Genomic DNA, 144179 nt, shown 5'->3' with positions numbered 1-144179 from the left:
GAACAAAGCACTCAAGTTTCCTAGATGGGCGCAAGTTCATCCAGTCCAGGTTTTTCCTAGTTTTAATTTTTGTTTTTCAGTTTTATATAGCGCGAACTCGACCCGAAGGTATTGGAGCGCCATGCATGAGCACCACTTACGTTACACAAGTATGTTAATGTTAATGTTAACGGATTTTTAGAGCGCATAGCTGCCCGTGAGCGTCCCAGTGCTGATGAAAAGAAAGGGGGAGAAGCTCACGGGAACAGCCATGTCTTTAAGGATTTGCGAAATGCCAGAAGATTGGGTTGGGCACGAAGGTCAGGAGGGAGGGAATTCCACATTTTGGACGCATTGTAAGAAAAGCGCCGGCCTCCTGATCGTGCTCGAGAGATCTTGGGTATTTTAGTAAGGTTGGCATTGGAAGATCGAAGGGGTCTGGAGGTAGTATAGGGAGTAATCAGAACTCTAAGTATGGGGGGGGGCTTTCCCGTTCAGAATTTTGTGTGTGAGGCAGAGTGACTTCAACTGCACTCTTTCCATGATGGGCAGCCAGTGCAGTGCTCGCAGGGCTGGTTTGGCTGAGCAGCGGTTCCTAGTGTTGGTCAGGATCATGGCAGCGGCATTTTGAACCACCTGAAGTTTGGTTGTGACTTTTAAGGGTGCAGCAAGGTAGAGTGCATTGCCGTAATCCAACCTTGACAGGATGAGACCCTGTATCAAAAGTTTCCTTGATTGGAAGGGGAGTAGAGGAAGGATTTTTCGAGCGGATCGCAGGAGACCAAAGCAGACTCAGCAGTTTTTCTTGCTTGGGTTTGCATGGTGAGGTTTTTGTCCAGCCATAGACCGAGGCTTTTAATCTCGGGCTTGGGGGTTGGGGGTTTACCCATGCAAGGGTGCCAAAGGGAGTCTGTGAGGAGGTGGGCTTGATTACCCATCACCATGATCTCCGTCTTGTCGCCGTTGAGCTTTAAGTGAGATCTGTCCATCCAGCTGACAATGTCAGTCAGGCAGGAATAGAGATCTATGTTGGGATTTTTTTGCTGGGTGAGGGAGACCACCAGTTGTGTATCGTCTGCATATGTTAGGATTTTATCCTGTGTGGGGCAACTATCTGTTCCAGGGGGGACATATACACGTTGAAGAGTGTGGGGCTCAAAGAAGAGTCCTGGGGCACTCCACAACGTACAGAGGTCTCCCTGGAAGAATAGCTGCCCTCTATGACCTGGAATGATCGGTCTTGCAGAAATGATTTCAGCCAGGATAAAGCGAGGCCTGAAATCCCAAGATCGCTAAGTCGCTGGGCCAGGATCTGATGGTTGACCGTGTCGAAGGCCGCGCTTAGGTCCAGGAGGATCACTGCCACTGATCCTCCTGTATCCATGTTCTTCCTGGCCTCCTCGACCACTGTTAGCATCGTGGTTTCAGTGCCCTGACCAGGGCGAAATCCTGTCTGAGAGGACTTGAGTAGTTCGTTGGTCTCAAGATAGTTGGATAATTGAGAGTTTATGAATTTTTCTACTATCTTGCTGGTGGATGGGAGAAGGGAAATTGGCCTGAAGTTGGAAAGATTAAGGGGGTCAAGATTCGTTTTTTTAATAAAGCCCTAACCTTCGCCTTCTTCCAGCTGGGGGGAACCGTTCCGTTGGTCAAAGAGGCATTGATTACGTTGACCAGTGGTTCTAGAATAGTTGGTGTTACCAGTTTTAAGATTTTTACTGGGGCTGGGTCTAAAGTATACATTCATTTTTTGGTAGGCACAGGGAGATTAAGGGATTGGCCTAGACTACAGTCACTGAATGTTGAGCAGATGCCGAGACTCAAACCTGGTTCCCCAGTTCCGCAGTCGGCAGCTCTGATCTAGGTCACATCCTGGGACTTGTAGGCTAGGTTGTATAATGCAATTAATAAGACTGTTATAGGGTTAGCAAGACTGCAATCCTGAAAAGCAAATTCATAACTTAACCTGGATCAGCTACTTTATTTTTTTTAAATTAGTTTTCATACCCAGTTCGCAACAATGCACAGAAGATGGTAGACAACATACATGAGTCGGCAATTAATCGACAACAACTGTTGACACATTTCACAGTAGCGATGGGACATTGCAGCTCATGAACATCGGACTGGATATTACAGCAGAGCATATCCTGCTCCCATGCTGTTACAGTTGGTATGGGACCACGCATCCAACGCATCGCAAATCTACTCTTAGCCAATAGTAGACCCATAGAGACTAATTTCCTGATGTTCTTGTTAAGAGGTTTAGTGTATCCCAAAAGCGCTAGTAGGGGGTCAGGGGAGAGGGATTCATCTGCAATGGCATTTAGTGTGTGAAAAGTTTGCTTCCAAAATTCCGCTACTGGTGGGCAAGACCATGCCACTTGCAAAAAACCTGCCCCTGCCCCCGCCTCCCCACAACCTTCACAGCAGTCAGTGTCCCTGAGCCCATATCGAAATAATCTCTTCGGCGTGTAATGTACCCTATTGAGATAGTTGAAATGGACCAGTCTGTGCCTTCCATTGAGTGAGATCTTTTGCGTAGCTTCACAGCAGCAACGCCAGATGTCATCGGTAAGGGCTACCCCAATATCGTTTTGCCACTCCATCTAGCTTTAGTGTATTGTGTATGCTTAAAGGCTTGTGATGTGGCATACACTTTCAAGACTAGCTTAATGGGGGAATCTGAGCACAGCAGTAACGAGAAGGCAGGCAACTCAGAAGGTTTTTGTAGTTCATCTAAAAGCAACGCCCTCAATGCATGACGGATTCTAAAAAAGTGAAATTGTGTTAAAGGGGTAAGGTCGCGTATGCCCTCTGCTGTCTCCTCCCATGTGCCTACACTGCCCCCTTAAAGAAGTCGCTCATCATGTGTATCTGCAGTGCTCTCAGCATGCGAGTGCACCTCTTTCAGAGATGATACTAAGACAGTGGCACCATTCCTTGGACATAAGTAGGGAGTATAATAAAGCACCAGCCTGCTTTTTTAGTAAATGTGCCTGGTGTGTACTGTAGAGTTAACTGAATCCGGCACGCTGCAGTGCCTAATAGGTGCTTGAGATAGACAACGCGGGAGGGGATCAGGACTTGCAGCCACCTTCTCTATTAGGAGGTGGGGTAGATTGTGCGGACCGTAGATCCAACTGTGAGCATGCGAGCTTTGCACCACTCTGTAGTACAGCTCCAGATCCGGTGCCACCAGGCATCCCGCTGAGTAGGGCAGAGTTAGGATATAGAGTTTGACACACAGAGTTTTACCAGCCCATGCCAATTTACCCATCAGGGTCTGTAACTTTTTAAAAATGTGTTGGGGGACAACCACATGGATATTGATGAAGAGAAAAAGGAATCTAGGAAGTACGATCATTTTCATAAGGAACACACAACCCACCAGTGAGAGAGGGAGGCAAATCCACCTTTCTATGTCTTCTTCCAACTTAGTGAAGGCTCTGCCAAAATTTTCCCTAAGTACTTGTTCCGCATCGGTGTGAACCTGTATCCCCAAATATCTAACTGGATCTGAAGTCCATTGAAGGGGATAGTCTAAGGCCGTCTGCATTGTGACCGGGGTTAATGGGAAGATTATAGATTTATCCCAGTTGATTTTAGGACCAGAGATGCCGCCAAATCTCAACACCTCTCGTATTATTGGAGAGAGAGTAGTGTCCGGATCCTATATATACAATAGCATATCATACGCATAAGCAGAGACAATGAGATTGTAGTTGGGGAAACGCATCCCTCTATTGCCATGATACTCAAGAAGTGCGTTCAGCAGGGGCTCTGCAGACCCGGCATACAGTGGAGGCAACAAGGGGGACCCTTGCTTTGTGCCTCCGGATATCTGAATGGGGGAGGAGACAGCATCCCCTAAGCGCACTCGAGCTGTGGGTGAGTTATAGAGAACCAAGATTAATTTAAGAAAGATTTCTCCGACTCCCAAGCGCCTTAGTACCACCAGCATGAATTTCCATTTAACGAATCAAAGGCTTTTTCAGCATCTAAAAACAGTGCTGCCGCCTTAACTTTTGGTTTAATATGTTGTAAGGCCCCAAATACGTTTTGTAGATTATATGATAGCGTGCAGCCTGGCACGAAGCCGGCCTGTCAGGGCTTACCATAATAGGCAGGAGAGGGGTCAGTCTGTTGGCCAATATTTTAGCAAAAATTTTAGGGTCAACATTTATTAACAACAGTTGTCTGTAAGACGAGCACTCTTGTGTAGCCTTGCCAGGTTTCAATACGGTTACAATCAATGCCTCACGCATGGTGGGGGGCATTATGCCAGTCTCTCCCATTTCCTGGAACAGAGTGCTCAAGTGTGGAACCAGCAATTCACTAAAGGCCTTGTAAAAGGATACAGTGAGCCCATCGTGACCTGGGACACTCCCATCCCGCATGGAGTTAAGTGCCATACGGATCTCAACAGCGACAAGGGGCCTCATGAGGTACTCTCTAAGACTATTCGTCAGCCAGGGTAGTTGCATGTATTCCACATAGTTCACTATGTTGACCTCATCTGGGGTAACTTTGGAGCTATACAGGTCCTGGTAGTATATGCCGAATCTATTCACTATGTCCGCCTGCTCTTTTAGTACAGTGCCCTCCTCGTCCATCAACTTGTTAATGAATCCAGACTCACACCGACGGCGAGCAACCGCCGCCAATGCTGAGCCAGGCCTGTCTCCCTCGCCATAGGTTCTGACCAATGCGTATTTCCCCATGTGCTTAATTTCACAATCAGCTTCCTCGTGTTACTCTTCTAGGGTTTTTTTCAGTTGTTCTAAAATCTGGGAGTCATTCCTGCTCAATGTCTCTCCAGTGCGCCCAATCGATCCTCTAATAAAGCAAGTCTACCTCTAATGGAGCGGAGCACCCCAGAATGTTTATTCATGGCAACCCCCCTTATGAACACCTTAAATGTCTCCCATACCGTGGCAAAACAGTTGACTGAACCACAGTTAGTTTAAAAAAAAATCAGGGATGGCCGCAGCTTTAAATACTGTGTCTAGTAGAGAGTATGGTGGGAATCTCCGCAGGAAAGGGAGAGGAACCCGCAGGGGAATTTCAACTGCTAACAATATGGGAGAGTGGTCATAAAAAGAGCGAGCTAATACTGTGCATTCCTGCACCCTAGACACTAGTGCCTTCGATATTAACCAGTAATCTATTCTAGTATGTGTACTGTGGTACGCAGAGTAGTGCATGAACCCGCCTCTCCCAGGGGATCTGGTTCTCCAAACAGCGACCAGATGCAATTGTAGTGCTATGTCAGCAATCGCATTGGCAGCTGCACATGGGCACCTAAGGGGATCCTTCGACCGGTCAAGTGCAGGATCCAATACACAATTAAAATCCTCACCCCAGATCAGTGGTAATGAAGGGCAATCCTTTATAATTGTCAATAATGAATTGTAGAACTAAGGATCATCGTAGTTGGGCCCTTAGGTATTAACAATATGGAAGTCAGCACCTCTTCCTTAACATCTTAAGATGAAATATCTACCAGCAGGATCAGCCCTGCGCTCTTCGAGTTGAAAATCTGATTTAGGATTTACCCAGGTAAGCACACCCCTTGAGTGCGAGGTTAAGCCAGCTGTTTGGAACGGACCTAATAGACTTCGTCTCGTGAGCATAGCGCTATTGGGGGCGAGGTGCATCTCTTGAAGCAGAGCAATGTCTACTTCCTTTCTTTTCAAGTATGCCAGTATTTTACGCAACCTCTATGGTCATTCAGTCCCTTCACATTCCAGGTCAGTAGCCGCAGGCCCCTTCTATGTCCCTGCCCTATTCCACAGTGTGTCATTCACAACTATCACAAGATCTGACCATCCTAGCTGCTGTTTTAAGTATGTTACCGTTATCACTCACGACCCACATGTCTATGTGAACTGTTAAAAAAGAAACAAAACCCCTCCCCCTGCCACGTCATGCCGTCCCCAACTAGGCATAGGTGGCCTGCTTCCCTCCCCTCTAGCAATTACTAGTGCATATAGAAAAAAACAACAGTTGTGCAACAATAAGCACTAATTAAGCGTGATTAAGCGTGGAACGCATTGGGGCGGATGTTGCCGGCTAACACTTCTGTGTGTCTCAGTGCCGCACTACCACTAGCCAAAAGGTAAGAGACTTCCACAGGAGTGAAAAATTCTCATGGGGAGCCTCGCAAAAAGTTCCTGATGCATAGTGTCTCTCGCTTGAGAAGGTGCCAATTGGCCATAACATTGGGTCTGGCTTGTGCAGATGAAAGCCAGCAGTTTTGTTTATCTTCTCACGGATTGGCAGTAGGAACATACATTTATGATCCTTATTAGTGGGGTCACCATTGGAGTTTCAAGTTCCAAAAACCTCAGACCTGTTCAGATGGTCTTCACGTGAGGGTTGATCGTCACTAGGGTCTGGTGTCCTGCTTTCTCATTAGTCGTTTTCATCGAGTCCTCCACCCGCACCATCCGCTCGATCATCCCCTGTCTGGTCCTTCCTGCGCTTGCCGAGCATGTCCCAGTCTTTTTAGGGCTTTTTGGAGGGACTGAGGATCAGAGAAAATCTTTGCCTTCCCATTTAGCATCACCCTCAGCTGCGCCGGGTACAGCATTGCGTATTCCACTCTTTGCTCCCTCAGCTTGCGCTTCAGTGGCGCAAACTGCTTCCTGCCCTCTGAGAGTGAAGTGCGGGAACAAGGAGAGAGAAGAGCCCTCGTACTGTAGGTCACCCAGTTCTCTTGCCTTCCTCAGCACCGCATCCCTGTATAGTTCAGGAGCTTCGCTATGACAGGCCTTGGAGGGGCACCAGGGGGAGGCTTGGGCCCCAGCTTTCGATGTGCATGCTCCACGACAAACATGGGGTAAAAGGTGGCAGCACCAAGCAGAGTAGTGAGCAGTTTTTCTATGAAGACCTCTATGTTACCTGCTGCAGTGGACTCAGGCAGGCCTATAATGTGCAGGTTACTGCGCCTCGATCTGGCCTCCAAATTCTCAGCTCTGCCCTGCAGAGTAACCTGAATCTTCTCCATCTGTTTCTGTGTGCTATTAGAGACAGTTTGAGCCTCCTCAGTTTCGGTGATTCTGCATTCGGCCATAATGAGACGTTCTGCATGTTTGTCAACCTTCTCGGACATGCGGTCCATTCTATAGGACAAAGTGTCTATTTTCGCTTCAATCGCCGACAGACCTTTCTGCATGGATGCAAGGATTGTTTTAATGTCACCAATGGGGTCTTCAGTTAATGTGTCAGATTCCGACGCAGCAGACTCCGCTGCATCCTCCCTTTGCCTGGACTTTCGCTGCTCAAAGCTCAGCTTGGGCTGTGTCTTGTCCGGTTTCCCCATGTTGGCTCTGACCAGTATCGGTACAAATAGCGCAGGGCCTGCATTTTTTTCAACTACAGCTACTTCGCCAGTGAGTGTAGGCGCCTGCTTATGTTGGCCGCATGCCTCACAAAGGAAGTCAGATAGGGCCTCACAGCGTGCAGTGCAGCGACCTACTCAGGAGGCAGGTGCCCAACTCCGCTGTCGCATTTTGTGAGATGGCCCCCACGATTCTCCCATCCAAGGTCCCAGAACAGTCATGTGTGCAGCCCCCAGGTGCCTTGGGCCCAGTGCAGGAGTGGAGCTGTGCCGAGGGAAGGGGCCACACGCACCTGGCAAGTTGTTTAGCTCGCAGAAGATCCAGGTTTTTCCTTCAAGCCCCACGAGGGCTCAGCGCAGGCGGCGACTCACCATCAGGCCTCCACAGCAAGCCACAGCCGATCAGGCCATGTGCCAGGGATCCGCACCGCGCTTCAGCCCAGGCCTCCGCAGCGTCTCACCCGCTACAGATCACAGAGGAGACAACAGTACCTCAGCGCTCACCAAAGGCTCCACACGGCGTCCAGGAGGTACGCTGCCGAGCAGGGGTCCAGCCGCTTCTTCGAGCCAGTGTTCATCAGGGCAGGGTGATCACGCAGTCGCAACCCAGCAGGAGGCACCACCCTCGCAGGCCGCAATGTCGCTCAGCATGGAGGAGTGTAGCATTTGGTCCGATTTCTAAGGATCAGCTGGGTCAATCATCTCCGTTTCACCAGCTTTCAGGGCACCGTCTGCATGGCTCAGTGTGCTCAGTCCCTCGAGTGAGATGCAAGTTTGATATCAGCCAATACGTGCCGGATTGATGTGGCGGCTTGTGAAGCTCACTTAATTAGCGACCATCTTTAGGCCAGGCAAGCTCCGCCCCCCAACCTGGATCAGCTACGTAATCAATAATTTCTAAAGCACTGCTAATCACCCGGAAGAGTGTCTTGGTGCTGAGCGCAAATTAGCTCGGGAGGAATCAGCTGAACAGTGAGGTCTTGTGTCCCTTCCTGAAATCCTGAAGAAAGGGTAAGGTCCCTAGGTTGAGGGGGACTTCACGGTGAGGTAGGAGAAGGAGTATCCTCCTCCTCTGTTGCTTCGGTGTGAATGAGGGAGAGTCAGGCGGAGCATAGGTGTCTGGTGGGTTGATGGAAGCTCAGGTGGAGGTTGATATATGTGCATCTTGATTGTGCAGGACTTTGTAGGTGTGGGTCAGCATCTTGAATTGCCATCTCTTCTGCAAGGGAAGCCAGTGGAGCTTCTTAAGGTGTGGGATGATGTGGGTCTTTTTGCAAAAAAGGGGGTATACAAGTGCACACCTTTGTTCATAATATTTGACTTGTCAAATTTAAACAATGTAATCTTGGTTGCGTGCAGCCTGTAATCATGGTCTGCCCTACAACCACGTCTTGAATGTTCATCAAAAGCCGGAGCGAAATAACACTCCCGTTCCAGACGCTCAGCTAAATCCCTAAATCATAACGATCCCACAACTTTTTCCACGTTCAAATCAGTTTTTTTCCTTATATGATGTGGGTCTGCCTGGGGAGGTCGAGGATGAGTCTGGGCGCTGAGTTCTGTATGGTCTGCCATCTCTTCAGGAGATGAGTGGTGATTCCTAAATAGAGCTTGTTGCCGTAATCCAAGCGGCTAGTGACAAGGGCTTGCGTGATAGAATACCTTTCAGAGCATGCGAAGCGTGAGGAAGCAGGCGAAGGAGACTGCGTTGATCTGGTTTTTCATGGTGAGTTTGCTGTCCTGGATGATGCTGAGGTTCCGGGCGTAGTCCAGGAGTGGATGAGGGTCCTAGTTCAGCGGGCTAACAGAAGTCGCTCCATGGGGAGGTGTTGTTCTCAAAGATTAGTACTTCTGTTTTGTTTGTGTTGAGGTTGAGGTCGTTGTTTTTGCATCCAGACGGCGATGCTGGTCAATCACAGGTGGAAGTTGGCTCTTGTGGTGGATGGGTTTTCTGATAGAGAGAGGATGAGCTGGGTTTTGTCTGCGGAGGATATTATGTTTAGTCTATGGATCCTGAAGATGTTTGCCAGGGGCGTCATGTAGGCGTTGAACAGACATGGGCTGAGGGATGAGCCTTGAGGGAGAGGCAGGTGATGTTCTTGGGTTCCTAAGTGAAAGGTGAAAGGCAGATTCTCTGGGTTCTTACGGTGAGGAAGGAGGCGATCCGTTTGAGGGCTGCTCGACCTTAGACTTTGAAACTCGAGATATTTGAGGACACAAGGACGTAGAATTTGTAGGAGTGAAACTTATTTGCCGATGTGATCACACCACAGACGTGGTCCCACAAGCTTTAACATCTACGTAATTGCCAATTTCCCCAGGTTTTTACATCTTACATTTATTTTTATTTTTCTGATGTCACTTCCTGTGCTTTTATAGATGCAGCGTTGTTAAGTTATCCAGGTTGATGCGTGATGTGCTGCTCCAGTCCAGTTTTTTTTTCTTTGTATTCTGGGACTTGTAGTCCTGTATTACAATGGAATAACACAACTACTAAAAGTTTCAGAATTCAAAGAAAACACCTGGCATGGAGCAGCACATTAGACATCAACTTGGGTTAGTTAATGCTGCATCTATGAAAGCACAGGAAGTGATATCAGCAAAATGGAAAAAAAACAAAAAATAAATGTAAAATGGAAATAACAGCCAAACCTGACTGAAGTAGACAAAATCATGGCAAAAGTTGCAGATCTGTGGGTTCGTTTCCTGTCAAGTTTCCCACATCTAATGCTTAACAGTTCATCCAGTCCAGGTTTTCTCTAGTCCTAATTTTATGATGGGCTATATTTCTAGAAAGCAAAATTATAAACAAGTCTGGAAGTGGGCATTGGAAAAAATGACATCTCTGCTAGCCCTGGTGTGGCTTCCAAAAACTTCTACATCTCCAAGAAGCTGCCCAGCAAACAGCGGACCTCCGATTTACAGTTTTTATACCACCCGCTCCACCAGGTGTGACATTAAGCTTGTGAGTGAGGGCTCAGCCTGACCTCCAGTGTGTCTTACTAGCAACGACTGAGTTTGAGATCTTTAAATGGAGATGAATTGAGTTTTGCATGTATGCCAACACCTGATTTGCTGAGCAAACATCATCTGATTTTACCTCTCTCCCAACTTGTTCCACTCCAATGCAAGTTCATTCCGAAATACAATCCACGGGACAGTGTTTCCTAAATCACCCTCCAATGAGCCCCAATGGTGGAATGTATGTTCTCTATGTACATCTGATAAGATCATTACGCATGCACACACACTCACAAACACACACACACACACACACACAAACACACGCACGTACACACACACACCCTTGCTATGGTGTTGTTGCTCCGGTTCCAGGCTGTTCCCATCAGGTCACCTACATTTTTGCACAGTCACACATTTAGCCTTCTACCTGCACAAACACTGTGCTTCAGGCTGGCAATGTATCGTCTGCCTGTCAGGGTGGAGCAGTGGTTGATGTGCATTAAAAAAGATACTGGAACTGTGATCTTGCAAGCAGTGGGGGTAGGGTGAGTGAGCGTGGGGTAAAAGGCATGGCTAATACCAAAATATTCTGTGACTTATTTTGGTCTTTTACCTTCAGGTAACTACATATAAAACAATGCACAGCTTAAATGAAAAATAACAATAAAGTAAGTTAATCAGTAGGACATGCACTATCATGCATTATGAAAGCTCTATTAGTTACACTGCCAAGATCTTTGTGTGTATCCAGAGAGTCACAGAATTGAATCCTTCTTGGTGCAGTGGAGAATAGAGATTTGTATATATTTAGTGCTACGAGGTCTCAGTCTGTGACTGAAAGCACTGAATATGTAAATCATTATTTTAAACTTGCATTACAGACAGTATAAGATAGGCTGCTACAAAATGAGCTAAAAGTTTTCAGATTGAAAATTGCTTCTAAAATCCTGATTGGAGTAATACCCAAACTGTACGTAGTGCACATGTTTTTATAACTGTCCTTGAAAAGCACACACATCACAGCTCAGCTAGTAACTCACTCGCAATACCAATCAAAAAGAATAAATCTGTGCCACCAGGACGCTTCAAGAGATTCCATCAATTAAAGGCAGTACCAGCTTCCAAGTTGCCTTTACATTGCAGATTAACCATTTGGCACATTTACATTTCTTTCAGGCAAGCAGACATCCTGGCAAGAAGGCTTGTTTTTGATTAGCTGTCTGCTCCTCCTTAGGTTTCACAGCACAGGAGACTTCCTGCCTTACACTTCGGCTGCAGCATTTTAGCTGTCGGAATTAACTGTCCTGTGATGGTTGTCGTTTCATGAAAAGTAGGGGAATTGTTTTCCTTAAATTAAAAAAAGTACAGGCACATCGTGCTCCTCAGATCCCGCCAACTTTGGCCTCTGGTGTGGAGAAGTTCAGTTCTTGTCACAGGCTAAGAGCATGACAATGGCCCCACTGAAACTCATGCCACATTTGTGGTTGATTTATGGCAAAGACAAAACAGAGAGTTGAACGGCTATTGCAGAATGGGCAGAACTCACATCTTAGCATGGTAGTATAGTAAAAGGACACCTGCATAGGTGATGCATGTTCTCTGCTTCCCTGCACTGTGTGTGAGAGGCTGAAGTTGAGGCCACTGCTGTGAAAGCATCTTACGGATGGCTGCAACAAGCCTGAGAAGAGCAGCTAAAGGTTGAGGATTGGCCCTGACATTATGGCAGAAAAATACTATGTTCCACCCAACATGATCCAGGCTCCAGTCGCTACATTTGATCAGGATGGACAAGACCTAAAAGTACTTCTACTAATGTGCGGCGACGAAGAGGATCAAATGGCTGCCCCATGAGGTCAAACAGCTTCAGCTGTACTGGGAGGACATGTCTGGGGCAGTACACGGTGATGCAGAGCTAACTGGGGATGGACTCATAGCATAGTTTGCAAGTTAGCAAGAGAGTGGCAAAGGACTGATGAGTATTTTCTCAACATGGCAGCTGTTCTTAAAATTCCCCTTCCCTCTAATGGCGAAATGTCTAGTCCTTTAACTAGGCTGAAAAATGTGACATTGCATAAAAACATAACTGATAAACTTGCTAAAGTGGAATTACGTCAGTAACCAAATGCATATCTTAATACGTGTGGTCTGGAACCACCTCTGGTCTTGCTAGTCCTTGTGCTTTTAGCCCTCATCCTCTTCTTGATCATGATCTTGAGATGCCTGGTGATCCTTTTTCCCCCTGATAGTCATGGCCATTGTTCCCATGGTGGCCCTCTTTCTCCTCGTCCTAATCCTCTGCCTCCTCCTTCTTTTATTTATGGGTGACCTGGTCTCCAGTCTCCTGTTCATCATGGCCTTCCCTACATGCCATGTTCCTTCTCGTGGTTGTGATAATGATTCTCCAGGTTCTGCTGGTGGCCTTCTCATGATCTTCAGTATCCTCTTCCTTTTTGCTCTCCCCAGTCTTCTTTTGTCCTGGTCCCCTGTCTTTGTTCTTCTGGTTGTATTTGCATTGATGGTGTTCCTGGTCCTCATGGTCATATTTTTGCCCATCCTCTGCACAGCCTACCTTCTCATTGTCTTCTGAGTCATCCTTCTCCTCCTTCAAGACCTTCTCTTCATTATACTGGTCTTGGTTTTCCAGGGTCTGGATCTTCTTGTGAGTTTCCACCTCCTGGTCCATCCATTCTCCTAGTTCTACACTGATGGTCCTCCGGGCGCCCCTTGTTCTGGTTGTCCAGCTGATGATCATTATGATGGTAGTGGGCCTACTGGTGGTCATATCTTCTCTTGGAGGTCCTGGTGCGTCCTGATCCACATAGTGGTGCTTATCCTGGCCCTGATGTTCCTAGCCCTCCTGGTCTTCCTGTTCCTGATCTTCCTTCTCCTCTCCCTCTCTGTCCATCTCTTCATCCTTATGGTTATCCTCATCCACCTCCTCTTGATGCTTGCGAACCTCTTCCTTCTCCCCATGGCAGCTCTCATCCTCAAATGGTCTAGTTCCCTGAGGGGTTCATCCTCTTCCTCTTCTTCTGTCTGTTATCCTCATGGATGAAATGGGGTGGCTGAGTGGGCTAAAGAATGGTGATGGATTAAACCCAGATCAGTTGACTGGGGGTGAGTGTTTGATTTGCTCAAGCGCTCCGTCCATCATCCCCCTTTGTATCGCTTTGTTCGCCCTAAGTGTGGCAGGGTATGCTCAGACGTAAGTCCCTTGCTCACTTGGCCAGTGGATTCAAGATAGCCTTCCTGATGAGGATTATGAATCCGAAACCGGTCCCAAGATGCTTGTTTCCGGTCCATGGAAGACATGGCTTGGCAGTTCGGGCTGGACTGTTCCCATGAGGCACAGGGTCAGACTGATTTGCATATGGCCATGTCTGAAATGGGGTGGCTGAGTGGGCTAAAGAATGGTGATGGATTAAACCCAGATCAGTTGACTGGGGGTGAGTGTTTGATTTGCTCAAACGCTCCGTCCATCATCCCCTTTTGTATCGCTTTGTTCGCCCTAAGTGTGGCAGGGTATGCTCAGACGTGAGTCCCTTGCTCACTTGGCCACTGGATTCAAGATAGCCTGGCTGATGAGGATTATGCATCTGAAACCGGTCCCGGTATGCTTGTTTCCGGTCCATGGAAGACATGGCTTGGCAGTTCGGGATGGACTGTTCCCACGAGGCACAGGGTCAGACTGATTTGCATATGGCCATGTCTGAAATGGGGTGGCTGAGTGGGCTAAAGAATGGTGATGGATTAAACCCAGATCAGTTGACTGGGGGTGAGTGTTTGATTTGCTCAAACGCTCCGTCCATCATCCCCTTTTGTATCGCTTTGTTATCCTCATGGCTCCACTATACCTCCCATGGCCCGCACCGTTGCACTTCTTTGTCCTTGCCACCCACTTCTGACACTTGCACCCTTCTACCTAAAATACATCAGGGCTAGGCTTTTAATTAGGGCTGATGTGCCTGAGAAGCTGGTGCTTATTTACAAGCTGACTGAGAAGCAGAAGCACAAAAGATGTGCTGTGAAACTTAGCTTTGGAAACATTTTTCACTTTTATAGTGCCACTAATAATGCATGTGAATGGGTTTAGTGAAACTACCCAGAACAAGCAGGGCAGAGGCCATAAACTAGCAGTGGAGAAGGAAATTGTTTCTGAAAAAGAAAAACTCGGTGATGCTGAAGCAAAGGTTTTATATCCTTCTGTTTGGGGAACATTGTGTTTTTTCTTGCCTGGGTCCGTCATGCCTCCCATGGCAATTCCCGGATGGGTTGCTGATGCCCTAAATCGAGCTTGGATCTGAAATATTAGGGATCACCATCTACACATAATGTGTATTTCTTATTATACAATATTCAAAAAGAAATGATAACCCAGTCACTAATGTGTCCTGAATGTATTTCTTCATGCATATGAAGTTTTTCTCTTAATGTCTGTTGAGCGGCTAACAGATTATTCATTCCTAAATAATATTCTTGTATAATACACTCAAGAAACACAGCTACTTATATGCGCTCTTAGTAGGATCAGGACCAAACTCTCAGGGATCTCACAATTCAGTCAAACAGGGGAGTCAGAAATAAAATATAATCTTTTTTTCCTGAAGTTTGTAATGCAGCCACTAGACAACATATCTGCTTTTCACTAGCTTTGAATTCCTTTGCCTGAAAAAATATGAAAGGTTGAAGAAATTGTCCAATCCACTGTTGTCACTTACCCACTGATAACATCTCATTGGGACTTCAGGAATGAAGAGGTTGACTCTACAGGGCTCTCCTCAATAGCAGAGTCCACAGAACCTTTAGGAGTTGGCGTCTTTGGGTCTTTTTCCTCCTGTTAGTGGCAAAGGAAGTGAGATGTATTGAAGCCCGCATAAATGCCAACACTGCTGATTAAGGCAAGATATTGTTGAATTTAGGTCATTAAGTCCCAATTTGAGACCTACCGCATAATTATTCATGATAGGTCAAATTATAACTCACTATGATTCAGAAGTTTAAGAAGAGACCTATTAATACCTAGGACAGTTCTTAAAACTCTGTACTGATTGCAAAAACACTGGTCATAATTTACAACCAGTATTTTGCAACCAGTCATTCATACATCTTGTCTGAACCCGCCCCTGCCCCCATCTCATTCACCATATCTCACTTTCAGCTATTTCTAATTATTGGCATGCATGGGACAGTCCTGTGAGCCACCTTTTTACATGCCCCAGATATGAAAAGGCCATAAATGCTGATCCATTTTGAGACCCAGGAGCCATTTGTCAAGGGTGCTGCTGCCATGTCATCTTATCCACCCTGGAATATGGTCAGCTCTTTTCTGAAAGGGAACAACACGAAAAAGGTGATTCAGATTGGTTATCCCAGTCTCCTGGGCCAGATACCCTAAAGAGGAGTTCTTCAATCTGTGGGGTGCCCCCCCAGAGGGGCGCAACACCATCTCAGGGGGGGCGCACACTCCACACCAAGATCTTACCTTTGTTGGTCTTTTACTGTCCCGAGGAGTTGTAAGTCTTCACCCATTTCAAATGGGATTTTTTTATTGGCGAGCTCTGGTAACAGGGGGTTGGAGGGGGGAGGGAGGGGGAAATAGATAAGGCACGGTTTGCGCTTTTGTCAGGTAAAGAGCTAACAGTTAACCTTCCCAGGGGGGGGTTAATTGGTAGAGCTGAAATGCTTTAGCTGCAGTGGGAGGCACTGTCTCCTCTGCTAAAACGGAAAGCAAACAGACAGTCCTGTTCATTCACGTTTGATTTCATAGCAGAGGAGACTCCTTGACTCCCACTGCAGCTGAAATTACTGCCTGTTTCTTTCTTTCAGTTTCAGCAGAGGAGACATCCTGCCTCCCACTGCAGCTGGAGCATTTCAGCTCTACGAGTTTAACCCCTTCCTGGGAGGGTTAGCTCGTAGCAGAAAGGAGACAAAGTTTCTTTTAAATTTACACAGGCAGGCGCCGCAACGCCCACAGGGCTTCAAGTTATCAAAAGAAAAATGCCAGCCAGCCATGTGTTTTTTAAGGTAAACAGACATAATATCGACTACAAAATATCGAATGGACATAATATCGAGTTTTAAATATAGTCTGGACAAAATATTGAATGGACAGAATATAGACATCCAAAATATCGTTTTTAAGGTAAGTAATGTAATATCGAATGTTAAAAATATAGAAAGTTAAAATATCGAAGTATATAATATAGGTTATTAAAAATATCGAATTTTTAATAATATCTAATTTTTTATAGTGTTTTTTATGTTATTATATGTGTGAAAAGTGTGTATTTATGTTATAATTTATTTTAATTAATGAATTTTGTTTTTTTAATTTTTGCGTAATTTAATTTTGTAGCGGGTTGTGGGTTTATAGGGGAATACGGTGGGAAGTAATTTAATTATAATTAATTAAATATGTACATTTATTTATTGGTATTCATTTTTTATTAATTGTTAATTAATTTATATTTGGTAATTAATAAAATTTTAATTGGCAATTACTTTTATTTAATTGATTAATTGCTAATTATGTTAATTTTACTAATTTATTTTCTGTAGCGGGTTGTGGGTGTATAGGGGAATAGGGTGGGAAGTAATTTAATTTTAATTAATTAAATATGTAGATTTATTTATTGGTATTCATTTTTAATTAATTGTTAATTAATTTATATTTGGTCATTAATTAAATTTTAATAGGCAATTGATTAATTGCTAATTATGTTAATTTTACTAATTTATTTTCTGTAGCGGGTTGTGGGTTTATAGGGGAATTGGGTGGGAAGTAATTTATCTATAATTAATTAAATATGTAAAATTATTTATTGGTATTTATTTAGAATTAATTGTTAATTAATTTTTTATGGGTAATTAATTAAATTTGAATTGCAAATTTATTTAATTTAATTGATTAATTGCTAATTATGTTATTTTTAATAATTTATTTTCTGTAGTGGGTTGTGGGTTTATAGGGGAATAGGGTGGGAAGTAATTTATTTATAATTAATTAAATGAATCAATGTATTTAATTGTATTTAATTTGAATTAATTGTTAACTAATTTTTAAATGTTAAATTATTAATTGTTAATTTGTAAATATTTGTATTAATAGGTAATTAATTGTAATCATTAATTTTAATTTGTAGCTTTAATTGATTAATTATTATATTATATTAAATTGGTAATTACTTTTAATTAATTTTTTATAGATATTAATTTATATATTTTTTAATAATATATGAAGTATTTACTTTCCCTACTGTTGCACTCTCTGGAGTGGGAATACTAATTTTTACCTCTACGCTATCCAACGCTTTCCCTACTGTTGCACTCACTGGAGTGGGAATAGTAATTTTTACCTCTACGCTATCCAACGCTTTCCTCACTGTTGCACCCACTGGAGTGGGAATAGTAATTTTTACCTCTACGCTATCCAACGCTTTCCCTACTGTTGCACTCACTGGAGTGGGAATAGTAATTTTTAACCCAACTCTATCCAACGCTTTCCCTACTGTTGCACTCTTTGGAGTGAGAATAGTAATTTTAACCTCTACGCTATCCAACACTTTCCCTCCTGTTGCACTATTTGGAGTGGGAATAGTTATTTTTACCCCTACGCTATCCAACGCTTTCCCTACTGTTGCACTCTTTGGAGTTGGAATAGTAATTTTTACCCCTACGCTATCCAACGCTTTCCCTACTGTTGCACCCACTGGAGTGGGAATAGTAATTTTTACCCCTACGCTATCCAACGCTTTCCCTACTGTTGTACTCACTGGAGTGGGAATAGTAATTTTGATCCCTACGCTATCCAACGCTTTCCCTACTGTTGCACTCTCTGGAGTGGGAATAGTAATTTTGACACTTCCGCTATCGTACGGTAATAATAGTGGATATTATTTAATTATATTATGTTACTATATATATATATATATGTTTTAACAAATATGATTGTAATTTTTTTTATAGAACTTTTATTAATTATTTAATTATTATAAGTTAATTTAAGACTTTTTAAGTATATTTTAGTAATTAATTTTTAATATTAATTTAATTTAACACTGTTTTTAATAAAGTCGATATTTTTATAAACTATATTTTTGTAAACGATATTTTTAACTCGATATTTTTGTACTTACCTGTTTATAGATACAAACTCGATATTCTGTCTGTCGATATTTTGTCAACGATATTTTTGCTAGTCGATATTATGACCCTCGATATTATGTCAATGATCCGTTTTTTAAACTGCCTGCAAATTGCTTGTCTTGACACTAAATTTGCTTATAAATAAATAAGTATGTATACATTTGTAATGTGACTTTTCTGTGTTTGTTCCATTTTAATATCAGTCAAGGACCATTCAGGCAGCCCTAGAACACAATTAAAAGTGCTACTATTTATATTTGCTGTTCAAAGTATGCACAGACAAGTGCTGACAATACAGCTTTAGGTGACTGTTTATTTTTGTAGTGCATGGGACATCAAAATAATGAGCTGGCAACCCTAATCATAAAACTGGAAGTTTGTTGCAAGATCAGCACATTTATTTCCTCCACCCTGATCCCTGGTTAATGCTATAATAGCAATAGCTTAACATATCTGAAACCCTATGCTGCCGTCAATAACCTGCTGAGTTACTTGAAGTGTTTGGGAATGCACCATGCATTCAGACAACTCACTCCTCATTCTCGCCCTTCACTTTCATGCTCACCCGCACTCACAGCGATCACAATGCACTCACACTGATCATCATACACTCACACTGATCACCGCTCACCCTGAACTCACAGTGATCACTCTGCACTCACGATGCACTTGTGCTGTTCACCCTGTAGCTCACCCTGCAGTCACACGAGCACACTACTCACCCTGCACTCATGTGACACTTCACTCACCTGTCCCCCTTACTGCTCAATCTGCAAATTCACTCAAATAAGACCATCACTAACCATACATTAATTTGTCCCACTCTGCACTTACATCCGCACCCAAATTCATATGGTCACCTCACTCACCCTGCAGTCATTCGTCTTACCCTACTCTCACACTGTTGCATGGCTCACCCCGCACTCACATGGGTACTCCTGCACCCACACAGTGCAGAGGTTTAATGTGCCTGCTACAAAGAATGTGTACCATGCAGATCAAAGAACTGAATGTGGGTAAACTATGAGTAGCGCAATAAAAAATGAAATGTTTGCCAGAAAGGTGCTATAGAGAGATGGGTGCATTGTTGGTGAGTGGTAGTAAGGCAATTCATGGAGAAGGAGGAAATGGGGGCGGGGGCGCCAAAACACACCATTGCACTGTGTGCGATCAGTGCTACGGCCAGCCCTCGATGGGAGTGTTAGCCCCCACCCGAAGTTCGGGTCTAATTGCACCCCTGTACACAAGTATGGGCATGTCATGCCCCATCAACGTCTTCGTCCTAAATTACAAAAGAACATATTTACATGCACTGCAATCCAGCCTTTCAGGGGGCTCCTTGATAGAGGCAGCTCTGTTTTTGCCCTGATGGCCTGGAATAATTTTTAAACAGATTCTTGTAAATACTGTTTTGTTTCATTTCTTTTTAATGTGATTGATGTGAGAGAGTCTATTACTATTTGCAGAGAAATGTTTTTGTTTCATGCAACAACCATAAAAAAGTTTATTTTAGATCAAAACGGGTCCTCACATATGAGAAATTGGAGGATATCCCAGATAATCTTCGCTGTAAAATGAGTGGGCTGCTGCTTTGTTACAACAGGGAAAACACACATCACTATCTCTGAATATTAGATGTAAACACTTTTAGAATTTCGATCATAGCGCCTGTGCACCATTAGTAGCCTGGCTAAAAAGGGTATTGCAGAGCTGAAAGTGAATCATTTAATCTTAAAGCTGTTTTGAACAGGGGCCCCTAAAATAGTAATGGGACGCTCTAGGGCAGCCATGCGCTCTATAAATTCATTTTCATTTCATTTCATTTCACTCAAACTCCTTAACATGTCCCTGCCACCACAAAGTCTGTCAAACAACATTACGCTGAAGTGAAATAGGCAACTTCATTAATTTATTATCAGTTCTATTTTTTTAAACATAAGCCTGACCTGTCCTAAACCCCCACTGCTTCAGGCAAGCAACTTATCGTACCACTAAGGAATTCTCAAATAGGTGTTCTTTCAGCGCCCTCTCTGTGGACTTTCACCTTTCTCTTTGGATCCATAACTGGTTGGTGGGCAATTATCCCATTATAATGCTGCCTAAAACATTTGTTAATGGTTTCTAGAGAAGAATTGTTTCTCATGTACCAACTCTGAGCTAGGGAGTGCTCGAAAAATCTGATAACACTGTCTCCCTAACAGTCACTGTTTTGGCTGAAAATGTCTGCAGAATATTCAGCTTTGAGAGAAACTGCTATCAAAACTCTCTTGCCTTTCAGCTCATCCTATTTATGTGAGATTGGGTACTCAGCACTCACGGTATTAAAGACTAAGTACCGTTCAAGACTGGATTTGGAGCACAACCTAAGGATGGCAGTAGCAAAAATCCATCCACAGATTGACAGTTTATGTGGCTAAAAATCGGCACACCCATCACATTTATGTTGGCGGTGTTATTATTAATCTATGTCATGTGTAAAACAAAGCATCCTAGTTAAAAGAATTTGCGCTCATTTTATCTTGGAAAATTGTGTTTTGAGCTGTGTAATAAGCTTCTGTCATTTCACCACACCGACTCACAAGCCTGCAGTGTCCTAAACACTCTTATTGTGTTGAACATTATTTGACGGAGTCGATTATGTAGTGTACCAAATTCTAGAAAGTTCTGTCAGGTGGTGGTGGGCCCAACATCTGAAAAAATTCAGCTGGGAGGGCTCAACCTACAAAAGTTTGAAGACCTCAGCCCTAAAGCAAGACAAGTTGACGTGGCCTTGCTTGTAATATGAGCTATAGTGTACTTTTGAGTCAGGCTTGTTCAGCTTTTGATTTTTTTGAAACCTGACCACCAGTCACTGGCCTGAGGCATTACCTTATATTTGCAGTCACTGTCTTCAATTGCTTTTTTTGGATGTATCCTTCCACATTCCTGGGAATGCTAGCGGGACTATTTTAGACCTGGAAAGTAGACTCAGCAGCACGTTTTTTGACAAATGACATGATGTAATACGCGCATTGCATACAGAAAGTAATATTTTTTAGCTGTATTTATGGCAGTAGCCATTCTTAATCTTTTTGTCAGGTCTCGAGTGTGACCTGAAGGAAACCAAGGAGAGGAGCAAAAAAATAAAATGAATTACAGGCCAGCCTTCACTACCAGTACATGCATCTTCCCTGCATTTAGCAGTGAAACGCGCTTACTTAATATAACCGCTAGAGAGCAGCAGAGGCTCAGTAATAGTTGAGTGAGTTTTGCATTTTGGCAATCCTCTGCTTATGACGCTGTAACAGACTTTTGTGCATAGCTAATGAAAACCTCCTCCTATCTAGGATATCAGATTTTAAGGGAACCTTTGGATGTTATATAAATAGAAGACATTTTGTATTGTGCTGAGCTAGTCATAACTTATTGCGCGGCCAGGAAGTGACACGTCATGAGCAAATGGTGAAACGTGAGGTGGCTGATTGCAAACCTGCATTAGTGAATGTGTTAACGCCTTCAGACACAGGCACATACATTAACGCCAGACCAATCGACTTTGCCAATGCTTATTATAGCGCATAGACATAATTTAATGCCTGTCTTCACAGCACAGGGGTATCCGCTTGACCTATTCTTACCAGTTCTAGGAACCAGTGCTTTAAATGATTAGGTACTGTCCGGTGCTGAGTACCTGTACTTCTTTCATTTAATGGGAGAGTGCCGGCACTTCTCAGCAGTGCTGCACTACATTTAATGGGAGAGTACCGGCACTTCTCAGCACTGATGCACTACATTTAATGGGAGAGTACCGGCACTTCTCAGCACTGATGCACTACATTTAATGGGAGAGTACTGGCACTTCTCAGCACTGATGCACTACATTTAATGGGAGAGTACTGGCAATTCTCAGCACTGATGCACTACATTTAATGGGAGAGTACTGGCACTTCTCAGCACTGCTGCACTACATTTAATGGGAGAGTACTGACAATTCTCAGCACTGATGCACTACATTTAATGGGAGAGTACTGGCAATTCTCAGCACTGATGCACTACATTTAATGGGAGAGTACCGGCACTTCTCAGCACTGATGCACTACATTTAATGGGAGAGTACCGGCACTTCTCAGCACTGATGCACTACATTTAATGGGAGAGTACTGGCAATTCTCAGCACTGCTGCACTACATTTAATGGGAGAGTACTGGCACTTCTCAGCAGTGCTGCAATACATTTAATGGGAGAGTACCCGAACTTCTCAGCAGTGATGGACTACATGTATTGGGAGAGTACTGGAAATTCTCAGCACTGCTGCACTACATTTAATGGGAGAGTACCCGAACTTCTCAGCAGTGATGGACTACATGTAATGGGAGAGTACCGGCACTTAGCAGCCCTGCTGCAATACATTTACTGGGAGAGTACCAGCACTTCTCAGCACTGCCACAATACATTTAAAGGGAAGGTACCCACACTTCTCAACAGTGCTGCACTACATGTAATGGGAGAGTACTGGCACTTCTCAGCACTGCTGCAATACATTTAATGGGAGAGTACCGGTACTTCTCAGCAGTGCCGCAATACATGTAATGGGAGAGTACCGGCAATTCTCAGCAGTGCTGCACCACATGTAATGGGAGAGTACTGGCACTTCTCAGCACTGCCGCAATACATGTAATGGGAGAGTACCGGCACTTCTCAGCACTGCTGCAATACATGTAATGGGAGAGTACCGGCTCTTCTCAGCACTGCTGCAATACATGAAATGGGAGAGTACCAGTACTTCTCAGCACTGCTTCAATACATGTAATGGGAGAGTGCTGGCACTTCTCAGCACTGCTGCAATACGTGTAATGGGAGAGTACCGGTACTTCTCAGCAGTGCTGCAATGCATGTAATGGTAGAGTACCGGCACTTCTCAGCACTGCTGCAATACATGTAATGGGAGAGTACCAACACTTCTCAACAGTGCTGCAATACATTTAATGGAAGAGTACCGGCACTTATCAACACTGCTGCAATACATGTAATGGGAGAGTACTGGCACTTCTCAGCACTGCTGCAATACATGTAATGGGAGAGTGCCGGCACTTCTCAGCACTGCTGCAATACGTGTAATGGGAGAGTACCGGTACTGCTCAGCACTGCTGCAATACATTTAATGGGAGAGTCCTGGCACTTCTTGGCACTGCTGCAGTACGTTTAATGGGAGAGTACCGGCACTTATCTGCAGTGCTGCAATACATGTAATGGGAGAGTACCGGCACTTATCTGCAGTGCTGCAATACGTGTAATGGGAGAGTACCGGTACTGCTCAGCACTGCTGCAATACATTTAATGGGAGAGTGCCAGCACTTCTATCAAATATACATTGAGTGCACTCTGGAGCCCCCCAGAGTAGAACCACGCTTTCCATCACCTTAAGCTATTGGCTGTTAGGTGTAAAATTCCTCCTCCTATTGAAAGCTTGCATTGCAATTCATCAGGGACTATTTTACGTCTGAAAGTAGTCACACATACATTTCTTTTTATCTCATCCATGCAGTATATATGTAAAGCGTTTCTTTTTTTTCACGACAGCAGGATTTTTGATGTTTTAATGAGGAATCATTCATGTGAAGTAAGTCACACCTACTTGTACTCGTATATTATAAAACACACAAAAGCAGAAGGGTGTGGAATACATCAACTTAAAGCAAAATAGCGTAACAAAGTCAATAAGTTGAGTTTTAATGTACTTTAGTGCATGAAGACACAGGAATGCGCACATGACGTTTCAATGTAATGACACTATAAAGCAAGCCGTTCCGAGAAACGCCTGTTTACTGTGTTACTTGTTGTTTCTATAAAAGTACCATTATTTTTCATTATTTAACTTTGGTGTCATCTAGCGGTCTTCAGTGGTATTTCATGTGACCTATAGTTCTCTTTATGTGTAATCAAAAAAGTGGAAGTGACAGTTTTGCGTTTTATTGTGAACGCAAATATGTGTTCGTCACAGGCTTTCTGAAACTATAAAACAGTACTCTCATAAAATACAACTGAAGTAGATAACATTTACAGTTTGTGCCATAAAGAGATGGAATGGGAGTGTTTGAAACCTGGAGCAATGCACATAAACCGAGACCCTTCACAGGCACCATGCAGTACACTTTTTAAGGGGTATAAACGTTTTAGATTTCCACTCTTGCTGTAAAAAAATATCACAGTCGCTTTCTAAAGATGTTTTATGATTGAAAGTGAAGTGTTTAGGCTAAGGATTTTTTTTAACTTGGAAGGCAGGGTTATGTTTGTAATGTCCCTCGGGCAATAAGGACATGGGACACAGGTATTCTATCGGTACTACTTTTATTACTCGACCCTTTCCCTATCCGTCCCTACTCTGACTGACCCTCTTTCTTGTTATCCCCGGCTCCTCCCTCTCCTGTCCCTCCCACGGCTCCACCCTCTAACCGCTAGACTACTGACCACATTACAATGTTAAAGAGAAGAAAATATGTCCACCTGCTTACGAGGTGGCAAAAAACAGTCTCAGAAATAAATGATCTTAATCTGTGAGTAGGGCCATAGTTTTGTCAGTTTGGGGTGGGGGTGTGTGTGAGCTTCGGATTTCCCAACATTCAGGCTGGCACATAATGTTAAAATACATTATATGACAAGCAGGGTGCTTGAGAGGAGCCTAAGAGGTCGTGTAAAAGGAGAGGAATGCAGATTGGTAGGAGAACTAAGAGAAAAAAATATATGTTTTACAAAAGTACCAATTTTTTTTAGCACTTTCAAAACAGAGAGAGTGAGTTTGCGTTTTTATTTCTCCGTAGGTAAAAATCCCTGGTGTAATGTGGCAGACATCACACTGTACCTGACTGAAAGCACCTGTACCCAACTATTTATCAGAAAATAAATTTTTTAGGGGGTGCAATTCCTCAAACTCCCCACCCCTGTCTGTGAGTATATGTCACGGAGAGATACTCAAGATTTCTAGATTGCCACAGTGTGCTCTACAAGCCATTATTGGCCCACTGCAAGGTAATTTTCACCTGCCTAATTCTAGTGCCTATGACAAATGACCGGGACTAGTACGTTCCGCTATAGCAGGCTATAAGGATAACCACCGGCATGATGTAAGGGTCGCCAGGGCAGAAGCCACAATCCTTGCCTTGCCCTTTGTGACCTCTGACACTGTCCTTGAAACACCTGATATTTACAGACAGAGTCTGGAACTAAAGGAAAATGGGGCTCTGCCTGACCAGTGTATTTAATTTGTTTGAGTATTTGTTGCATTTCAACAGGGTTGGACTGGCTTGTTGGGCAATCAGGCAGTGCCTGGTGGGCTGGTCTGGCAGGTCAGTGTGTCGGCTGTTTTGTTGACTGTTTGTGGGCTTGTTTTATTGTTTGCCAAGTGAGTTTTTACTGTTGATTTCCCTGATATTACGACAAATATTCCAAGCACAAAGATCAAATTCATGCAGCCCCATACCTTGCAAAACACTTATACATCTTGTCTTTAAAATTTTCAAAACTGACACAATTTTGAAACTTGGCTTTCTAATTCACTAATGAGGGCACCTTTATTTTGGTGGCTGGGCCAATTCTATCCTCGTCCAGCCTGCACTTCAGAATGTATTTATTTATAAAAATGAATACGCCATGAAGGGTAGTGCGCAAACTACTAATTACAATGTTGCTATCCAGTAGGTGTGTAACAAACACTCCGTGGATGTACCCAATCTGCAGGAATCCGATGTTCGCTTACTCACTTCTTGATGCAAAAGCATAGAGCACTGGCTGCTTAGCTGAGTCAGAAAAGAGATAATCCCCTTGACCAAACAATATTGTCAATACACAATGATTAACAATACATCAAATTGTAAATACCATATTAAATTCGTACATTTCAAAAGTTTTTATTAAAAAACATAACATTAACAAATGTAAAAACATATGACATCACAGTTATGACCCAATAAACACTTTAGGATACAATACATACAATACAGAGGAAATTGATTGGCTCAAATTACAAATACCGTTATGACCAGCATAACAGAGACAACACCATATGTAAGACACAACACCTTGTCATTTACTATTGCACATCATGTGGAACTAACATTTTAAAACACAGCTAATGATACATTGATCTAATCAGTATCTACACGTCTATGTTGATCCTTAGATTGTGCCTGCAGAAGCATTGACGCGTTTCGATGGTTTAAACTTATAATTCCATCTTTATCAGGACACAATGATAATGTTCTCTCATATGTCAATCCAGGTTTAACTCCCCTCAAATGTTGGGTTTTTGTGCGTTGGCTTATTCTTCACTTTCAAACATCCTTTCATATACGTAGCAGTTCCTTAATTGTTCATGGATTAGGTTCGTCCTCGTGCCTATCGTTTGTTTGTAAGCGATACAAAAGGGGATGATGGACGGAGCGTTTGAGCAAATCAAACACTCACCCCCAGTCAACTGATCTGGGTTCAATCCATCACCATTCTTTAGTCCACTCAGCCACCCCAGTTCAGACATGGCCATATGCAAATCAGTCTGACTCTGTGCCTCATGGGAACAGTCCAGCCCGAACTGCCAAGCCATGTCTTCCCTGGACCGGAAACAAGCATCCTGGGATCGGTTTCGGATTCATAATCCTCATCAGCCAGGCTATCTTGAATCCAGTGGCCAAGTGAGCAAGGGACTCACGTCTGAGCATACCCTGCCAACTTAGGGCGAACAAAGCGATACAAAAGGGGATGATGGACGGAGCGTTTGAGCAAATCAAACACTCACCCCCAGTCAACTGATCTGGGTTTAATCCATCACCATTCTTTAGCCCACTCAGCCACCCCAGTTCAGACATGGCCATATGCAAATCAGTCTGACCCTGTGCCTCATGGGAACAGTCCAGCCCGAACTGCCAAGCCATGTCTTCCCTGGGCCGGAAACAGGCATCCTGGGACCGGTTTCGGATTCATAATCCTCATCAGCCAGGCTATCTTGAATCCAGTGGCCAAGTGAGCAAGAGACTCACGTCTGAGCATACCCTGCCAACTTAGGGCGAACAAAGCGATACAAAAGGGGATGATGGACGGAGCGTTTGAGCAAATCAAACACTCACCCCCAGTCAACTGATCTGGGTTTAATCCATCACCATTCTTTAGCCCACTCAGCCACCCCAGTTCAGACATGGCCATATGCAAATCAGTCTGACCCTGTGCCTCATGGGAACAGTCCAGCCCGAACTGCCAAGCCATGTCTTCCCTGGACCGGAAACAAGCATCCTGGGACCGGTTTCGGATTCATAATCCTCATCAGCCAGGCTATCTTGAATCCAGTGGCCAAGTGAGCAAGGGACTCACGTCTGAGCATACCCTGCCGACTTAGGGCGAACAAAGCGATACAAAAGGGGATGATGGACGGAGCGTTTGAGCAAATCAAACACTCACCCCCAGTCAACTGATCTGGGTTTAATCCATCACCATCCATGTCTTCCCTGGACCAGAAACAAGCATCCTATGAAGGCATGGCTTGGCAGTTCGGGCTGGACTGTTCCCATGAGGCACAGGGTCAGACTGATTTGCATATAGCCATGTCTGAACTGGGGTGGCATAGTGGGCTAAAGAACGGTGATGGATCAAACCCAGATCTTTTGAATGGGTGTGAGTGTTTGATTGGTTCAGATGCTCCGTCCATCACCACCCCCTTTTGTACCGCTTTGGCCGCCATAAGTGTGGCAGGGTATGCTCAGACGTGAGTCCCATGCTCACTTTGCCACTGGATTCAAGCAAGCCTGGCTGAAGACGGCTGTAATGCCAGAAACCGGTCCTCGGATGCTTGTTTCCGGTCCAGGGAAGGCATGGCTTGGCAGTTCAGGCTGGACTGTTCTCATGAGGCACAGGGTCAGACTGATTTGCATATAGCCATGTCTGAACTGGGGTGGCATAGTGGGCTAAAGAACGGTGATGGATCAAACCCAGATCTTTTGACTGGGTGTGAGTGTTTGATTGGTTCAGATGCTCCGTCCAACACCACCCCCTTTTGTATCGTTTGTTTGTAAACTTCGATTTTGTGCGTGTTCTGTAAGTCCCACGTATATTTATTAGCACACTGCGCTCCCCTCGGGTCTTAATCCCAGTTTGGTAGTGGGCCCCGTGTTCTGCTTTAAAATTAGTTTGAACTACGGCGGACCATCGAGGCTTTCAATCCTCTTCTTTTTTTTTTGTTTAAGAGATTTTTATTGAGTTTTCAATACAAGAGGTACAAGAAGAAAAACAAAAGCAATAAAACAATAGAGGTATAATACATATATCATAATATGTATAAAATAAGAAAAAGCAAAATAACATGATGAATTAATATAGGCATAAGCAGAAAAGAAAAATGAGGGAAAGAAAAGGAAAAAGAAAAAGAGGGGAGAGGAGGAGAGAAAAGGGAGAGAGGTGAATAGATATAAGGGGGCCAACAAATGAAGGGGAATAATATGACAGAAAAGGAAAAGGGGATAAAAGATTAATGTACAGGACTGTGTGTGGATAGGTAAGATGAAAAAGGAAGCTATAGAAGATTTCAATTCTCTTCTTAAACGTGCAGCCTCTAGTTCTGCAGCGTGCTACCAGGGAAACAGGTTTCAATCCTCTTCTTAAACGTGCAGCCTCTAGTTCTGCAGCGTGCTGCCAGGGAAACAGGTTTCAATCCTCTTCTTAAACGTGCAGCGTCTAGTTCTGCAGTGTGCTACCGAGGAAACGGGTGTCATCCTTTGCAATAAGGGGATTAAGGGGATTATCTCTTTTCTGGTTGAAAGTACCTCATTTCCCTTGTAATGTAATGTAATGTAAAATGCATTTATATAGCGCATAAATCACCCGAAGGTCTCAGAGCGCTAGCGCCTTGATACCTGTAAAGGGTCCCTCTCTGTCTTTTACACATGCTTAGCTGAGCCTGCATAAGGCATGACTGGATAGGCCTTTTATGTTTTGGATTGTTCCATTTATACAGTGTGTGGCACCAAAGTGCCTTTTCAAACGGGTCACCTGCTACAATGTGGAGGAGTGCCTGGTTGGTAGAACGTTGTCCTTCTTGTGAGTGCCTGCTTTGCACTCATGTTAACATAGGGGAAATGACAATGGGCCTGCACAGAACATATGGCATGAGTTCAGAAAGGAAGCGTTTTGGTGTCATGTGTGAGTGACCAGAGATGTGCTCTTATCTTGCTTTAGGTCATAGCGCTGAGCAGTCCCATGGAAGAGGAACTGTGAGAGTTACAGGGCAAGTTAAGGTGTGTTTGGTGCAGGACTGGAATGGGAACCCAAAGCAGCCCTGGAACTTTTCTTGAACCAGCCCCTGGAGAAGCACTGCCTGGCTCAGGGAGTCTGGAAATGCTTGCCTGCTGCTTTTGTTACTGGGGCCCGATAATCCAGCACTGCTGCAAATCCACCCCTTAACAACAAAATGAGCCCCACAGCTGCAAAACCGTCCCCCACCCTTCCAGCCTCCTGGGGAAACGCCCAATGCCCGGTCTGGCCAGTCCGGCCCTGGTTTGGAGTGCATCTATGGAGGGCTGTACTGGTGACTTCCTATGATGATCTTTGTCTTTGTCTTATTTTCATTTCCATGCTCATCACAGCAGATAGGTCAACCACTCTGAGGTTTCATGGGTCAAGTGGGGGTGGCAGACAGGGAAACAGGAGGGGAAGACAGACAGAGAGGAGGAGAGCTAATCGAAGGTGCAGCCCTACCTGCCTGCATGGCTAGTGTATTTTAGTGCTGCTTGCCAAGAGCAGAGTTTGTTTCACCTTCTCGACTGCTGTTGCCTTGCAAGGAGACTCATTAGCCTGAAGCTAAAAGCTATTTTGGCAAGGAAGGCCTCTGAGGTCCTCATTACGATTCTCCTGGTAATGTCGCTACGGTTGATAAAAACACTCACTAGCCCAAATTGGATTAAGGCAATAGATTTTGTGCATTACGCCTAGACACGTCAGCAGCTTAAAATGGCGGGAAAGTCTGGTTGAAACTCGAGGGAGAAATAGGCATGACTAGGGGAATCGGGTACACCTAGTTTCCTCAATGGTTACTCATTTGTGAGGGTACTCTCAGCGATCATCGAGTAATGCCCAGCAAGCCACCCTGCTGGGTGTACTGATGCCACAGGTATCGCTGATTCTTGGCGGCTGGTACATGGCCCACTCGTAAAGAGGATCTAAGCCTGTGGCCTGCTGGGGTCGACTGTGGGGCTGCACTGAATGCAATTAACCTGGTCCTGCCGCAGATGGGTAGGCTCCATGTCTGACCTCTATTCCCAGACCACTGAGCATCAAATGGTCCATAAGCCTTTACTCTCTTACACTTAAGTAACATGTCTTAGCAAGAGCCAATGGAAAGACATGGACAAAAAAAGGGTAAAGGATAAACTGGAAGAGTAAAAAGTGTAAACATGAGAGGAAGAGAAAGAGATGGACATTATGAGAGTGAGGCTAAGAAAGGGAGGCTAAGAAAGGTTATGTGGGGGAAAGATTGAGGGAGATGGAGCTATCTGATACATGATGTATAAGAAGGTAAGAGGATAAACTGAGGCCTAGCAGACTGAGTGGAGAGCAGGGATGGCAAAGGGGGTGCCAGACTGCTGCAGTGCAGATGTGAGGGAGAATAGTGAAGGAAGAGACAGGAACAAAACTGAGTTGTGAGGTAAACTTGGAAAGATGGAAACAAGAAGCAATGAATAAACAGCATGGCAGAATAACATGGAATCTAGAAGACTGGTGCCTATGAACGTCTGTGCCAGAGGTGAGGGAATCGTTGTACAGAGGTATATGCAGAAGTGAGAGGGAGAGATGGAAACTAAAGAATAACAAACAAACAGCGGCCAAAAATAATGGTGAAGTGTGTGTGAGACTGAGCTGGGAGAATATAAGACCTTTAGGTCGAATGGAGATGGTGCAAGGACCAGAGGTGAGAATAAGAGAAGTAAAGTTTTAAGTAGAACTGGAAGAGATTTAGGTAAACAATGGCCAGGTAGGGAATAAGGCCACAGAATGGGAGTTGTGCAACTGGACGGAAGAGGCAAACTCTGAGGTAATGCGGGCAGAGGGTATAAGGGAGTGGTTACTTCTATTCGATACGGGTATGAAAGTTAACATAAGAAGAGAGGAGAAAGAAGGACAGAGTGAAGAGGGAAAACTGAAAGACAGAGATGGGTATGACTGGGGGATGGTGGGAGAAGAAGCTTAGGAAAGCACTATGAGGCTAGGAGCTACAGAGGTGAGACAGATACTGAGCGAAACTGAGAAGGGCAGAGATGGTGAAAGAAAGAGACATGGGAGTGTATGATTCGGGTATGAATGCTATCTGTATTTTATTAATCGTGCACTCCATGTATGTTTTTTAAAGAATGTATGACGTTACAATGCATACATTTACAACGCATGCCTTTACAACACAGTTTTTACATCGCAACATCCTTTACAACGCATACATTTACATCCCATTCCATTACAATTAATTTTTAAAAACTACATTTACAACGCATACAATTACATTGCATTTAAGGTAAGTGTTGGATAGTGTAGGGGTAACAATTACTATTCTAACTCCAGGGGGTGCAACTGTAGGGTAAGTGTTGGATTGTGTAGGGGTAACAATTACTATTCTAACTCCAGGGGGTGCAACTGTAGGGTAAGTGTTGGATTGTGTAGGGGTACTATGCGTTGTAATAGTATGCGTTGTAATGACATGCGATGTAATGCCTGCGTTGTAGTGACATGCGATGTAGTGTCATGCGTTGTAGTGACATGCAATGTAATGGATGCATTGTAGTTACATGCTTTGTAAAGGATATTGCGATGTAATGACTGCGTTGTAAATGTAGTGCGATGTAATGGTTGCGTTGCAAAGGTTGTTTCCCTTTTTTTAACTGTAGTGCAGTGCTTCCTGTGATGTCACTAGAGTCAAAGGTCATGTGATATAATTTCATGTGAGAACATCAAGGGCCAAATGACGTAACCACACAAGAGGAAGTTTGGTCAATAAGCATGTGATGTAACTTCCACCACCACTAGCATTTTGAAGACTCAACAGCCACACTTCTATTAGAAAATGGCGCCCAATTAGGCTAAACACAAGGTTTAAAAACCGCTGCTACTCTCCCCCTTCTTTGACAGCTCCTGCTGTCCATTCCTTTCAGCGGTGGTGTGTCAGTACATGTGGCTCTGCAGTACCAGACTGGAAGGGACAGGAGCTGTCAAAGATGAGGCAGAGGCGTTCCTGAAGCCCTAATTGCTAATTGTTTGTTTTATTTACTAAGGCAGAGGGAGACATAGGTGCAGGGGCGTTGCTTGGTCAGTAAAATTGTTGGGGGAGGGGTGAGCCTCAGGTTTTCTGACAATCTGGCTGGCTACGAGGCCTCCGGGTAGTTAGGCGCTATAGAAATATTCTTTCAATTCAATTCAATTCAATATAATGTTTAAATGCATAATACTACAAGCCGGGTGCATGAGAGGGGCCTAAGGGGCAGTAAAAAGGGAGAGGAAGGTGGATTTGTAGGAGTACTAAGAATAACCCCACAATATGTTTAATAACAAATATTTTTGAGGACTTGCAAAACAGAAAGTGAGAGAGTGTATGTGCGTTTTTGTCTGTGTGTATGTAAAAATTCCTGCTGAAATCCGACCGACATCTCACAATACCCAACGGAAGCACCTGTACCCAACTATTTATCCAAGAATACATTTATTAGGGGGGATTATAACACAGCAAACACCCCCCTGAAGCTACGTCCCTGCACAGGTGCTGTGGAGACCTCCCCCTCTTTCTTCTATGACTGCAAAGCAGACCAGTGTCCGTGGGAGCAGCGGGAGGGACTATGGGAATCTTGATCTCTTTCACAGCCTCTGCTCTGGGCAGCTCTTCGTATCTTGAGGAGGGACAGCCAGTGACTATCTATTAGGAAATTTCAATGTTGGTGGCTGTGAGACTATACCAGCGGCAATAGCCCGTTACCCCACCATCGTCTTCAGTTGAGCACTCAACATTCCACCCTTAGAATACAAATTACGGCCAGCAGTTTCTGGATCCGAAAGTGTTATTTATTTTTTATTAAATACAAAAGGGTATGCAGTTCCTAACTGTTTCAGGGGAACAAGAGGGCTAGGTGGTCACAAGTCCTCACTGGTTACATGGGGAGCAGGGAATTTCTCATGTTGGAATTAGGGCCCAATTCCTGTTTTATCTTCACTGATTCATTCACCTTCACTCCCTCCATCTACACATATAGGCCCCTAACCCCCACTGCACCAAACTGCCACTTGGAATAAAAGATCTCCGCCAAAAAGATATTGATATTGATATTGATATTGAAATGTATTTGTAGAGCGCTCGTTCGCCCGGGGGCTTCATGGCGCTATAGACAGGGACACAACGCATCAGTCAGAGGAAGCATAGAGGAACTCATCAGAACGCTTGGGAAAACAGCCATGTTTTAAGGGAGTGTCTGAAACTGAGAATGTTTCCACACGTTTTAAGGTGAAGAGGAAGGGAGTTCCAGAAGGCAGCCGCGAGGTAGTCAAAGCAGCAACCTCCAAGACGCTTCCTTTTGTAAGTAGGGACAGTCAGAAGATGTTTATACATAGAGCGAAGATTCCTGGTGGGGTCATATCTTTTGAACAGATCTCTGATGAATAGGGGGCTAGATTGGTGTAGGGACTTAAATAAAATACAGCCAGTCTTAAAAGCCACCCGTTGCTCAACAGGCAGCCAGTGTAGTTGTTTGAGGCCCAGTCTGACAGACTGCCTCTTAGGTAGGTTCAGAATGAGTCTGGCTGCCTGATTCTGAATCAACTGGAGGCGTTTTAACTCGCCGGCCTGGAGCCCAAGGTAAAGACTATTGGAGAAGTCCAGTCTAGACAGAACCAAGGAGATGACAATCTGTGTGAGCGCCTCCTCATAGGGAGCCCGTCAGGTATTGCAGCGCGGACCTGACGAGGAGCAAGCCCTATGATGAAGTATGACACCTAGCCGGGTGTGTGAGGTCTCTAATTCCAACAGAAGGTATTCCCTGTTCCCCCTGTAACAAGTGAGGACTTGTGACCACCTAACCCTCTTGTCTCCTTAAACAGCTAGGAACTGCAAACCCTTTTGTATTTACTATTGTTGGGGCATGTATGCTGGACCTCTAAAAAAGCACCTAGTCCCTCCTTTTGAGTAGTTATTTTGTATTCACATTTGGGTATTCCAAAGTGCAGTTGGAAACTTCCACGAGGGTTCTAAACTGAGAAAACCATCAAATTACACCTACTTAACTCGATTCCTCTATACATGGATTCACAGAGGAATTGTGCTATCTAGCTCTTGTATTTAAAGACAATGTCCATTTTTCCTTGTTTATACAGAATGATTTGGTCACTGAGTTCTTTATAAACAGCGACTTATGATTGACCCATACATTGATTATAAGGAAATGACATCAGAACTTGACTACTATAAGTTCTTAGAACATTAGACTGTGGAGAGCTCCATTGATGACAATGGGGTAGTTCTGGGCTTATAATGGCTGGTATAAGCCTTATGCACCAACATTCCAAAGTTTTTCTTTCTGTTTTTTCTTTTTAAATTTAGAACATTCTACCCTCAATGGGTGGAATATTCTAATAGCCTTATAGCCCTTATCCCTCAGACTATACCAGTTTTTAAAGGCCCTCCCCCTAACTTTTTTAAAAATTGTTTTTATTGAATAAAACAGTTGCAGTCTTGACAGTGATTACATAAGCAGATAAGTTTGAGCAGTATAACTTAGTCAATCAAATAATTCGCATGACAGCAGGTACTTTTGATCATTAAACCGAAGCAATCCAACAATTCTCAAGACAGTCATTACATCGTATATTTCTCGTCTAAGTAATCAAGTCTTTTGACTCACTGCATCGTTACACCTCTATATCTTCGTCATCTGAACTATCTACATCTTCCACTGGCAGCAAGTCGCATAGGTCCCCCCTGAAAGCGTTCCAAGGCACCCAGATTTTGTTCCATTTACGCGGGCTTCCCCATGCCTTATAAACTGTGCGTTCCGTTACCATGATCAGGTCCATATTTCTACACCACAACGCTAACGTGGGGAGGTCTGCCGCGCCCCATCTCTGCGCTATGTCTCTCTTAGCAACTATGAGGCCGAGCGTACCCCAGGTTTGACCCTGGCGAGTGAGGTCAGTGGGGTCCCATATATTCAGAATACACTTTCGAGGTTCAGGCAGGAGGGAAACACCAAATGTTTGCGATATAGTGCGCAGGACCTGTCGCCAGTATTCTACTATAACTGGACAGTCCCACAGGGTGTGAAAAAATGTGCCCTCCTCTCCGCACCCCCTGAGGCAGAAGGGATGTGTCGCCCGTTGCATCCTGTGTAGGGTGGTTCTGGTGTAATATACTCAATGTACTATTTTGAGTTGCACCAGCCGGAACTTAGCCGATATGCCCACCTCCCTAGGAGACGCCAGGGCCATCAACCAGTCCGTGTCGTCCATATCTCCCACTTCTTCCACCCACTTTTCCCGGAGTCTAAGTGTAGGGTCGGGCATATTGTTAAGTAGCTTCCGGTACATGAGTGACGTTGCGCGTTGTTGCATTAAATCTGTGAGTAGGCGATCCTTCAGTGGCGAGGCTTCTGGAATGTCAGTGTCAGCTGGGAGTGCCGTCAACAATGCATGTCTAATTTGTGCATATCGATATGTTTCATTCTGACCCAAGTCATATTGTTGTTGGAGTTGTGCAAAGGGGATCACCGTCCCCTTGTCCCACATGTCACCCACCGTGGAGATTCCGATATTGTCCCATTGTGTAAAGCCCTTGCTATTTCTTAATTGTCCCAATGCCTTGGTGTCCCACAGCGGGGCGAGCTTGGTGATAGTATCCTTCCATCCCAATTTCACCTGCGCTGCATACCACAACGCAACTGTTTGTTTTGTAGGCCCTATTAATTTTGCGGCCAAACTTCTATCATACAGCACCGCCAGCATGTTGTTCGTACCTAATTGTAACTTATCGGCTCTGTATGCTGGGTCGTCTTGGGGTGCATGAAGCCAGTAATTGATGGTTTTGAGTTGCGCCGCCCAATAGTATAATTGTAGGTTTGGCAATGCAATCCCGCCATCGTACCAGCTCTTATTCAGTTTAATTTGAGCTATGCGCGCCGGTAGGTTGCCCCACATAAGGGTTGAGACCTGTGCTGTGACTTGTTTAAAGTATCGTGGCGGTATTGGGTGGTGTGTTGTCTAGAGCATAAAGGAACCGCGGTAAGGCCATCATTTTGTATAGTGATGCTCTCCCCAGCAGTGTTAGGGGCAAGGACGCCCAGTGTTTGACTTCGCGCTTCAGTCGCTCCAGAGGCGGCGCCAGGTTTTTACCAAAGAAGTCTGCCGCATCTCTAGTGATGTATATACCTAAATACTTAAAAGAATCCCTGGTTATCACGATCGGGCAATCGGCGGGGAGTGATGGATCTGGGCCTTTTAGAATGTATAGAACCGACTTGGACCAGTTTATCGTGTATCCTGATGTTTTCCCGTGCGTATTGCAAATTTCAAGGAGCTCAGGTATGCTATGGTCAGGATCCGTAAGGTATAGCAGCATGTCATCAGCGTAGAGTGAGCTACTATCTTCCCACCCTGCTGTCCAGCTAATGCCTTTTAGTAACGGTGTCTCCCTAATTAGAGTCGTCAATGGTTCCAGCGCCAACGCGAACAACAACGGCAACAGCGGACAGCCCTGGCGCGTCCCCCTTGCCAGTTGTATAGTATGCGATATGTGGCCGTTGGCAGTTATCTGAGCCACTGGTTCAGTGTATAAGAGCCGTAACCATGCCTGAAATTTAGGGCCAAAGCCCATATGAGATAGGACTGCAAAACGGTACTGCCATTCCACCAAGTCGAAAGCCATTTTCGCGTCTAGTGACATTATTACTGTTAGTTCGGAAAGCATCGGAGCCCGCGCCAGTACTCCGTGAACCCGCCTGAGGTTAAGAGCAGTGTTTCGGTGTGGCATGAAACCTGATTGGTCCGGGTGGATCAGCTGGGGGAGTTGGGGCATTAGTCTGTTTGCTGGTACTTTTGCCAAGATTTTGGCTTCCGCGTTTAGAAGTGATATCGGGCGGTAAGAAGTGCAATCAGTTGGGGGTTTACCTGGTTTAGGAATTGCCAAGATCATCGCCGTACGTTGATCTAGCTCGAGTATTGCTGACCCTAGGCTGTCGTTATACATTGCCAGCAGCGGCGCGCTTAGTGTTTCAGACATGAGCTTGTACCATTCTATGGGGATCCCGTTGGGGCCCAGTGCTTTTCAAGATTGTACTGCCCCTATGGCCGACTGTAGCTCGTCGGTCGTGAAGTCTGCCTCTAGTTCCGTGACCGCCCCGGGTGGGAGGGTATGAGTTTCTATGTGGCTAAGCGAGTTGAGCGCTTCAGATTCTAGTACTTCCCGGCCTGGAGTGTAGACTTCCTTAAAGTGTTCAGCCAGTGTGTTTACTATCTCCTCAGGATGGGTCTGTAGTATGCCTGCCTTTGAGTACAAGTGTTGTATCCCCCTGGGTCCTCCCCCCTTGTTATCCAACCATGCCAACATTTTCCCCGCTTTATCCCCCACGTCGTAGATTTTGTGTGTCGTTGCAGTGATGCAGTCTATGGTTCGGTGCTGCAAGTGGTCCTTATAGCGCTGTTGCTGCAGCTGTAAGTCATGTGCAGAGTTTAAGGAGGGATCCGCCATGTGTGCTATGTTTGCCGTGTGTACGGCGAGCTCCAATTCCGCCAGTTCTTTTTGTTGTGATCGTTTATGCCCCGTGATGGATGCTATAGCCTGTCCCCGGAGGACCGTCTTGTAAGCTTCCCAAAGGATGGACGGGGATTCTACAGAGGTGGTATTTTCTGCAAAATAATGTTTAGTCGTGTTGAGTTCTTTTCTTATACTGGGGATCTTTAGCTAATTAGGGTAAATTGGGTATATCTTCCTGCGAGATTTCTCCCTGCAAGAGAGAGTCAGTAACACTGGAGAGTGATCTGAGATGCCCCTAGGTTTGATTTCCACCTCCTCGACATTCTGTAGCCTCGATCCCACCATCAGGAAGTAGTCTATTCTCGAAAGGCTATTGTGTACCGTGGAGTGGTATGTATATTGGTTTGCTGCTGGGTGTGTATGTCACCAAACGTCTATGAGCCCCATCGCCTCTATAAATCCCTTGAATCGGGAGGGTCCCGATGTTTGTGGCTGTGCTGGAAATCTGTCTATTTCCGAGTTTATAGTTGTGTTGAAGTCATCTCCTATAATAAGGTCACCTTCCGGTAGTGTTAAGATAAATGCTCCTAGCGCCGGCATTGCCACCGATTGCAGTGCTGGAGGCACGTATACTGAAACTATGTTTAGAAGTTTGCCCTCCCATTGTCCTTGTATTGCTGCGAAGCGACCCTGGTCATCAGTCTTAGTCTGCAGCAGTATAAACGATGAGGTTTTTTTGATCAGGATATCTGTTCCCCTCGAGCCTGAAGTACACTCAGCATGTGCCGCCATCTTGTACCCTCGTCTATCTAGCGTTTGGCATGCCTTCCCTGTGAGATGTGTCTCTTGTAGAAGGACTACTGTTGGGCTATGCCTTTTCAAGGCCTGCAGTACAAAACCCCTTTTTATTTTATCGCCCAATCCTCTCACATTCCACGTTAGGATCTTCAGGGGTGGAACAGGGGTCTCTCGTGTCGCGTCGCCATGGACTTCACCCTGTGAGCTGCGCGCCAGTATGGGTCTACAAAGTTCTGCGGAGACGTTGTCGTGTATTGACATCAATGCGTCTGTGGTGCAGTCGTGGGCCCGCTATGTGTGCCCCACCCGTCGTGATCATGATGCAACTGCCGTCTCTTCGCGCTCTCAGTGTGTGCCTGCTGTCAAGTCCTGCCACAATAGATAAACATTGATGAACCAAAACTTCCCCTTCCCAACCTCCCCACCTCACTGCCTCCCTGCTTAACGGACATAGAACCGCCCGCCTCCCCATTTACCAGAGTGCTTCTCCCCGAACCCAACCCTAGTACTTGCTTGTCGGGGTACAAGGTCCGTAGAGGCTGCAGCCCTTCCTGCCCCCCCGGGCTCGCCTCAGTCCAGAATCCAGAGTCAGTCCAATCTCCAGTAATCAGTAAAGTATGAAGCCGGTAGGAGCCGAGAGGTCAATGTTCCTGGCTCAGTTCAAGTTCTACTGTTCCCGTCTGCGGCGAGCGGTTCAGCTCTTCTTGCCTTTGCTCTTGAGATCCAACGTGGTCCGCCTCCTGCTGGTGCCGGTGATTCTTGTTGGTGCGCCGTTGCGATCCTACTTGCCGCCAACCCTCCAACCAGTCGTATGCCGATTCTGGAGTGTCGAAGAACCGCGTTTTACCGTCGGCTACTACTCGGAGCCGGGCCGGAAATAACATGGAATAGGGCAGTTCACGCGCCTTCCTCGCCTTTTTGACCTCCATGAAACTTCTTCTGCGGCGGGCCACCTCTGCTGTGTAGTCCGGGAAGAAGGCAAGTGTTGAGTTGTGCACATGGATCGGCTGGGATGTCCTTGCCGTTTGTAGGATTGTGTCCCTATCTCTAAAATTGAACAATCTGGCCAGTACCGGTCTTGGGGGCGCCCCTGGCTTAGGTTTGCCACCCGGTACTCTATGAGCCCTTTCAACTGAGAAAAAATGGGATAAACCCCTAGGTTGCAGTCTGGTTTTGATCAAGTCTTCTACGTATAAGTCCATAGCCTGGTTCCCTTCCGTTTCAGGAAGTCCAAGAATTCGCACATTGTTCCGTCTTGATCGCCCTTCTTGATCGTCCAGCTTCTCCTTCAGGTGCTTATTTTCTGTCTCGATCTGTGCCATTGTTCTCTGCAATTCTGATGTGTCCTCCACCAGTGACTTCGTGACTATTTCCACTTCCTTAATCCGTTCAGTCATTTTGTGGAAGTCTGCCCGCAGCAGAGAAACGTCCGTCGAGATCGTCCCCACCGTCGTTTGAACTGCCGATAGGGTTTTCATTATGTCTTCTAACGTGACCTTTTTTGCGCCATCGCCTTCCGGTGTTTTCCCCGTGGATGGACGTCCCTCCGTCACTTGCGAGTTATTTTTATCATACGCATATTTGTCCAATTTAGCCTGCGTTGATTGGTTCCTCGGGCCTCTGCCCGCCATGGTGCCTCTTCCAAAAGTTCCGCAGTGGCAAGGCTGGAGTAGGGGGAGATATTGAGCAAAGCCGAATCCGTATGTAAAATGGTGTGGGGCGGTTGGTATTGTACTGGCACTCCTGCAGCACCCAATGGGTGATCCTGCTCAATCGAGGGCGCGCAATGCCTCAGTGTTCTGCCCCAAGCGCCGGCCTGGACTCATAATTTAGCTGCAATGGGAATACTGCGGTCAATAATGGAGCCTAGTCCGGCCGTGAATCGGCATCAGTTGGGACACCGTACTTAGAGTAATACATACGGGGCTAAAGGCAGGAGGGGGCAGGCTCCAGATCGCTCCTCTATTACGCTCACCGCCTGTCTGCCAGCCCGTCACTGTGGTAGCCACTGGATCGTGTAATGGGGTTCCCACTGTTGGCAACGTTCACTCTGCGTCTTTGCCCCTGTGTTTGTCTGCTCGCCTCTTCCCTTCGCTGTTACCTGGAGCTGCTGGCGCGGGTGGTCAGTGCAGCGGTGCGCCTTGCTCTCCCAGCCTGGTTCTCCCCGCCTGTGAGCAGCAGTAGTGGTGGTCGTCGTGTGGGGGGCGAGCGATTACTGAAGTCACCGCCGCGTTTCCCCACTGGTGTTACTTCGTTGCAGGGGGCGAGGGGGGTCGATGCCTGAGGGGGGCGCCTGGCGATATCGTCGCGGCAACTGGTGATCACTTCTTACTTAGGGCCCAGTGTCTGTGTTCGTGGTTCCAAGTCTGGCGAGTCCCCCTGCAGCACCTGGGAGTACAGAGCGCACCGCCGCTGTGTGTGCTCCGCCGCTGATGGTTCTCGAGACAGCCGTCTCTCGTTCCGGACGAAACCAGGGGTCCTTCCGGTTTCGTGGTGCCCGGTTTGCTCCCACTTCCGCCCGGCTTTCGAAATGAGGCAGGTCGCGGTCTGGGGCTGATGTGAAGGCCTTTAGAGCTCGCCGCCTACCACCTCCGGTACATTATATCGGAGCGCCTCTCGACCTCACCGGACTGTCCCGCTCGGTTCCGGACCTTGGCTATCGTCCCGGGGGTCACGTTGTATCACGGATTAATGAACGGATCAATGCGAAAGGGCGCTTCACTCACGGAGCTCAGCAGCTACGTCGCCATCACGATCGGCTGCTAGCCACGCCCCTCCCCCTAACTTTTTTGTGTGTGTGCATTTTTATATAGTGCGTACTAGACCCGAAGGTAGCAGAGCGCTTTACATGAGCACCAATTAGGTTACAGACTGACACATTCATATAGGCCTCCGGCGGCGGCTTGGCACTAGGATATTTGTTTTATTTATGTTCAGCTGCTGTGCATTTCTAAATGCATAATAAGGTTCAATTGCTTTTTAAAAGAACCACCTTAAGTTAGCTGTGCACATTTTTCATAGAGTTCAGTTAGTAGAAAAAGCTAAATTATACTATGTGTAGTAGCTAGTGTTTTGATAAGCGTTAGGCTCATGCTGCTGATCTCGACCATTGCTTGCTCCTGGATGTCTGGATCAGACGTCTTGGTGCAAAAAATGTCATATAAAAAGTGAACCCTCCCACCGAACACCGCTAGATGCTTGGAGGGTAGCTGGGAGAGTCAGCCTGGGTGTGTGCAGATTGTGATTGTGCCAGGTATACTTTGTGGATGGATGGAAAGACTGGGCACTATGCCACAAGTGCGTGTTGGGTGGGGCCGACCGGACAGGCAGGAAACTACAGGTAGGCCATCAGTTCAGAGCGGAGTATTGTGTCGATAGCTTCCTAGCTGTACCAGTCCTGCGTTACCCTGAGGAGCCTGTAATTTATTTATTTCTAACTGGGAATACTAATGAACATTGCTGAGTTGTCAGTCAATGGGCTTGATAATTTCACACATTGCACTACTAGGTTATTCCCTAGTTGCTTTATCAGTTTCCACTGGAGAGATTTGGAAATATAGCATAATTGAAGTAAGAAATGGTCTTCATTGCTGTAAGAAAAATCACCACCAAAGCAGTGCACAGTCACTGCTGCTGCTAAAGCCCACTGACTTGACATTAGAACCATGACAGAGAACTGACTATGAAACACTTTGCCTAAGTGAAAGATGAAGGCAAATAACACATCCCATCCATAAAACACTTTATAACAAGAATCAAGTGCGCAAAGGAAAATGACAGATGAACCTCAGGTTCTTGCCAGGACTCTATACCTAGGACCGGAGAAAAGGCTCCACGTGCTGTGCTTTATTCAGTGTGAAAACTCCCCTTCCCTCCAGCAAGGCTCTTTCTAGGTGGTAATCTTGGTCACCATTTTGTAAAACCACATATTCAAATAATGACTTTCTTCAGGGGTGTAAACTTTAATAAGTGAGATGGAGAATAGAGAGGGTGGTTCGATTCTGAGATTTCCCAACATAGATGATGCAACGTCCGGGTCGGTGAGCGGACGACCAGCTCTTGGGAGAATGTTAGCGGAGTAAGTTGGAGAGAGACAATATACAGAAAAGTAGACAACATTCTTGGCAGCAATAACGTATAGAAACATAAACCACAAAGTATGTACATGCTGATTTAGAGTTTGGTGGACTGGTTAATACATCACAAATGTGACGTATATCCCATCCACTGTATTACAATTCCATTATATCCTATAGAACTTGGAATATGGAGGACGGACCACCCGTCAAGTATGTGACAGAGAAACTCTAAACCAGGACCTTAATCTCGAATGCACCACAAAGTGTCGTATAACCACTTCCAATGTTTCATTTTGATTGTGGACTTAAAAATGTAACAATATGATGCAATAGAGGTCTGCATTGACAACTAATATTGAAGATATGCTCTCACAGACTTATAACCTGGCTAATATGGGTAGCAGTCTGAGAAACAGAGAACCACCCTACAATAACATGCTCAAAGACCTAATTGATTACTATGCAAATGAAAACAATATCCAAAATAGCAATTCAGAGTGTGACATATGAACAATGTGCTGAAAATAGCTACTCAGTATGTGACCTGTAAACCGGTGTTCAAAATAGCTACTCAAATTATGCCCTTTCACTATCACTCCTCGGGATACACCAACTACGTGAGACAGCATAACAGAATCTCTTTATTGGATTATTTTTACATGTACTAAGTACATATGCTTATATACATTTTTATTGATATCCTCGTTTTGTTTCTTCTTTAAATTAATTGATGAATGATCCCTGTTTTGAAAGACTTAAAGGTTAGAATTACAATTGTGAAAATAAACGTTTAATGCCAAAGTTTTCTTCTTTTATGGTATGACTGTCACAAAGATTGTTAGTTATTAACTTTACAGATAAGATGTGCAGATATTCATGAAGCAATGTGAGTTACTTATTATAGTGTCTTGTTGTAATAAGATATTACAAATCAATACACTATCTAGTAGTGGAATGGAACACGTCACTACTGTGATAATAGAAATTCATTTTTAGTATGGTTTACATCCATAATTTTGTATTTTATGAGGTTGTGACGGATGTTTTCACTGTACCTGATATCGTTTTTACGATTAATCCTGTATTTTACGGTGCCCAGACGACGTGTTTTCCACAACTTGGACTCTCTTGTTCTTGATATAGTGCTTGTTTTCTTTTTAACCCTGTGATATTGAACCCATGATGGTTATTTTGCACTGTTTTACTATGTATCAGATGGAGATATTTTTAAGTGTCTTTGTTTGACTTTTATGGTTTTCTTCGCAAAAACCAAATAAAGTGTTTTTGATGATGATGATGAACACGTCACTATATAGTCTGTGACTAGGCCAACGACTTTCTGTTGAAAACACACGAATGAATAAATCCACGTCACTCTAGTTTTTTCTTGACTATATATTTTGTAACTCACATGCACTGTGACATATATCCCATGCACAGATATCCAGCTCCAAAGGCAGGTTTGAAAATGTGATAATTCAGAGTATTTGAGGCCTCCTGTACTATAAGAATGGCTTGAGCTGCAGGTATTTGTTTACATTGTAAATTGAATTAATAAATAACTGTTGTTCTACTCATCCTTAAATTACACAAACAATGCCATCATGTGGCAGCTGTCACAAGTGCCGGTGTTGACAATTAAGTGCCGGTGCTGAGCACCAGAAACCACCGGCTCAAATTAAGCACTGTGGTTGATTGAACTGTTTCTTCTCCAGTGGATGATGAAATGAGTTTCATACCACACTAATACTGTACCAAGGTGGAAGGGTGATGCAAGGAAAACTCATAAGAACAACCACGGATAAATACTGCATATCATTTCCTTTAGTAAAGCTTTGTAGGTAACTTGTTGGGTATTTAAAGACTGTAATGTGGTAGGTTGCACCTTTTTTAGTAGTACAATTTGACCCAGATCTGAATCTGCCAGAAAGGTACCATCAGGTCAATACGCACATGGCAATCTATCTGCTACATACATGTCAGTAAGATGGCCAAGAGTCTTTTAAAGTCCATTGCAGCAATCACTCTCAGATAACTCAGGGTGTTTATATGCTACTGCCTCAATGTGGGTGGGTGTAATCTGCTGGGAGTGTGTGTGATCTGCAGGCCACAGTTTGTTCAAGGTGTGAATATCTCTATTGCAAAATCTACTTCAACACAAAGGTCATGGGTTTAAATACCCGTTAGACTGATAAGGTGGAGCGGAGAGCGGTGATGTAACGGATGTACTGACCTACCCGTCACATGCAGGCCTCAAGTCTCTGTCCAATTAATATATCTCAGTGGTAAGAGAACAATAAAAGAAGTTAAGTGTTATTAGAACATTGGAATGTTGGGAGCTTTATTGAAAACACTGGAGTGCTCTGGGCTTATAATGGCTGGTATAAGCTGGAGCTCCAACATTCCAATGTTTCTTTGTTCACAGCTCTGGCTGTGAACAAACGCTTCAGGGAGCCTGAGGGGATTCCAATCCCTTCACGCTTTCAAAAGGCTTTGTATTTTTGTTAGAACATTCTATCCTGTAGTGACAGAATGTTCTAATGCCTTATAGCCCTTCGTAGATGGGCTATACCGCTATTAAAGTCCCTCACCCTTGTTAAAGGCCCTCGCCTTCGGCTCGGGGCCTTTAACGCTGGAGAGGACCTTTAATAACCGGTATAGCCCTCTACGGCGGGCTATAAGGCTATAGTAGAGTCAATTTTCAGTGCACAACTTGCATTGCAGTTATAAGACAACAGTGGTGGAGCACTCACCTGCATTATCTTCACTACATTACCAGACCACTACATCTCCTCAAGTGCTTTGCCTGACATTACTTCGCCAAAGGTAAGTTATGTAAAGAAGCTGAAGGGTAAGGGTTATTTATTAATAATCGGTAAGGGTAAATAAAAAAAAACATGGCCACATTAGGGAAGCTAAGAGCGGACGAATCTTATCAATAATACCTTCTTAGATCCCAACTACAAGTGGGCTGCAAAGATGTGAAGCGACCCTTTAATAGCGACATGTGATGTGTACTGGGTCCACAAATAGGGCATCATTTAGAATTCTTTGCCTACTGCACTGAAACAGGCAGGTGCTTGTCATTTTCAGACATTTTCCTCTGGTACATTTTAGTAGGTTTAACTTGGCGGAAATGACCAGGGCAATATTATATGACTGCAAAGTTGATTACAGCTAACAATTTCTGGGTGTGTTAAACTCCTGATTGTTTGGAACTCCGATCCCGGAGGAAACATTTGTTTGCTATTGGGTAACAAATTTGAGTCCCCTTGTGAAGGGGTCCATACTGGGATCTGGAAGAGGAAATTTCTCATGTAATTGTAAGAAAGAAATGCTACTTAGTTGCTCAGAATGCGAATATGGAATGAAATGGATAAGGTGGTGAAGATTTTGGAAACTGAATATTGTCTACGGAATATCTTGGGACACTAATACTGTGGACAGACTATTGAGGGACAAAATATCAAAAGGCAAATATGTACAGATTTGTTATGCCTAACTCCACATCTAGGTACCATGATGATATGTATATCTTCAAGTTTCACATATGTGCATTTAAGAATAATAATTCTATACCCTCTAATTTGCCTTACCTTTCAATATTTTCTCCTTCGATATTTTGTCAATGACATTATTGTGCCAAGATATTCACGTACTCAATATTCCAGAGTACAGTGTGGGGAAGGCATTCCTTAAAGGGATGAGCTGTAGGCATGGATATGTATTGGACATATGGCCAATGATGAGCATCAGAAACATGTAACTCAATTTTATATATGAAATCGTAATATGTTCATTTTTTACAAGTCAAAATAATCTTTTGGCGTGAACTAAATTTACATTTTATGGCATTAGGGCCTGCTTTTGAAAACGAAGCAAGACGCGCTAAGTATTTTTTAGAATTCAATTTAACGTGTGCTAGGAGAGCATTGAATTCTATGGGAGGAAAAAAATATTCAATTTTTAAGGTAATAACCTTAAAACAAGAGCATGCTCTGGAGGACTAGGCCAAAATAAATAAGTTAAATAAAGAATCAAGAATGAAGAGCCAGTAGAAGTAATTCCAAAGGTGATAGACAGCCAGTTTTTGTTTAGATGCATTCACCAGGTTTCATTTATAGAAACAGCATTTCATTCTTGAAGTCATTTTTTCACATCTTCCACAGTGGAAAAAGTGTTAGAGCACAGATGAAATCATCTTTCTAAAAAATATAAATAAAAAAATGGAACAGAAGTTGTTAAATCAGGTATTACAGATACTTTGTTTACAATAGTTGTCTTGCATGTTGCTGATAGCCCCGGGCCTGCAGAGCTGGGACAGCAGACAAGTCTTTTACTGACCCTCCATGGGCTAAGTCACAGGGGATGGGCCAGAAACAAAACTGTCCCAGAACTAACAAAAACAGTTGGACGGTTGTTTGTTTTCTGGGGCACCAATTTAAGTTCTGAGAAGTCAAGGAATACCACAATTAGAGGTTTGAAGATCTTTAATACAAAGTTATCTGGGGAGTATAAAATGACATTTGGTTATAGTAATTATAGGTAACACATTACCACAAGCAAATATTAGAAATGTAAACAAGGACACAATACTTAGTATAGTGAGGGGCTAGTTGAAGCATGCATTACAGTCTCTGTCGATTTTTAGAAATTTACAGCAATTCATTACACATTTCCTCTGGCTAACGGGTAAGTGCAGTCCATGTTTTGTTAATATTCTGAATTACTGACCAATTACTTGTTGGTCTGTCACAGTTCCCCACCCTGCGTCAGATGTTCTCAACCCCAGTTGCTAAAAGCTGAAGGTTGCTTATACTAGTGCAGTTGGTAACAAACATATGAATGGACTTTTCCCAAGTTTTCCACTATCAAAGTTTTGCATGGGAATACACTATGAGAAACATACATAACATACATGTATGAGGTAATGAGCATGAGATTCTGAATGGCACAAAGTGTCGGCACAATATGGTCTTAAAAGTATAATTGTAATGTAAAAGAGTTAGGGCTTGATTTAGATCTTGGCGGACTGGTTACTACATCACAATGGTGACGGATATCCCATCCGCGGAAATATAAATCCCATTATATCTGATGGGATTTCTATTTTGTTGGCTGGGATATCCGCCACCGTTGTGATGGAGTAACCTGTCCGCCCAGATCTAAGTCAGGCCCCCAGTCATAATCATTCACATACAAATAACATCCATGTAAGAATATTGTCAACTAAATTAATCCAGAAAAATAATTGCATAACTTAAAACACAAATGAAATAAAACCACATATTACCCCTTTATTTGGTGACTGGGGTTTAAAGTCATTGGTTATGACAACAGAGATTTCTGACATTGTGCTAGACAGCAGCTCTTTCTAAGCATGGCTATTCTCTATAACAATACGTTTGTAAATTGTTAACCAGTTTGTTTGTAAATGCCACAAAACTTAGGGTTTTCATAAAGGATCATTTTAAACATGTTTCATATTCTGTATTTTTCCTATTACATGTTCATTTTAGGGTAATTAGCATGAAAATAGCTGTTCTCTCCAAAAGGCTGATAACAAAGGGCGCTAATTGGAATTAGAATGTTTTGGTTTTATCTTTTGTGAGTAAAATGCTTATAAAATATTGGTGATGGCCTGAGGATTTATGTGATTCTCTGGCTTCAGGGCTTACCACATATTTTTTGGGTTAAGACATTTGTCAACTAGTTTGCTACATCATTTTCAATATAATTGTCTGATTAAAATACAAGAAAGTTGTTTCTGGATCAAAATAGTACAGCCACAGAAAGTGTGGGGTAATTTCTTTTCTTTCTACATAATTTAAACTTGCCGCATAACTTGGGCTTCCATCTAATGACAGTATTTAGGATCTCCAAATGAAACTAAAGATCGCTTCAGTGTACTTTTCAAGTAATAGGAGATTGCATAAGGAGTTAAAAGTAGCAAGTTCAGCAATTAGCAGGATATTGGCAATTACAAGGAGATTCCAGAGACTGGATTATCAGCAGAGGTTTGTCACAAGGCAGATCTGCACATACCATGTGCCTTCAGGGACTCCTTTGAATCATGGAAATTTGTCTTCAGTGGTAATGGGTAAGCAAAATGAGTTAGAAATGCCGATTGAAGAGATCATGTTCAGTGGAGGACCTTGGCAGTCTGTTAGGTCAATAATACAAAAGGGGGTGGTGATGGACGGAGCATCTGAACCAATCAAACACTCACACCCAGTCAACAGATCTGGGTTTATTCCATTAGATCAGTAAGGCACCAACAGGCTTGCAAGGCTGAAAGATGTCTGTCCAGGGACAGTCTTGTGCGCCAGTGTATTTCGTATATTATTTCTCTGATCAGGATTATGTTTGGTATCAAACATTGGGCGGTATTGAAAATCTGGAAGGATTTGGGGGGTCCGACTAAGGTCTTATTTGTCTCTAATAAGGATATATTGTATTTCTAATGTAGGTATATTGTTGTAATACCTCTAAAAGCAGGATACTGAAAGCAACATAGAACATCATTGAACTTTAATACTGGAATTAACATGTTTGAATGCTTCTCTTTGATGCAAATGGTGGTCTACATTGGATCACATGCAATGAAGGCTGGTCTTCAGATAAAATAATTATTTGTCAACTGTCAATGGCTTCAAAGTTAGATCCTAAGAGTGGATAACACTTTTCATGGTGTCAATAAAACAAGCAATAACGTTATATTGACATATAAATCAAGCAAAACATAGAATAATTCAGGATAGCTTCCATCGGAGAGGAAATGCTTTGGATGTGAATGTGTTCAATGCCCCCGTGCTCTAGTTTGTCAATTCTGATGCTCTGTAGTGAGACAAAGAAATGTGTCAGGAGCTACTTTTCCTTTGTTACAGGCGGCCTCAGGTGGAATTGTAATGTTTCCAAAGTTATAATTCATTTCTACTAATTAATGCAGGTGCAGTGCTTGAAAATATTGGGCCTGATTTAGACTTTGGTGGACACAGTGCTTTATCACAATGGTGACAGAATAACTTGTTCGCCAAACTCTTGGTCCCCTGCACTAATTTAAGATGCCAGATAGTCAATTTTCCAACGGTGGTAACGGCTTACCCATTAGAAAACGTATTCCTCCATCATGATGCAGTGTGGGCCATTAAAGTAAGGGCATAAGACAGCCCACCCTATTTTGAGGGGATGGTCTGATGTCCTCTGTTTTCATATCTAGGGATCACCGCATGGTTGGCGGCGATCTCTGGCTATAGCAGACAGGAGCCCAACCAGGGAGACAGAGGTAGCAACCGCTGCCCCCATGACGACCGTGCCCCGCCCACCATACCTTACATCAGGCCTCCTATAATGTAAATCAGATTACAATAATGCTGCAGCTCAAAATGTGTAGAAACATGCAGAGAATCCTATAGTTACCCATAGTGTGGACAAAAATAAACATCTTGCTATAATTATAGACTTTCTGCTGATCACCTTCATTTTAGAAAAAAAAACAAATCAGAAGAAAGAAAAGCCAGTTCTCCTATTTTCTTGTTTAAATTGCAGCTGGATTCATGCACTGTAACCAGTCTTTCAGCTAGGCTACGCACTCCGGCAGTGGGCATTTTACATCAAAACTATAATAACTTATTACAGTTGAGCAACTACATCGTTTTCGTCTTACGAGTAACTAGAGACTTCACAACTTGACTGTAATAAGGGAATTAGATTGGAAGTTTTTATACAGGGATAGCATGCTCCCATAAATGATATTGCTAATGAAATATGAGGTATGATTATTACACATTATAAGAGTACTGTTACGATTGGGACAATGCTTGGTCCATAGTCTATGATATGCATGGACCATGTGCGATGTCTTGTCACAGAGCATCAGCATCATCATTAAAGGCCCTTTGCAGTGCCAACTTAACACTTCCTCTGTCTTTCCTGTGTTTTATCCTCCCCACTAAGTAGTAGATGTATGGGTTGGCACTGCTGTTCATGGCTGTGCAAAGCACATGAGCATAACTAATTACATAAAAGTTAAAATCATGCTGTGCGATAACTCGGAAGTAGTAAAGCAGACCTATGACCCTTGTGGGATAGATAGTGAGCAAGAAGACCACAATATTGAGGAGGATAACCCAATACACTGTTGTGGGCTGATGCCTCATAGACCTCATTTTGATTTTGACAATCAAAGTCACACTTGGCAGAATCATGAGTGGGAACACAATCCCAAAAGCTAAAATTGTAAAAAACAATACCGCTGCCGTGCAATGTGGGACTCTTGCAATGTATAACTCCTCTGTACAGGCGAAACACTCAGCTGTGGTGAAAAGGGTTGCACAAACCCACATCAGTGTGCATACAATGCTGGATAGTCGTGTTGGCCGCTTGCATTTGTACCATATGGGACACAGGACTGAAAGACACCTCTCTACGCTGAGGGCTGTTAAAAGGAACAGGCTGGTGTAGTGGTCTGATGTAAAGAGAAGCCGTAGGGAAAACAGGAGGACATTATTGGAGGAAGCAATGGTCGACCTTGCAGAGATTCCAAAAATGTATAGGAGAGCGACAATGAGGTAAACGAGGAGGCAAAAGTCGGCTACTGCTAAGTTGAGGATGTAGACGGTGTAGGGGTTCCTCTTGATCCGGAGGCACAGGAACCAAAGGACGATCCCGTTGCCTATTAGTCCAAGTATGGAGATTAGCAGCGAAGGTGCAAACATCTTCATCAACAGCGTTACGCCAATGTCTTCTGTCTCATTGACACTCACCGCTATAGTTTTGTTGTGTGGCTGGAGAAGCGCCGCTAGCATGATGAGTCGTCTAGGCGCTGCTGGGACTGTTGAGTTTCCTTTAGACCTGTCAAAATGGGTTGAAATTGAATTAGAGGAATTTATATTGTTTTGGGAAGCTGCTGACTGAGAATCAATGTGTGTTTATAGGCCATTTTGTGTTGCTCTCAGCAGTAGAAAAACAATGATTTCCTAAGGTATCAGAGCCTATTTTCAACAGTATTTTGCAGTACCTCAAACAGTATTCCTGATGTCCCCTTCTTACTTTTACTTGTGAGCCCAAAAACTTGTACAATAAGAAAACATTGTGAATGCTCTTCTTGTACAGTTAGCAACAGTGAGTTAGACTTTTCAGGGCTGATTCACAAATGGCTGTATTAGAACATAAAAGCGTACTTCTGTAGTACTGCTTATGGTACTCTCATGAATATCCACTCTCAGAGATTTGCGTTGAGGGGTAATTGTGATTGTGTGTGTGGTTGGCCCTGCTAAACTTTACTTTCCATTTTTAAGAGATTTTATGTTTATAATACAAGCTATAAAACTATGGCCCAATTCTCATTGCGTTCCTATGGGTAAGTGTGACTTGCTGTTGAGCCATACATAACAAGAGCAATTTGCTTAACAGAGCACTCCCTAGTCAGGGTTTTTCAGTAGTTTGGTGTTGCGCGCCCATTTATGGAAGAGCTGGTCATTCATACAGGGAAAAATTCCTGTTACATGCATCAGCTCTAGTTTTTATGTCCCCCTTCTGGATCATTTTCCTATGAATCCGAACTTGCCAGGGGCTGATTTGAAAACATGGGCCATGCAGGATTACTGTGAAGAAACAAATGAACATGACTTTCCAAATGAAAGACAACATTCATCCAAAGAAACAAAAGATCATGATCTTCCAAATGAAAGACACAATTCATCCAGAGAAACAAAAGAACATGATTTTCCAAATGAAAGACAAAATTCATCCAAAGAAACAAAAGATTATGATCTTCCAAATGAAACACAACATTTTTACAGAGAAACAAAAGAATATGATTTTCCAAATGAAAGACTAAATCCATCCAAAGAAACAAAAGAACAAGACAAAATTCATCCACATAACAAAAGAATATGATCTTCCAAATAAAAGACAAAATTCATCCAAATGGAACACATTCTATCCAAGGCATACCTCAGTCTCACACTCAGAACCTACAGTTAGAGGTGTAGAGTCCTAGGGCCAGATGTAGGTAAATCTATTTTACCGATTCATAAATACCGAATTTTACCGATTCGGTATTTATGAATCGGTAAAATAGAAGTAGTGAGATGTAGGTAAATTCGATAATTGAATTACCGAATCTGTAAAAATCGGTATTTACCGAATCGGTAAATACCGATTCGGTATTGCCCATTGGTTCCTATGGGCAATACCGATTTCAGCAAGGGTGCAGGGGGTGTCACTTTGACACCCTCTAGCACCCCAAATACAGGCATGTGTGCCATGTGGCACACAGACATGCCCTAAGGGCATGTCTGTCTGTCACATGGCATAGGTGTGCATGCACACATGTGCACACACACCTGGATTCGGTATTTTACCACCCAAATGGATTGGGTGGTAAAATACCGAATCTGTAAGGCCTTTGGGACTCAGAAGAGTCCCACCTACATCTAGAATTTACCGAATCGGTAAAAATACCGAATCGGTATTTTACCGATTCGGTAAATTTACCGATTCGGTAATTTTACCGAATCGGTAAAATTGCCCCCCTACATGCCAATTCTTAAATACCGGTCGGTAACGGCCGAAATCGGCCGTTACCGACCGGTATTCCGGCTCCTGCATCTGGCCCCTAATCCTGCCACCATCCATCCCCCATTCCTGTGTAATGGCGCTGGTGCTAATTACCACAAATTGCATGATTGGCCAGCTGTGTAAGGGCGATCATGCTGATGTTTGTTCAATAAGCAGCCCTATTGGGCCAGCAGTCTGGAGGTAGGAATATCAAAGGTGACACTGAACCATGTGGATTTGAGTGGAGAAATATCACCAACCCCTAATTGGCGTACCGTATTCCATTTTCTGAACATGCGGGTAATATTGAATTAGGCAGAAAATAACATCACATGATTCATATACGGAGAGGCTGGTTTGATGCCTGCTGATGATCTGATTGTAAGATCTGATATTGCAACTCCCTTGCCTCTCAATTGGATTGTTCAACCATTTCCTGGACCCAGCACGACTAAAAAAAATCTCCATCAGCATGCCTAGGATACTGTTATCACTAAGCACAATTCGCAGGTTGTAAAGTACATATCTTTTTTCCATTTATTATATAACATTTTTGTGGTCTTATTACAACGGAACATTCCCCTCCCCTTTTCTACCCGTTCCCTTGTTCTTTTCCATAGAATGTTGGAAGGGTTCTTGGGTTGACAGTTGACAGCCTGTTATGTGAATAAGCTGAAGAGAATTTTGGTAATTGATGTTGTCAAGGAATAAAGCATGTAAAGTCTTCATGTGCTTGTTTATTATTTTGGATGTTAAAATTAACTTAACAGATACCCAACTTTATCTCATAGTATCTGATCCCTCTGACATATCTGGAAACCGTTTCACCGTAGAACTGATAAATTACCCCTTTTCCTCTCACCTTTAATACAGCTATACTGAATTTTCTCATCCTAAACTCAAAAGAATGTCCATCACATTTCGAAAATGGCATAAAAAGCTTTGTGGCTCAAAGGGTCTTGGAATCTGCCCCATTTTCAACCTCTTTGCCAAATTGAATCGCTTCATTATAGACCGAAGGCTGCCAAAACACCCCACATCTTTAAACTTAATCAATTTACTTCCTTCAAAGTATTTGGTTCTACAACACCTGAAATCCTCCATCCCTACATTAGCTTTCAGAACTGCTGTCCATAATTTAGTCCTCTCAAACCTAGATGACAGCAATTTTATGGGAGCCAACCTCCCCAAATTTGACCCAGAATCCTTGAAAGATATCCTCCGTGCTGAAACATACCTAGTAAAAAAGGGCAAATAAGTTTGAACACATCACCATATAAAGATGGATCTTCACTGGCTCCTGAAAGCCAGAATCGGCTTCAGGTAAAAATATAAAATCCATCCATAAAATTCATTAAGTGCTGTACATCACAGTTGAGAAAATGAATAGTCTTTCAAGTATATTATGGCGTGCAAATCATACAGCAATAAAACTCCTAAAAACAAGCACAATTTTAAGTTCATCAAACCATTTAGACTACATTGAACTTTCTTCAATGCATTTTAGTGTGTCTGAAACATTCTGATATAATCCAAATATGATTGAATTTAATCATTCAGTCTTTTGTCAGGGGCATATTGGGTCTAAATTTAAAGGAATTACAGAAAATATAGAGGGTCTTAAGAGTCAGTGCTAGCACCATTTTGATTTGATTTGATTTAAGATTTAAGATATGAAACTAGTCTTTAATTTGGGGCACACTTGGATTCCGATCTGTTATGTTTATAATGAAATACATTTGTTTAAAATGTGGCTGTAGTGGTTCTCTTATGAGGCACATGGCAGTTATAATGCTTTGGACTGTAATGAGAGTCATTAAGTCACCTTTGTGCAAAATTTATTTACTAATGAGTTAAATGCTGATCTCTGATTCCTGGGGTGATATTGGGTCTTTAATGGACAGCACAATAGTAATGTAAAGACATTTTGTGGGGTTTCTAATTAATGCAAACTAGTTATTATTTTTATTTATTTTATGGAGTTTGTAGAGCGCGCAGCTACCCCCTAGGGGGTGTCCCGGCGCTAAAATCCAGGGGTACCCAAGTGAGAAAGGGGAAGTGAAAAAGAAGGAGATGAAGGGGAAACTAGAGTCCGGAGAAAAGCCAGGTTTTAAGTTTGGCTCGGAAGATGGTTTCAGAGGGACAGAACCTCAGCTCAAGCGGAAGGGAATTCCAGAGTCTGGCAGCAATGACACCGAAACCTCTGCCACCAGTTCTGGACAGTCTGAACCGGGGCGAGATCAGGAGGCGGAGGTCATTGGATCTCAGGGATCTGGTGGAGCGAGATATCGAGACCCGATTTTGCAGGTAAGTAGGACCGAGGTTGTTGACGGCTCGATAGGTAAGAGTAAGGACCTTAAACTGGATGCGGCTAGCCACAGGGAGCCAGTGGAGTTTCCTCCGGTATGCAGAGACAGATTGACGGTACGGGATATTACCGATCAGTCTGGCTGCAGCATTCTGGACGATCTGCAGCCGACCAATCAGGTACTGGGGGACCCCTGCATAGAGGCTATTGGCATAGTCCAGGTGGGACGTGATAAGGGCCTGGGTAACTGTGCGGCGGGAATCCATGGGGAGGTACGGAAGGATCTTTCTTATCATGCGTAGTTTCATGAAGCAGGCGGAAGTAACTTTGTTGATCTGAGTTTTACATGACAAGGAGTCATCAAATTGGAAGCCAAGGTTCCGTGCCGAGTGAACCGGGGATGGGGCAGGATCAAGAGCCGTAGGCCACCACCAAGAAGAGGGGATAGAGGTTTTCTGATTGAAAAACAGAACCTCTGTTTTGTCTGCGTTCAATCTAAGGTGGTTCGTAGTCATCCAGCCACTGATGTTAAGGAGGCATTGGCGGAAGTTGAGAAATGCGGAGTCCGAGTGGTCCCGAAAGGAAAACACCAGCTGTGTGTCATCAGCGTAAGAGACCACCCTGACTCCGTAAGATTCCACCACGTCCGCCAAGGGGGCCAGATAGACGTTGAAGAACAGGGGGCTAAGGGCGGAGCCCTGCGGCACCCCGCAAGACAGAGGTTTTTTCTCTGACTTAAAAGGGCGTAGCAGTACCCTTTGACTTCTGGATGAGATGAATATCAATTACATATGTATGAGACACAAAAAGGAGCTCATTGTATAACATACAACTGATGTCATTTTTTCGAATAGGAAACATTTCATAAACATTCTTAGAACAATTTTGGTGTGCTGTATTTCTCAGTTCCTGCTCTTCGTGGCGCTTAAATAATTAACGATATCTTAAGGAGCATCCGCCTCGTCAATGATGGCCACCTTTATGGATCTTCTGAGTTTTTTAGCCTCACTTCTTAGTGGCTGATTACGAGTTGGCTGGTTGATATCAAACCGTGTGTAAAAAATCCTGTTGACGCATGTATCGAAATTGCAAATTTTCTTTTATTAAACACATCCAATAATTATTGGATGAGTTAATTTATTCAACCGTTGCTAAACTTCCACTGGTCAAACCTGCAGAAATTTCACAGGGGAAATTGAACACTGTTTTCCGGACAATGTAGATTTGAGTGCATTAAACACCAAGATCTGCATGTTAATCTCCTCAAACTTGTAATAGTTTGTTATTTATCCCACATGATAAATAACATACTCAGTGGTATCGTTATTTATCATGTGCATAAATAACACCTACACTCGCAATCAGGCCCTAGGAAGTAGATGTAGGACCTGGCACATGTGTTCATCGAAGGGGATAGTAAAGTGACATTACAAATGGAACAACAGTTGAAACATGCTGTGTGATGACACTGAAGTAGAAAAGTACACCCAATAAACTAGTTGCAAATGCAGTGGTTAGAAGATTATAATATTGGGCAAAATTACTGCACACAGCTTTGTGGATTGAATACACTTAAAGGTCCTTTTCATTTTTAAGATCAATGTACAACCTGATAATATTATGAATAGAGAATATTATGAGATAACCACGAATTTAAAAAAAGGTAAACAACTGTCCCTTCTTCGGAATGTGGCTCTGCACAGCATAGCCTTAGACATGGAAGGTCCTTGTAGAATTAAATTCTGTTTAACCTGCTCAAGGAATCACTTAAGAGTGAGAAGATCTTGTGTTTCTCCACTGAGTGCTGTTGGGCTGGCACATTCCTCTAGTTGTTCTCTGAAGTTAGGAATCTTTTTCTTTGAAGTAATTGTATGGATCCCTGGTGGTTGCATGGAGGTGTCAGTAAAGTAGTAGTAATAATTACTAAACTGTGTCAAAAATATTCAGGATTGGAATCTGTGACCCCAATCCTGGTGGTTATACCTTCGGTGACATTGCCTCAAAGTTGTGCGTAATTCTGAAAAGACACTTTTTGTTGCTATTGGACCTGCCTCAAAGCCTTCTTGCATATGTATGCCTAGTACTGTAAGTATGTGCTATAGGAACCTGGCTCACTAGCATGAGTAGTGAGGTATGTTGTGGGTCCTGGGACTGGGGTTGTGATGCTAGAAATCTTTTCAGATGGCAATTAGGAGTATCATCTGCACCTATAGACTTCTGAAAGGAGTTGCCTGTTCTTCTGGAATGTAAAGAATGGATAGCTGTTGAGGATACGTGATTTCACCAATATTTGCTAAAAGGCGAGCTTGTCTAAGCACAGATGGCAATTTAACCAGATAAAGATGTTTTGCCAGGGAGAAGGCAGAAGCTACGAGTGCAACACAGCCTAGGTACACTATTGCCCGAGATCACAGGTTCCAGTTTCCGAAAGAATTTGTAGAGGTGTTAAATGGGCGGTTAGCACAGCTAAAGACTTCTATTGCAACTCATGTACAGCGGTATTCCGAAGCTAAATCCTGGTCTTACTCAGACATTGACGCCAGACCATTCCAAATGGTGAGTTTCATCTATTCAATAAACAGTACATCTTTTGAACGCGCTTCCCATTTAAGTAAGTAAGTAAGCTTGTTAATCATTGACTTGCAAAAGGGAAACGTGATTTACAGAATGTAAGATTGATATCTAAGCATTCTTTCCACATTTCTAAGCCTGATAACTTTTATTGTATGTATTCTGTTTATATAGCACACAGGCAGCCAAGGGCAGGTTCACAGTACTGATAAAAAAGTACAATGTTAACAGATTTTAAATATGTCACGCACATTTTTTAATATATCCATGATAAAAACTTAATGATTTGGAATTGATAACACACATAAGAATGTTTATTTTGTTAAAGGAGATTGCTCATTATATAAGTTTTGTTTCACAATTGTATGGCAGGTATACACCTACTTGTTATTTTAAACTATATAAATATTACCACATAAATGAATGCATTATATTACCTACTGGCGACCACCAGTAGGTAGTTATAGTTAGGACCAGATTTCCACAGCAAAAGAGTTCTTGACTTACCTATTCCTTTGGCCATTTGACAAATCTTCACAAAAGTTTCCCAAAAAAGTGTCAGAGTGAGTCTTGTTATGCATGGGAAGTTTTGGGGTGATCCATCAAGCGGGGGCCGAAAAAAAGAGGGGGTAAAAAAGAAGTGTGTCTCCAATGACAATTCCCATAGGAGCTTTGAACACGACAACAGCCTGAACCGCTGAACGGAATTACACAAAATTTGGCAGAAAAGTAGATTTGGTTACACAGATCATGCTTTCAGTTGTTTGGTGTAGATCGGTTTAGTAGTTGCTGAGAAATTAAGTAAATCCAAATTTGTATATCTGGGGTCGGAACGACTTCACAAAAAATAACAAGCTCATGCAGGGAAATACAGAGCTCTCCACCCGGAAGTGTTGACATCTATTTTGGAACTTGGCTTCAGTCGAGTCCCACAAGAAAAAAAAAAAAAAAGTGGACAGGGCAGGCATACTCAGACCCTAAAACCTTGGTTTAGGGGTTCCCTTGGCACCCTGCCACAGTAAAAAAGGATTTTGGGCCAGATGTAGGTGGCCCAATACCGGTCGGTAACAGCCGAAATTACCGAATTTCAGCCGTTACTGACGGGTATTGGGCATTTGGGATGTAGGGGAGGATTCGGTACATAACGAATCGGTATTTACCGATTTGGTATTTACCGAATCATCATTTACCGATTCGGTATTTACCGAATCGGTAAATGACATGTAGGAAGCACTTTGAAGAGTGCTTCTGTGCTTTAAGGATTCGTTATTTACCACCAAGTATTAGTTGGTGGTAAATAACAAATACCTCTGTAAATGCAAATATGTGCATTTACACCTGTGCCATGTGACAGACATACATGTGTGCCACATGTGCACACAAGCACTATTCAGGGGTGCAACAGGGTATCAAAGTGACACCCTGCCACCCTTGGCTCTTTCCCTATTTTACCAAATCGGTAATTACCAATTCGGTAATTGCCATTCATTCCTATGGGCCTCCAGGCCCATAGGAATGAATGGCAATTACCGAATCGGTAAATACCGAATCTTAACAATTCGGTCATTTTTACCGAATTATTCGCTACATAGGATTTACCGATTCTAAAATACAGAATCGGTAAAATTTGGTATTTTAGAATCGGTAAATCAGGATTTACCTACATCTAGCCCTTTGTTTTTAAATTCAAATTGATTTTCTTGAAAAATTCACGAATATAGCTGTGCATTAAAAACAAATCTCCTGCGCTTGTTTCAATTGTAGCACCGGGGTAGGCCAGGTCCCTGGGGCATGCAGGGATTATTAAAAAAATGGAGGGTTGCCCGGGCCTAAAAATGCCCTAGGGACCACCAACTCCCGGGCCTAATTCTACCAGTAAGCGGGAGGGACGTGCAGGCCCACAAACTCCCAGGGCCACAAATTAAATGTTTGGGGCGGCCTCGTTGGCCCCTCTGAGCCCCAGGGACCACCACCTCTCTGGGGCTAACTTAAACATGGAGCGAGGGGGCCGCAGGGCCCCCCGCGCCTCACGCCGGACCACCTTCTAGGGTTTTCTTTATTTTTCTCTGCCCCGGATACCACCACCTTCCTTGGGCGGCCCTTGCAGAAGAAAAGACGGGAGCCACGCAGCCCCCCTCCTGGAGCCAACAATGGCCTTGGTGACTGTCAGTTCCAAGGCCAGCTCTTGCTATGTCTCGGGGTGCCCACATTAGGACATTGCTGCCTGCTTTTGCTTGGCAGAAGGGTTGACAGCTCCTGCCAAGCAAAATCAAACACTCCGGTTCCAGCGGGTGGGAGCTGTCAAAGTGCTCCCGCCTGCTGGAAGCAGAGGTTTCATCTTTTTATTTTTCCAGACATGTGGGCAGGGAAAGAGATGAAAAGATTGCTCCAGCATGGAGGGAGCTGCCTTTCCAGCAGCTCACTCCATGCAGCAGCAATGCCGGCTCCCGCAGTAGGTGGAGAGCTGCCAAGGAACCAGGGGCATTCGGGCTCCACCTGCGGTCCCCAACGCTGGTGACTGGGTGCCCAAGGTGGGCACCAGGGCATCCAGAATTACAAGGCTGGGCCAGGGGGAATGTGGTACCTGGGGCTGAAATGGGCCTGGAGAAGGGGGCACATGCCCCCCACTGTATTGTAGCTCGACTCCGATTTGTTTCAGCCCTCTCCCCCGTTTGTTTATGGCTGGGCCCTGGGGGATGAGGCCAAAAACCGCCCTGGGACGGGTGCTGCATGGCCGAGCATGCAGCCCCCCACCCCCATTCAAATGTGGCCTGGCCACTCACACATCTACTCACAAACGCACTTACCCACCCACAGACCCACACAGACACTCATGCACCCACTCACAGAGCCACTCGGAGACTCCTGCCACCACTCACAGACCCAATCAGTGACTCACACATCCACTCACAGACCCACTCAGACACTCACTCACAGGCCCACTTGGAAATACACGCATCCAACCACTGACCCACTCAGAGACTCACACACCCACTCACAACCCTCTCAGAGATTCACACACCCACACATCGACCCACTCAGACACTCACGCACTTTCTCACAGACCCAATCAGAGTCTCATGCACCTACTCACAGACCCACTCAGAGACTTATGCACCTACTCACAGATCCATGCAGAGACTCATGCCCCACTCACAGACTCATGCACCCACTCATGTGCCCACTCACAGACCCGCTCACACACTCATGCACTCACTCACTGACCCACTCAGACACATACACCTCCAATCACAGATTCACTCGGAGTCTCAAATACCCACTCACAGACCCATTTAGAGAATCATGCACTCACCCACAGACCCATTCAGGTACTCCCAGACCCACTCAGACACTTACACACCAACTCACACAGCCACTTACACACCCAGTGAGGCACATATGCAGGTACTCCCAGACCTACACAGAATCTCACGCACCCACTCACACTCCCCTTGAGACACTCATGCACTCAGTAACACACCCACTGAGATACTCTTGCACTCACTCACACACATATTTCTAAAGATTACAGTTAGGAAATAGAATTTAAAAAACCTTAGAAATTAACTGAAAACAACAAAGGTTACAGAATCAGTATAGCTACATTTCACTCTTACAAAACCAAAGAAATTCAGCAGGTATAGTTACCTGAGCTATCTATAACTTATGCCCCTGCAATGCATTGCTTATGACCTCACATCTTACATCACTCATGACATGGTCAGTGACACCATTTATGACATCATTGATGCTATCTCAAATGACATCACTGATGACATCATCTACAGACCCACTTGCACACCCACTCACACCCCATATATCCTCTCATACACACACACACACAACCACTCACATACCCATTTACAGACCCATACAAGTACTCACACAACCACTCACTCTTCCATAGAGCCACTCAGACACTCACTCACTCACTCACTCATACAGGCACTCACACAACCATTCACTTACCCATACATCCACTCATACAGCCAATCGTTACCCATACAGCCAGTCACATCACCACACAATCACTCATACAGATACTCACACACCCACATATTCACCTATACTGCCACTCACACACCCACTTACTCACCCATACAGCCTCTCAACACAGCCATTCACTTACCCATACAAGCACTCACACACCCACACAATCACTTATATACACATTCACACATCTCTGCAAGCACTCACACATCTGCTCACTCACTCATACACCATTCACACAGACACTTGTTCTACAAAATAGCCACTCACACCAACTCACTTAACCAAACATCTACTCAAACAGCCACTCACTCACCCATACAGACACTTACACACCCACTAACCCACCCATACTGCCACTCACTCAGCCACTCACTCACCCATACTGCCACTGAAACACCCACTCTCTCACCAATGTAGTCACTCACACAGCCATTCACTCACCCACACAGCTAGTCATATACCTACTTAGCCATCCGTAAAGCCACTCACACACCCATACAAGCACTCAGATACCCACTCACACACAAATACACACAGTCACACAGCCACTCACATAATATATGTTAGAAATAGTATTACTCATTAGTAATACAGAAAGTATACAATTTTAGCGTTTGTAGTACCTTGGTATATATGTTTAACACTCACAAACTTTTAGAAAACACTCACGCTCACTGGATGATGTCATCAGTGATGTCATTTGAGATGTCATGAGTGATGTCATGAGTGATGTCACTGACCATGTCATGAGCGATGCAATATGTGAGGTTATAAGCAGTCCATTGCGGGGGTGTAAGTTATAGTTAGCTCAGGTAACTATAACTGCTAAATTTCTCTGCTTTTGAATGAGTGAAATGTGAGCCTAACTATAATGTCCCTGTAACCTATGTTTTTTCAGTAAAAAGAAAAAAAAGAAGGAGAGTCTAATGAAGAGCCACAAACATTCAAAGTGAGTTTGTGTGGCTTTTCTTCTATAACATGCAGAGCCCTGTTTCTTTGTAACTAGCCTTACATCATATTACACCATATTATACGTATTAACAAATCAAGTCAAGAGCGATGTGATATATGAAGTCATAAGCATTTCATGAAGGTAGGGCAAATTATAGCTAGAACACTAAACTATAACTGGTGAATTTGAGTGTTTTGTTGTTTTTTAAAGTAAGCTCTTATCTTATTTCCTTACTTTACCATCACTTTACCATTTGTTTCTTTTCAGTGGATTTCTGTTTTTTAACATACGTTAAGATATTATTACAAAACCTAACTATGATGTCACCTTATCCTTTACTTTATCAAGTGAATTTTTGTGGTTTTTACCATGTTCCAAGTGGAGCTTACACCTACCCCTCCGCATGCAAACAACCCTTCCACGGCACCCAGTCTACGGTTGTATGCAGCAGGCCAGGCCCTGTGCCCACCACCCAGCATTCAGGCACTCTCTACGTTCCATAAGTCCTTCAGCCATGCTCAGGGGAGGATTTGCCACAGAGCCTGAGCTCAGGCCTTTCCAGACACCCAAACCTCTCCTGCTGGCCATCCCCTCTGCTGTGCACAGCCTTTGTTGCAATGTGTGGGCAGGCCCTTCACCCACACCCTCCTGGCTGGCTACCGCTTCACTGAGCAGGCCCTGTGATCACCAATCTACAGCGAGGCTGAGGATTGGCTGCATTTCCTGACCTCCAGCCAGGTATTGTGCCCACGCCTACGTAGCTAGCTGAAGGATTGTGGCATGACCAGTCCAGTGCCCAGTCCAGTGCCCAATCCTCCACTGGCACCCAGCATGACTGCTACACATACCCTCCAGCCATACGCTACGCACATCCCTCCGAAGGATGGCTACCTCTCCGCTTTGCACTGCCTTTTGCAGTGCGCAGTGGTGAGTTGGTTGCACGGCCTGGTACCAGTAGGCTTGAAAAACTATCTTCTTAGCAATCAATTTGATTTATAACTATTTTGGGATCAGCATAAATGACCAGGAGTAGTGATGGGAATCATATATTTCCATGAGGGTCCCTGCTGTGCTTGACTTACTTCTGCTGATTTCTCTTTTTTCTATAACATCAGAATATTTTCTTAGCGCAGAAACTTCTTTCCTTACATTTCCGTGCAGTATGTGAGAAGTTTTCCTTCAAATGTAAACATGCAGATTTTTCAAGCTGCACTTAGGTGTATAAATGGGGTGGAAAGAACCAAGGGTAAGGTGTGTGAGTGTCTGCAAAGTTGCACATTTCCAGTATTAATCTATCTTTCCAGTGGCTTCCCTCCACTCCATTCAACCCTCCACCCTATTAACCTCCATGGTGCTACTCTTGACTCCAAAGGTACTGCTGGGGAAGTACCCAAGCCGGGTGAATTTCATGTAACACTTGTTCTCTCTGAGTATAAACTGCAGCAGTTCCTCAATCTGTTTTCAGAACCTGAGAATACGCTACTGATGGCGCTTTCTGTCCACCTATGTTGAATTCTATTGTGCACAAAAGGTTAATCAGTCTCTCAGTGCTTACGTCACTGAGCTATATTTACCACCTTGAATTGATCAATAACATTAACTTGTTTTACTATAACAACCAATCACCACAAAAAATCCGCCTAAGTAATATCAGCCAATGCGTCACAATCCTAATTTTAGCACCAATTCAATACAGTTCATTGCTCATTAAAAACACAATCCCAGTGCTGGGACTGAATCCAGAGACAGGACCCTGGCAGTATAACATGTCTTCTTCAACAAGTCATATGTCGTATACCATCCTGACCACCATGCTGGTGTGACTGCAACAAATGATGGACGGAATGCTGAATGATTCAAACATTCTCCCCCAGTCAAGAGATCCGGGTTAAATCCATCATTCTTTTGCTCACTATGCCACCCAGTTTGAAAGGTCGAAACCGGTCCTAGGATGCTTGTTTCCAGTCCAGTGAGGACCTGGATTGGCAGTTCAGGCTGGACTGTTCCCAATGGGCGCAGGGACTGATTTGCATATGGCTGGGTCCAAACTGCAATGGCATGGTGAGCAAAAAATCGATGGATTTAGGCCCAGATCTCTGTACTGGGGTTAATGTATAACATTGTTCTGCATTCTGTCCATCAATTGTTCTTTGTGCATCATGCAGGTGTAGCACAGGGAGCTGGGCCCTGGCAGGGCCACCCACCACTCACCATCCCAAATTATCATGAGGGAATTCTGGGGAATTCAAGAGGATCAGGAAACACTGAGAACCCCCGTACAAGGGGCAGAACGCCCACAGGAGTAAAGATATTACTCGTAAGTCCCTTTGTGAATATGGAAAAGTAGTAAAATTAGAATTTCGGTCTAAGTTTACCTTTGTGAATCGGGCCCATAATGGTCCCTCATTTGGGTCAAAACAAGAAAGTGTACGGCTCTGACGCAATTGCGAAGTTAAATAAATGATTTAAGTAACATTAATGTAAATTACCATTTTTTCCAATATCAACTCTTAATATAAAATAGACAGAAAGAATGAGATTGGGGCACTAGAAAAGCAGAGAATAAAAAAGGAGAGGAAAGAAAATAAGAGAACAGAGGAGAACGCGAATGATATAGGAATCGAAAAAAAGAAGAGAGCTGGGAAAAAGAAGAGAGTCCGGAAAGTGATGGGGTGAGGAGAAAGAATGTCTGATAGAGAGCGAAATTCATGAGAAAGAGTAAGAAGTGAGAGATATAGGGATATCATCAGAGAGTAGAGGCCATTTGGAGAGGACAGAGGTAGGTAAAGATTGGGGATTGAAGAAGGAGAATGTGAAAAAGAGAGGGAGGGAGAAAGAGAGATACAAACATAAAAAGGAGATACAATGAGAGGAGAAAGTGTGAGACATTGAGAGTTACAAAGCACAGAGAGAGAAGGAGCGTTTAGGCTAAAGGCATAGAGTGAGGCACAGACAATGGGGTAGAAGCAACAGCACGGACACGAAACCCCTCTCTGAACACTAGTTGTGATACCACCGAAGAGAGGCCAATGAGTGAATGTGTATGTATGCCAATTCCTTCCCAATCCCAACAGTTACAGCAACCCAGATAGATTCAGATGCCCTCGCTCGCCTCTTTCCCTGCGTACATCTTCTCACCACCACACATCCATCAGAGTTAGATAATGACAGGACTGTGCACACACAACCACACACACACCCATACACACAATCACACACAACCACACTCACCCATACACACAATCACACACAACCACACACAATCACACACACACAATCACACCCACACACATGCAATCACAAACACAATCACACACACCCATACACACAATCACACACAACACACTCACCCATACACACAATCACACACAACCACACACAATCACACACACACAATCACACCCACACACATGCAATCACAAACACAATCACACACACCCATACACACGATCACACACAACCACACACACCCATACACACAATCACACACAACCACACACAATCACACACACACAATCACACCCACACACATGCAATCACAAACACAATCACACACACCCATACACACGATCACACACAACCACACACACCCATACACACAATCACACACAACCACACACAATCACACACACACATTCACACACACACATACAATCACAAACACAACCACACACATACACACATACAAAACCACACACACCTTGCATACTCACCAGTGTAGTGGAAATTCCCCTTTGACTGACAGAGCTTGCAAAGTCTCCCCTCTTCTGCAGACTGGTTTCACAAGTGCGTTGTGGCAGGGAAGAGGCTTCAGCACTTGCCTCCACCCCTCCCTGTAGTCCACCCAGCCCAGCAATCTGTAAAATTGTCTTCTTTAGATGATGGAGCTGCAGTAATTGGCCCCTCTCCTGCCCTCATTACCGGGGATCAACGAGTCTTTCTTCTAATGGCGGAACTGGATACCCAGACTCATTTAAAGTCTGCCCCGTCCAACCCGGAAGAGAGAGAGAGAGCGTTCTATTAGCTTGTTTTTCTGGAGCTGCTTTCTGAGATAATTGCGTGTGTCTTCCATGCTCTCCCCCAACATAAAGAATCCGAGAAATTAGATTAAAATGATCTAAGGAGGGCAGACAACAGAGAGACTCAACTGATGGTTCAGGGAGAGGGGAGGTGGAGTTAAAGACAGACCAGCAGAAAGATGCTGCGGGACAGAGAGAGAGATGTAAACAAGGGTGGTCACAGAGGAGTCAGAGGCAGCGCTTAATTTGTACAAGAATAAGGGGCACATGCATCAAGCTAATTACCGGTCGCAAACGGGCCGACTCGCCTTTTGGGACGCATCAAGCCCAAAGTCATTCGCAAAATAGGTAATTGCAAAATTTGCGATTACCTATTTTGTGAATGCAGTTAGGGAATCGCAATTTGCGATTCCCTAAATGCAATACAAGAAGCATTCTCAGAATTCGACTTTGTATTAAGGAATCGCAAATTACCATCCACTACAAGTGGATGGTAATGTGCAATTCCTTAAAAAAATGCACAAAATTGCATTTTTCTAAGTGCCATGTGGCGCACACACACGCCCTTAGGGCAGTGGTTCCCAAACTGTGCGCCGCGGCGCCCTGATGCGCCGTTTTGAGTAGCCTGGGGCGCCGCGCACAATATGGGAAAGATAGCGTTTGGACGTGTGTAGGTAGTAAAATATTATGCGTCTTTTGTCGCCCTACCGTGAATGCAGGATGAAGCTTATTCCAGCCGCAACATACGGGGGAGTCACGGCTCGCTCATTAACTCATTTATTTGGTTTATTTTGAGAAGTTGAGTTTGAAAGGGACAAGTTATAAATGTGCAGTGGCCCCCGAAGTCTCGTCGGAAAACAGGACAGCATCTGACTTACTGAACACGTAGTAGGCCCCTCGCAGAACAAGATGATTTCAAATATAGCTACAACTTGTAAATGTAAAATACAGCCATGTATAATTATATCCTGACGGCTGTTCCGCACTTTGTGTGAACTTGAAGAAACACTGCGCCTGATTTTATAAGCCAGAAATTCCAGTGGGCAAAGTTGCGGCTGTGGAAATAGGCTGCATTGCAGCCAGGATTAATTTCCTGTCCCCAGTCTGACCCTCCGTATATTTCTGGAGGTATAAAACTTTTTCTGGAACTGATACTACCTGTCCCGGTTGTATGACATCACAACGTATGCTTTTACCACGCATGCCATTACAACGCAGTTTGTACAACGCAAGTCGTTACAACGACTTGCGTTGGGGGGCGCTGGATAGTGGAATAGTTACATTTTCAATTCCAACTCCAGTCCCCGTGGATAGTAGGGAAGGTGTTGGATAGAAAATTAAGCTATTCCCTATCCTCCAGCGCCCTCCAGCGTAAGTCGTTGTAATGACTTGCGTTGTAATGGTTGCGTTGTAATGGTAGTGCGGGGTAAAAGTTGTGTTGTAAAGGTTGTTCCCCCCTGTCCCTATTACACTTCTGAGGGTTAGCCACCTGCAGCAAACGACTGTTTACGTCCAGTTTCAGGATATAATATATATTCAGGAAAAACATGGCTAACTCACTTCTTGGAAATACTTTTATGAAATCTTAACAGGTTCTAATGATCATAAAATAGCTCAGACTGGTTGAGCATGGCTGCGGCAAAGAACCGTGTTTACGTCTACGTCACGCATTTCTAGTCTGTGTAAGGTAGCTCAGTGTAGGATAGCTATAAAAAGTATAAATCAGTTGGTATAAATGCTTTGCCGCAGAGATCATTCTGTGAACTGCAGGTCGCAAGTTACAGTCCAGTGAACTTAACTAGGCACTTTCTGCAAAAGGGTGCATGCAGGCTGCAAGGCACGAGTTTTTAGCCAGTCCTTCAATAAAGATAAGGTTGACAAATGGATTTATTAAGTGGCAAAACAAGTTTGTAACCCCTGAACGCAATTTAAAGGACATTGTTATCACTCACTGTCTATTTCCTGAAAAACGTTTTTGAATAAAAAAGTAATGCAAGTTTTAGAATCAATTCACAGCTGGCTCGACAATGAAGACAATTTGCACCAAAAGCAATATTTCTCAAAGACATCTCCGAAGTATGTACCCGGGAAGAAGCTGCTAGTGTGTCATCAATTTCGACAGATGACAGACAGCAGCTTTGAAGCAGGAGTTGGCTGTTAGGCGTGAGGGGAGCAGACCTATGTGATAAAGGCACCTGGGCAGGGACTGGCAGTGGGCACACGTGTGGTAAATTCAAAGTCATTCATGTCCTGTGCCCCACACTGACCTGGGATGTAACCGGGTCATATTGCCACCTCCACCTTGTGCAACTGACTCTACCTTATCCAAACCAGCATGCTACAAAACTGCCTCTTGCCCGTCCATTCTTCCTGCCATGAGACTGGCTCTACCCCAGCCCCACTGAGCTGGCTGGATCTTATGCAGCCCTGTCTTCTGCCATTCATCTCGTTCTGCCCCCAACCTTACTGTCCTGCCCTGCCTCAGCCCCTGTGACCTGGAGTGTGCCTACTTTTAGCTCTGCCAATGCTCGATGACCTGGCCCCACTGACAGTATACATTACTTGTTGTTCACCAGCCCTCCCAGTCTGCCACCCAACTGACTGCCCCATCCCGTTTGTACTAACTTGACTAGGCGACTGACTCTGCCCGTGCACAGTGACATGGCATGCGACTGTCACTGCATCACCCGGCGTACTGCCATTTTCTGGTAAGTAACTTGATCTGACCTGTTTTGGCCTGCCAGGGAACCTTTAATAATCACAATTGCTCCAAAACATGACTTCCTCTGCTTGTCATCAATTGGAAAAAAAAAGCGTCCCAATTAATTTAAGGAAGACAACTGGAAGTACTCCCGAGGTCGGGCTTACATCCCCCCACCGGTAAAAAAATGGTGGGGAGCCACGACCAACTGCCAATTTAGTCAAGGGAGCCACAGGTCAAAAAGTTTGGGAACCACTGCCTTAGGGCATGTGAGTGCGCCACATGTGCACACATGCCAACTTTGGGGGTGCATCAGGGTGGCCTTTTGGCCTCCTGGCACCTGTGAAATTGCATTTTCAATTTGCGATTACCTATTTGGTAATCGCAAATTTGCGATTGGCTTCCCATTCATTCCTATGGGCCTCTAGGCCCTAGGAAATGAGAAGGAATCACAATTTTTTTAGCGAAACCCACATGCATAGGCAATTGTGATTCAGTAATAGTGATTTCTTAATAATCGCTATTATGGAATCGCAATTGCTTAGCTTGATGCATGTGGCAGTAAGTGCCGAACCCAAAGTTTTGCTCATAAGCGTGCGCCAGCGCTACGAATATCAGCGGTGCCAAATACCCCTCTGTGTTGTCTTGATTTCATCTGATGCCTCATGCATCCGCCACCAGACACTCCCTGCCTCTTTCTCTCATTCCTGCAGGTTCTTTTTCATCCATGCTTTCTCCTTTTGTCACTGTTTTTTCGTCTGTCGCTTCTTTCTTGTTTCTCCCTTTTGTGTTTTTCTTTCTTTTCCTCCATATCAAAGTCTGTTAAGAAAAGATAAGTGCCAGGCCCAAAAAATGCCTACCGGTGGGCCTCACCTGCAACCACCAGCTCAAATTAAGCACTGATCAGGCAGGAATAAAGTGGGGGTCAGAGTAAATTTGGAGTGAGAAAGAGAGGAAGAGTAAGTAGTAAAAGCATAGCAGTGACACTTGTAACCTCGAGCAGATGCGGCTCGTGCAGGGAAGAGAGGTGGGGCAGTGGGGCCGGGTTGAGGGAGATTCAACAGACGACCACGGCGGAAAATTAAATAATAATAATTTTTCCCTCGTCGTCTGTCGAAATCCCCCCTCAGCCGACCCCACTGCTCTTACCGGTATGGGCCGCGGCTGGCCTCAAGAGGTACTTTTTCATATGGATGAAACAGGAATTTGAAGAAATCGTCTGAATGAATGAGACAATGCAGTATTTGACAAAAAGGAATACCTTTGCCATTTTATTGAAAGACTTTGGGTTAATCTTTCGGCAATGCAAGTAGTTCGCGGCAAATTAACCAACCAGGTACGGTACAATAATATCGCTGTCAGATTATGGCCTGATATAAAGATTGTGTACTTAACATTTTTCTTAAAGTTATAAACCCATTTGAGTCAACCCCGATGCGATGATATTTTTGTACACGATATTTAGACCACAATATTTATTTCACACAATATTTTCTGTGTAGAATATCCTGAAATACAACTACGTGCATAATTTCTCAGAAAGACCCGACACGTTAATGGGGAATCATTTTCTTTATCATACCTGTTTTCGTATAATTTTTATTTCAGTTTCCTTGTCATATATTTAAAACTTTTTAAAAAAGAATTGGGGGTTTTCCTACCTTTAAACTTAATTGAAACGATGCCTGAGGGACTCACCACACCCGGTAGTTGCTCACAATTAAGGCCTTATTTAGCGTTTGCTGGCAAGATACTCCATCGCAAACATGGTGGATATCTGTTCGCCATTTTTGAAATGCCGTATAGCCCCTTGCAGTTGTAATACAGCTGTGTGTTATCCGTTTTGTTTTGATGGAGTATCCCATCCGCCAAACTCTAAATAAGGGCCTAAAACACTGGTGCAAAGAGGGTGATTCCATCTCTTTTCTGATTTCCTTTGATGCTTTCCCACTGTGTATGGAGTGACCCAAACTCTGGCAGGGTTAGGCAAGGATGTACACCCTCCATATCAGACCTTCAATAAAAAATGTAGGTCTGTATTGCCAAACAGAATGTCAAGCTGGCTGAGACACTACTGACAATTGGGAAAACCTTATGGGTGTTATCAAGTGCTAGGGTCATGACCTGCTTCTGATGTGTTAGACACAGGTGTGTAACCTAAATCAGAAATCTCATGAGGTTCTGAGGTTTAAAGTGAACTACAGACACTGCATAGCTCCTTGGCCTTCCAAGGGTATCTAGCAGGTACATAATCTGTGTGATAGTTATAACAGCTAGGTTTCTACTTAAGGCTGTGTAATCTAGGAGTGTGTGCCCCTAAGTATGTGTGACAGCCAGAGAGATATGATGGACATAAACATTTCACCCCAGGCATTCCAACAGAAAAGAAATCGAGTCCTACCCTTGAAACACAGAACTTTTCATACTCTCCTTCTTGTCCACCAACACCAATATACTCTGAAACCTTAAAATTGTACCCAGCGGATGAATTTCACAAGCGATAACGTCACCTTTGTAACATTCTACAAACTCAATTGACCAAAATGGCAGGTCAGCACCCCAGTGACTGAAGAGCAGTCTCAGAATATTGAATGACCTTCCACTGTAGGGACAACACGTGAGACCTTACTCCTCTTGTAAACATGAAGAAGAAGGTGTCAACAATAATAACTCAGGCAGTGTAATTAGTTTGCAGTCCTTTTGGAATCCTAAGATTATGGAATTAGGATTTTAAATCCATTTAAACCTATGAAAGAAATTGCCAATTTCTGAAGGACAGTCCCCTGAAAAAAGTAAACTGAACATGGACCAAACATGGCAGGAGTCTGTCTTTCTTTCTTCTAAATTCCCTCTCATTCTGATCATAGGGGAGGGTGGGGTTCCCAATCATGGAGCCAGGGTTCAAGGCTGATGTGACGCCACCAGAAATGGCTTTGGAGTGGGCCACCCAGTTTAGGGTAGAATGCCTGCGACAACACCTGGAGGCATCACTTCTTTTCACGACTGACATGTAAAGCATGGTGGGTTTACAGAGAATTGTTTTTGAATGAATTGACATGTAAAGGCAAGATATCTTGAACATCAGACAAGTCTTATGATGAGCATAGAATCAGTTTTCTTCCTTCTGCAGTCGTTCTTGCGAAGAGCGCATAGTCAGTGTTCTGTTTTATTTAGGAAAGATTGCGCTGGATCGCTAATATCATGAACTGGAGGCATCTCTGATTAAATTAAGCATAAAAAACATTAACAACTGAGGGAGTACAGGTAAAAGATTTAATGCAAAATAGCAGGGTATAATATCAGAATATTTACATAAAATGATTGTTAGTGTAGTATGTAAGCTGAGCATTTACAGAAAAGAAGCAACTTAATTTCAGTCTAACATTCCATGCTCCCAGCTCTCTGTACTTCATTTTCCTCAATGGAGTTCAAAACATTCTAGTGTTGTAAAAGTGGGTATGGCAACATCTTGCACATTTCATAGTAGTTTAATGTAAAATAACATCAAAATACAGTTAAAGAGAAACAAATATATAATTTGACAATAGATGTGAAGTAGCAGGTCCATTGGACCAAGTAAACAAAGAACAATCGGTGTTCTTTAAAAATATGTGATTATTTTTTTTTATAAAACAAAATGGAACACTTTCTTAATATAAAATAATGAGCAATTCTTTCCCAACAGTTACAAACACAAATAAAAAAAGAACTATTGCATTGTAAATACAATAGCGCTCTGTAATAGTTTGAGTTCAGTTCTTTGTTAACTTATTTGTGGTGAAGGATATTACATGTACCTAACTTCGGGCAAAGAATCCAGCAGTGTTTTTAGGACGATTTATGCAGAATTTCTTCTTCTCTAAAAAAACCAATTAGCACAAATTAAAGAAAATCTATTAAAGTGTACTTTTCTGTCTTAACTTTATAACTTTATTTACCTTGAATGATTAACTCTGATAATGTTTCATTTTGTTAATACTGATTTGCTTAGTTCTATTAACGTTTCAATATATCTTCAGAAATGACATTTGCAAACATAAAAAACATAAAACCAAAAAAAGTTACTTCAGATTTTTGTTTAACACACAAAAATGATCAATGTCTTTCCTAGGACCATTACAAAGCGATTCTGAAGCTACATGTAAAAGTCAGAATCAGACTTTATCACTGTTTATAAAATCTCTATCTACAAAATAATGCCTCATTAATATTAATGAGGTAGGTGCAATTTGTGGCCCCTCTAGGAATGCTTAGCATTCACAGGGTTGGTGGTCTGCTGAGGTCAGCAGACCACCATGTCTGTGACTTCTTTTTTAATAAAGCAGGTTTAAAAAAAAAATGCAGCACGTTTTCCCTAAAGGAAAATGGGATGCATTTAAAAAAGAAAAATGAAACTTTTCAGTTTCATTTTTTAAGGGCAGGAAGTGGTCTCTGGGACCACTGCCTGCGCTTAAAAAATATTTTCCCACGTACCCACAAAGGGGAAGGGGTCCCCTTGGAACCCCTTCCCCTTTTCGAGTGGTTTACCACCTACTTGAAGTAGGTGGCAAACTGCGAGTGTTTTGTGGCCACAAATGCGGCGGCAAAACATTAGTACATAGCATGTAGACTAGCTATTTGGAAGGGACGCCCCTTCCTAATAGTGAGTCGCAAATGCTATTTTACGAGTCAGCGACTCACAAAATAGTATTTGTACATGCTATTAGCCTTTTTTGCGTCCTCAAACGGGAGGATCTCCCGTTTGCGGCCGCTAAAAAGGGTCATACATCTGGCCCCAAATGTTTCAGTGTACTGACTCCAGGGCTCGCTTGCTTGTACAAGACACCATCTGTTTCAGTGTGCTGACTGCAGTGCTCACTACATGTACAAGGCACTATGTTATTCAATGTGCTGACTCCAGCGATCACTGCTGGCATGAGCGCTGACTGCTTGTACAAGGCACTATGTGTTTCAGTGTGCTGACTCCAGCGCTCACTGCTTTTACAAGGCACTATGTGTTTCAATGTGCTGACTCCAGGGCTCACTGCTTGTACCAGACAGTATGTGTTTCAGTGTGGTGACTCCAGCGCTCACTGCTTGTACAAGACACTATGTGTTTCAGTGTGGTGACTCCAGCGCTCACTGCATGTGCAAGGCACTATGGGCCATATGTAGGTAAATCTCATTTACCGATTCATAAATACCGAATTTTACCGATTCGGTATTTATGAATCTGTAAATGAGATGTAGGTAAAAATTCGGTATTTTTTACCGAATCGGTAAGATTCGGTATTTATCGATTTGGTAAATACCGAATCGGTATTTGCTATTGATTCCTATGGGCCTTGAAGCCCACAGGATTCAATAGCAAATACCGATTCGGTGTTTACCGAATTGGTAAAAATACAGAATTGCTAAGGGGGACAGGGTGTCACTTTGACACCCTGTTGCACCCCTGTAACTGGCGTTTGGACCATGTGGCACACATACATGCCCTTAGGGCATGTCTGTGTGCCACATGGCACAGGTGTACATGCACAGATGTGCATGTACACAAGAATTCGTAATTTACCATGCAATTGTATTGCATGGTAAATACCGAATTCTAAAGGCCCTGTAGCACTGTTAGAAGTGCTACCTACATCACAAAATACATTTTCGGTATTTTTACCGAATGGTAAATTTACCGAACGGGTAAAATTTACAGAATCGGTAAATTTACCGATTCTCTATTTTTACCGATTTGGTAAAATTACCGATTCGGTAAAATTACCGAAAATGTACGTTTTTCTGGTCCCTACATCTCCATAGCCCTTTACCGGTCGGAAACGGCCGAAAATCTGTATTTTCGGCCGTTTCCGACCGGTAAAGGGCTACCTACATCTGGCCCTACGTGTTTCAGTGTGCTGATTCCAGCGCTCACTGCTTGTACAAGGCACCATGTGTTTCAGTGTGCAGACTCCAGCGCTCACTGCTTGTACAAGGCACTATGTGTTTCAGTGTGGTGACTCCAGCGCTCCCGGCTTGTACAAGGCACTATGTGTTTCAGTGTGCTGATTCCAGCGCTCACTGCTTGTACAAGGCACCATGTGTTTCAGTGTGCAGACTCCAGCGCTCACTGCTTGTACAAGGCACTATGTGTTTCAGTGTGGTGACTCCAGCGCTCCCGGCTTGTACAAGGCACTATGTGTTTCAGTGTGCTGATTCCAGCGCTCACTGCTTGTACAAGGCACTATGTGTTTCAGTGTGCTGATTCCAGCGCTCCCGGCTTGTACAAGGCACTATGTGTTTCAGTGTGCTGACTCCAGCGCTCATTGCTTGTACAAGGCACTATGTGTTTCAGTGTGCAGACTCCAGCGCTCACTGCTTGTACAAGGCACTATGTGTTTCAGTGTGCTGACTCCAGCGCTCACTGCTTGTACAAGGCACTATGTGTTTCAGTGTGCAGACTCCAGTGTTCACTGCTTGGTTCTAGTCGTCAAGTGCTCTTGGAGGTCACAGTGTTCTTTCGCTTTATCACAGTTAAAATATTGATCCGTAGATAAACTGTGACCATAATATAATTTCGGAAATATAATCACAAGTGAGTTAATAATTAATCAACCTGTACTTTGGCAGTATTTGAAGAGTCGCTAAAATGGTTATGATAAATCTTTGGATCAATATTTTGCAGAATTACAATGTATCTGTTCCATTTCTAAAGCGCTTTAGACCAGAAGACTTGTGTTTTAGTGACCTGTTTGAAGTGCGATCCAGCGCCCACCACACGCCGTGGTTGAAGACTAAGCTGCCCCCTTGAGCTCGCACTGAGGTTAAGGTGTCTGTGATTACCTGACACTGCGGGTAACACACTTACCCGTGGAACTCTGATTGCGTGGCAGTCGACTCCATCCACTGGTTCAGTATACCTTTTTATGGATGTGTATGTCTCTGCAATGTACTAGATGACATCTTCTCACTACTGGTCCTGAAGAAAGCTGTGCCACCTCTAAGGAGGGTATGAGGCTGAAACATGTCGACCATCACCGTACTATGACATGTTCAATCCACTCCTTGTATTGGTTTTGCTCTTAATCCTGACTGTGGGATGCCCCAAGAAAGTCTTTGGTGTCCTCGGAGTTAGTTTTATCTCTCACAAACTTTCTTCCACCCTTTTTTTTTTTTTTTGGTAGAGTTTTATATAGCGCGAACTAGACCCGAACCGAATCAGGTATCAGAGCGCATTACATATTTTCCAGTTACGTTACATGAGGACACACTTTCATTTTTCTCACCCTTCATCACACCCAGCTCACCTACAGGTTTTAGTAAACCTCTATTTCTACACTGAAAACATCCCTGAGCTCCTCCCTCTCAGAGAGGGGTTATAGCCAGCTTTGAGACCACGCTCACATTGCGAGGAGGTTACCCTATGATGAAGCATGCCACCTTCGGGTGGGTGAGGGAAACCGTCCTATAAAAGGGATAGTCCTGCCCTCCTCTACTATCTTCCACTCGATCCAGGGGCCTATTTGTGTTTTATGACTTTGTCATCGAGGAGTCGTCCCCTGCTGGCCTGTAAATCTCCTCAGGCCCTCTTTTGTGTGTCTACCTTAGTGTGCTGACTCCAGTGCTCACTGTTGTACAACGCACCGCGTGTTTCAGTGTTCCGACTCCAGGGCTCACTTGCTTGAACGAGGCACACATTTTATATTGCATTTCTAAAGTGCATTAGATCAGAAAGCATGTGTTTCAGTGTGCTGACTCCAGCGCTCACTGGCTTGTACAACACAACACGTGTTTCAGTGTGCTAACGCCAGCGCTCACTGGCTTGTACAACACAACACACGTTTCAGTGTGCTAACTCCACTGGCTTGTGCAAGGCACTATGTGTTTCAGTGCACTGACTCCAGGGCTCACTTGTTTTGTACAACTCACCACGTGTTTCAGTGTGCTGACTCCAGGGCTCACTGACTTGTAAAAGGCACTATGTGTTTCAGTGTGCAGACTCCAGGGCTCACTGACTTGTAAAAGGCACTATGTGTTTCAGTGTGCAGACTCCAGGGCTCACTGACTTGTAAAAGGCACTATGTGTTTCAGTTTGTTGACTCCAGGGCTCACTTGCTTATACAAGGCACCACATGTTTCATATTGTTGACTCCAGGACTCACTTGCTTGTACAAGTGACTATGTGTTTCAGTGTGCTGACTCCAGGGCTCACTGCTTGTACAAAGCACTATGTGTTTCAGTGCGCTGACTCCAGGGCTCACTTGCTCGTACAAGGCACTATGTGTTTCAGTGCGCTGACTCCAGGGCTCACTTGCTCGTACAAGGCCCCATGTGTTTCAGTGTGCTGACTCCAGCGCTCACTTTTGTGCAATGCACCACATGTTTCAGTGTGCTGACTATAGCGTTCACTTTTGTACAAGGCACTATGCTGACTCCAGGACTCGCTTCTTGGTATCCACCCCCATGAATGTCAGTCCGCCCCAGGGGCGACTCCTGCGCTAAGGTGGAGGAGCGTCGCCCCACTGCTTTTAGAGCAGTGAAAAGAGGTCAAATACAACAATATTAACAAGGTTATTATCATTTTATTTTTGGTTGCAGCGGGCTGGGTTAATGCAGGCGGGCTATTGGGTCAGGGTGAGAGGAGGAGTGGACTATGCACACTAAGTGGGCATGACTGCTTGGCCGGCTGTAAACGGCCAGCCAAGCAGTCATGCGCACTTCGCATATTCCCTACCAGGCTGTAATGGACAGCCTGGTAGGGAATATGCACAGGCTCCCTGTCTTGATCTGAGCGCCGATCAATGGCGGCCAGACCAATCACAATTCTGCATTGCAGCGTTGTGATTGGCCCGGGGGAGTGTTTGTGCCCAGGAGCATCTGCAACTTCTTCTGGACTGGAGTCAGGAAAAGCAGAGACAGGAGGAGCGATGCGGCCGGCGGAGGAAAGGTAAGTGCGCTTTTAAAAGAACATTTTTTCAAACACCCCCTGTCGTCTCCTTCCCCTGCCACTCCCGCCTCACCACCCCCATTCCCTACTCGCCGCCACTGGTCCGCCCACACCAGTACTCGCTGCTGGGTATCAACATCATGAGTCTACTTGTTGCAGCTGGATTATGTCTACTCACCTTGCCCAGCTGTTGTGCAGATTTTTTCTTCTGAAAAGGCCTCATCGTGTTAAGGTTTGTCCTGTTGTTTAGACGTTTCATGAGAAGTTGTACCCAGTGCTCCTTCGGGTCTCCACAAACGACCTTCCCTCTCCTGGACATGCGGAATCTGGGAATAAAAGATCAATAACATTTATTCATTTTGTGAAATTCAATTGTGCCCATCACAAGCATTTTTTGTTGTCTTCGTGTCTTTTATCTTAATGTGAGCATTTTTTGTTGTCTTTGTGTCTTATATGTTGATGTGAACAGCATTAAGAAAGTAAAGCTGGGCAGTCAGAGCTAAGAAGCTTTCTTTGAAATGAGATTAGAAATCTACTCCTGAGTAGGGGCTGGATCATTTATTAGATTTCAGGAGGAAAACCTCAAAGTGCACACTGTGGCTCCTTTTTTTTTTTCTTCAGAGTTTTATATAGCACGAGCTTGACCTGAAGGTATTGGGTATCAAAGCGATTTACACGAGCATCAGTTGCGTTACACAAGGAGACATTATTTTTTGTTAGGCACGGGGAGATTAACGGCCAGATTCATCATTGTAAATCCGGCTCAGAAAGGGCCAGATTCTGAGGATCCGGCCCTTTGGGAGCGCTATTTTTGCATTTGGGATTCATCATCCCAAATGCAAAAATCGCAATTACCGAAATCACTTAATTGCGAAGAATCACATTTAAGAAATCTCAATTAGAGATTCCTTAAATGCTATTCATGAACATTTTTAAAATTGCAAATTCGCAATATGGGGCCGCTGTTTACCGCGAAGTGTAACTTCGTGGTAAATAGCGAAAACCTAGAAAAATGCACTTTAGTGCATTTTTCTAAGTTGTATGTTACACACACACACATGTCCTTTGGACATGTGTGTGCGCAACACCTGTGTACATTTGCCTTTCAGGGGTGCTACAGGGTGTCCTTTGGACACCCTGGCACCCTTGAAATCGCTTCCTTATTTGCGATTCGCTAATTGCAAATAAGGAATGACTCCCCATTCAGTCATTCCTTATTTGCGATTAGCAATTAGCGAATCGCAAATAAGGAAGCTGTAGAAATCGCATTAAATTGTGTGATTTCTACACGAATCCCGTTTTGCGAGTCTTTAATAGCGATTCCTTAATAATCGCTATTAAGGACTCGCAAATCGGGACATTGATGAATCTGGGGGTAAGTGATTTACCCAGAATCACAAGATGTTGTGCGTCGTTGCCGAGACTCGAACCCGGTTCGCAGATTTGAGCCCTAACCATTTGGCAGCATCCTCCCCCCAACATCCTTTTCATCATTTAATAAAAGTACAATTAACACCAGTTGTCTTGAAGACAATTAAGGCCATTGCAGTACCATGGGGAATTTTTCCTGACTACAGGAAATACCAGAAACGCAAGAAAGGATCTAAAAATATTTTTATCTAGTAGGGCTTTTTCACTTTGTTGAAAAGGAAAGATCTCTAGAGGCAGTTGATGAAAATTGTGATATGATTTGTAACAGATATGTATCAAACAATGTGCATAAAAAAAACTTCCTGATATATTAGGTAATTTAATTATTAGTCAGATGGCGAGATCTCTGACTAGGCATTGTTTGGTCGCTGTGTATTTTTTTTTCTTTACATAAGTGATTACTAGGTGATTACCTGACTGATTACTCATCGATTACTAAACGAGTACTTAAGTGATTACTAAGTGATCAGAAACTCAAAGTAATTTCAGTATAAGATGCTTGTAACTTTATGTTTTATTGGAAATATATATGGCAATAAGCCACTTCTGTGTTTAGGGTTAATGAATTATTGCTCAATAATGGCCTATTTCTTCCATTAAGAAAGGTTACAGGAACACCTTGTCACAGTCTGCTTTTTATCTCTTTGTAAAATTAGAAACTTCAATGCACTGGCAGCCATTATCACTGTACCGTTGAGCCCACTCAACGTGCCCAGTAGAATCCCAGGACTCCTGTCTTTGGAGGTTGATTATATATCCTGAGACTCACAAGAGGTGACGGGAGGAATGCTTTCAAGTGTAAGACTGGTGTTGACTTGCTTGTGTTTGGTTTGGAGAGGACCCGGCTTGGCAGTTCGGGCTGGACTGTTCCTTTTGCAGCAGGACCAAGACTGATTTGCATATGGCTGGGTCTAATCTGAGGTGGCATGGTGAGCAAAATAATGATGGTTGGAATACTACTTCTCACTAAATGCCAGTGGTGGCATGTGTTCCTCCATCACCTTTTGAGTGTTTGACGTAATGACCTAAGTGGCCAAGAGTATGCCTATAGTGGGGCCTTTGCTCACTGTGCCACTGGAACCAAGCTGCATCCAGCTGACGGGCCCAGGAGTGATATGTGCATGGCTGGGTCTAATCTGAGCAGGCATGGAATGCTACCCCAAATGATTGCCAGTGGTTAGACAAATTGCAAGCATTCCTCCAGCCATCTTTTGTGTGTTTGATTGGAATGTCAAGACAGCAGAATTGGCGGGAAAAGACTGCTGCCAGGCCACTAAAGCACGGCCTACCACATTTAAAGAATGCAGCCTTGGCATCTGTAGTTTTTGCACCAAGATGACAGCTGAAAAATAATGAATTTGGACTGTGAACATCTGTCTTAGACCATGCAGTATAAGATGCTTGTAACTTTATGTTTTATTGGAAATATATATGGCAATAAGCCACTTCTGTGTTTAAGGTTAATGAATTATTCCTCAATAATGGCCCATTTCTTCCATTAAGAAAGGTTACAGGAACACCTTGTCACAGTCTGCTTTTTATCTCTTTGTAAAATTAGAAACTTCAATGCACTGGCAGCCATTATCACTGTACCGTTGAGCCCACTCAACGTGCCCAGTAGAATCCCAGGACTCCTGTCTTTGGAGGTTGATTATATATCCTGAGACTCACAAGAGGTGACGGGAGGAATGCTTTCAAGTGTAAGACTGGTGTTGACTTGCTTGTGTTTGGTTTGGAGAGGACCCGGCTTGGCAGTTCGGGCTGGACTGTTCCTTTTGCAGCAGGACCAAGACTGATTTGCATATGGCTCGGTCAAATCTGAGGTGGCATGGTGAGCAAAATAATGATGGTTGGAATACTACTTCTCACTAAATGCCAGTGGTGGCATGTATTCCACCATCACCTTTTGAGTGTTTGACGTAATGACCTAAGTGGCCAAGAGTATGCCTATAGTGGGGCCTTTGCTCACTGTGCCACAGGAACCAAGCTGCATCCAACTGACGGGCCCAGGAGTGATATGTGCATGGCTGGGTCTCATTTGAGCAGCAGGCGCGCAACACCCATTGGGCTCACGGGGCTTCAGCCCCCCCCCGTCGTGTGTGTCAGTCCGGCCGGAGACAGCTTCGCGGGCTGGCAAGCATCAAATTGCAGCCGCACCCGAGTACTTAACAGGTCTTTAAAAGACCTTTTACTTGTAAATGAGGCTTTTGTTGTGCGTTCACCCCTTCTTACAGCCACTCTGTTCGTGGTTGGAAGAATTAGCCCCCCCGAAATATTTTCCAGCCCCCCCCGCAATTTTACTCTAGTTGCCCGCCTGCTGAGCAGGCATGGAAGTCTACCCCAAATGATTGCCAGTGGTTAGACAAATTGCAGGCATTTCTTCCGCCATCTTTTTTGTGTTTGACTGGAATGTCCAGACAGCCAAATTGGCGGGAAAAGACTGCTGCCAGGCCACTAGAGCAAGGCCTACACATTTAAATAAGGCTGCCATGGCATAAGTAGTTTTTGCAGATGACTGCTGAAAAATAATGAATTTGGACTGTGAACATGTCTTAGACCATGTTAAGCAAATCTTGGGATGTGACAATTAACTATCCTGTTATGTCAATTTCCCACAGATTTTTATTGATTTTAAAATATATAAATATTATTTTATGCTTTTATGGTTATACTATTTATTGTATACCGAATAAAGACTACCTTACCTTACCTTACAGCTGGTAAAAGGCACAAACTGCTGTGCTGGAAAAACTCTATTCCCACGCGACTGAGTCGACTAAAAATATACTATGCTATTACCATTTTTCGCAGTGTCACCCCTGCTCATTAGTGTTACGGAAGGTAATGACAAAGGTGACACTGTGATCAGGATAGTCTCCTTTCACTGTCCTAGTAAGTGAGAATAAACTCCCTGCATGTTTCTTTTTAAAAAAAAGAAAACATTACAAATGCTCTCAAATAGAGCTGCCACGGATGGATGTCCATTCATGGCTTCAATTTTTGATTGCACTTGTAATATTTGAATGCACCCATTCAAAGATGGCCACTGTAGTGTGCACACATTTTTTCAACAAGTTTGTTAAAATAAAACAAAATTATGTCTTGGTACTTGCTCCGCATGCATATGCATGGACAGTCGCTGGCGGCCCTCTTGAAATGAGTTAAAAATATTATTGCAAGATAAATGCTCGCAGATAGTTCGTCAGGTGCACAAAAATCTTTTTAACAAAAGTTTAAAAAAAATAATTGCTGAAGGAATGGGAAGTAATGAAATATTAGAGGTGGGGTGATAATTAAAAACACCATGATGTGGAGGGGCAGGGAAGCAACGGTCGAGCGCGGGGGCAAGCAACAAGGAGATTGAAGGGTGAGGGGGAAAAATTAGGAGGGAAGCAGCACATTGGACAGAGAAAGCAACACAACTCATGTGTCCTGCACATCTAACCTGGGCTTCTATTGGAATTCAATAACGCATATTAGCAAGCCCATTATCGCCATTTTAGCGTCAGTTTCCTGCCGCTAAAACTGCGATAATTTTAACGAGGTTCTTGCTAATATGCCCCGTGGCTCTCTGAATGGAAGCAATGTCAGCCCTGGGAGGATACAAGTAAACCAATCAGAACACTGCAAGACCCAAACACTCCAGGGCAGAGAAACGCAAGAATAGAGGGGGAAGCCTTCGAATGAAGAGGAAACAACTGGTACACACAACAACGCCATCCAATCATGGGCAAGGGTGCTGACCCAAAGCTCCACTCAATACCTACTGGAAACAATAGGCCTGGCCAACAGACAGCTACAGCTTTTTCTGTAGCCAAGACCTAAAGATTACCACTCCAATTACCTCAAATGCATATCAAAACCCACATCCCATCACAAAACTTCATATCTGCACTCAGTACAACATTGAGGCCCTGAGAGTAATTTAGGGCTCCATGTAAATTCTTAGATGTGAGACAAGAACACATATTACTCATTGTATAAGTGGAGCAAACCTAGTCCAATTCCATTATGACATACAGTAGATCATGAGAATATAAGCGTACAACAATTCACAAGCATATCAGACATATTGTTCTACGCAATTATTTTCCTTGCACAATGCACCTAAAGTAAGCATGATTCCCATTTTATGCCGGTAAAAGAGTGTTATGTAGCAGGATGAAAAGCATTCCTTTTTTTTAATAACAATGTTTCAGAGCACTGTAATCATTTCATGATCGTAAAGCCAAACCATGAAAAATAAATATGTAATATCTTGATCATTCCCAAACCATAAGACATCACATAACTGACTTGGTTCACAGAGAATACTGTCTTACTTAGCCAATCAATCGCCAGGATAAAAGCCAAAAAAGAGGTCAATAACAGTGTATCTAACTCATACGGAAGTAAAACAGTTCTATAAAAGACATTTTTACAATTACAGTTTTTTAAATATATATTTTTATTTTTAATAGACATGTAAGAGAGATTCCTAGTTTGTTAAGAACATTGATATTAGAAGAAATATCAGAGAAGCTGGACCTTCTCTGTCTCCGACTGTCCTTATTGTTTGGAATGCAGCTGCTACTTATTTCTTACGGGACAAATAACAAAATTGTAATCTGTCACAATCAGCAAGAACATTGTAGAATTGACTTTCTTACTGGTCAGGAGTATTTATGAGCATTAACATTCAGCAAGGGCGTAGATACCCAAAGATTCAAGCAGTTTTTAAATAGAAAACATATATTTTTTTTAAATCTTAATTTCCTGCATATTCTTTCCTAACGGATACCTGCAGATGTCATTCAGATCAGACAATTAACTTTTAGAATTGATATTCATTTATATATTTTGCAATTGGATTCTCTGATGTTGGCTGATAGTAATTTTGGCTGGACCCTAAGATGGACTTGGGACTTCAGCAGTGACAGGGCAGTAAACGTTAGCATTGTATTTGGCGGAAAAAAATATGTATTTATGCTTTTTGTAGCTACCTACTTCTCCGTTAAGGTCTTAACACTAATCATAGGTTATTTGATCTCATCTTCCCTACCACCAACCAAATCCTGGTTGGGTTTCCATCTGTCACCTATCACTTGCCATCACGCTGTCGTATCCAGAGGTGCCAACTTAAAGTGAAATCCTTTAGAGCCAGTGATTATCTCTATAATCTGGCCTGGACCAAAGTGGGATTCTAATAGCATTTCACAAGAAGCTGTAGTCCCGTTTCAAATATTGTATAATTCTTGGCCACTTGACCATAGATTTGTGAGCATTACTCAATGGCAGACACACATTGACATCACTGAGCAAATATTACAAAAGGAACAGTGTATACTTACACAACTGCTTTCCTATTGCAGCTCTCATTGATTTCCTGTTGCTTATAGGATTTAACATGCCTATAAAGGAGTCTTAGGTGTATATTCTGAGCATAAGACAGACAGCAGTTTTCGTAGTATCCTGCATGAAATACAAATGAGAAAACAGAAGTTAATATTATGAGATTTCATTTTTAGGTCTCGCCTAGGCAGTGCTTGCGCTGTCTCTCTGAGACATACTGTATTCAGGATATGGGCATGAAGCTCCGCCCACTTTCTGACCATCGTTTTAATTGGCTTCTGTTACTGTCCTATGTAAATGGTGGCTTTTCATTGGTAAATAGGCTTAGTAGTCCCTCCTTAGTACTGCCTTTTCTCTTGTTGTAACCTCCCATGAGGACTGTCCCTGTTGCATGTGTTGTTACTCTGGATCAGACGTCTTCAATCTGTGGGGCGCGACCCCCAGGGAGGCTTGGAGTCACAGGAAGGGGGTCACGCTCTTCAGAGGGTTAATTGCCATAGTTAAAATGCTTCGGCTAGAGTGGTATTCAAGGAATCTCCTGTGAAATTGAAGCCAGGCAGCTAGGTAAACATGCCTTTCTGCCAGTGTGTTGCTGGCCTGAAAGAAATGCAAATGTGCATAGCAAGGTAACCTCCAAATCCTTTACATTTGCAGATTAACTAGTTGTACACATGTTCTTTTCTTTCAGGCCAGTAGTACACTGGTAGAAAGGAGCATTTGTTTAGGTGTGTGCCTTACTTCAATTTCAGAGCAAAGGAGAGTGCTGTTGCAGTCAATAAAATGTATCAAATGACTTGAAGCTTTTTGAGTGGTAGTGCATAGAGTTAACTGAGCTGTGAAGTGCTTGCTTTTAATTGTTATTGTATTTACATAGTGCTTACTATCCCTGAGAAGGTGTTGAAGGGACAGTTATATAAAATAAATTGCATTACATAGGGTTTGGTTATAACTAAAATCGATGGGCCTCATTTACAATGGAATGGTGTAGGGCAGCGCTGCAAGAATTTTTGCTGTGCTGCCCTATGCCAATTCGAAAGGGCAGAAATGGACCATATTTATAAGATACAGTGCATTCCTGTCCTTTCTGCTGGTGCATAATTTGGTGCCTAGCACCAACGCAGGCACCCGTGCACCACGGTGCATGGGTGTCTGCATTGTTGGCAGGATTGTTTTTGTGCAGGAAGGCACACTTTCTCATCGTCTGTCGAAATCCCCCCCAACTCGGCCCTACCGCTCTTACCTGCACGGGCCGCGGCTCAGTATAAGGTGCAAAATGGTTTGTGACTATTTGACTGATGCATGACCAAGTCTTGGCGTCAATGCTTACTAGCAAGTGTTCATTTGTTTTAGTGGCACTGTAAGTTCTTTTGCTTACTACAGTTTCAAAGAAGGTCTGATTGTGGAAGCCTTCTTAGAACATTTTTGCTATCCATTTTCAAAGTCCAACCTTTGCTACTGACCTAGATTTGGCCTGGACCTGTTCCTCTCAACCCATATCAGCTCTAGAGTCACTGATTTCAAAAAGAGGATTTGCAGTTTCCTTCCATCTCTTCTGGCTCAGCACAATGCATCATGTTTGGTTGGCAGCTGGTGGCCTGCACTGCTTGCACCTGCTCTCTAAGTAGTAATCGGGATCACTCACAGTGCACCCTACAGGACTGAGAGTGATGAGATTTGCCAATATTTTCGAAAACCACAGACCCTAGCATTTGAAATTTGATAATGCAAAGTCAAATATTTTTCGAGGACCTTATGAACCCTGTTGCAAATGCCTTGCACTTGCCTTGACTTGACTGCCTCCCCGCACATATAAATCATGAGGCAAACATTCGAGAGGGCTGCTTTGAAGGTTTATTTTGGCACTGGAAAAGGCAAACTTTCTAATCTGTGTGTGGGAACAGGAGTGCAGGTCAATGGTGGTACCCAAATAGTAAAAAATGGAACTGATAATGGCACAGCAGCAAATGACGCCTCCCCCCTGTGGAGTTTTAGTGAGATTCCTCTAGATAACAAAGACCTCAGTTTGGGGTCTGTACACTGTTTTAGGATCCTTCTGTATACAGCTGTTTCCACAGGGCTCACAATTACAAGTGGTGTGGCTGTGTCTGGGGGAGCGAATCACAATCTGCATATTATACCTTAAAACCTGTAATAGTTAGAATTTACAGCACCAGCAGTTTGAAAATGTGACTTTTGGATTTCATTGGGTGAAATAAATAACACAACTACGTCTGGGTAACTAGTAACCTTTAATGGCAGCCTTGGTTCAGCTGCCTTGAAGGGGGGAAAACCCTTCCAGTCAATTATTAAGTCTTTAGGAACTGTTTGCAAAACGTATATTTAGTTTTATTAGAAGGCTAAGAAAGAGACTTTCAGGGTGAAAAAGCAGATTCCAAAATTCTGTCTTTTGTGTCTACCAATGACTCTATTCTGCCACTGCAGTTGTGAGCTGATTCATTGCGTCATAGAGTTCCTAGAAGGACTCTGTAGTATCTAATCATCTAATGTCTCTTTAATTTAGCAGTCTTTGAAACTGGTTTTACTATGTATTGTCAATTGAATAACTTTGATTGACCTAATGATCTTTGCACCATTTCTGGTTAACTACGCTGCTGATTGGGTCAAAAAGTGATCAAATAATAATTCTGCTAATTTGGCACTAGCATCGAAATAGAGCATAGCACATTTAGGGTTAGTTGTACTTTGCTTGCATTCTGCATTCATTTGGTGATAAAAGCACACGCGAGTTGATGGAGCACCCTATTCCCAAAAAACCCGTACAAGCAGAGTAAGGGTGTCACACCTCCTGAATGAAGGCCTGGAAAGCTGTACCAGGGGCAGGTGCCCAGATGTACCAGATGTCATGTGACCTATCCCATGATGACCTGTTTCCTCAGTGCACAATTCTACATTGCTTAGAATTAAGCAGCCTTTTTTTCTTTTTCTTCAGGGGAGTACATATTTTTTTCCTGAGTTTTATATAGTGCGAACTTGACCCGGTAAGTATCAGAGGGCTTTACATAATCACCAGTTGTGTTACGAACAGACACATTCATTTTTTGTTAGGCACGGGGAGATTACGAGATTTGCCCAGAATCACAGGAGGTTGAGCGTCCCTGCGGAGACTCGAACCCGGTTCCCCAGCGTCGAGGTCGACCACTCTAGCCGTAAGGCCACATCCTCTCCCCAATATTTTGTACCGTGGAGTAACCCTTCCCCAGCACCCTGATCAAATCTAGTAGCAATCCACTTCCCAGCTGCCTATCTTGGAGGTAGGGTTACTCCAGCCTTGGATGGAGTATCTTTACAACCATTTGTATGTGGAAACGGGACGGAATGGCGTATGGGCATGGCCATGAACATACATGATTGCGGACCTTGCTGATTGTACAAGTCAAATCCCGCCGCGGTACAACCACTTACAATGCCTTGAGTTGAATTTACCACAGTGGATTTCCACATACGCCTGGTGGAGAAATCTGCAGTAATAAATCCATTTACACATAACAGGTATCATTTTGTGACTTGTTCGTAGATGCCAATGATGTCTTTTTGGCCTTACACTTGCATTTATGGCCAAAAACAACCTTTTAAATTGGGACCCAAAGGTGTAAGCAACTCCAGAAAAATAGATGCAAATAAAGACTGGACACAATATTCCCTATATAATTGTGCAAATCCATAAATTGGGTGGCAAAAAAGCCAACCGTACCACCTTATCTCACCTTCACATTCTCATGGTGTTTCATATATTTGTAGCCATGATGGTTTTCATATGGTGACTTTCAAACATTTGAATGCCCCTACATTTTACCAAGAGTACCTACTACTGTAGGATCCAGTTCTCAGCCTGAAATAGTTTGGTAAAAGCTTACCTTGGCCATCACTTGTGTATACACAAACACTAGCCAAAATGATTGATATCAGAATCCAGGTGTTCATTCTTGACAATTCCAAATGTTTCCAACCTATGGAAAGTAGAAATGAGAGCCTAGTAAACAGCACTGAAAGTTTATTTAACTGGGGATTACAAAAAGTCTTGCTTTTCAAGGAAGATAATATGTTTCAATTTACTAAATTTCTCCACCAAGTAATACATCTGTGATTGGGAATATACATGGGCAACTGTTGACTTGGAAATATAGCAACCACAAGATTTGCAAGTGAGAAGTTGATAAACCTGTAGTTAGGTGATAAATAGGTTAAATTAATGGGAGAGGAATACACACTAACTCCAAAATATTAATCTACAGTACAAAATATGCACTATCCTGTATAATATATGATATTCATAACTCTGACATATATTTTGACTACTTCACAGTGTTTAATTTGTGCTGGTATTTTCCAGTGCTAGGCACCAGCATTGAATGGTCAACACCGGCACTTATGGCAGTCTGCCACATGGTGGCGATGGTTGTCTGATTTAGAGATGAGCACAACAGCGGTTAATTAATTCAAAATACAGTACATATAAGTAGCAGCTTGTACCCAAGCTATTCTTATAGCTCTGGGGCTTTGAATAGTTTGAATTATCCCACTTGTAGGAGTGTGATGGTTAGGAGTTGTGTTGGTGGTCCCAATTGCATCACATTATTGACCCCTTGACAAGCACTTAGCCTCTGAAAAGCTTTTTATTTGCTGCTTAAGTACTAGCAGATACTCAAAGAGTGTGAACTACAGAAAAGAAAAAAAGACTATTGAAGCTGTGGTTAATTCCTGTTCCTGTTCTTGCCATGACATTGCTTCAGGGTCTTATCATGATGCATTAGGTTTTAGGTCTCGCCTGAACCAGAGCATGACATGTTGTTAGCTTACAAGCGGATTAGAGCACGGCCATTGGTTACCACTGGTTGGCTTCATTCTCACATTTTCTTGCTCCTTTTTGATCAGCTCAAGCTTTCTTCACTTCCTCCTTGTTAATTTGCCGCTCTCCTGGAGCATGGTCCAAATACTGAATCTTTTCTCAGCGAGTGTCCTTCCGCTGCTATTGCTTTTTAAGCCTGGGCTACTTTTTTATTTCATTTGCTGTACTCTATGAGACTGCTTGTGCTTTCAGGCCATCCCCCTCCCATCCTTCTACCCCGCACAGTCCCGCTCCAGATAATAAGCTTCAAATCAAGTTAGTACCCATGTGATAGCACACATAGGGTAGCACACATAAAGTAACACACTTGGGGACAATTTCTGCAACGACCAACCGTTTTCAGGATCATGCAGTGATGCAGTAATTTATTCTGCATTGTAGATTATTCCCTTTTTGCAGAAAAGCCACACATTCAAACAAAGTTCTTATGAATCATCAGCTCGCTTGTTTCCAAAGCTCACATGCGATTAAGCTCCCTGTGGACATTTCCCCCACATGGTTGGTTTTTGGACCAAACAACTTGTTCAGCTTCACTATCATGAAATTAACCAATCTAAAACAGCAGTACTAGAAACAACCTACCAGGCCCACTGAAACATTTCAACAGGATACATTGAGCGAGATCTTTTTCCTGAAACTCAGAAAGGCGCCAGCGCAGATCCACGCAAGCTAACCTCAAAACGATGGGTTTTGTGTAGGGTTTATGAGTATGCTGGAAAGTTTGGCGCCTGGGCTGGTAGCGGTGTGTAGATGATGACAGAGATTGTAATAGTGTGGTGGTGCTATAGGCCAGAGGAGACCCCTAAAACCTCTGCAGGGAGTGACAAGGGCTCACCCAATAGAGAAGCACACAAGTCCTATGCACACGCTAGGTATACAGTATTGTAATCATATTCATAGTAAATGAACAGAAGCAGTTAATGAGACAAGTTGGACAAGTCTGAGGAGTTGATTTCAAATGCAGTATATTAAGACCATCCTGGTAGGAAGGAATGGTAACATCAAGGCAAACAACTAGCTGACACGTGTTTCGTCATGCGGGTACTGTACCCGTGACTCTTCAGGGCTGTTAGTTGAATGACAAACAAGGGTTCGGTATGCCGGTGATATTTCCAACCCGACAGTTACGGGTATAATTTAAATCATAAGGGTAAGGAACTTCAGGTAGAATGGCACGGTCGGGTACGGCCGTCCATGTGGGTGTCTGCGCTGATGCGCTTCCGTCGAGACCGTTGGTGTCTTGTGATTCCGTTTCGAGAAACTGAATACTATTACAATACTGTATACCTAGCGTGTGCATAGGACTTGTGTGTAACCTCAAAGCGAGTCCCTCTCTTCAGAAAAATAATAAGTCATAAACCAGGCCTGAAGCGATTTTGCCTTTGTTAACACCTTGACTTTTCTCTCATTCCTTTAAAGAAAGTGCCACCAGAGGCATTTCAAGGCATGGGCAAAATAGGCAAGTGCCCAATAGGCACCCTGGGATAATGAACTTTTTCTCTAGTTGACCACTATCCTCTATCTCAACCGCTCTCCCTCTCTCCCTATCGCTACCGCTGACCCTGTCTTTCTACACAGTGCCATTTTAAGGATTTTTTGTGTCCTTGTAAGACATATAACTACTGTTTTTGTGTAACCCTTTTAAAGTTTAACATGGTATTTTGAATAGTTTGGCATTGTGTATGTTTGAATTAGCTTTGAATGGGAAAAAATACCCAAATGTGTTCAAAACCAGGAGCCCCTAAAATATGTCTTGACCGGACCCCCCTAAAATTCTTAAGATGACCCCGAAGACCCGCTTCCAATTTAAGAAGAATGCAAGGGATCGTAAAAAACAGGATGATAACACGCGGTGTTGCACAAGTTGCTGTGTTTTACAGCACAACACATAGCCCGTGAAACTGTGCCCGGCGATTTGCTCTGTGCAATAAACCACACAATCCTTATTGACTTCAGATGGCATCACCAGTGGAGGCAGGGCCTTCTGTAAACACCACCACACACGCAACCACCTCTCCGGTGCAACCAACTGCCCGCTCCATGAGACTCCCAACGTTGTGAATCTTTCAAAGTTTTAAGAAAAATTACATGAAGTTGCAAACCACTTAGTTTGCAAATTTGCAGACCCTGACTTAAAGATAGTAACAGTAATCAAAATAGCAATAATAATGGAACCAAAAGGAACAGCAGAAATAGCAGAATTAATAATGGTTAGGAAAATAATAACATTTATAGTGCTATTATGCCTGATACTACTAGTACTAGTAATAAGAAGATCAGTAGTGCTATTGGTCAAACATAATTGATGAGGAACTGGAAATGGCGTTTTTCAATACAACTAACCTACCATACTTCCAAGATGTCTGTAAAAATGTAGCAAAGTTCATTTTTTTTTTTTTTTTTTTTTTAAATAATTTTTATTGTAGACATATCTGTACAGGCCAATAAACGAATAGCAGTAGCAACTTAAATGTCAGCAGATATACAGTACATTTCGTCAATCATTACACAGCCTTCCGGCCCACAACCCGGGGGTTGGGCGGCGGTAAAGTATCTGCACTTCCATGCCTGACGTTCCGTAGAGAGGAGTGGTTAGTGTCCGGATTAAGTGTATGCCTACTTTTATTATCCTACCAAACTACACGCTGAACCCCAACTCCCCCCCTAAACACCCCCCCCCCTCTCACCCCGACCCGCACACCATCCCCCGCCTAAGGCTTCGTTAATACTAACCCTGGGATGCTAGCCTCATGTTCCCCGTATCCCTGCCGTTCCTGGGGCCTCAACTCTCTCCCTCCGTGCCCTCTCCTCTGGGAGGTTCCTCCTGTGCGTCAGCCTCGCTGTCCCTGAGCGCCTGCACCATTACTTCCCATGCTGTCGCGGTGTCAGCTGCTGTCTGGCTAGGGGTCCTGCGCGCTACCTGGTATCTATGCGTGCTGTCCGCCGAGGCCCATTTCAGAAACTCCTGCCGCCACCTCCGTGGAGTAGGCCCCAGCCGCGCCTTCCAATTCCTGGTAATCTCTCTCTTCGCTATCATCAGCCCCATGTCGATGAACCTACTCGTGAGCTTATTTTTGGGAGTGTGGGGGAACCAGTGCAACAGGCATTCGGCCGGACCATACTCTAGCGATCGTTCCGTCACCTCATTCAGTACTTCCCCCACTTCTTGCCAAAAGTCCTGCAGGAGCGGGCACGCCCATAGCATGTGTACTAACTCAGCTCCCTCTTCCGGGCACCGGGGGCAGGCTGCTGTGTCGTCTCCAAAATACCGCCTTATTCTACCTGGCGTCATATACGCCCTGTGCAACACATAGTAGTGTATCAGCTGGAACCTGGCGTTCCTTGTGCTGTTTCGAGCCCTGCGGACAAGTTGTGCCCAGGTCGTGTCCGGAATGTCCTTGTGCAGATCCGCCTCCCATTTAGCTTTCAGGGACGCGAGAGGAGGGATATTCTCCCTAACCATTCGGTTATACAGGCATGTAACTGCCTTAACCGTGCCCGCCGCCATCATGGCGTATTGGCAAGCCGCTGCCGTCTCGGGCTCCCCAAGGCCCGTGCCCCAGTGGGCATGCATCGCCCGGGTTACCGCTGCGTGCAGCAGGAATCCCCCTCTCGAAATATCGAAGCGGTCTGATAGCTCCCGGAACGGGAGCAGTGTTCCACTCTCAAAGAGGTCCCCAACCACCTGAATTCCCGCCTCTTCCCACTCCTGCAGACTCGACCAATCGCCGCCATGTGGCAGTGCCGTCAGCATGGCCAGTGGAATCTCAGGCGCGTAGGGATGTCTGGAGCCCGCCCTCTTCTGGGTCCGATTCCAGCATTGCCGGTATGTGCGCTGTTCCAGCGATAGGTCCCGACTGTCCAACCGCTGCTGGAGGGTTATGAACGCCAGGACGTGCCTGGGCGTTCCCCGCAAGTTTGCATCCTCTGGGCCTCGGAATACCCTCGCAACCTCCTGCGTGAATATCTGCAATTGGGCCGCTAGGTAATAGAGCTCGAAGTCCGGCACCGCCAGCCCCCCCTCATCCTTCGGGCGAGAGAGCGTGGCCAGCGCTACTCTGCATCGTCCCGCTCCCCAGATGAACGATGTGATCTGAGATTTGAGGAGCTTGAAAAAGGAACCAGGTATCCAAATTGGGAGCGTCCGGAAATAGTACAGTAATCTCGGCAGGGCCACCATCTTTAGCAGGGAAATCCGGCCCGCTACTGATAGCGGCAATGTGGACCAGAAGGACATACAGCCCTTCAGTCCGCGCACGCACCGCCCCAGGTTGCCCTCGAGTAAGTCTTCCGGCTTGTGGTAGATATGGACCCCCAGGTATTTCATGCAGGTAGGGTTCCAGGTCGCCTCCGACTGGTGCTGCGGCTGGGCAGTGCCCTCCAGCAGCGGGAACAAGCTTGTCTTGGGCCAATTGACCCGCAAGCCCGACATCTCCCCGAATCTCTCAAGTAGAGCTTCCGCCTTCCTCAGGTCCTCACCTCCGTCGCGGAGGAATAGCAATAAGTCGTCAGCATACAGCGAAATGAAATGATGTCCGTCACGGGTCTGTACTCCGTGGATGTGCCGCCCCGTCCTGGCCGCGGCCGCCAGCGGTTCAATGGCCAGTGCAAAAAGGAGCGGTGACAGGGAGCAGCCCTGTCGAGTGCCCCGCTCCACCGGGTATCGTAGGGATACCGCCGGGCCCACTCTCACTCTCGCAATCGCTTCCGCGTAAAGGACCTTAGTCCAGTGGATATAGCCAGTCCCCAGGCCGAAGCGCTCCATGACAGCGTAGAGGTAGTCCCACTCGAGGCTGTCAAAGGCCTTTTCAATATCAACTGACAGGACCAACTCCGTCCCTGTCCTCTCGGTGAGCCCGTCCATGATGCGGATGAGCCGTCTGATATTAGCCGTGGTGTTGCGGGTCGGTATAAAACCGTTTTGGTCGTCATGCACCAGCCCCGTCATGTGCGGTAGGAGTCTCGCCGCCAAAATGGAGCTCAGGATTTTATAATCTGCGGTTAGCATAGATAGGGGCCTATATGACGTGGGGTCAGTGCTCTCCCTGCCGGGTTTCAGCAGTGGGACCACCAGCGCCTCCCTCATCGATTGCGGTAGTCGACCCGTTGCCTTTGCCTCCCTGTAAATAGTCTGGAGACGGGGGGCCAATACGTCCAGGTTTTTGGCGTAAAACTCTATGGGGAGTCCGTCTATCCCCGGCGATTTGTTCCTCGCCATCCGCCTCACCGCCAGTCGTATCTCACCCGCGGCAATGTCCGTCCCCAAGTCCTTAGCCTGCTCCGCCTCTAACTGACCTAGGGGCAAGTCAGCCAGGAAGGGACCCACCAGTTCCGCCCTGCCTCCCGGGTCACTCTTGTACAGGCCCTCATAGTATTGCTGGAACACGTTGACTATGCCCAGTTGCGTCTGTTGTACCACTCCCGACGCATCCCGCAGCTGGAGTATGGGAGCGCATCTTCTGGTGGGGTTCGACAGCCACGCCAGGAGGGTGCCCACCTTATCGCCTTCTACATGGGAGCGTAGCACGTACCGCTTGTGATCAAAAGCTCGAAGCCTTTCCACCTCAACGGCTACCGCCTCCTTGGCCGAGCATAGGGAGTCCTGGAGTTCCGGCCTCCCAGGCCTCTTCCGCTCCGTCTCCCTCAGGTCCTCGTCTGCCTTCGCCAGATCCCCCAGCAGTACCTTCCGTACGCCCACATAGTCTCGGATGCAGATGCCCCTTACCACTACCTTAAAGGCATCCCACTCCATCGCCCTTGAGGTGGCCGTCCCTGCGTTCTCCGCAAAATACGAGGTCACGCCCCCCGCAAGGGCCTCCCCGAAGAGGGGGTCCTCCAGTGTCTCAGGCCTCAGTTTCCAGAGCGGAACCCTGGGCTTCCCCATAACCCACGCCAGCCGGACCAAGAGCGGGTTATGGTCTGAGATTGTCCTCGATAAGTATTCCGAGCTGGTGACGCACGGCTGCACCTCCCGGGAGCAAAGTATGGCGTCTAGTCGGACGTGCAGGTCATGGAGCCCTGAGAAAAACGAGTAATCCCGATCAGTCGGGTGTTGCCTTCTCCAGACGTCTACGAGTCCCCAGTTCTCCTGCCAGTCCCTCCTTCCCTTAGAGAGTCTGTGTACCGGGGAGTCACGAAGGGGGGGGTGAGACCTGTCCAGCAGGGGGTCGGCAATGGAGTTAAAGTCCCCCCCCAGCAGGACCGGGCCCGCAAGGGGGTGGGCCAGCGTCCCCGACAGTGCAGCTAGGAAAGCCAATTGGTCCGTGTTCGGGGCATAGATGCTAGCTAACACTATATCTCTACCTTCTAGTTTCCCCTCCACTACCACATATCTCCCTTCCTGGTCAATCCAATGCCGTGAAAGTTGGAAAGGCGTGCCTGCCCTAATCCATATGAGCACCCCTCTCGCGTAAGCTGAATAGTTGGTGTGGTAGACCTGGCCCCGCCATCTCCTTTGTAAGGCCTCCCCCTCCCGTTGTGTGAGGTGCGTCTCCTGCAGCAGCGCAATGTGTACCCCCCTCCGTACCAAGAAGGCATGCACTTTATGTCTGCGTTGCATAGTGTGAAGGCCCCGGACATTCCAGGTCATACAAGTCAAAACATTTGCATTAGCCATTATCCCAGTGATCCGGTCGAAACCCTCCTCCCAGGTCCAGCCCTTTGGCGGTGATGGTGCCCCCTGTGTGAAAAACAAACCTCCCCAACAGCCCTGTCAATGGCGTACCCAGGGTCAACAGTGTCAAAAATACAAACCAACAATCCCCAACTGTGGAGCCCCCCCCCTCCCCCAGAACAGGCCCCAATATCGAAATACCAGTCCCCATCCAAACTCCCGTACCTGATGACCCAGGTCTCAACTACACAGCCGCAGCTGTGGGTGCCTTAAGGGCCTACGGAGTGTGGCCTTGTCCAAAGGGAGGCCGCGCCGCCCAACCCCGTCCCTCCCCCCAGTTCCTCATGGATCAACTGCCCCGTGTCCCGCCGTGCACCCCGGCCCCCACTGTGTGCGAGGGCAGCTACCCCTTCTCCCGTACATCCCCAACATTACCCGATCAGCATCGACAGTAGTTCATATATTGTGGACCTCATCAGCCGTTTGCGGTGTCACCAGCGGTCCCTCTATGCGATGTAGTCCCGACGAGTCCGATTCCGAACCAGAGGCCGAAACATGAGTGTCCGAGTCTGGGGCCCCTCTGGACTCGGAGCCTTCTGCCCGGCCGAGCTTCCCCACCTCCAACAGCGCCGCCTTCCTCTCCGCCTCCGTTTGTGAGGCCGTCGGGCCCTGCTGCCCCTGGCCCCTTTTCCAGAGTCTTCTCGATTTTCGCTGCCGCTTGGGCGAGCGCTCCCGCTCTTTCTCCCGCTCCTCTCTCACTCTGGCTCCATCAGTTCCAGCCTTGTACGTCTCCCACCAGTCCCAAGCGTCCGCCGATGTCGTGAAGAAAATCGCCCTGTCGTCCACTACCACCCGTAGTCTGGTTGGGAAGAGCAAGGAGTAGGGGATGCCTTCGGTCCGCAATTCCCTCTTGATCGCGAGGAAGGAGGCACGCTGTTTCTGCGTTCCAAAGGTGAAATCCGGAAAGAGCGTGACTCTACTGTTTGCAATCTGGAAGGGGCCATCCTCCCGGGCCCTACGCAGGAGCAGATCTCTGTCCTTGTGGTGTAGCAGCTTGGCTATGATCGGTCTGGGTGGGAGTCCAGGTTTGGGTGGTCCTGAGGGGACTCTATGGGCCCGCTCCAGAGTGAAGAATGGCGATAGTCCTTCTGGCGCCACCACCGTCTTCAGCCATTCCTCCATGTAGGCAATCATGTCTCCTGCCCCCTCCGTCTCCGGCACACCTACGACCCGAATGTTGCTGCGTCGGTTTCTATTTTCGGCATCCTCCGCCCGTCTCTCTAGGGTGCTTATGCGGTCCAGGGCCTCCGTCAGCTTACTCTCCATCGCCTTGTGAGCTGGCGCCATGTCCCCGATCGCCACCTCAGCCTCCTTAACTCTGTCTTTCAGTTTATCATGGTCAGCCCGGAGTAGGCCCAGCCCCGACGCCACCTGCGCTATGTCGTTATGGAGTGCATCCCTGGTGGCCGTTATGGCGTCCAGTATTCGGTCCTGCAGCCGCTGCAGGTCCGTCTGTTCCGCAGGGCCCCCTTCCCCTGCCTTTGACGCTGCCGCCTCCTCCGCCTTTGCCCTCGGCTTTCCCATCGTGGCCGGCCCGCTGCTCCCGTTCACCCCGACTGCCCACTGGCTCCGGCGTCGTGTATCGCCCCTGTGCTCCTCGGGGCTACGTTGGGCGGCCACTGCGCCCCGGGAAGGGCGACTCAGTACGTACGTTTGTCGCTGCGTCCAGCCCCCAGGTGCTGTGGGGTAGCGTGCACTTCGTCACCGAGGCGGCGTGACAGGCCGTAGGTCAGGGGCCCTTATACCGCCCGTTGCAGCCTCCGTGGGATCTCCCAGCGCCTCCACAAGACGCGTGTGTTACTGCCGTGGGGGAGGGGGGGGGCCCAGAATGCGCTGCAGCGCTCGCCGTCTCCCCCAGTTCCCCTGCTCCCCAGGAGGTCCTCACTTGCTTACCGGGCCGGCCGATGCCTAAATCTGGGTCGGTCCGCCGGACCTCTGCAGTACGGGGCCACCAGGAGGCCACGCCCACTTCGCTCTCCACCGGTGGCGCCGCCCGCCGTGGCCGGTCGCCGAGGAACAATCCTTTCCGTGCGGGGCACGGCACCTCCAGCTATCGCGCCCTCACCCTGCACGCCGGCAGTGCGAAGCTCAGCGACCCTCCGCTCTCCAGGGTTTCGCTGCGGCCGCCATCTTGCTCGGCGCCAGTCCCTCAGCCGCTCTAGAGGCCGCCGCGATCGGCGGTCGTTCCCAGGTCCGCGGAGTCGCCGGCTGCCCAAATCACGCCCAGGCGGTCACCGCCGGGCCACCATCCGGCACCGGGGCACACGTGGGCTCTACGGGCTCTGTATCAGGATGCTTGCGGGGGAAGAGGCGCGGAGCCCCGGGCTCACGCCGCCATTCCCTTCGGCGCTCAAGCCACGCCAGCAAAGTTCATTTATAGCAGCCTGAGAGGATGTTTACAACTTTTTATCTGGTTGCACATTTACTGATCTGTTATCACCAACTGCCTGTGATCCTTGCCTTGCCAAATTCTCTTGCGATAAATCATAAAATGATATTGGATGGATGATTCATTAACACCCCCCCACCTCCAAAACTGCATAGGCTGTTTCGTAAGCAAATATGATCTGAGTACAAGATACGATTGACTAAAAACCTGGCCTTGTAATTACCGGCGCGCTTTCATTCCTGGAATTTATGGTTTCACTTTCCTGTAACAGGACATAGTTAGGACATAGGCTAGAAGAGCAAACCATGTGTATGTCCAGACTTTCAAGGACCAAACTGTTTAAACAGGTCCCGCAGTTGAGGAGGTCATGGCTAGGATCAGTGGCGTAACGAAACTTGAGGGTACCCCCCTGTAAAGTACATGGAGGGGCCCCCCATGCTTTGGAGCCAGTCAGGAGCTCTCAGGCTGTGCACAGTGCCGGAGGGGTAGGGGGACCAGATTTACGAAAGCAAAAGCCGGGACAGGCCAGACATAGAAGTGTGACTAAAGGGTGACAGGACATATAAGAAAGATATATACGTATATATATATATATATATGTATATCAAAACACGAAGTCGAACTGGCGCCCTTACAGGTGGGGAGCCAGCTCAACAAGCTCTTGTGTGGCAGCCGAAAAGCGGGGCAGGCCCCGTCTTGGACATTGGCACTTTTATGAAGTTTTATCCAGAGACTGTTAGCAACGCACCCACTGAGATTGACAAGGAGTGCACTACATCACCCAGAAGACCATGCGAATGGCCACGCCCACTGGGGGGGTTAAGCTGTGCATTAATAGCAGCGCTTTCAGCCCTTATGGAAATAAACGCCACTAAAGAAAGGTTCACCCCTGAAATGCGTCTGGCTTATACCGATGTTGCGGTCCCTTGATGTTACCTGCTGGCAGGCTGTCAACGAATAAATGCGAGCTGAGATAACCTTCGTGTGGCGTCTCTTCATATGGGTTTCCTGTGTGTTGGATGTAAAGGCTGCCCCAACCTGGTCGCGAAGAGAAGCCCACCGCGAGTGGCAGGTCAGCTGTGGCACCAGGGGGTGCTACGGCATTTTCGAACAAAGGCGAACTGGCGCCCTTACAGATGGGGAGCCAGCTCAACAAGCTCTTGTGTGGCAGCCGAAAAGCGGGGCAGGCCCTGTATTGGACATTGGCACTTTTATGAAGTTTTACCCAGAGACTGTTAGCAACGCACCCACTGAGGTTGACAAGGAGTGCCCTACATCACCCAGAAGACCATGCCAATGGCCACACCCACTGGGTCAGGTGTTGAAACTTAAGCTGTACACTCGTAGCAGCGCTTCCAGTCCTTATGGAAACAAACGCCTCCGATGTTGCGGTTCCTTGATGTTACCTGCTGGCAGGCTGTCAACAAATAAATGCGAGCTGAGATAACATTCATGTGGCGTCTCTTCATATGGGTTTCCTGTGTGTTGGATATATTTGTGAATATGTATATATATCATATATATATATATATATATATATATATATATATATATATATATATATATATATATATATATATATATATATATAACTGCTCCAAAGTCCACCAATACCGCTGCCACGCGGTGGTGTACCTCGTTCAAAAATAACTGCTCCACAGCTTTCCTCACATTTCATCCAGGTAGAAGAAAAGCGGCAGCACTCACGGGTTCTTACAGTTTTCAACAAACTTTATTTAAGACAAACGCGTTTCGGGAAGCGTCCCTTCCTCAGTGTCATAAGGGAACGCGATGCATGGTGCCATTTTTAAAGTACTCAAACAGCGTGATAGCAATAGACAAGGGACTTTGCTATGTGTAACATTAAGCGCCATCTCTGAACGTGTTTTAGCGCACACTTAAGCATTGTTAATCTGTATCAAAATCTTATCCAGCTCTAAGTTTATATTGCCGTGTATCGGCATAGGCAACCCTCTGAATGAGAGACGCCTTGTCCTTGACAATATTGTATCACACTCTTCAATCTTAAATAGCTGAGGTTACCGATGTGCGTCTAGTCCATATCTGACCCCGTGATCAAAACATACGAGGATGGCGTACCACTCACCAAAATTGTATCCTGTCATGTTTAAGTTGCACTAAACAGTGCTTAACAGTTTTAATATTGCCGTGTATCGGCAATTGCAGCCCAAAGGCTGCTAAGTCCTCGTATGTAAAAGAAACACATAGGGAAGACATGTTCCATAACGCACACCGCCATACCCAGCAGATCAAAAATTCAAAATTCAAAATTTAAACCTCCGTCTATTCCCAAGATTACACACGTAGTTCTATATGTTATTTCATAGGAGAAACTGTCAAATCCCATACAATATGAGACATTAGATGATAACGGTATACATTGTACTTAGGAGTAACCAAGATTCATAGTGTTTTCTATTACAGACTCTATTATCACAACTCAAACAGAAATCATTAATCCAAATTCAGATCACATATTAGCCAAGATGTGATGCCATTTCTTCTCCAATGTTGAGCCCTCCCGGCGCTTTGGTCTCTAAATCTACTATGTAGCGTGATTCCAGCCTTCTCAATTTCTGTAATGTATTTCCTCCCCTTATATTGTCAGGAACATAATCTAAACAGAAGTATTTGAGAAGACTTCTATCACTGTTGTGTTTGATAGCAAAGTGGCGAGCGACCGGATAGGAAAAATCCTTGTTCACGATCGCTCGCATATGCTCGAGGATTCTCAACTTCACAGGATTGATAGTGCTGCCTATGTACTTTAAGTTGCAAGGACAGCTAAGGCAGTATACTGCATGGCTAGTATGACATGACATAAACTTATTGATCTTTCTTCCTCCCTTGCAGCCCCTTATTTCGTAAGATAGGGTGGGCTTGCTAGAGGCACACGCCTTACATCTCCCGCAAGGGAAGAATCCTTTCGCATCCTTCAACGTCCCTGGTTGTTTGACCATTGGGTCAAGATGACTGTGTACCAGATGGTCTCGTGATGACCTCGCTTTTCTGAAGGTAATCAATGGGACAGGGGGAATATCAGGCCCGACGATGGTATCTGTCTTAAGGATATGCCAATGTTTAATCATAATGGATCTCAACCTATAAGAATCCACACAGTATGGCGTGAATTTACCGCTGTCTGTGCTTGGACCACTTCTTTTATCAAAAAGAGTTCGTTGAGGTAATTTTCTTACACGGTTAAGTGTTTCTTGTAAAAGTTTCTATTTGTACCCTCTCTGTAAGAATCTCTCCACACTACCCTGGGCTGCTTTTTCAAAGTCACTGTCAAGTGTACTGTTTCTTCTGAGACGTAAGAATTCCCCGTAGGGAATGCTATTAATTAGTCTGCGGGGATGGCTACTAGACGCATGCAATATGCTGTTGCCCGCAGTGGGCTTGCGATATAATGAGGTCTTTATTTTTCCTTCACTAACCTCAACTTTTAGGTCCAAGTAGTTGACTGTGTCTTTGCTGATTTGACCAGAAAATTTGAGATTACAATTGTTGTCATTAAGTAACCTAATGTAATTCTCTGCCTCTTCCTTTGACCCTTCCCATATTAGAAAAAGGTCGTCAATGTACCTATACCATGCGACCACTTTGTCCGACCATTCTTTGTTCCCTGGGGCCCAGGCTACCTGCTCCTCCCACCAGCCTACGAAAAGGTTTGCATAGCTGGGGGCGAAGCAGGAGTCCATCGCCGTACCAGACACCTGTCTAAACATTGTATCCTGGAAAAGAAAGATGTTATTCCTTAGACAGAAATCAACGATTGCATGTGCAATACTTTGGGTCTTGCGCTATGGAATCGCCAAGATTGAACCGGAATTGCAATGTAATGTAGTAACGATAGGACTATATTGTCTAAAGGATTAGTCAGCCATCGCTTACAATGGTGCCTTTCGTCAGTTTGGCGCTGTTCTGCACTTTGGTGCAATGGATAATGCCAGATAAAGTGGACCATTAGACAAGGTTGCCTCTGTCACCCGACTAACCCACAATGTTCCCCAATCTGCCAAGCGAACCGAATCATCCTGTCGATATAGCAAATACCGGAGCCATTCAGCTCGCGATGCCACACCTCTGAGCCACACAGCTTCTCGAAGAACTCATTTGGATCTTTGGTGATAGCATGAAAGTTCAAAGCTATCACTCAAAAGGGCTATCTGAGATGCTAAAAACCTACATACGTCAACTGCAATGTATGGTTGATGCTATCACAGATTGGGGCAGGATACAATGCCCGGTTCAATTAGACGTAGATGGACAATCGCATACACAGGCAAGGGAAAGGTGGGCACAGCTAGAGCAGCATTCCAGCATCTCTTCAGGGAAGAAGTTCAGGACACTTTTTGGATTGCAACCATAGGTAATGCTCTTGAATCATGATGTTTTTAAGTTAAGCTAAGATCCAAACTAATTTGTTAAGTCAATGTGCTAGATGGTGAAGTAGTTGAGTTTAGTTAAAGTTATTGTGAAGCGGGATGATGCCCTTGGCTATCAAGGCTCTGAATACTTAAGCTATGTTAGTTGGATCTACTGGTTAAGCTTTCAGGATCAGCACTTTTATATTTTTGTCTCCCAGTCACAAGTATATATTCAGTGTTTCGTAGACTGTGGTGGAATTTAGATCAGTTCGAATTTCTTACCCTATCTAGTCAGAGACCTGACATCTTCTTTGGATTTTGGACCTGGAAATGTTGAGCGGCTTTCCACTATTGCAGGTAGTCAGCCCATAGATGAGAGTGAATTGCTGTGCAGCTCAATGATTCTAGAGCATTGTCATGAACAAGATGTTCACTCATCCTGGGCTGAAACTACCAAACGTGTCTTAGAAGCAAAGAATTCAGATCACAAGAAAAATACAGATCACCTGCACAAGTCTGCCATCTTTTTTCTGCCTACAGCAGATTGCAATGATGTAAGATCCTGCAACCCCGTTGTTTAAAAGAAAATTTGTAAAGTACCAAACATGTTGATATACTGACCTCATTCTCTTAAGGCAAGTATCGAATCAAATCGAATTGAAAATAAGCTTTATTCGATTTCATATTGTAAATCATAAAACCATACACAAATGGCAAGTATTGGAGCACGTGGCAGGCATGTTGACTTGGGGTGCATATTATATTATTTGAATCATGAACTGTATGTAGAGGCTTTCTTGCCTCTCTTTGACTCATCTCTAAACTGCACATTCACCGTCTCTCTTGGAGCACAATAAACATTGAGACAACGGGAGCAACTTGAAGCATTCTGTAGGAGACAGAAGATGTACCAACTCTCCTGCCACTCCCCTGCACTCTTGCTACCTCTGCAAGTCCTCATAATCCAATAGCAGTGGTCCTTTCAAACTCCTGACACACAGTGCAACCACACTTGTTTTAGGTTTAAATGCCCACCTTACACACTATCTGGATTAGGAGAAACAGTGGGTTTCTGCAGGACAAATTCTACAAGTTGCATTCTTGTATGCAAGAAGGCATCATGGCTATACCATGCCTCCAAGAATTACCCTTGGGTTTTTTGCAGCCTGAAGACGAACTGACACACATCCAGATTTTTCTGTAGCTTATGTGTTGTGGTTTTGCAGCCGGACCACAGCTTATTCAATGGCGATATGCAACAGGCTTTAAACTACAAGCAACGGGGTCTATTATTTTACTTGATACTCCTGGCCAGACGGGAGATGTGTAAACACTGGCTGGATCCCCAACCTCCAAATCCAATCACTTGGCTCAATGTGGTTAAATGGACATGCAGTTTAGATACTAAAGGGATCCCACAAACGTCTGTAGAAGTGTGGGAGGATTTTTTGAAATGGTCAGGTTGATAAATATGTAGATGGGTCATGGATACAGAAAACTAGTCCAATAATTACATCAAGCCATGGATTGAGGCTGTTTGGAGGCATTAGCCCCACCTCCTTGTGGGTAGACCGGTGCCGTGTAAGGAACTGTCTGAATCTGCTTGGACCACAGACGGATCAAGGGTGTTTACAACCGGCCCAGAATGCAGTAGCCATGGTGTAATGAGGACAAAAAAATATGGCGATATGGATTCAAAAACTCAGAATGGTGGGGCAGGAATAATGCATGGCTATCTAGATGGTTTGGTTACAGTTGAGGGCGGCTTGAGCTGTGGCTTACTTCTCTGGTGTTTTATTTTTCATCAAGTGTGGCAACAGTAGGTAGAATGTCAACAGAGCAGGGTACTGTGGCCACTGATAGGAAATCATATCATGCACAATGCCCTTTGGTATTTACTCTTTATATCCCACATTTGGAAAACACCTAGCCTCCCTCACTGATGTGAATGAAGTCTAGCCTGTGGTCAGTCATAAACAATCTTATCAGTGCAAAGGTTTTTAAACCCTCAGGAAAAATACAATTTAAAAGCTGGCTGTTTCTTTCCCTCTAGCATCAAGGCATTTTATAGGTCAAATGCTGCAGTCTGGTGTCCTCTTCTGGGCCTCAGTGGTGGTACCATAATGCGGCTGCCTAGACCAGGTTAACGTAGCATTGGCACTGGATAATATTATGGGTATACTTTGCAGCAAAACAATCTAATAGATAACAGTTGCAAAAGTTACTAGGAAATTTGTTGAGTGATGATCACACTGTATATGTATATATTTATCATTTGGCAGGAGAAGACCTGCAGCAATTCAGCAGTTCTGTCAGATTTAGCTGCTGGGATCCACTCAACGATCATCAGTCAAGGCCAGCAGTTCATCCGCCAAAGGGCTGGTACTTTCCAAGCATCAGGAGAACAACCCTAAGAGTGGTCCTCTCAGTGCACAGTTTGTCTGCACCAGCATGCAGAATCCAGGAAAAGCAATTTAACAAGGGCTCAAAGACTCAGGGAGAAAATCCCATGCACTTTAAGGCCATTGTTGTTTTTTTCAGAAATAAATTCTCTCTTTGGGGGATGCTTCCAAACAGAAACACATGCTGAGCTCAGCCAAAATCGATTGCACCTTGCTCCTGCTTCAGCTGTGCCAAATAAGCATCAATCAGTGGATGAATTATAGGCACATATGTGCACGTGGTTCTCGGCCAGAGATGCAGAAGGCATGAGCTCTGCCCAGCCTGTGGGCTGCCACCCAGGGTATGAAAGACCCCATTACTTCTTGTAAACCACTATATGTCACTTCTAAGGTGCTTCAAAGCACACAACTGACTTGCCTATATATGGCTTATGTGATTTGATGTGCAGAGGAAAAGTGTCAATGTGATTACCAACAAACGACTTTCACTGTTGAAATTGCTTCTTTAAGAACGCATAAGTGATCTTCCCAGATGCAGCCTTCTCGTTACATTATGATCCTCCTTACCAACAATAAGGTAACGTTTGTGTTTACTGTGCACATGTGGATAAAATAACTAGCATCGTAGAAAATTGCATGGATTTAGACCTTGACCAAGCAGTCTATGGGATCATACGTTATGGTCAAATCTGTACAATGAATTGAGCCCCGCCTACTTTGGAAATGCCCCATCTGCACAAGGGTCTTCTAACTTATTTTAGTGTTAGCACTTTCCATCACCTTCTGTTCCCAAGTGGGGTTTGGCATAAACCATCTAATATGCCTCTGTGCACATGCGATAATGTATCAATTTGTGATCCCAGGCATGTAGTGCTTTGTCTGCCCCAGACTTGCTTCTCTCCGCCATAAGTATTTTAGGCCCCGTCTGTTCCCATGGATTTTAGACAGATTAAACCTGTGTTTTTATATTTACAGCTTTTATCAACATCCAATCTGTGTTTTTATGTATCCTGTTTTTTTATTGGAGTCTTTAGAGACAGTTCTTGGTATTTCATCCTAGGTATACTTGGGTCACTGATTTTTCTTATCTTAAGCTATTTTAAAATGTGTTTTGTTTTTGCTAAGTTTAGTTCTTTACTACTTGTATCTTTTAATGTATTTTGATTCACTAATGTATTGTATACTTACATGATTTTTGCAAACAAATCGAATAAAGTTTTGATGATGATGGACCGACATCATAGAATGTGGCATTTGGTCACATTTTGATCCTAGCAAGATTTTGACGCAGCAACCTCTTGGCTTCACGCGACACCAAGCTGTCCTACAGATTCTAATCACAGTGCTGCACTCAGTAAATGCAATGCCTACATTTCAGATTTCAACCATCTGAAACCCCAAAATATAACATACTAGACATGACATTACTCATACAAGTTGATGTCAACCACAAGACCCACATGCATAAAAGTACACCTACTGCAGTGACTGACCTAAGTGGCATTATTACTTCAAGGCTGAGACTACCATAAGTAAGACACTATTGTATGAATATGAGAAGAAGACTATACCCTCTCAACGAAAAGGAAAGATCCACAGAAGCTCTGTACTTTGTCCACGGCCACTGGATCTATGCAGTGTTGACCTATGGATTTTTTGGCCCCAGGCAAAAATTCTTTGGGGCAGTGCTTAATTTGTGCCGGTGGTTTCCGCTGCTCAGCACTGGCACTTAATTGCTAACACTGGTGCTTTGACAGTCTGCCACAGGGTGGTGCTGTCTGGCTAATTTAGAGATGCCTACAACAACAGTCAATTATGAATTCAATATGCACTAAAAATGACTATTACGTTGCAGGGAGGACGATCTGTGATTTGGTATGGAGGCCCAGGAGCGACAGGCCCAAAAATGTTTATATCAGCACCCCCATCAGCACTACTCTGAAAGTTTGGGACTCGGTTTCCAGGGATGATAGGTGGACTACCTTTCCCTCCCCCTTTACGCCAATACACTTCAATCCTGCTTTTCCTCCAGCGTTGGTCGAGGGTCCCTTTGAGGCTTGGAAGGAGGGGGGCTGCCTTGCATTAACACATCTCTTCCATAACTTCGATCATCTCACCTTTGCAAATTGTCACACTTGTAGGAGTTAGATGGTTTGTAGTTGTTGTTACTATCACTGGCAGCATGGCAATGGCAATGTGTGGTAGAAACTTCAGTGGCCTCCTGACCAGAGCCCTGGCACTTATTGTTTTTTTTTACAAATTAAGCACTGTTTTGGGTTCCCTTGTTTGTAATGTATCTCCCATTTTCTGCAAGATGAAGTCCACATAACACCAAACAAACTTTCAGAAACGGGGTTCTCACATAAACAGTTGAAATATGCCTTTCCAGGTCCCCCCAAAAATCCTTAAGATGCCACTGGGCAAAACAAAGGAGACTCAGAGGTAGAAATAGGTAGAGGGGAGAGAGACTGAGATATAGAAAGAGAGAGTTGAGCTGGATAAAGAGAAGGTTTACTTGCCCATGGGTATCTTTAAAGGTGGGAGCCCTGGGCCAGTCCCCACTTTGCCTTAAAATGTCTCTGGACTTATGCGAATCTGCTACTGCTATGTTTTCCTTATATGTATGGATTTAATACACTTGCCATATGATACACCAACAGCTGCCTACCTTCTTTCAACAAAAAATGCGCCCCTGGCTCAAAAACAACAAATGTTACAAAATAAAGTGCTAGCTCATGATGCTTGCAGGAGCAACCCCTGTCCAATAGTCAACTGATTACTTTCAGTTGCTGATTACTCCATTGGGGACTTAAACTGGCACTAAAAAGGTGAAACTTTTGCCCAAAGGTATTAATAGCAGAGGTCATGAAAACATTTGTTCTATACCTGTCACTCACATCGATGTTACAATGAAAGTATCATCCTGTTCTTTGCAGCTCCTGAATGTCACTCCCTGTTTTGTTCTCACTCTTTGCTGAGACTGCAGAAGGAAGATGTCTTTTCAACCAACAACTACACATTTTACCTTTATACATACAACTATAATAAAACAAAAACATAAATTCCCACCACACTTATTATTTTTGATTTCTGTGAGCTGCTGTGCTGTGGGAAACTAGTGCATGCTGGAGGATAAACTTCACAGAGGTTCTTGTCCTCTATAATCAGCAATTTTTGACTTTGGGGTTTTTATTTAACAACCTAAACAGTGTTAAACTTCAAATATCATATTCTCCATCTGCAACTTGTTTCACAGGTACTCCCACCTTTATGAAAAGCACTTCGGATTGGATTGGATTGGATTGGAAAAGCACTTCCATTTTCCAGGATGTTGCACAGTAACTCCATTATGCGTAGTACGTGCATGCTAAGTAATGGAACATGCGTAGTAAATACATGCTAAGCAAATGCATCTAAGTAATGGCATCTGCGAACTAAAATATGTGTAGTAACGGTAATACGAAGTAATGACCGCGTAGTAAAGGTAGAATACCTGCCTGGAGAGCTGTGACAGCCCCTGCTTCATTTACTAGCCCTCTTTACAACCACTGTGGTAGGAATTGAAATTGTAGAATCCTCAGGGTCTATTTGAGAACAGAGCTCCTTTGTAGCTGGTGTTTTGGAAATCCTTCAAGAAAACCTATTTTATACAAAGTAATACAGTGATCCTGTCTATGGTTGCTTGACAGCATTCCACCAACTGTGAGCTATTCAGTTTGATTGATTGGCGTTGGTTTTTTATCAGATGCGTGTTACCGTAAAGTTGCGGCATGTAATCCAAGCAGAACTGTGTGCACCGGAGCGGGATCTAAATGACCAGACACAACCTTCCACCGACAGCCACATTTGAAAGAGCAAAACTTACTTTCACTCAAATCAAGTTGAGTGCATAGGGAGCGAGAGCATCAGAAATGGGATTCAGGATTGACGTATAGCTTGGCAGGTCTTCATTGTGCTCAATCTATGTTTTGATCAATCCAGTATTGGAAATTGATCAAACTGCTTGGTTTATGCTCAAGGTCTTTGACAGTCGTCGGGTTGGAAAATCTTGGGGAAAAAAGTGCATGACTTACATTTATGCCTCCCATTTCCTGACTCCAGTGTCATTATAGACAGATGGTGTGTTCAAAACGCTAACCCCCAGATTCATCAAAGTCCCGTTTTGCGAGTCCTTAATGGCGATTTTTAAGGAATCGCTATTAAAGACTCGCAAAACGGGATGCAGGTAGAAATTGCAATTTATTTTGCGATTTCTACTGCTTCCTTATTTGCGATTCGCTAATTGCTAATCGCAAATAAGGAATGGCTTTCCCATTCATTCCTATGGGCCTACAGGCCCATAGGAATGAATGGGGAGTCATTCCTTATTTGCGATTAGCAATTAGCGAATCGCAAATAAGGAAGCGATTTCAAGGGTGCCAGGGTGTTCAAAGGACACCCTGTAGCACCCCATAAATGGTAAGGTACACTGGTGTTGCACACACACATGTCCAAAGGACATGTGTTTGTGTAACATACAACTTAGAAAAATGCACTGAAGTGCATTTTTCTAAGTTTTCGCCATTTACCACGTAGTTATACTTCGCGGTAAATAGCGGCCCCAGATTGCGAATTCGCAATTTTTAAATGGTTCATGAATTGCATTTAAGGAATCGAAATTTGAGATTCCTTAAATGCAATTCATCGCAATTTCGCGAGTTCTATATTTGCGATTTTTGCATTTGGGATGATGAATCCCAAATGCAAAAATAGCGCTTGCACAGGGCCAGATACTCAGAATCTGGCCCTTTGCGAGCCGATTTCACTATGATGAACCTGGCTGTAAGAGTTTGGATTCAACTCAGGCACGCTCTGTGCTTGAATCCCAAAAGGGAGGTAGAGTTTGGCAGCAGGTTTCCTGCTCCAAGCTTGCAAGTGAAGACTTTAGGCAACTTCCAATAGGGAATTTAGAGAAAACTCCATCATATTTATGATGTCACAAATATTGGTAGCCACCTAATAAAATTATCTAACGGGAAGAATGCGCAAGAAGCTGAACTAAAACTAAAGGCCTCATTTAAATCGTGGCAGATGGATTACTCCGTCACAGCGGTGACGAATATCCTGTCCGCCGTATATAAATCCAATTATATCCTATGGGATTTATGTTTCGGCGGGCGGGATATCCGTCACCATTGTGATGGAGTAACCTGTCAGCCAAGATCTAAATCAGGCCCTGTGTACGGGTAAGGTACCCCAAAATATATGTAATTGGGATACTGTGAGACACAAAAGTCTTCAAATCCCTTAGAGAAGTAATTCATGAGTACATGGCCGGACTGGGAACCAAAAGCAGCCCATGCAAAAAGGTTTATTGAGCCCCACAATGGAGAAGGCTGAGACTGGAATGGGTCATGGTGGGGTGGATGGGTCATGGAGGGGTGGATGGGTCATGGCGGGGTGGATGGGTCATGGTGGGGTGGATGGGTCATGGCAGGGTGAAAGGGTCATGGCGGGGTGGATGGGTCATGGTGGGTGGATGGGTCATGGTGGGGTGGATGGGTCATGGTGGGGTGGATGGGTCATGGTGGGGTGGATGGGTCATGGCGGGGTGGATGGGTCATGGAAGGGTGGATGAGTCATAGTGGGGTGGATGGGTCATGGTGGGGTGGATGAGTCATAGTGGGGTGGATGGGTCATGGTGGGGTGGATGAGTCATAGTGGGGTGGATGGGTGATGGCGGGGTGGATGGGTCATGGTGGGGTGGATGAGTCATAGTGGGATGGATGGGTCATGGTGGGGTGGATGGGTCATGGCGGGGTGGATGGGTCATGGTGGGGTGGAGGAGTCATAGTGGGGTGGATGGGTCATAGTGGGGTGGATGGGTCATGGTGGGGTGGACGAGTCATGGCAGGGTGGATGGGTCATGTTGGGGTGGATGAGTCATAGTGGGGTGGATGGGTCATGGTGGGGTGGATGAGTCATAGTGGGGTGGATGGGTCATGGCGGGGTGGATGGGTCATGGTGGGGTGGATGGGTCATGGCAGGGTGAAAGGGTCATGGCGGGGTGGATGGGTCATGGCGGGGTGGATGGGTCATGGTGGGGTGGATGGGTCATGGTGGGGTGGATGGGTCATGGTGGGGTGGATGGGTCATGGTGGGGTGGATGGGTCATGGTGGGGTGGATGGGTCATGGCGGGGTGGATGAGTCATGGAAGGGTGGATGAGTCATAGTGGGGTGGATGGGTCATGGTGGGGTGGATGATTCATAGTGGGGTGGATGGGTCATGGTGGGGTGGATGAGTCATAGTGGGGTGGATGGGTCATGGTGGGGTGGATGAGTCATAGTGGGGTGGATGGGTCATGGTGGGGTGGATGGGTCATGGCGGGGTGGATGGGTCATGGTGGGGTGGAGGAGGCCTAGTGGGGTGGATGGGTCATAGTGGGGTGGATGGGTCATGGTGGGGTGGATGAGTCATGGCAGGGTGGATGGGTCATGGTGGGGTGGATGAGTCATAGTGGGGTGGATGGGTCATGGTGGGGTGGATGAGTCATAGTGGGGTGGATGGGTCATGGTGGGGTGGATGGGTCATGGTGGGGTGGATGAGTCATAGTGGGGTGGATGGGTCATGGTGTCATGGTGGGGTGGATGGTCATGGTGGGGTGGATGGGTCATGGCAGGGTGGATGTGTCATGGCGGGGTGGATGAGTCATGGTGGGGTGGATGAGTCATAGTGGGGTGGATGGGTCATGGTGGGGTGGATGAGTCATGGCAGGGTGGATGGGTCATGGCGGGGTGGATGGGTCATGGTGGGGTGGATGGGTCATGGTGGGGTGGATGGGTCATGGTGGGGTGGATGAGTCATAGTGGGGTGGATGGGTCATTGCAGGGTGGATACGTCATGGCGGGGTGGATGAGTCATGGTGGGGTGGATGAGTCATAGTGGGGTGGATGGGTCATGGCAGGGTGGATATGTCATGGGGGGTGGATGAGTCATGGCGGGGTTGATGAGTTATGGTGGGGTGGATGAGTCATAGTGGGGTGGATGTGTCATGGTGGGGTGGATGGGTCATGGTGGGGTGGATGAGTCATAGTGGGGTGGATGGGTCATAGTGGGGTGGATGGGTCATAGTGGGGTGGATGAGTCATAGTGGGGTGGATGGGTCATGGCAGGGTGGATATGTCATGGCGGGGTGGATGAGTCATAGTGGGGTGGATGTGTCATGGTGGGGTGGATGGGTCATGGTGGGGTGGATGAGTCATAGTGGGGTGGATGGGTCATAGTGGGGTGGATGGGTCATAGTGGGGTGGATGAGTCATAGTGGGGTGGATGGGTCATGGCAGGGTGGATATGTCATGGCGGGGTGGATGAGTCATGGCGGGGTAGATGGGTCATGGTGGGGTGGATGAGTCATAGTGGGGTGGATGGGTCATAGTGGGGTGGATGGGTCATAGTGGGGTGGATGAGTCATAGTGGGGTGGATGGGTCATGGCAGGGTGGATATGTCATGGCGGGGTGGATGAGTCATAGTGGGGTGGATGGGTCATGGCAGGGTGGATATGTCATGGCGGGGTGGATGAGTCATGGTGGGGTGGATGGGTCATGGTGGGGTGGATGGGTCATGGTGGGGTGGATGAGTCATAGTGGGGTGGATGGGTCATTGCAGGGTGGATACGTCATGGCGGGGTGGATGAGTCATGGTGGGGTGGATGAGTCGTAGTGGGGTGGATGGGTCATGGCAGGGTGGATATGTCATGGCGGGGTGGATGAGTCATGGCGGGGTGGATGAGTCATGGTGGGGTGGATGAGTCATAGTGGGGTGGATGTGTCATGGTGGGGTGGATGGGTCATGGTGGGGTGGATGAGTCATAGTGGGGTGGATGGGTCATAGTGGGGTGGATGGGTCATAGTGGGGTGGATGAGTCATAGTGGGGTGGATGGGTCATGGCAGGGTGGATATGTCATGGCGGGGTGGATGAGTCATGGCAGGGTGGATATGTCATGGCGGGGTGGATGAGTAATGGCGGGGTGGATGAGTCATGGTGGGGTGGATGAGTCATAGTGGGGTGGATGTGTCATGGTGGGGTGGATGGGTCATGGTGGGGTGGATGGGTCATGGTGGGGTGGATGAGTCATAGTGGGGTGGATGGGTCATAGTGGGGTGGATGGGTCATGGTGGGGTGGATGAGTCATGGCAGGGTGGATGGGTCATGGTGGGGTGGATGAGTCATAGTGGGGTGGATGGGTCATGGTGGGGTGGATGAGTCGTAGTGGGGTGGATGAGTCATAGTGGGGTGGATGGGTCATGGCAGGGTGGATATGTCATGGCGGGGTGGATGAGTCATGGCGGGGTGGATGAGTCATGGTGGGGTGGATGAGTCATTTATTTATTTAATTATTTATTTAAAGCATTTGTATAGCGCGGCTGTCACCTTACAGGTATCCTGGCGCTGAGATATCTCCTAAGATGGAATGCACTGGGAGGCAGCAATAGAGTGGTCAGAAGTTTAACATTTAGGAAACAGCCAAGTTTTGACCCGTTTCCTAAAAGGGAGAAGTTCCTTTGTTTGGCGGATGTCCAGGGGCATGCTATTCCAAAGTTTGGCAGCTGCAACTTTGAAAGATCTGCCTCCGGTCCTGACCTTTTTAAATCTCTGTACTTTTACAAGGCAGGCCGTTGTGGATCGGAGGGCTCTGGTTGGAATGTACCAGTCAAACATGGTTTGCAGAGAGCTGGGCCCAACTCCCTGCAGGGCTTTAAAAACGAGACAGAGGGATTAAAAGGCCACTCGCTGTTTCAATGGGAGCCAGTGAAGCTCGGCCATTGCCGCAGTGGCCGAAGATCTCCTAGGCCAACCAAGGGCCAGTTTGGCAGCGGCGGATTGAACTCTTTGGAGTCTGTCTAACAGCATGGAAGGAGCCTCGAGTAGCAGCGCATTGCAATAGTCAAGGCGACTAAGAATGGTACACCTGACTATTAAAGCCCGGGCCTGTAAGGGAAGAAGTGGCAAGATCTTACGAAGGGAGCGAATGAGGGCCGAGCAGGTGGACACTGTTTTCGCAACCTGGGCTTCCATGCTGAGTTTGTTATCCATGATAACACCCAGATTACGAACAGTGGTGACCGGCTGTGGCTTTTCCAGGGATTCAGGGGGCCAAAACTCCACCGGGAACGGGCGGGGGATCCGACTTCCTGCACAGAACAGAACCTCAGTTTTGGAGGCGTTGAACTGTAGAGAGTTGTTGTGTAGCCACCCAGCCGTGCCTCGTAGACAGTCATGAAAAGATTCCAAAGGGATCGATTCCTCGCCCTCCCAAGAGAGGATGAGTTGAGTGTCGTCAGCGTAGTTTATTGCCTTTAGCCTGTGGGATTTTATCAACGTAATCAGTGGTTTAAGGTAAACGTTAAATAAAATCGGGCTGATGGACGAGCCTTGAGGCACCCCGTAGAACACCGGGGAGAAGGCAGATTGAAACGGGGGAAGGGACACAGCCTGCTTCCTGTCCCGCAGGAAGGAGCGAAACCAGTGCCGGGCAATGCCGCCCACCCCGGCCTCCCTTAGTCTCTCCAATAGAATCCCGTGATTAACCGTATCGAATGCGGCAGACAGGTCCAGCAGGATCAGAGCTACTGCCTGGCCCCTGTCTGCGCGCATTCGAAGGTCCTCCATGGCAGTGAGTAGGGCTGTTTCGGTGCCATGGGCTGGACGGAAACCGAATTGTATTTCGTCCAGGAAATGATTCTGCTCCAGATGTTTGGAGAGGCATGAGCTCACCCAGCGCTCGGCAATTTTTGCCGGGAATGGTAGCAGGGAAATGGGCCGATAATTCTGTAGACACTCAGGATTTAAGGAGGGTTTTTTCAACAATGGCGTGATAAGAGCTTGCTTCCAGGGAGCAGGGACTAAGCCACTGCGCAGAAGTCATAGTGGGGTGGATGAGTCATAGTGGGGTGGATGGGTCATGGCAGGGTGGATATGTCATGGCGGGGTGGATGAGTCATGGCGGGGTGGATGAGTCATGGTGGGGTGGATGAGTCATAGTGGGGTGGATGGGTCATGGTGGGGTGGATGGGTCATGGTGGGGTGGATGAGTCATAGTGGGGTGGATGGGTCATAGTGGGGTGGATGGGTCATGGTGGGGTGGATGAGTCATGGCAGGGTGGATGGGTCATGGTGGGGTGGATGAGTCATAGTGGGGTGGATGGGTCATGGTGGGGTGGATGAGTCATAGTGGGGTGGATGGGTCATGGCGAAGTGGATGGGTCATGGTGGGGTGGAGGAGTCATAGTGGGGTGGATGGGTCATGGTGGGGTGGATGGGTCATGGTGGGGTGAATGGGTCATGGCAGGGTGGATGGGTCATGGTGGGGTGGATGAGTCATGGTGGGGTGGATGAGTCATCGTGGGGTGGATGAGTCATACTGGGGTGGATGGGTCATGGTGGGGTGGATGGGTCATAGTGGGGTGGATGGGTCATGGTGGGGTGGATGAGTCATAGTGGGGTGTATGAGTCATAGTGGGGTGGATGGGTCATGGCAGGGTGGATATGTCATGGCAGGGTGGATGAGTCATGGCGGGGTGGATGAGTCATGGTGGGGTGGATGAGTCATAGTGGGGTGGATGGGTCATGGTGGGGTGGATGGGTCATGGTGGGGTGGATGAGTCATAGTGGGGTGGATGGGTCATAGTGGGGTGGATGGGTCATGGTGGGGTGGATGAGTCATGGCAGGGTGGATGGGTCATGGTGGGGTGGATGAGTCATAGTGGGGTGGATGGGTCATGGTGGGGTGGATGAGTCATAGTGGGATGGATGGGTCATGGTGAGGTGGATGGGTCATGGTGGGGTGGATGAGTCATAGTGGGGTGGATGGGTCATGGTGGGGTGGATGGGTCATGGTGGGATGGATGGGTCATGGCGGGGTGGATGGGTCATGGCGGGGTAGAGGAGTCATGGTGGGGTGGATGAGTCATAGTGGGGTGGCTGGGTCATGGTGGGGTGGATGAGTCATGGCAGGGTGGATGGGTCATGGCGGGGTAAATGGGTCAATGGGGGGGTGGCTGAGTCATAGTGGGGTGGATGGGTCCTGGTGTGGGTGGATGAGTCATGGTGGGGTGGATGGGTCATGGCGGGGTGGATGGGTCATGGTGGGGTGGATGGGTCATAGTGGGGTGGATGGGTCATGGTGGGGTGGATGGGTCATGGCAGGGTGGATGGGTCATGGTGGGGTGGATGGGTCATGCTGGGGTGGATGAGTCATGGTGGGGTGGATGGGTCATGGTGGGATGGATGGGTCATGGCGGGGTGGATGGGTCATGGCGGGGTAAATGAGTCATGGTGGGGTGGATGAGTCATAGTGGCGTGGATGGGTCATGGTGGGGTGGATGAGTCATGGCAGGGTGGATGGGTCATGGCGGGGTGGATGGGTCAATGGGGGGTGGATGAGTCATAGTGGGGTGGATGGGTCATGGTGTGGGTGGATGAGTCATGGTGGGGTGGATGGGTCATGGCGGGGTGGATGGGTCATGGTGGGGTGGATGGGTCATAGTGGGGTGGATGGGTCATGGTGGGGTGGATGGGTCATGGCAGGGTGGATGGGTCATGGCAGGGTGGATGGGTCATGGCGGGGTGGATGGGTCATGGTGGGGTGGATTAGTCATAGTTGGGTGGATTAGTCATAGTTGGGTGGATGGGTCATGGTGGGGTGGATGAGTCATAGTGGGGTGGGTGGGTCATGGTGGGGTGGATGAGTCATAGTGGGGTGGATGGGTCATGGCAGGGTGGATATGTCATGGCGGGGTGGATGAGTCATGGTGGGGTGGATGAGTCATAGTGGGGTGGATGGGTCATGGTGGGGTGGATGGGTCATGTCGGGCGGATGAGTCATAGTGGGGTGGATGGGTCATAGTGGGGTGGATGGGTCATGGCGGGGTGGATGAGTCATGGTGGGGTGGATGAGTCATAGTGGGGTGGATGGGTCATGGTGGGGTGGATGGGTCATGGCGGGGTGGATGAGTCATAGTGGGGTGGATGGGTCATAGTGGGGTGGATGGGTCATGGCAGGGTGGATATGTCATGGTAGGGTGGATATGTCATGGCGGGGTGGATGAGTAATGGCGGGGTGGATGAGTCATGGTGGGGTGGATGAGTCATAGTGGAGTGGATGGGTCATGGTGGTGTGGATGGGTCATGGCAGGCTGAAAGGGTCATGGCGGGGTGGATGGGTCATGGCGGGGTGGATGAGTCAGGGTGGGGTGGATGAGTCATAGTGGGGTGGATGGGTCATGGTGGGGTGGATGGGTCATGGTGGGGTGGATGGGTCATGGCGGGGTGGATGGGTCATGGTAGCCCATCCTTGTCTCACAGAAGCCCGAGCCCGCAGAACACTTGGAAAAGGCCTGTGTAGCAAATTGTCCAGGTCAGCCATGGATTAGTGCCTTGATAAGGTCTTGGGTCTACAACAGCAGTGGCTGCTGCCAGACAGGGTGGTGGGGCGGGAGTGGGGGATTGGGAGAGGAATTAAATAAAAGGACTTGCCTTTAACGGCCGGTCGTCGCCTCTCCCCCATCCTCTGTCCTTCATCCTCGTTCTCTTCCTATTCCTGTCCCAGCTGGCAGAGGGAAGCACCCGGACAGGCAGGCTCCCCTGAGCCAATCACAATACTGCAATGCAGCATTTTGATTGGCCCGAGTGCCGTGGATCGGCGCTCAGACCGGTACAGGGAGCCTGTGCATGTTCCTGACCAGGCTGTGTAATGCAGCCCGGTAGGAACATGCAAAGTGTGCATGAACTGTTTGGTCGGCTCAAGAGGGCCGGCCAAACAGTTCATGCGCACTTAGGGAGTCAAACTCCTCCTCCCATGCTGTGGCTAGCCCCACCCAACTCCATCACTGACTGCAATAGGGAAAATAAAATGTAAATAACGATACTTTATTATTATTTTATTTTTCCTTTTCAGCAGTAGGACGACGCTCCTCCGCCTTAGCAGAGGAGCCGCCACTGGTCTACAAGAGGATGTTACATTACTCTCAAGCGTATTTGAGTATATTTTAACCTCTATGCTACTTGACTGCTTTAATAAAAACATTAACAATTTAAATCAAATTCTCTTTCCACGCCCCATTTACAAGAGATGCTGATTGACTAGTAGTGCTGTGGTAAATAGCACCAAAGGCCCTTTGACCCCAATTACATCCCAGAACTTTGCCAAGTTTGAATATATTTTAATCTCTACACTACTTGGCTGCAAGCTGGCTGTGAGACAAAAGACCAAGGTCCTTTCTCTCATTTTACCATTGCTTTCTATTTGCAAGAAGGCCATTGGCAGAGAGACTTCACTGTTTGACAGTTTCAACGGAGAGACATCCATGCATTACTGCCTCCTCTTGCACCAGCTCGTCAGTTCCCTAACATGGTGTAATGCCAATCCCTCTTTTATAGGGTGCCTAAAATGGCAGCTTTGGCATTTCTGAGTGAAGTAATAATCAGTGCTAGTGTTACTCATTTTAATGATACTCAGTTTATCCAGCTGGGCGGATGGTATTGGCATTTGGAGATTTGCAGCTCATAACAGGTAGAACATAACCAGCTTCATCAAAGGGGTCCAGTCTGAGAGCTATTGAACATATACAAATGTTTGCAGTAAGATGGCCAGTACCAGGGGGCGGCTGGCTAGCACTGTGAGCATTTTCAAACTAGCCCTGCCCACAGATAAAGACCTGTGCACTGACACCACGCTGGTGGCTGCTGTTGTGTCACCGGTCACTTGTAATAGTTTATTACATGCGAGTAGCGGCTGTTGTCAGAGCTAGTGTCTACCAAGAAGATGAAAACCAGGCCTTTACAAGACAGGATTGACAAAGTTTGAACACTGCTCACAACTGAGTTTTTAGCAATTAATTGTATTTCATGTACTTTTATGATTTACTGTGGATAAATCAATTTTTTTTTTAACTGAGATGAAGATGAGTTACACAGCAATGGTTCCGTACTGTATGACTCCACCATTTCCAAACAAGTATTAGTTACCGAGTTAATAATGGGGAATAACACGAAGGGTGCAGAATTGCTGCATCTCTCTCTCTCTGCCTGTTTTCTCATGTTATTGTGCCATATAATGGGCACAGAGTTTATCTGTTTCCACCACGATTAAGACAGAAATATTAGTTGGGACTGAAGAGGGTTATCACTTCACCCTTGACCGCACCCAAAGTTTGGCAATTTCAAGGACGTTTGCTATACATGAAGTTCAAGATGGCGGTCGGTTCCTGATTGGTTGAACTGTGTTCTGCTACTACAAGGGGCTAATAATGCTGCCCTATTATCTAAAACTTGCAATCCTCTCACCTTGAGAAGTTTGAGTACTTTCTAAATATTATTGCAGGTTCCAAGTCAGAGATCTTTGCAACTTATCCTTCACACAACTAGTTCCAAGATCCCAATTGGTTTATAATAATGACGAGTCACATTCCCTTAGTCAGAAGTCAACTGAACAGCTGAGTCAGCATTCAACGTATTAATTAAATAAAACACAATTGCAAGCGTGACTGTTTGCATAGGGATGTATACATTAAATATCAATGGATGCACCTGCAGTTCTGGCCTGGGGACTTAGAGACTGTGTACACAGACCTATCGCATCCCAGCCCACTTACTAGGATCTTGAATTTGTTATGGTCTTGTGCTACAATAGAGATTTTAAAGTCCCCAAAGATCCTTTGGCCTTTCACAACTCTATGCACATCGGGGCTTATTTACAAGCCCCTTGCGCCACTTTTGCGTCACTTTTAACATGGGAAAAGTGACGCAAACGTGACGCAAGGGGCTTGTAAATCTGCCCCAATGTATGTAACTCACCCCTGTTCGTATATTAATCTTTGAAATCCGACTTTACTTCCTAGCAAACAACACATATTAAGCACTGAAAACGCATTGCATTGTAGTTGCATTTATATAGTGCGTCATACCCCTGGCTAGGCGCCAAAGTGCATGCACAAACCTGTGGCCCTGTCTGCATTTTTTTTCGTTTTTTATTTTTTTATTAACTTGTGTTGCGAGTGAAGAGGTGTGCAGAGGACGGGTGTCACCAACATTTTGTAAAAAAAAAAAAAAGTTTATTGCGGGTCTCAAGGCGCTGAGCACTTACCTCAGTGACGCAAGCGCTGCGCCAGGCACTAGACAGCCGAGAGCTCGCGTTGGCTTTCTGGGCCTGGAAGCCTGCTTCGAGGAGCGCGAAAGGACGGGGTTTTTTCTCTGTCAGGACTCGTCTGTTTGGGAATGCAGGTGCGAAGTCAGCCCCGCTTTATAGCCTGCAGCCCCGCCCTCACCTGCCTCTCTCTGCTGGCATGGAGGTGAATATCGGCTTTCCACCCTCGCTCCAGCACGCTTCCAGTCAAACAACGATAAGAAACTCCGAGGTGTCACCCCTGCGGCTGTACTTTGATACTGTGCAAACAAAGAAAAGCATTCTGCTCTCTTAGGGCCTGTCGTGAAAGCAAGTGAGATCTTATCACTTCAAGATGGATGGAGAAACGCTGTACAGCGGTGGTATGTGTTGGTTGGTGCCAAGGGCCTTCATCAGGGCATCTGGGATTATGCGGCAAGGGAGGATTAAATTATGCAGCTGGGTTGACTAAATTATGTGGCAAGAAAACGCAAATTATGCAGCGTAATGCGGGGCCATTTTTTTTTATAGTATTAGCTTATTATTTTGCCTTTTTTTACACAAATAAACACTTTCGGGGTAAATGTTCCACCTCATTAGTACCACTTTGACACCCAAATACAGAAATAGGCACCATAAAGCTTGTATTCAGTCAGGCATGCGGCGTTTTCAGTAACTTTTGATCCGTTTGAGATAGAAATTTGTTTTTGTTGCTGAAATTGACCTATTATGCAGCCGATGATAGGTTGTGTGGCAAATGTGGCAAATCCATAATTATTCAGAAAATGCTGCTAAAGGTTGCAAATTTGTATACTTCCAGTGGCACTGGCCTTATTAAAAATCAAGAAAAGTGGGTTCCTACCTCTGGTTTAGTAGAAAAGAAATCCATAATTGAGTTGCAGTGCGCGGCTCGGAACCCCAGGACCCTGGTGTCACTGCGCCTATTGTACCGTTGATAGCCGTGGTCTTACTGCATTGTCTACGAAGATAAAAAAAAAAAAATTAGACCAGTTGTCTCCAACCTTTTCTGTGCTGAGAGCTACTACTGAGTTCTGCCTTTGAAGTGAGAGAAGCTTCTATAGGTGTGCCTTTGAAGTGCACAGGTGCCCTGTTTGCCTTGCCCTGGCTCAATACTAACGACAGGGGGTATATAGCCCTTTGTGTTGCGGCAGGACACCACCTATTCAAGTGTAAGTGGGGCCGTGCCCAGCTCCTCCCTTTCATCTTGCCAGTGATGGCCCACCTAGGCACACTTAAGCTCCCTATTGTGTGTGGCTGTCTAGGAGGAATACACAAAGCCAGACTGTTAACTACACCCATCATGTAACCCAGAGACAACCTGCATGCACCAAATGGCCCAGGCAGGAAAATAGCAACTTTCCAAAAGTGGCATTTTAGAAATAGTAATGTGAAATCTAACTTCACCATACGTTAGGATTTTTCATTACAATTCCCAAAACACCAAACATGAATGAGTCACCTGTTCCCATGTGCAAGTAACAGCTTATTAAATGTAATGAGGTAACCCCAATGTTATCCTATTGGGAGATGTAGGCCTTGAAGTAGTGACAAATGAATTTAAGAATTTTTCACTACTAGGACATGCAAAACTTAAAAGAACATGTTCAACTTTTAAAAATACATTTCACCCTTCTTCTGGGCTGTCGGGAGCCTTCCCTAGGGGTGATGTATATGTATTAAAAATGTTGTTTGGGCCTGACAAAAGGTTTATTTTACCAGGTCCAAATGGCAGTTTAAAACTGGGACATATTTAAAGTATTGCTTAAGTGGGTGGCACAATAAGTACTGCAGGCCCACTTGTAGCATTTAATTTACAGGCCCTGGGCAGAGGTAGTGCTACCTTAGTAGGGACTTACAAGTAAATTACATATGCCAATTGGGTATATGCCAATTTTACCATGTTTTAAGGAGAGAGCACAAGCACTTTAGCACTGGTTAGCCGTAGTAAAGTGTGCAGAGTCTTAAGGCCAGAAAAATTGAAGTTAGCAAAACAGGAGGTCTGAAGGCAAAAAGTTAGAGGGAAAACCCCGCCAAGATTGCCAGGTCTAACACTAACCATATAAAATAAATATACATTCACATGTTATAGGGTTCAAAGGTTCTCTGATGTAATCTCTCGACCCAGGTCAAAGGGTATGTCATGTCATATTCATGATTTTGATGCAAGGATGCCACGAGCCAGACACTAGTAAATGAAAAAGGAGATTTAATCACATGACCACAACACTAAAACAACCCGTCTGTCGCTCCCTGCCAGGTCCCTCCTCCATGGCTAAGTCCTAAGTGAAAAGTGGACTCCTTCACAGAGAAAAATCCACTCATCTGGAGGCCTGCACACATCTGGCAGGTCATCCCTTTAGACCTCGGAGATGCGTAAGGCCCAAAAAGCAATAACTCACAAATCAGTCTGTTAGCATGTAGACCAAGGCTGTGGAATGAGCTACCCTTGCATCTCAGATCTCTCCCTCTCTGTACCACTTCAGGTGAATGCTGAAAGCTCAACACTACTGATTCTATACACCCGATGTCTCTTTAACATCAGTTTCTGACTTCTCCCTCATCTCAGGCCTCACACTCCTACTTTAACTGTGACTTCCCTCCCAAAAGCCTTTCGGAAAAATTCACAGAGATTTGTCCATCATTCAGTGTAACTTATTCATGACTTTCTAATGATTTACTAAGGCTTTCAAGGAGCAAACCACATCCACTCATGAACAAAAGGTTTGTGAATTGAGAGCATTGTATTATTGTACACTGCCTGAACTGTGTAAACAGTCATGCCTGCACTCTGCAAACATGAACACCTTTCCCATGCTCCTTTGCTTTCTAAATCGCTCCACTGTGCCACTGGGCTAGTTCTGCCCTAAAAACACACTGCTAAACTAATAAACAGCAAAAGTCATGTAAGTGCTTGCTTGGTTTACTATGAGGCAACTCTTGCTGAAGACGTGAGGCCATCTGTAGCCAGGCCGGTCAAGATTCACACACCCATGCTTGATGTATGGCTACAGTCCAGATTTTTGTTTCTTTGAATTCTGGGATGTGTAGTCTTGCTTATTCTATTATGAAACAGGACTACATGTCCCAGGATTTAGAGAAAACCTAGAGTAGCACAGAACCTCATGCATAGAAACTTGGTAGCTATGCGTAGCTGACCTGTCACTGTTGAGTTCTGGCCTATCAGATGCCTGGGCCACAAATGTCATACGGGAACCTCATTCTGGTTTTCTGAGACCAAGAGCACCGCTTTCTACATAGAACAATGTCCCAGGATGCATTCTGATGCGTCTCCAAAACTCATGGCTCTGTCTTGTGACAGCTTTCGTTACCAGTCTCATCATGACTATGGGCCAGATGTATCAAAGGGTTTTACCCATTCCGTGTCTATGGGAAAATGTGTTCCAACATATGGTCCTATATCACAAAAGCAGGCTAAGCATGAATTTGTGCTATACGAATGCGTTTAGTAGTGGCAACACAGGGCCTGGAAAAGAATGGGTCTGAGGAAGAACGCCTCAACTGCTACCCCATTTGTGATTACCCTGGGTGAGCTTACGGGCACAGGTATTCCAACACCACCGCGTTTATGGTGGAGCTTACCAGAATACTCCGCATTCTTGAGATTGTTCTGAGACCTGTAAAATAATGGCCATAGCAAACTGCAACTCTTATCTCTCTCTAGGTCACTGAGAACAGGCAGAGTTTTGCAATGGCCTTAGTCATGGTAACTTTTGTGGGTGGAAACAGAGCAGATAGTGAAGTGCAGTGTGGTGAAGTTTGATAAGAGCAGGGCCGGCTTCAGTGTGGGTGGCGCCCAGTGCTACAATGTTTGTTGACGTCCCCCAATGACCACCTCCACCACGGATTCCCTCACTACTACCTTTTAACAGTGCCCCTCAAGTCTCCATAACCATGCTCTCTCACCATTTCAGTCTGCATGCAGCTTTATGATAGTTCACTGTTCTATATTAGGATTTTAAAACTTATAAACTACGGGTAACAAAAGGATCTCTCTGACAAAAGCAATAACCAACTGAGCAATTTACATTATATTAGTGCTTAATTTGAGCAGGTGGCTTTGGCAGCTGGGCACAGAGCACTTATTTGTCAACACTGGCGCTTGTGACAGTCTGCCACAAGTTGGCGCTGTTTGTCTCATTTACAGATGACCACAACATTAGTTAATTATGAATTCGATATACTTTAAAAATGACAATTACCTGCCACCCAAGGCAATCTTATACCTTTAGGAGCTTGAAATAGTCAGAATTGTCACATTTGTAGGAGTGTGATGGTTAGCAGTTGTGATGTTTGCAACATTGGCATGATGGCAGGGGTAATACAAATGTCATATCAAAAGGTACAAACATGGCTTCCTGATGAAGGCACCCAGCCGAAACGTGCGTAGGAACGAATTTCCTAGCCATGCCAAAAATTATACCTTTTGATATGATATTTGTATGAATTAAGAATCTGAACAATCAAATGTTTGTCTATTGAACATTGTAATGCAAAGAAACTGAATTGCGATTGTCAACTCTATTGTGTGACATTTATGGATGAATTTATTGAAAGCAAATTGGTAATTATTTAATGATCATCTCTGTATGTATTGCACATATATATTTATAGAAGACCTAATAAAAAGATATTAAAACATAATTGGTTGATACAGACACAGTTCATGATATGTATCTGATATATAGCGTTCATGCTTAGGTCCACTGTAAAGTAATTGGTTCCTGAATGATGATATTTACCACTTAGACAAGGAAGACTGTAGCAGGTGCTTTTAACTCCATAATATATCTGAAAAAATCCCCCCCCCCCCTTGAAGTTAGCGACCAGCGGGGTGGCACCTATCACACCACCCATGGATCAGAGTCAGGTATTGGTTACTTATGCTAAACCCCCCAAGTGCTGTTGTACTTTGTAGCCTGGTAATGCTATTACTAGGTGCGTATAATGTGCATTCAACGAAGAAGCAATTCCACCTGTGGCAATTGAAGGGAATGTTTGCCCCCTGGGCATTCATATTCCTTGTACTTAAATAAATCATCTTTTTTTCCCCCCAGAGTTTTATATAGTGCAAACTCGACCTGAAGGTATCAGAGCGCTTTATATGAGCACCAGTTGCGCTATAGACACATTTATTTGTTTTTTTAGGCACAGGGAAGATTAAGTTATTTGCCCAGAATCACAGGATGTTGAGCGTCCCTGCCGGGACTCAAACTCGGTTCCCCAGCTTTGAGGTTGGCTGCTCTAGCTGTTAGGCCACACCCTCTCTTCGTTCCTAAATGCTGGGAGCTGTTTCTTGTGCTATGATTCTTTGTCAATGAGATGATATGTGGTATCCTTTTATTTATTATTTCCGCATATGTCTTCTGTTCCAGCCTGTGTGGAATGTTGTGAGTCATGAGGAATGTGTGATGTCATCCGTGAGAGTGCTCTATCCCTGTTGAGGTTGCTGTATGCACATGGGGCTGAGCTGGTTACACCCTCCTAGCTCATAGTGGGGTTGCTTTACTTGTAAGTTGTTCCTGAATAACTTACCTGTTCCTGTACCTACCTGCGTCCCCCGTCTCCTGTCAGGGGGCTTCTTTGTATTGAATCAGTCGCGACGAGATTGATGAATTCATGTGAGAAATACACTACTGCAGACCCAGAAGACCCACAAGGCTAGAGTAGGAGGCAGGATACCACACAACACCCCCTCACAAGGAACAGCAGCACAAAGAACAAAAACTTAAAAGAACATAAGTATATTTCCACATTTATTTAACCGGTAAATATGCATTCATGCTTGAATACCTACTAGGTAGCAGTGCTGTAAACACCTGCAGAAGATAAATCAATGTACTTATAAGCAAATATGCAAATTTCAGTATTAACCTCATGCATATCTACTGCTGTTAAAGCCTCATTACTAAAATTCCTTTCTTTTTTTAGCCCTCTTACTTATCAATCCGCACAGCTAATGCCCTGGCAGTCATGGCAGACAGCATTTAGAATTACTCAAAAAGTAACCCAATTTCCATTTTTATCCACATTTAAAAATAAATACAGACAAGAAAATAAATGTTGTCTGGGAATACAGAGGGCAAGATGGCCGTCGCGAGGCTGTGGTGAGAAGTCGCTCCGGACCTCTCCTCCCCTGAGTCACCCAGATGGCAGGAAAATAAGCATTACCATACTCCTCTATGGATTTGAGTAGCTGGCTGCAGAGAGGACCCCACGAGTACCGTCCCAAATACCCAGGGGTAAAAAAGCAACTCAGCCGACTTCTCCAAAGAGCACTGGAGCTGAGTGCAGTGCTCCGCGATCAGTGGACCAGGCTGGCAAGGATGAATACCCGCCTTCTCAAAGACAAGGAGAAGGCAAAGATGCAGCAAGATACTATTTCAAAAGTACAAGCGGCAAGTGGAAAAAGCGCTCAGGATAGCGCGAAGGGGGTCAGAGGCGATGCAACCCCAGGAGTACATCAGCAACATCGAGGGCCTGGCGCCATAAGAAAGGCAATCCCTCCGACACAAAAAATGAAGAAAATAGAGAAGGAGAAAGCCGAGAAACCCGCGATGGCAGAGATGCGGGTAAAGCGCGAATCAGCAAAGGCGCCGGCACCCAAGAAAGATCAGCCTTCGGACTCTACGAATGAAGATAGCATAACCACGACAAAACAAGGCATGAATAAGGGGAGAGACGCAGGACTGAGGCAGCCTACCTTGTTGGAAGCGTTTACCCCAAGGAGAGGTTCACAGCCGGACACAGACCCTGCCGCCTGCAGAAGCGTCCTCGAGGACGCAGCAACCGAGGAACCAACAGAGACGGACGCTCAATGCGTGGAGATAGTGGTTGCTCGGCAACACAGAGACTCAGCAGCAGCACTCGTCGACACAGGCAATGGAAGCGGCAGCGGAGGCGGAGAGGGAATGGGAGCTGAGGCGGAGGCTCCGAAGGTAGTGCAATCTGCGGGTCAAAAAGTCAATGTTAATGTGCAAAGGCAGGTTAAAGGGGCTAGCGAAGACATAGCTCCCGCTGTATTGATTACCCCCCATAAATCCAGCTTAGCAGGCAGCGCGGACATGCTGGCAGCGTTAAATCAGCTGGAAGCTGAAATGCACATTAAAAATCTAAAGGACAGAAACAATTTACCAGAAGCAGGAAAGACTGTAAATTCAGGCACTGAGAGTAAAAGCACTGAACTGGAGAAAAGAGAGGGAGCCTCACTGGAGGGAGATTGTTTCTTTTCGGTAAACGAGGATATTGGCACCTCTCAGTCTAGTAATGAGGTTTCAGAGGAGTCGGAGGAAGATGCAAGTTCTGGGTCAAGTTCATCTGTGAAAGACAATACACAGAGAAGGAAACACCCAAAGGGTAAAAGATATGGTGGAGTAGGGGGTAGGAGACTCGATTGGGACTACTCTGCTTCATCCCAGACTTATGCAGAAGAAGGTACCCCTCAGGCCTCCGGTAATACCCATAATCCAACTCAGGATATGGCCCCCTTTGACACGATCTGCTCTACTCTTAAACAGATCCAAGGGGAAGCAAGGTCGGAAAGCCGAAGGGCTAGACAGGACTCAAAGAAAATTCAAAACTCACTCAGAAAAGTCAACAAATTATACGAAGGCCTCAGTGTAAGAGTGACTGAGGTGGAGGCTCGGACTGGAAAACTAGAGGATGATTTTGGAGGATGGCAGGACTTTAAAATGGAGCAAGAGAAGCTGTCAGTTGACTTACAATGGAAGCTGGAGGATTTTGAGAACCGCCAGAGGCGGAATAACATACGCATTTTGGGAGTAGAGGAAGGTGCAGAGGGAGATGACATTATGCGGTTCATGGTTAATCTGTTGAAAGGAGCTTTTCCCGAATCACAGTGGGAGTGGGGGCGAGAGATACAACGTGCACACAGATTTCCATTTACTATCAGGAAAAACCACGGGGATAAGAGACTGGCAGCTCAACAGGTCTTGCCCAGAGCCATTTTGATCTACGTCGGGAATTACCTGCTCAGAGAGGAGATAATGGACAAGGCTAGACCAGATAAGAAAAGATCGTTTGAGGGAGTCACTTTCTTTGCCAGACCGGACTTCTGCCACGTAACGGTGGAGAGAAGATGGAGGCTTAGGCAGCTGATCAAACCCTTTCAGGCTCTGGGCTCTGAGGCCTTTCTCTTGTTTCCAGCTAGACTCAAAGTGGTCACAAGGGGTAGAATAAACATTTTTCAATCCGAGGTAAAAGCCCAGCAATACTTGGAGGAGATCAAGGCACAGAAAGGGAGCTGAGAAGTTTAAAAGAGGACAAGGAAAGCAATGGCAGACTCTGGTGTGCAATGGGTTGGAGGGTTGGAGAGTTGGTTAAGCAGAATGGATTGCTCTTTGCAAATGAATAGGGAATTGGCACAGAGGAGTATATAGCACTTGGGGTGTTGGGTCCAGGGGGGGGAGGGGAGCGATATCCACAGACTGCGGCTGCTACACATAGGTCTGCCGGACCTATTTGCCTGTAAAGGGGGGGAGGGGGGAGGGGTCCAGAGCCAGGGGAGGGCGGGAATAGGGGAGGAAGGGGGGGCAGAGAGGGTTAAAAAAACAACAAAAAAAAGAGTGAAACTATGGAAGAAACAGCACAAAAAAACACACTTCAGATCACAAGTAAAGAATTCTTATTGGTATTCAATAATGGAAAGGATGAGACCTCACGATACATATCAGGTTTTCTATGAGAATAAAATCTTTGACAAGGGACGGTTCGCGGAGTTGGGCAAAATAACCGATTTAGGTAAATGACCTGTAGGATAGCTACTATTAATGTGTGTGGTCTGAATGATTTGGGGAAAAGATTAAAGGTGGCGGCATTACTTAGGACACTCAAGCTGGATCTGGTCTGCCTTCAAGAAACGCATGTTGAAGCTTCCAAGAGTTATATAATGAGTCAGCTAGGGTTCTCGGTATTGGCAAATACTACGCAAGGGACAAAACACAGAGGAGTGGCGGTATTAGGTAGACCCTCTGATGTGGTAGTAATAAGGAAGTTAGAAGATAAGTGGGGAAGATGGGTTATAATAGAAATAAAATTTAAGGGGGAAAAATGCACTATAGTCTCTGTGTATGGGTCTACGGAAGATGACCCAGACCTCTTTCAATTCTTAGACACAGAGCTGGCACTGTGGCCTGAGCCAATCATATGTTGCGGAGATCTTAACATTCATGATCCTACTAGTTTATTTGGTCAAATTGGGGCCATTTATACAGGAAGAAAAAAGAGAACTCATAGGGCATTATCAGCTATGGTAGTAAATAACTCTTTAGTAGACCCATGGATAAAAATAAAACCAGGTATCGATAGTAGTACATTTTATTCGGCCCCACATAAAGTACTTGTTAGGCTGGACTACTTTCTGATCTCACACTCCCTGTTATCAGAGGTACAGATAGAGAAACAGCCTCGAATTGTTTCAGACCACAGTCCCTTGGTTTTAACGACTAATCTGGGTCAGGCACAAACAAAAGATAGACAGTGGACTTTTGACAGAGCTCTGCTGAAAGATGAAGGCTATAGGGGTCATATGACAGGATGGATTAGATCATATTGGGAAATTAATAAAGATTCAGCCCCAGTGGGAGTAGTCTGGGATGCCTTTAAGGCAGGAGTACGGGGAGAAACAATGACGTATGTGTTCTCAGCACAGAAAAGAACAAGACTCAAAATCAGCGAAGTGGTACAAAAACTGATAAGGGTGGAGGAGGACTTGGCGCAGGCTTTAAGAAACAGGGCACCAATAGAAGATCATCTGCTAAAAATAGTGGCACTCAGGGCAGAGGTGACGGAGAGTATCTCTAAAAAAGCAGCAGAGAATTATCTATCTAAAAGAGAGGATGCTTATGAGCTGAGCGAGAAGATAGGTCATCTTTTGGCAGTACGTACCAGGCAGAGACTAGCTGCATCGGATATTGTCCAGATTATGAATGAGAACGGAACTTTGGTAACTGAAGTAGATAGAGTGAGAGAGGTATTTAGGCAGTTTTATGAAAAATTATATACCAGGGATAGCACGGGAACGGTGGGTGAGTTGGAAAATTATTTAAGGGAGGATCCCGATCCAGGCCTGACGGTAGATGAGAAAGACAGCTTGGATTCCCCCTTTGCTCTAGAGGAATTTATCATGGCTTTAAGCACGCTCCCGGCTGGTAAAGCTGCCGGACCGGATCAGATCCCGGTGGAGTTTTACAAGGTCTTTTATCAAACAGTGGGTTTGGAAATGTTTAATGTCATGATGGAGGCACAGAAAGGCGATAAAGTACCCGAGACATGGGGGGAGGCAGATATTATTGTTATTCTAAAAAAAGGGAAAATTCCAACACTCCCAGGGTCATACAGACCTATCACACTGTTGAATGCAGATGCGAAGATATACTCTAAGATCATAGCGACAAGACTGGCGGGAGTAATAGAGGGGTTGGTAAGCCATACTCAGCATGGTTTTATTCCTGGCAAAGGCACAACGCAACACACCAGACAAGTTATTACAGCATTTGACGCAGCAAATGGCATGGGGGACCCTCTCGCAGCACTATTTTTAGACGCCGAAAAGGCTTTCGATAGAGTGTCCTGGGAATATCTATGGCAAATATTAAAATGGAATGGATTTGGAAATAGTTTTGTAACGGCAACGAAGACACTTTATAAAAACCCAACAGCAAGGATTAGAGTAAATAGAGGCAAATCATTAGCGGTTATGATTGGGAGAGGAACTAGACAGGGCTGTCCGGCATCACCATTATTATTTGCTCTTTACCTAGATCCCTTGATAAGGAAAATTGAATGCAACATAAGAATCCCCCCAGTAAGGTTGAACGGATGCGTAATAAAGACACTAGCTTACGCGGATGACATTGCTATCTTGACTCCTAATCCTAGCATGGCCTTAGTGGAAATTGAGGCTGAAGCTCAAAGATTCGGGCAAATATCTGGTTATAGCCTGAACAGCTCCAAAACCCAAATTGTATGCAATCAACATAGCGTATTTACTGATCAAAGAGTTGTAGACTCTGCTATATACTTGGGGGTCGCAATCACATCTAATTTGGATGAGTTGGTACAGAACAATCTTGCGCCACTCATGTTAAAAGTCAAGTCCGATCTAGTACGTATGAATAATCTGCACCTGTCATTAGTAGGCTGCACCAATGTTATAAAAATGTTAATTTTACCGAAATTTTTGTATTTGTTTAGGACAATACCTTTATTTTTTGAACTAAAATGGTTTAATGATCTGGAAAAAATTCTGAATAGATTTATTTGGGCCCATGGCAAGACTCGAAGGGCATACCGCTTTATGTCCCTTCCTAGAGAGAAAGGAGGGTGGGGGGTGCCCGATTTCAGATTGTACTATTGGGCATCTGTACTCCAATATATGCGGGGATTGATAGGGGGGGGAGGTGTAGACGTTAGAACATTGAATGACTCATCCAGGATATACTCTACTGTGTTGGGACCGGAGGTAGAGAACTCCTTCCTCAAATGTATTGATTTTGCGTATTTTAAAAGAACTAGGTTCAAGACACTACAAGCTGTTACTAAGGTTTGGATTGCAGTGATGAAAAAACTTGGGTTGGGCCGATACAACTGGTATACGAGGTTATATAAAAACATCTCTCTCCCAAGGCAGATCTTCGGCGATACTACAATGGCAGGCTGGGTGGAAAAGGGGATAGTTCAGCTTGGAGATGTGAGGAATATGGAAGGGATGCTTCAATTCACGGAGCTAATGACCAAATTTGGGTTAGATAGGAGGGACCTTTTTAAATTTTTTCAGCTAAGAAGCTTTCTTGGGAATAAGCAAGGTGGAAGTATAGGGTTTGCTAAAGTAGAAATCCTCGAGAAAATAAGATTGGGGGGAGACTGCTCAATACGGAGCTTTTATGCAGAACTGGTAGCAAGTAAACCAGATGACATGGATAAACATGGTGAAAAGTGGGCAGAGAGGCTAGAAGGGGAACCCTGCTGGTTTAAGGAGTCGCTGGACTTAGGGCGTACTCTCCTGTGCTCAGCTCCGCTGCAATCGCAGCAGTATAAAACACTTTATTCGCTCTACTTTACCCCTGCAAAAATAGCAAAATGGGGGGGTACTACAGGCACTACATGCCCAAGATGCTCCTCCCCCAATGCAGATCTAATACATCTATTTGCACTATGCCCACAGATAAAGACAGTGATAAAGGATATAGAGCAGTTTCTGGATACCACTCTTAATATCCAGATTACTTTAAAACCTCCAGAAATACTCCTCGGGATAGCTACAGATACGAATGTTATGCAGAGAGAATTCATCTTTGTTGCAATGGCTGTTTTTAGGTTATGTCTAGCTAGGGCTTGGTTAGATAAAAACCCCCCAGGAATGCAAGTTTGGCTATCAAACTTGTTATCAACCTATAACTTGGAAAAGAACATATACGCTCGGAAAGGTAGGAAAGGGAGGAGCTTGGGGTTAAGGATATGGGATCCTATAATAAGCTGGAAAGAAGGACTGGATTTGTGAGACTTGAACAGGTCGTGACATGGCAAATGAAATAAGTAAATAACCTGAGTAGATGCTGATTTGTTGCTCAATGAATTCTAAACTGCCTTTTTCTTTTTTCTCTTCTTTACTTTCTATTATGTATGATGTAATACGATAATTGAATACAATGGATGGTTGAAGAATCTATAATGAACTGTGTAAATTGTGCAATGGTTTAAATAAAAATATATTTAAAAAAAGAAAATAAATGTTGTCTGTCTGTATTTATCTGTAAAAATCAGTAAAGACGGAAGACAGGTAGCCTTAATAATGACCAAACTGAAAGAGAAAACTGTTCCCATTTATAATACACAATTCTAATACACAAATAACACTGAAACAATGAAAGTAACATACAACCTTATAAACAATTCATGCACCACACAAAAAGTAATCTCAAAAGTATACACTACTGCACACCTTCCCACAGGGAGAATGGCAACACATGTAAGCTCAGACATAACCTTCACACAAGGAAATGAACTGCACACCCATGCGGGGTACACGCCACGAAAATAACGCCGTCACCAATAATCCACGGGGCATTGCACTCAGCGTGGTACGCATGTGCCAATAAAAGGACACATGGGACTTCACCCTAGTGGAGTACACATCCTCAACACAAACTGCATATGGGAATAAAACCAGGTGAAATATGCACATTCCACAAAGTATTATTGCCTATCTTTCCTGAAGAGTATGCACCCTCCATGGTAACAACACATGGGCATTCGAACCAATGGAGCACGCGTTCTCCAAGCAAGTAGAACACAGGTATCCAACCCTGTGCCGTAAGCAACCTCCAAGTAAACACCACATGGGCCATTAACAGTGGTGGCTGGCATGTCCCGAGTGTGGTAAGGTGGGTGGGACATTTAAAATAAAATAATAATAAATGAAAAGCATTTACCTGCGGGTGCGACACAACGTCCTCCTCACCGATTTTCTCTTTCCTCGAGGCAGGCAGGCTCCAAACCCCCAAACCAATCCTAGCGCTTCTCTCACCAGCATGAGAGGAGTGCTAGAATTGGTGGGAGCGGCCCCACTCGGTGCTCCACAGCGCTCTGGAGGCGTTGGCCTTCTTTAACTTAGCTGTATTAAGACAGCTGGGTTAGAGTTTTCAAAGTGCGCATGAGTGGCTGGCCGTTGCAAGACGGCGGGCCAAAAGACATGCGCACTTTAAACTGAGAGGCGTCCTGCTCTCTCTGCTGCTGCTGTTCAGCAGGCTCCACTCTATTGTGACGCTCCGTTCGGGATGGGGTGAAGAAAAATAAAATGGTAATGCTTTAACTTCATTACCGTTTTATTTTTCTCTCTGGGGGCATTTCAGTGGGGCGACGCTCCTCTGCTCAAACGGAGGAGCTGCCCATGGCCATTAATCTAGTGAAGTATACACCCTGCACAAACAACCCAGTGGAGTATGCATCCTCCATGCAAACAGCAATAGACAATCAACCCAGTGAGTACACTTCCTCTATGCAAAGAGTACATGGACATTCAATCCAGTGGCCCATCTGTTGGCCTGAGGGCCATGACTACATGTAGGAATGCCAAATACATATACTCAGGGCCACTGGAATTATACTGCAAGGTAGGGCCAAATTATGCAGCAGGATTGAGTAAATTATGAGTCAAGAAAAGGCAAATGATGCGGTGTAATGCGGCACATCTTGTGATAGTATTACTCCATTATTTTGTCATTTGTGCACTTGTTAACACTGTCTGGGGATTGGTTGCACCTCATCAGTACCTGTTTAACACTCACATGTAGCAATAAGCAACGAAAGGTGACCAGTCAACTTTTGCATAGGGCCTTCCAGTGTGCGGCAACACCAGCCGCTTCAATTCCAGTGACTTTTGAACCGTTTGAACACTTCGAGCTTAAAACAAAATGTCTTTATTAAAAACTGCAGATGATTAATTATGTGGCAAATGCGGCAAATCTATAACTGTGCAAAAATTCGCCTTACAATCACAAAATCCCAGTGTTCTTGCAGATTAGTCACTACATCGCTAACACTGACATAACCATTCACACAACCAGCAGAAACATAGAACAGATGTTTTTGCAATCCAAACACATATCGTATATATATATATATTTTTTTTCCTAAAGCCCATGGCATACCTGTCCTAATGAACACTCTGATGATAAAATCCTGAAATGTTTATGAGCGATGATTTTTGAAGGCATTTTAAGGAAATTTGAGCTAACTCTCTTGGCTTCAGTGCTTTCAATAGGCGCGTGGCTACGGCTGAACGCGTCAAGCGTGTAGCAGTTTAAAAAAAAAGAAAATAACACAGAGCGAATACTGAAAGCATGGCTTGCTCTTCATTCAAGTATTCAACCATTTCTAGCAATAAATCGTTGAATGCATGAATTGACAGTTCGCGTACCTCTTCGTTCATACCATTGGGGATGTTACACTCCGCCATTTTTTTTTTTTTTAAAACATCACAGCCCTCTGCTGCCTCTTTATTGTTGGACCTGCCAGTTGGTCACCCACAACTCTGTTTCAGCCACTCCGCAAGTGTCCACCTGTTCACAGAGTTAGCGGTTACATTTTTTTTAGCATTAAGGGGCTCAAACCCTAAAAATGCTGTAGGTGCCCACCCACAGAGTCACACCTCACAAGCCTGCATTTCCTCACATTTTACAACCCATAAAACTCTCCAGCATTACATGCAACAGTTGCAGTTTTGAGTTTTCTAGAAGTAGAGACGTTTTAAGGCATGGGCAAAGTGGGCTCTGGCCCAGGGCCGCAGCATTTCAGTGGGGCCCCTGATAGAACAGGCTCTGTTCAGCTGTCCTGATGTTCTTGAATGATTCTTAAACAGATTATTTTAAATACTATTTTCCTTTCATTTCTTTTTAATGTGTGGAAGTCTATTACAGACATTTTGCAGAGAAATGTTGTGTTCATGTTTTATTCAACATCCGTAAAAAAGTATTTTTTTAGATCAAAACATTTGAGAAATGGGAGGGTGTCACAGAAATTATTTCCAGTAATATTAGTGAGCCGCTGCTGTGTTACAATATTGAAAACACATCACTATCTCTGAATATTAGATGTAACAGCTTTAGAATTTGCACGAGTGTGCCTGTGCACTGTCAGTATCTTGGCTAAAGAGTGCATGAAAGAGCTGAAATTGTAGCATAAATTTAAAGCTGGTTCAAACACGGGCCCCCAAAATACACTATGTCCCGGGCCCCCAAAATCTTCAAGATGTCCCTGTCTGAAAGTTTTATAGACAAAACTTTAGTGAATTCCAACTTTCACCAGTGTTTTGGCATTTCAGCTTGTGTAATTTTACATGTTGTCCATTTGCATAAGGTGAAATGCCATTGATTTTGTGCAATGACCCTTTCCCACCATGGAGTAATCCATTTCATTACAACACACTTATTTAGGGGCATTACTTATTTATTTATTTCTTTGCAGTTTTTTATATACCGCGAACTTGACCCGAAGGTATTGGAGTGCTTCACATGAGCACCAATTACATTACACAAGGACACATTAATTTTTGTCAGGCACGGGGAGATTAAATGATTTGCCCAGAATCACAGGATGTTGAGAGGATGCTGAGACTTGAATTTGGTTCCCCAGTTCCAAAGTCTGCAGCTCTGGCAGTCTGGCCTTTGGCAGCAGTACATCTCTGCCATTTGCAGGATGGAAAGGAGTAGAGAGAATTTTGAGAATACCACCAGCTGTTGACTGTGGCAATTCCAAAATTTGCCAAGGAAAGCCTGCCCTGAATGACTACCACACACGGGAAACATCCTTTACAACGCAACTTTTACCACGCAGTGCCTTTACGACGCAACTTTTACAACGCAAACCATTACAACGCATTGCGCTGGGGGGGCGCTCTAGGATAGGGAATAAGTTTAATTTACTGTCCAACACCTTCCCTACTGTCCACGGGGACTGGAGTTGGAATAGTAAATTAAACTATTAACGATCCAGCACCCCAAAGCGCTATGCGTTGTAAAGGTATGCGATGTAAAAACCGCGTTGTAAAGGCATGCGATGTAAAAGTATGCATTGTAACGTCATACATCCCCACACACTCCTTGAGAGGCATTTAACGGTATGTAATAGTACAGGTGTTTGGCACACATGCATAAAATAATTTAGCAGTACAAGGTCATAAACTGAGAAAACCTTACATTCCCACATCCAGCATTTGCCAGTATGATTCAGGCCTTTGTGCAAAGAAGCATTGGCAAACACAATAGGTTTCGCCCATGTGAGATCTAGTGGTTTTGTTTTTTAGACATGCTCCAAAGCAGTGAAGCTGCCTTGCAACATGACTTAAAGTAATGAAAAAAGCGCTAAAATGCGGCCTGCTGTGACCGTCATAGCGCTTTCTTCCCCCTCGAAGCAATGTTGCACAACAGCCTGCGTTGCTGAGCAATATGTCTGTGACTTAAAGGGGCTATTGTGATGATTGTGTTTCATGTCTGGGCTTGTACGCTTTTCTTAACACATCAGTTTCAGTCATGTATGGCATTTCAAAACAGGTGATCAAACTTCTTGGCAGACATCTATTAACACTTTAAAATAATTTCTTAATTGAAACTTGTCGCCAAAGCTGAGGGGTAATCAGTGCTTAATATGTAAAAAAAAACAATATGTGTGCCAGGGACACTTGGGTGACAGTTATTAGTCATTGTTCATGTATGTTTAATTAATAAACGTTGTTGTGCTCATCTCAACATTGGACAGACAGTGCCACCATGTGGCAGACTGTCATAAGAGCTGGTGCTGACATTAAAGTGTCAGTACCAAGCACTGGAAACCAACGGCTCAAATTAAGTACTAGTGGTAACAGTAAAATGAAATCGTGATGTGACTGCAAAAACATATTGTGCTATATTTTAAAGGGTACTCCACAGTACCGATAGCGCCACCAGTCTTTTTTGCAAACACAAATTCAATGATGGCAGCCGTGTTAGTATGCAAAGGTATGTTTTTTATTGACGAGGTTTAGCATTCTGTATATTTTGGAGTGGGGCATGACTCTTTGTATTATAAATAATAATTAGGTAAATCTATTTGAAATGTGTCTATCGTACAAAGTCGTACAGACTTATGAACTCAATGATCACAGGCCTTCTAAGGGACTTTAAATCATATGCAGCACACCAACATCAAAGTCTAAAAATAGCTTTTATAAACGCATTGTAGGTCACGAATATCATTTTTATCAAATTTATTGATACTCAATTTACCGGCATTATATAGAGATAAGTTTGAGTTGACTGTTTTAGAATTCAATTGCGTGACCTGAAAATGACTGCATTTGTCAGTGCCGCGCACTTAGCTCGCTGAGCAATCTTGTTGACTTAATGGCGTCGATGAGTGTGGTTCTAAAAAATAATAGATTGGAGGCAGATTCATGAAGATGACACGCTGTCACAGTACTTGGAATGGGGCGTGGCCTTTATAACCTTTCCACAAGCCTTTAGTAATAAGCACATTTTAGATGTACTTTAAGTGGTTATATGTATTGCAATATCGTAAGCTACTTTGTTGTGGGTGAATATGACAATATAAATATTACATTTAATTAAAAACAGAAATAAAAAAATGAAAAGTAGAAAATGCGTCTCACTTATAGGATTTTACCTATGCCAGCCTACTATGCCTTAGGCTTAGAGCAATAAAGAAAGTGGTGCACAATAGCATGTTGTTCTCCTTAATGGCATTTTATAGACAACTTCTATTTTTTTGCAGTTCTATATAGCACGAGCTCGACACTAAGGTACTGGAGAGCTTCACATGAGCACTGGTTACATTACGCAAAGACACAATCATTTTTGGTAGGCACTGGAGATTGTGGGGCAGATTTACAATTACTGGCGCATCCCTGCATATCAGCAGGGATGCGCCAGTAATTGTGCGCCGCCGCTCCGCCACCCATGATGCACCGCAATTACAATGCGGCGCACCATGGGGCAAAAGCGGCACAGATGCGTCACTCATCTGTGCCAAAAGATTACGCATTCCTGGAGTTGCGTCGCAAGCGCGATGCAGCTCCAGCAATGCTCAGGGGTGCCCTATTCTTCCAATGCTGCATCAAGCCTTACGCCTGCTTCAAGCAGGCGCAGGGTTTTGGCGCAGCATTGGCCTAAAAGTGACTGAGTGAAATCTTGTAGATTTCACTCAGCCACTTTTAGGAGGCGTTCCTGCGCAGGAACGCCTATATGTGGCGCAGTCCTTTACAACGTGACGCATCTCCCTGATGCGTCACGTTGTAAGTACCCCGCACCATTGCGCAGGATTTGCGTCGCCGCTGCGTCACAAAAGTGACGCAACGGTGGCATAAATGAGGCGCAAGGGGCTTGTAAATCTGCCCCTAAGTGATTTGCCCAGAATCACTGGATGTTGAGCCAACACCGAGACTCGAACCCGGTTCCCCTTCTCCAAAGTAGGCAGCTCTGGTCTTTAGGCCACACCCTCTCCCGTTTAATTAAGCTATCCTAAAGAATGAATCAGAAGTCCCCAATTGTTGACGCACAAACAAAACCATCAACCAGAAAATGAATTTGCAGGAAGGAGGGCATGAGGTTTCCTTAAAAAAAAGGGAAAAGTTCCAACAGACTGCAGAATCCCTGCCCTCCTCTTCTTGTGCAGCTCTACCAACCATGCCCCCCTCTGTCCATTGTTGTCAGTTAGCCATCACACCTCACCCCACCACTGTCTGTTGTGCGCCCCCCCCCCCCCCCCCCACCGCGCCTTCCATGGCGTGACTTGTTTAATATTGTTTTATTGGGGTTAGTGTAATGTGACAGTAAATAGCACAGCTAGAGCAGGAGCCAGCTGCAAGCAAGATCTTGCAGTGTCCACAAGTGTATTGATCACTTTGTTTAGATCGATTGATGTTTACCTAAGGTTATGAGCCCATCTCCTAACGAAAAGGATCTGCCGGCTCCGATTTTACAGCTGCCCTTGCAGTAGGAGAGTGCATGTTGAAAAGCGAAAAAAACACAGTGATGCGGTACAGGAAGACGACGGGGTCAATGCAGAAAGGGGCGTGGCCGCGCGCAGGAAGCGGTTACCATAGCTCCCCTGATAGATCTTTGTGGTTGACCGAGGGGTAAAAAGGAATCGACATTCAAACGAACAATTTAAAGTTTGTGTGACCCATTTGGCCACACAATAAGGACCAGGAGTCGGTAGCTAAAGTTAAGTGGGTTTATTACAAGTTAATAATCATTCCAGTAAATGCAAAAATCAGGAACATATTATAAATGCAAAGAATTACTACAAGCAAATTAAGGCGTCGGAGCCAATTCTCATGAAGCATACAATAACGACAGTAAGAATAATACAAAAGCCAATCATTTGGAACTGGAGTTCGTTCAAGATACTCCTCCTAAACATGGAGAATATCGAAAATCATCTAGGCAGGTTCTAAGTCTAGAATCAGGATGGGTTGGAATAATTGGTCTCAGGGGAATTGGGAAATGCAGGAAGGTGTCAGCATAGCGAAGACTTCAGTAGAAATCTTCTAAAACAGGGAAACAAGTGTTACATAAAGCAACACTCATGCAAGGATAAATGGGAAGCAGAGAGGTCTGTACCTCTCCAAGTCCAAAAGGATCGGCTCTAACTGCTAACAGTGTGAACACTAATTTAAACACACAGACACCCCAGCAACAGTCATATCTCACACCACCCCTCCAAGGACCAATGGTGTGTGACTCCACAAGTACACTTGTAACATCTCCAAACTTTCCCATCCCACAGGACACGGATAGTTATGGCAACTTCGAGTTTCCCACCGCCTGTGATACGATCTAAATAGTAGGTGGTTTCCGCTAATTAAGTCGTCCCGTTCTTGCCAAGATTTCTTTTCTCAGATCTCACTATCGCTAATACCTAATACTCCTTTCTCTGGCTATGAAATCATGAAAGTGCACCTGCAAAGGAAAAGAATACGCAGAGCAAGTAAAATATATTTCATATTAAGAAATAGCCCTGGTTGTGCTAACTTAACTGAACATTTATGATGTGCAATTTGTACACATGATCATATCTGTATGCACAGCTCCAAGAATATATACCAATGTATATACATGAGTTCATGGTTACATATGCAAGGCACTTTCAATGAATGTAATATGACTTGAAATATGAGTGTAAATATATGTGAGAACTACATGTTTTCATGATTAGACTAAACGTTAATATACACATGTTTATAAAACTCTAGTTTTCTAGAATGTATGGCGTTACAACGCATACATTTACAACGCATGCCTTTACAACGCAGTTTTTACACCGCAACATCCCTTTCAACGCATACATTTACATCGCATGCCTTTACAACAATTTTTTTAAAACTACATTTACAACGCATTCCATTAAATCGCATTATACTTTTACAACGCATACCATTACATCGCATACCATTACATTGCATTTAAGGTAAGCGTTGGATAGTGTAGGGGTAAAAATTACTATTCTAACTCCAGGGGGTGCAACAGTAGGGTAAGTGTTGGATAGTGTAGGGGTACTAAGCGTTTTTAATGGTATGCGTTGTAATGACATGCGATGTAATGCCTGCGTTGTAATGACATGCGATGTAATGCCTGCGTTGTAGTAACATGCATTGTAGTGTCATGCGTTGCAGTGACATGCAATGTAATAGCTGCGTTGTAGTGACATGCGTTGTAAAGGATGTTGCGATGTAATGACTGTGTTGTAAATGTAGTGCGATGTGATGACTGCGTTGTAAAGGTTGTTCCACAGTTTTCTACAGTGTATACACTTAAGCAGTACATTTGAAGGTGAGACTCCATGTTAATAAAGTTAAGGCACAGTATATAGTGCCAAGCACATGTAGATATTGCACTTCTGTGACGTGAAGGGTGGAGCCTAAACTAGGCTGCTCCAGGAGAATGTTTACTAACACATACACTCGCATGGACTACTGGGAAGAAAATGTTTAAAAAACGTACCCTGGGAAGCGTGCGGCCAGTGGAAGGACACTGGCCACACTGACAGGAAGCTGTGCAAGGTCCATGCTCCGGGGAATGGACAAACACACAACTCAGAAGAGGAAGCAGGAGGTGCTGCTGAATCAGAAGCAAGGTAACATGAGTGGCAGGGAAGCACCCAAATGGTGAGTATTGTGTGCACTCTAAGCCCTTTTAAAAGTGTTTTTTTCTTTACAAGGGATTTCGCAAGTGCAGGCGAAACATAAAAATAATTTGTGAAAGAGGTCCCCTGTATTCAGAAAGCAGCCCAACCACTGGCTGGGAAGGTGAGTAGTGAAGTTGTTGAAAACTGAAAATAATTTCTCATGACATTTTTTCCCACAATAATGCATGTTAAACAGGCTAACATGAGGATTGATCATTATGGGTTGAAGTGACTTAATTTTATTTTTTTAACGGTCGTTTGCACAGCTCTACCTTGGGTCTGGTTGTGTCTCTTCGGGTTAATTAGCTCTTTTTCTACAGGGCAGGTAAATAGAAACTAGTAGAAAAAAGAAAGCAAACATAAATGAGAGAGAGTGCCAGAAATGTAGCTATAGGTCCAATCCAGAAAACTTTCTGCATACCAAATTCTACCTTTGTCAAGACAAAACTGCTGTTAATGTTGAATTTATATAGTTGTAAATTCAGTAGTAGGAGTGAGAATATATCAGAACTTTTTTGGGGTATTCACAATTTTTTTTGCCTGCTTATGCTAAGCGGATGTATTTAAGAACTGGTTGAAATCGCAGAACAATATTGATGAAATTTGCGCAAAAATTGCACAAAATGTACTTAAATTTAGAGAAATGTACTTACTTGCATGTCCCTTGAAAATTAAACACCGGGGCATGACACAATTAAAAGTCATGGTGCATGCAGGCAGATTACTGGTCAAGATTTTTTTTATCCTTGCAGTATTT

At 44.9% G+C, this 144179-nt stretch overlaps 2 protein-coding genes across 4 annotated transcripts; both read right to left on the bottom strand.

Moving 5' to 3' along the window:
• Nucleotides 1-47508: 47508 nt before the first annotated feature.
• LOC144799658 (C-C motif chemokine 25-like) lies at nt 47509-124194 on the bottom strand. 3 transcript variants are annotated; one of them, XR_013603854.1, is made up of 7 exons: nt 121667-121873; nt 89695-89787; nt 85819-85939; nt 79236-79383; nt 73941-74002; nt 49422-51889; nt 47509-48068 (listed from the first exon to the last, which is right to left on the bottom strand). XR_013603854.1 is itself a non-coding variant. In XM_078671115.1 (6 exons), the coding sequence occupies exons 3-6, from the start codon at nt 89759-89761 to the stop codon at nt 73982-73984; spliced, it is 357 nt and encodes a 118-aa protein (XP_078527241.1). In that variant the 5' UTR covers nt 89762-89787; nt 122547-122663; nt 124024-124194; the 3' UTR covers nt 73403-73981. The 3 variants fall into 3 exon arrangements, 2 of the variants coding, with proteins under 2 accessions (XP_078527241.1, XP_078527240.1); XM_078671115.1 differs by lacking the exons at nt 47509-48068; nt 49422-51889; nt 121667-121873 and adding exons at nt 122547-122663; nt 124024-124194 and having other exon boundaries at nt 73403-74002; XM_078671114.1 differs by lacking the exons at nt 47509-48068; nt 49422-51889 and having other exon boundaries at nt 73403-74002; nt 121667-121931.
• Nucleotides 50902-51843, bottom strand: LOC144799657 (proto-oncogene Mas-like). Its single transcript, XM_078671113.1, has one exon. The coding sequence runs from the start codon at nt 51841-51843 to the stop codon at nt 50902-50904; it is 942 nt and encodes a 313-aa protein (XP_078527239.1).
• Nucleotides 124195-144179: the final 19985 nt, after the last annotated feature.

This window comes from Lissotriton helveticus, chromosome 12 (assembly GCF_964261635.1).
Source record: "Lissotriton helveticus chromosome 12, aLisHel1.1, whole genome shotgun sequence".
NCBI classification, from domain to species: Eukaryota; Metazoa; Chordata; class Amphibia; order Caudata; family Salamandridae; genus Lissotriton; species Lissotriton helveticus.
Note: the sequence above shows the minus strand (reverse complement) of the source record. Positions and strands in the feature narration are given on the sequence as shown.

Coding starts and splice junctions, on each gene's coding strand:
- LOC144799657 (XM_078671113.1), bottom strand. CDS start 51,843: ATGCTAGCGGCGCTTCTCCAGCCACACAACAAAACTATAGCGGTGAGT.
- LOC144799658 (XM_078671115.1), bottom strand. CDS start 89,761: ATGAACACCTGGATTCTGATATCAATCATTTTGGCTAGTGTTTGTGTA. Junction 85,940..89,694: donor ATACACAAGTGATGGCCAAG/GTAAGCTTTTAC, acceptor TATTTCATGCAG/GATACTACGAAAACTGCTGT. Junction 79,384..85,818: donor TGCAATAGGAAAGCAGTTGT/GTAAGTATACAC, acceptor TTTTATTCCCAG/ATTCCGCATGTCCAGGAGAG.